General features: G+C 32.4%; 5 protein-coding genes across 7 annotated transcripts; 3 read left to right on the top strand and 2 right to left on the bottom strand.

Annotated features, from left to right (window-relative positions):
• Positions 1–10,229: 10,229 nt before the first annotated feature.
• Positions 10,230–18,347, bottom strand: LOC139852625 (uncharacterized). 2 transcript variants are annotated; one of them, XM_071841937.1, is made up of 12 exons: positions 18,088–18,347; positions 16,913–17,246; positions 16,374–16,448; positions 16,222–16,280; positions 15,995–16,130; positions 15,297–15,393; positions 15,100–15,166; positions 14,275–14,373; positions 12,749–12,838; positions 12,107–12,261; positions 10,704–10,805; positions 10,230–10,592 (listed from the first exon to the last, which is right to left on the bottom strand). In XM_071841937.1, the coding sequence occupies exons 2-12, from the start codon at positions 17,163–17,165 to the stop codon at positions 10,457–10,459; spliced, it is 1,269 nt and encodes a 422-aa protein (XP_071698038.1). In that variant the 5' UTR covers positions 17,166–17,246; positions 18,088–18,347; the 3' UTR covers positions 10,230–10,456. The 2 variants fall into 2 exon arrangements, with proteins under 2 accessions (XP_071698038.1, XP_071698039.1); XM_071841938.1 differs by lacking the exon at positions 18,088–18,347 and adding an exon at positions 17,362–17,463.
• A 16,947-nt stretch (positions 18,348–35,294) lies between these two features.
• LOC139853033 (dol-P-Glc:Glc(2)Man(9)GlcNAc(2)-PP-Dol alpha-1,2-glucosyltransferase-like) lies at positions 35,295–40,679 on the bottom strand. The gene is made up of 9 exons (XM_071842400.1): positions 40,629–40,679; positions 40,268–40,402; positions 39,859–39,947; positions 38,943–39,276; positions 37,904–38,150; positions 37,151–37,288; positions 36,802–37,006; positions 36,519–36,661; positions 35,295–35,667 (listed from the first exon to the last, which is right to left on the bottom strand). Exons 2-9 carry the CDS (start codon positions 40,355–40,357, stop codon positions 35,408–35,410), a joined length of 1,506 nt encoding a protein of 501 aa, XP_071698501.1. The 5' UTR covers positions 40,358–40,402; positions 40,629–40,679; the 3' UTR covers positions 35,295–35,407.
• Positions 40,680–51,386: 10,707 nt separating this feature from the next.
• Positions 51,387–53,237, top strand: LOC139853347 (zinc finger CCCH domain-containing protein 3). The gene is made up of 5 exons (XM_071842729.1): positions 51,387–51,528; positions 51,612–51,679; positions 52,001–52,073; positions 52,143–52,214; positions 52,926–53,237. The coding sequence occupies exons 1-5, from the start codon at positions 51,396–51,398 to the stop codon at positions 53,033–53,035; spliced, it is 456 nt and encodes a 151-aa protein (XP_071698830.1). The 5' UTR covers positions 51,387–51,395; the 3' UTR covers positions 53,036–53,237.
• Positions 53,238–55,478: 2,241 nt separating this feature from the next.
• LOC139852312 (uncharacterized) lies at positions 55,479–58,752 on the top strand. The gene is made up of 4 exons (XM_071841585.1): positions 55,479–55,824; positions 55,916–55,998; positions 57,859–57,914; positions 58,441–58,752. The coding sequence occupies exons 1-4, from the start codon at positions 55,653–55,655 to the stop codon at positions 58,517–58,519; spliced, it is 390 nt and encodes a 129-aa protein (XP_071697686.1). The 5' UTR covers positions 55,479–55,652; the 3' UTR covers positions 58,520–58,752.
• Positions 58,753–66,702: 7,950 nt separating this feature from the next.
• On the top strand, positions 66,703–113,642 carry LOC139853074 (aspartic proteinase 36-like). 2 transcript variants are annotated; one of them, XM_071842440.1, is made up of 11 exons: positions 66,703–66,876; positions 68,828–68,958; positions 110,815–110,944; positions 111,045–111,292; positions 111,414–111,638; positions 111,747–111,909; positions 112,428–112,501; positions 112,631–112,721; positions 112,826–112,901; positions 113,229–113,300; positions 113,432–113,642. In XM_071842440.1, exons 1-11 carry the CDS (start codon positions 66,808–66,810, stop codon positions 113,575–113,577), a joined length of 1,425 nt encoding a protein of 474 aa, XP_071698541.1. In that variant the 5' UTR covers positions 66,703–66,807; the 3' UTR covers positions 113,578–113,642. The 2 variants fall into 2 exon arrangements, with proteins under 2 accessions (XP_071698541.1, XP_071698540.1); XM_071842439.1 differs by lacking the exon at positions 66,703–66,876 and having other exon boundaries at positions 68,142–68,958.
• Positions 113,643–144,179: the final 30,537 nt, after the last annotated feature.

Genomic DNA, 144,179 nt, shown 5'->3' with positions numbered 1-144,179 from the left:
CATTTACAGAATGAAATTCGTACTCCGTTGATAATTAGGGGCGGATAAAAGTGTTCAGAAAAATCTCATATTTTTAAATTAACTATATTTATTTATTTTGGTCATTATGATAAAAAAATTCGAGCAATAACTATTAAATAAAAATTACATTAATTATTCACTCACAACCCCAAGTAAAATATGAAAAGTTTTAAAATTCAACAAATGGTTCTTAAATATATCTTTAATAAGCCTAAAATTTATAGAACTCCTTTTCGGATCACTGTTTATTTAAAAAATAATAATATCAGTTTGAAATTAACTTGCTTAATATCAATCGGAACATTAATGAGTATTACAATTATTTAATATTTATTTTTAATATACTTTATTTTGTATATAGATATGTTTTAAATAATAATTATTATTTTTACATAATTAATTTCTAACAATTGCATCATAAATTATATTTCAATCATATATATATTTATTTAAATATATACATATCTATTTACAAACAATTGTTCGTGAATCGTCGGAAATAGTCAAAGGGTAATTTGAATATATGATCATAGTTTCCAAAATTTTTGAGACTCAACATTACAGACTTTGCTTATCGTGTCGGAATTATATAAAGATTAAGTTTAAATTTGATCAGAAATTTCCGGGTCGTTACAGTACCTACCCGTTAAAGAAATTTCGTCCCGAAATTTGATCGCGATCGTCATGGCTAACAATAAGAATGTTTTCCTGATGAATATGAGTTGGTAAATAGAGTTTTATCATTATTGATTAATATAGATAAATCGATTCGATCATGCGAAGAGTACGAGTGAAGCTATCACAGAAGAGTGAAAAGTTTCGTCTTAACTTTTGACGTAGTCATGGTGGATTTCTGAAATTCAAGGAATTTAAAGGAAATCTTCTAATCAGAGAGAAAATGTAATAGCACGATTTATTAGTAATTCGTTGGAATTACGAAAGAATAGAAATATCAAGGAAATATTTCCGTGATATGCTTAGAAATTAAGTAGAATGAAAGAGTCGTGTAACATGGCACATAATGAGGATAAGGTTTGTGAATCATCATCACATTACATTAAAAATTTAGCATGTCTTACTGTAATATAATCACGTTGGCCAAGCGCATTATATTATACTAACTCATGCTTCAGTTCTCAACACTTCTCCACAATTCATTCATAATTTATACTTAGACTTTACAGAAGTTTCCAATATAATGGAATACAAAAATACAAAGAGGTAGATAATTTTGGACAAGAATATTTATGAAAATATCCTCAGAAATATCGAAGATATTTATGATGATATTTTGAAATTTCTAAGTTCGAAGGTTGATGAAGGAAAATTTTGCGCAGGATTTTAACATGACTTCGTAGCAAGATATTCTCTAAAGATTTCGTCGGATCCAGAATTACCTGGATTCTTTGAATATAGGGTTTGGTCCTTGTATTTGTCCTTGGTCTTCTTCATGGTGTGCTCAATCCGATTTTCAGTACCAGATTTTCTATCGAGCATTCCTAACACTTCCTTCTTTATCATCAACTTTTGGCCATTAAGACCATCTACAACATGCTGCTTCGTTAGCATTTTCAAAGTTAACGGATCTGGGTCATCGGTTATCAAACCGAGGTGGTTTTAGGAGAATTGTGTTTTTAGATGATTAAACGCTGATGGTAATATCGTGGAATATAAAAGGTTCTCCGGTAACGATGAGGAAAGCCAACCGTATATATCAAAGCTATAATAAGACTTACTCGAATGAAAGGTCGAAGTTGACTTGCTGGAGCTGTGATAGAACTGGCTATCTCGAACAGGAATTGCAAAGTTATTTTCGGTAATAATAACGTCAAAGGAGCTAGCACATATATGTGTTAAACGTTTTCTCAGGTTCCGAGTGTTTTTTTTTTCTTCTTTTTTTTTCCAGGTGCATAACTATATGCATCAATCTTTTCTTCCGTATATGAAGTGCGGCTGGTTCATCCTCTTGATCGAGGTGTTTTCAAGAATCATGAAAGGTTTGAACACAAATTGTAATCATCAAAATACAAATGAGGTTTAAGATGAAATCAAGTGGCAAACTTGAAGAATTGTTTAGTTTCATATGTTATAATCAATATTTTAATTCATTTTAATTGTCCAATGTTATTAATCCACAGTCGATAGTCCACAGTAACAGTCCAATATTTCATATATAGTTTAATATATAATATTCGAATTAATTAATATGTGTCGTGACCCGTATACGTCTCAGACTCGATCACAACTCAAACTATATATATTATTGTAGAATCAACCTCAACCCTGTATAGCTAACTCCCGCATTACTGCATATAGAGTGTCTATGGTTATTCTAAATAATATATATAGATGCGTCGATATGATATGTCAAAACCTAGTATACGTGTCCCGATAATTAAAGTGCGTAAAATAAATAACAAAAATTAAATAACGATAAATAAAGTGCGTAAAGTAAATAACAGAAATTAAATGACGATAAATAAAATTGCGATAATTAAATTGCGATAAATAAACTGCGATAAATAAAGTGTAATTAGTTAGCTAGGAACAGTTAGCTAGGAACAGTTAGCGTGGATTCTTAACAAAATTTTTCTCATAGTTAATTTGTTTGTTTCTAACAAATTTTATTTTGTCCAGTGTTTTCTTCATTATGCCACTTGTTGGATTCTGATAGGTCAAAATTCAAATATGAAATTGAAGGAAAATGGTTATTCTGTTGTAAACGGATACGTATATCTGTGGATGTAAGTAGGATAGTAAATGACTGTTGAATCAGATTCGAAGAATGTACAGTATAACATGTTAATATGAAAGTTAAATATTTCCTCGGGTATTACCTACCCGTTAAAATATTTTCACCATTAACAGTTTGTACAAAAGAATTTTTAATTACAATCTTTATGAAAACATATATACATATATATTTTATTCAGATGCAATCATGGATTTAATGAGTTAATATGATATTAACTCATCTGATTTACCGTTAGAACAAGAATATATAATCTCTAAAACATTAGAGGTTACATAATCGCTATGTCGAATGAAGATAAATGATATAGAACGTCATGTAGTACGATGATTATACTCGAGGTACATAATGAGATGTTGAGGCATGGATTGTTGATGTACTGGTGCTGTTACTGATGGTACTGTTGGTGCCGGTGATGTTGTTGAAGCTGGTAAATTTTTGCACCATGTTTTCTAAATTGATTACTTGAGCGCGTAGCTCGCTGACTTCTTCAATTATTCAGGGATGATTGTCGGTCGAAATGAATGGATGAATAAGGTTCAGAATTGTGGATAGAATATAATCGTGTCGAACTACTCTGGAACTGAGGCTGAAAATGGTGTTACGAACAGGTTCCCGGTAAGTGCTTTAGGTTCTTCATCAAAAGGTTAATTCGGTTAGTGGAAGGGATCGCCTTCTGCGCGTCTCCATTGATTAAGTCGACAACGAACACATCAGATGAATTGGGGATGGATGACTGGGTGATTCATTCTGACGACGCTGCTTTCGGTGCTTAGGTGAAACTCCATATCGGAATCTGAGGGACTTGAACTAGTGGTGAGTTCCATTTCGTACGATTGAATAAAGGATTTTCCGATATGAAGTGATTTTTGGATATCAGACGATATTCTAATTATATAGAATACCTATACATAATACAGAAGATCCCGTAGATTACGAAGGGATTTAAGGAAACGTGTCAGATAAAGTCTACAGTAACAAATACACTAGTATATGAATTTATCTATACACTATCTATCAAATAAGTGCAGGAAGTCGTGTCTAGACTTAGGAATAATAAGCAGGTAATTTTCCACTAGGAATGATAAACAATACTTATAATATACAGCTAAGGTCGAAGTTCAGACTCGCTAATGCATCCTAACAACTATCAGTTAGACACACTAATGCAAGACCTGGTTCGCTAGGACCAACGCTCTGATACCAACTGTAAAGACCCGTCCTTATCCACCTGGACGAAGTCTTCAACATTTGGTCCCATTGCGATGATCGACTCCAAGTAATGTCCTTAAAATGAGCAAATGCACAGCGGAAGACTTAATTCGTACCTGAGAATAAACATGCTTAAAAGTGTCAACCAAAAGGTTGGTGAGTTCATAGGTTTATCATAACAGTTTTTTTTCTTCCATATTTTAATAGACCACAAGATTTCATATACATAAACATAATACACTTGCAAGTGTATGTAAAGCATTCTAAGTGGTTGAGCACTTGGTAACCATACTTAACATTTAATCAACGTCGCATATTCCCTTTATTATGAAATCTCACTACACCGTACCAAGTGTAGTCACGAAACGAAGTACTGTGCAACCGTTGAATACTGGTCGTCCAGTCCGGTTGGGGTTGTCAGGCCCGATAGATCTATCAACAGGATTCGCGTTTACAATACCACATGTAAATAGTAGTTACCAAGCTACAGGGAAGTATGCCAGTGGTACAACTCAACGTAGAATATATTTTTAAGTACTTGTGTCTATTTCGTAAACATTTATAAAAACAGCGCATGTATTCTCAGCCCAAAAATATATATTGCAAAAGCAATTAAAAAGGGAGCAAATGAAACTCACCATACTGTATTTTGTAGTAAAAATACATAGGACGACATTGAACAAGTATAGGGTTGGCCTCGGATTCACGAACCTATATCATTAATGTATATTAACACATATATTTGTAATCGAACAAACTTATATATAATATATCTTAATTTATATGTTATATGTATTTAATTTGTATATATTTAAAATAATTAATATTTATACATATAGATATCTTAATATGTATATTAGTATTTTATCAATAATTTGTTATTTGTAATATTTATAAAAATAATGTTAATATGTTTAGTATAATATTTATTTATTATAAAAATAATAACAAAAATGATAATTAAAATAATAATGATAATTAAAATAGTAATGATAATAATAATGATAGTTTTTAATAATATTGTAAATTAATAATAATAATATTAAAAATAATAATATTTTTTTATATAAAAATCATTTCAATAATGAAAATATTATTAATAATAATAATAGTAATAATAATAATAATGATAATGATAAATAATTAAACTACCTCAAAGGAGTAGTCCTAAAAAAATTGCCCAAGTCCGGGTTTGAACCCGCAACATCCCGCTAACCCGATAACATCCTTAACCATTACTCCATTTGTGATTTCATGAAATAATTCGTAACTAAAACTGTATAATCTGACATTTCTATTTCCTTTCTTCTTCATCAATAACAATCATCATCACTATAACTTAATCGTGATCTTCAGTATCACGAATCATCAATCCTACGTATCATCATTGATTATACGTATCGATTATCATCATTATTCATGTTATCCTATCATCATCATCATACGGATCATTATTTAACCATCATCATGATCATCACCTTTAAACCATCATCAATATACATATCATCTATATCATCATCACTAATCATCATCTTTATAATCTATTCATCATTTTATTGTATCATTATTGAATATTAATCAGACAATGAAACAGGAAACGAGATTCAGCTATATTTGTTTTATGGAATGGTTTTCATGACCCAGACCCAATAACCAAAGAATGGAATACGGCCCAATACCAAAACAAGATCACGATGATCCAAATGACTAACTCAAAGTTCCAGGCCCAATTGGTATTTAGATCTTGTAACAGAAAACCTAACCCGTCAATATCAATTCGCCTTTATCATCATAATTACTAAAAAAAAAATTGATTGAAACGTCATTTTCGTTGGAGGTCCATTATGGTACACCATGAGCTGGAGTTTTGTCCTACTTATACGCCATATATTATGGTCGGCCATGAGCTGTTAAAGTGTTCCACTTTATTTAGATTTATTAATATTCTATAACTATGTGGACAAGACTTTAACATCTTCAATCATTTTCCTTTTATTATGTGCTCACAGAAGAGAAATAATGCAACAATAGATACGCGTTTTATAGTAGCTGTAACAGCAGTGTTGTGTTCAAATGAAACAGAAAGAAACCGAAATACAAGAAGTAAGCACCACGTAGTATAGTGGCAGTTGTAGACAACATTATTTGGTGATGAAAAGCTGCAGTATTTTGCTGCTGTTGTGCCGGTTTCAGACAGGAAAAACAGGAAGTAATACGGGCTGATGGTTCTTGTTATGGTTGGGTTTGATTGTGGGTTTACGGTTTAGAAGATGAGAGAGAGAAGAGATATAGAGAGAGGAAATTGATGGTGGCGACGGGCTGTGGTGATGACAGGTTATAGATAGTAGCCGGTGGTGGTTATGGTTATGAATTTCGGTCAGAAACAGAAGGTTAGAGTAGTAGCACCCTGGTTTGCACTTTCAAAAGGATAGAAACAGAAATAACATATAGCCACAGCAGTCCATTTTATGTTTTGGTAAAGAAGAGAAAAGAGATAGAGAGAAGATGATGGTTGCGTGTGGTGGTGAGGTTTAAAGATGGTTTAGGGTTGTAGGGTGATCGAGCAAGTGGTTATGGGTGTTTAATGGTGATTTGAGGTGATGAGTTCGCAAAGAAGGAAGAACAAGAAGAGTGATGGATGATATTCAATGGTGGCCGGGTATGGTTTATCAAGGAAGAAATATATCCCCATATATCTAGTATGTAGGATTATATATAATAGAATAGGTATAGATAGTGGGTTCAGTAGTTGGATGGAAAGTGTAATAGGAAATGAACATATTTTTCTATCTATACAACCTCTGATGATATATGGAGACAAATGGGAAAAATCAAATAGGTGACCAACATTTAACAGTAATAAGATCCGTGATTCTAATTTTTCATTGACATTTCAATATTAATAATAATAATTTAATTATAATATAATATGAATGTATGATTAAGTTAACCCTCGCCTACTATTTCATTTACAGAATGAAATTCGTACTCCGTTGATAATTAGGGGCGGATAAAAGTGTTAAGAAAAATCTCATATTTTTAAATTAACTATATTTATTTATTTTGGTCATTATGATAAAAAAATCGAGCAATAACTATTAAATAAAAATTACATTAATTATTCACTCACAACCCCAAGTAAAATATGAAAAGTTTTAAAATTCAACAAATGGTTCTTAAATATATCTTTAATAAGCCTAAAATTTATAGAACTCATTTTCGGATCACTGTTTATTTAAAAAAAAAATATCAGTTTGAAATTAACTTGCTTAATATCAATCGGAACATTAATGAGTATTACAATTATTTAATATTTATTTTTAATATACTTTATTTTGTATATAGATATGTTTTAAATAATAATTATTATTTTTACATAATTAATTTCTAACAATTGCATCATAAATTATATTTCAATCATATATATATTTATTTAAATATATACATATCTATTTACAAACAATTGTTCGTGAATCGTCGAAAATAGTCAAAGGGTAATTTGAATATATGATCATAGTTTCCAAAATTTTCGAGACTCAACATTACAGACTTTGCTTATCGTGTAGGAATTATATAAAGATTAAGTTTAAATTTGATCAGAAATTTCCGGGTCGTTACAATTGTGTATCCATGTCTAGTGCTCGAGTATATATATTTATGCATGCTTGTATGCTAAATTTCGTCGTTAAACAGTTTATAATGAATCACGAATTAAATACATATATTACTAGTAAAAGGTATATGATATACATGTTTTTGGAAAGCTGGTAAAAAATCAATAACTTTTCATTTAGAAATCGCGTAATTTCGATGAACGAATCAAAAGATATGATCAACTGAATTATGATTGACGTTAATTAGAATTGCTTTTGAATCTGCAATTAATATTTAAACAGCTTGTTTGTAAGATTGATAAATTGAATTTTTGAATATTACCAACCGAGTAAATGAATCCTTATATAAGGTACGTCTCGTTTTGTTGAACTATTGTCAAAATTGACTTTTTGAAACGACTTTGGATAACTTTTGTATGTCGATCTCGAGCATTAGGATTGTGATACACTATGACCTGACCTAGCTTGATAGACATTTATTAACCAATATATGTTCTCTAGGTTGAGATCTACAGTTATTTGGTAATCCGAGTTTCGGTCACATTTTGGTGAACGACTTTATATGCTGCTAAGGTGAGTTTCATATGCTCCATTTTTAATTGCTTTTGCAAACTATATTTTTGGGCTGAGAATACATGCACTTTATTTTAAACGCAATGGATACAAGTACATATTTAATTCTACACTGAGTTTGAACCGAAAATTCCTTAGCTTTGGTAACTAGTAACTGCAAGTTATAAGAACTGGTGGGCGCGATTAGTTGTATATGGATCCATAGGGCTTGACATCCCCGTCTGTTCCAGGTATAGAAACCCTAGCCTGAACTATAAAACAGACGTATGCTATTTGAGTTTAGTACACGTTGGATTGCGTGTATAGTACATGTTGGTTGCATGTATGTTAAAACAGGGGTACTTATTATAACGTTAAAGTTTAGTTACAAGTGTGCTCAATCTTGTTGAATATTTTGATAAACGTTTCTGGATGAAACAACTGAAATCTTGTGATCCACCTTTATGTACAGATTATGCAAAACATTAAAACTATGAACTCACCAACCTTTGTGTTGACACTTGTTAGCATGTTTATTCTCAGGTTCCCTAGAAGTCTTCCGCTGTTTGCTTATATGTTAAACAAACTATGTGCATGGAGTCTTACATGGCATATTTTTCAAGGAAACGTTGCATTCACCAAATCATCACCATGTATCTTATTTTGACTGCATTGTCAACGGAAGTACTATTGTAAACTATTATTTACGGTGATTGTCTATATGTAGAAATCATCAGATGTCGAAAACCTTTGATTTAAATATTCATTTATGGTGTGCCTTTTCAAAAGAATGCAATGTTTACAAAACGTATCATATAGAGGTCAAATACCTCGCAATGAAATCGATGAATGACGTGTTCGTCCATATGGATTTGGAGCGATCGTCACAGCGTTTGTCGATGAACCACCATCTCTACCATCTCAAGACCCCTAAAACAAGTTTTGAATTGCGTCCCCATAATTCATGTCATCAATGTTTTCTCTAAGCTTATAAGAACCCGAAGTGGAAGCCTCATTCGCTTTTTCTTCTTGACTTCGGATTAGCTTCGTTAAGTAAACCTCTTGGGACATCTCTATTCAATACGTACCACGATTTACAATAACCTTCGCACGCCGGTTCCTCGCAGTTGCAGTAACTTCTTCCACTACGATTAATCAACACCGGTAAAGACCTATCTTCGTTCGATTCTACGTTACGTTTAACCAACAATTCTTCTCTTTTTCTTATTCTCCTTTTCTTATTCTCCTTCTTCAAACGAATCTCTCTAAATTCGAAGAAGACTTGGTAACTTCAATGACCTCTCCGAACAATTTGGCAATTTTGGTCACACTCTCTTTGGAAGCAAACTTCACGAGAATACCGGTAAATTCAACCCACACATAGCGAAAAAAAGTCTCGGCTACCCCATCAAATGGGGAAACCACAACAAACTCAGACGAATCCCAACATAACTGATATTGGTCGAAGTCGGAAATTTCGAGCAAAAGGCCCGAACATACTAATGTGACTAACATGAACATTATTCAATCAAAAAAGTCGATACCTTGGTTTGAACAATGAGAACACGATCAACCAACATAACTGAAAGTTGCGTATCCGAAATCAAAGGATTGATATTAATCTTGCACCTGAGATTGGTCGAAGTTGGAAATTTCGAGCTTCCAGAACCCGGAGCTCCTAGTTATTGGTCTTCCAACAAAAATGGGGTGTCCTAAGATCATCGACCCATATAAATTCTTAATTGCCTTAGAGGTTGTTTTAAATTATGAGTCTTGTGCAAGTAGACACTATATATATCCGGTGCTGAGTATTTCATCATATTGTGTAAGATGACATTAAATTACCTATATGAAAATGGGACGATGTAAAGGTACTATGCATAAATATTGAATAGGTAGATTATACGGAGTTAAAGTCAGTAAATAGTTTTTTTTGTGAAATTAAACCCGTCACAATTTCATTGGATACTTCGTGTTAAACACCTGCTGTATAAAAGTTGGTAAATGATACTTGTGCACACATACAGTATCATCAAAATACAATATTACAAAGTATACATCAATCATTTTCAGCTCAAGTGTATGATATATATTATTTCGGCAAATCTCGTCTTACACAAAGATCTCAACATTGTACAAGTTTCATATTTGATATTAAACATCTGCTGTATATATATAGTATATAGTATAATATATATAATACATACATTGCTATTATGAACAGTTGAGACGCTTTTAAACAAACTCGTTGAGAAAATGATTCCTAAAAATGGAGTTTCATACAATCCATGCTTTGGATTGTTACTTAATCTTTGTTGTTGCCAATGTGCACATTGTTTACATTTTCATGGTTCCAAGAAGAATCAACTTCAGGTAGTTGATATTCATCCGGCTTCAAAGCCAACGCGAAGTCAGGCAACGTTGGCGCTGTTTCCATAATTCTACATGCGTTTTTAGTAAGATCAGGTCAAAGTTTGACCACGAAAGAATAAAAATAAATAATTAGAAAAATAATAAAAAAGATGAATAAAGTCAACCAGGTTAAGACTTACTTTTCATAAGTGTATAAATCTCGGTTGATCCGCACTTTGCTAGAAGTGTCTTTTGGAATCTTTTCAGAGAGATACTTCATTGTTCCCCAAAGAGGTGGCGTTCTGAATCAAAATATAAAAATCAAGTTTCAAAAATTTGCTAAACATATACGAGTAATTTGAATAATGAACAATAATAAATTGATATCGGAAATTCTACTCTTCGGTAAAATAAACATAAACTGATCTCGGCATTGTTAGACGTGAAAATTTTGAAACATTCACTTATTAATGTCTCGGTTTGGATTATGTTTTATCTCGAACAGTTAAATAAGTAAAACTAATACAAGTAATTTAAAAGGAAAGAGGTGAAAAGGGTTAAACAATCAATAGTCACCCAAAGTGCATCTTAAATGCATACAAGATACAACCTCCTAGATCTTTTATTCGATATAATCAGGTAGATATCGTAACATATTTTTTGTAAGTATATCTATGGTGCTACCTATGAATAACATTTTTGGAGGAAGAAAGTGTTTTGGGTCAACCGAAGTTGACCCGAACCAAAAAAATTGTTTATTTTGACCCATTATCCAATTCGAGTGATACATATGGCCACCTCTACCAAAGCTACAAATGCCATATCAACAAATATCCAACAAGCACAGTGTGTTTGGGTAAAATAAACAGAGCATAATCTTATGATAAAAATAGAATTCACAACATGAATATACCTGTTACTGCAGAAATTCAACTAAGAAAATAGAATTGTATTGTATGTTTTGTCATGAGAACTTTGTTTTCAAGTACAAACTCATAACAACAAGCCCATAGTGCTAGTTTGTAGAGTATAATAATTCTTGCTATCTAAACTTGAAGAACTATAGTAATTACTCTGTTTTTCTCGATTTTTAATATAGCATTTACTTCTGTTCAAAAGCATAATAACTGCAACAGAGAAATTGGCAAGTCGATTTCTATTATTATTATTACTATTACTATTATTATTATTATTATTATTATTATTATTATTATTATTATTATTATTATTATTATTATTATTATTATTATTATTATCATTATCAAAAACATTATTTTTATGCAACACTAATTAAGGACGTAGCGATAGAATAGTAATTTACTTTTATGTTCTCCATTTCTTATTTTTAAGAAAGGAAAACCTACAAAGTAACCCACATATTGTGTACATCTCACAAATCAATGAGACTCTTCAGATACCGCTAGGTCAAAGACCCAATGGTGTGTGAAAGTGGTAATTTTCTATTATTAAAAATGTTCATTCAGCACAAAAAAGATGTAAACAAGACTGAAGGATAAGCAAAAATAAAATTAATAAAAAAAACGCATAACATGCATTTAATAATTTCATCCAATGGATCCATCAACAGGTTAAGAAATGTTACCTTGAGATAGGAACTGCAGTATTAAAAGCTTCACATGCCTTTTTGCTTTCTTTGAGAAACTCATCTGCTGCTTGTAAAGCAGATACAGCCATTCCATGTGATTTTTCTGTGTTACCTTCGTCAAGAATTAACCCATGATAGTAATACGCGCCTGCCTACACAATGTTTAAATAGATTATCATATATTAATTTACAGGGAATTCAATATCCGTCAAAGAAAATAATGATTTACAGAGACACGTTAGAGAGCAGATGGAATGCATCTTCACTATGTAACCAACATTTATCAGCTGATAACAGAGATAGCAAAATAAGCATGTGGTGTAATGGGCCTATGAAGAATTTTGGGCTAGTTTGGGTGGGGTCATAGTCATATACGGTTTCAATCTTGTAGTAAACTATATTATTTCGATAACAATATAATATATAATATATAATATTTTAATTAAAACAATATAGGATATAGGATGTTTTATGCATTATTTATCTACTTCGAGCAACTTTCAATGCGCCTGATTCCTTTATAGGTATTTTACTGTTTGGCTGGTTAGAGATAAAACATAACAATAAATAGGAACTGTGAATCTAAGATGCAGACTTATAGTATAGATAAATGTAAAAATATAATAATTTAAAAAATACCTTGGCTTCGATATATTTCCATTTGACATAAAAGCGGTGTTTCTCACCCCAACCATTTGCTAGCGGAAGGTTCGTAATATTATCTTGTGCCTGCATAAAAAAATCACCAATGATGAAAACTAATCAATCATAAATGCACCTACCACATTTAAGCCTTATAAGACTATAGAAGTTGCTAGACTCCAAGTATAGTATTCAGAGCGACGGGATCACAAGGCTTAGTTTACAGCTTTTTACTTGTCTATATAATTACCCTGATGTATTTACTGTAATCTAAAGCATTAAGCACAAGGTTGTAAAACTCGCGACTCGGGGAGTACTCGGCCGGAGGTTTTTGAGGAGTAATCGGCGACTCGGGGAGTACTCGGAGGAGTACTCGGATTTTGACTTTTGTTGACTTTTCTAATATAACTAAATATTTTCAATATATTATAGATATATAATATATATATTAGCTATAAACAAACATTTTATGAATATATATATATGTTAAATATATAAAATTTATAAATATATATGTTAAATATGTAAAGTTTAGTTACATATAAATATTTATTTTAAGAGTGCATATAAATTTTGTTCTTGGTATTAAAGTTTAGTAAAAGTTTAGGGGTTATTATTGTCATTTGATAAAAGAATATTGAATTAAAATATTTTAAAAATAAATACTCTCGTATATGGTACTCAAAGTCTCAAAGAGCATCACTGCATCAGACATATGATAAAAACAAGTTGTAAAAAATAAAAGCACTCTCTCTTGAAAAACGTGTCACCATCCAATTTCCAAAAAATCCCAGATCTTGTTTTACAAGCTCGCTATGGATCTGAGATCTCGTCTTGTTTTCTTCCTCAATCCTTTCTTCTTTCCCGTTTCTGTTTTTTTTCATCATCGTTCCTCGTGTCCGGTCAATTTTTGAGTTTTCCGACGACGTTGACCGGCGTTGACCGAGTAATAGAGCGAGTTAGACACCGATTTCTCGGTTGAACAATTTTTCCGAGTTATCGCCGAGAACTCGGCCGAGTCAGCCGAGTTTTGCAACCATGTTAAGCACCATCTATAAAATTACTTTTTAGTTCACTTATTACCATTACAGATGTCAACCGTCTGTATGAGCTACAGATGAAGAATATTATCGTCTAGATTTTGATGATACACTACTCTGCATTAAATGCTAAAACTAGTTCAATTGAAAAACTTTAGATTGTTTTTTTTCGTGTTTTATCCCAAAATTTATGCAGTTCTGGCTGTCATAATTTATACATGGGGATGCAAAACACGGCCTAGTATAAAACAAACAAGCATTTGTTTAATTTGTGTTTGCTCGCTCGCTCGCTCATTTCATATTCATAGAGATTATTCCTCATCCATATCTATGATAAACAATAATGGCTATCATAACTTTTAAGATTTGCTTTTTAGCAGTAAAATACTAATAAAGAGATCGTTCTTATAAAATTTTAACACACTACAAATACACTCTGCATTAATTACCGAGAGTAATTTTGAAGAAATAACCAATATTTACCTGCTGCCAATACTTGACCATCTCACAGGCGAGCCTTCGTTTCACTGCGAGTGTGGCTTTGGTACTATCGATTGCGAGCCCAAGTTGTATATCCACACCCTGATTTCAAACAAGAATCATATAGTCAAATATTTAATTTCTCGTAATCCCATGTTGTAGCAAGCATATCTTATATTTTATTTAGGACATAAATTTAAGTAAAATGCACTTGCAATGTTGCTAATATCATTAATCGCCAAGTAATAGTAGCATATATAGATTAAAGGTTAGAGTACATCCAGAAAAAAATTGTGGTAGTTAGAATCAGAGGGAACGACCTTAAATCAGTAGCGCAGAAATTGGGCAATTTAGGTTATATGAGGTTGATAACAGATCAAATGGGTATATTTAGAACATTTATCTAAAAACGAATGGGTCAAACGGCTAACAGTCCAGCAAGGCGTACTCAAAAGTGTTCACAACTTCCTAATTATTTATGAAAAAGATGGATTAGTAGTTTGAAATAGTTTCTGTAATTATAGTACATATATTAATTCTAGAACAAAACAGTACATAACAGAACATGTGTCAGCCGATAATGACATTTAATACATGGCCAAAGAAATTTCTCTGACAGAAAAAAAAAAAAAAAAAAAAAAAAAAAAAAAAAACTTGACTATGTTCAATTCATTTTTAAAGTTACTTGACCTGAGACCTTCGACCCATTAGATGACCCACCCATTTTGGCACCTGTATGGTAGTTTAAACTACTATGCATATGAGCTAATTGATACGCAGCTACATAAATTCGGCATATAACAGACAAGTCTAACACCACAACAATACCTGCCCTAAAGCTTGAAGGCAGAGTGCTCTCAAAACGCCTTCAGCAAGGTCCACTGGCAAGTCTCTCCTAAAATAAAGACAAGATTTGTTACAATAACATCAAATAAAATAAATAGAGAAAAGCCGACTATCGGGATCGAAACGATGACCATCCTCTTTAATAGACAGGTATGGCTACAACTTAAAATTTTACGAACCTTAGTTCGGGTGGCAGTTGTGGAAGTACGTGCCTTACAGCACAATCAAGGTAACCAGCTGCCTTCAACAAAATATCAATTCCAGATCTCCTGCTTTCTGTTATATTAAACAACATACGAGATTACATGTAACACAAATAGCAAGACCGGGCATTTTATATAGATAAGAAATTACTTTATAACATTCTACTATTAAATAAAGAGTAGCCTTATTATTAAACAAATAATATTTCTTCAAACAACGAGGACATCTTAACAGACATTTATCCTAGTGGGCTACAAGTAGGAAATTGGTGAGGCGGGATGAGTCGAAGAGGTTTATGTAAAAACTGAGTAATTTTTCATTATGAGTTGGGTTGATCCGACAAAATTGATGTACAAAATTTGAACTTATTAGTAGTTATGAATATTAAAAAACACTTGCACTTGCTAATGACAGAAGTGCGAAGTTTCTTAAGTGATCAATGCATGTTTTTTATATCTATTAAGAAATAATAGCCTATAAATTAAACATAAATATTTCCCATCCTAAGTAAATCAATTAATTAGAGGCACCTAGACAATAAGGGAGCTCTAAAGTTTTCACTAATATATATAAAAAGTAGTTATTAATCAATGTGCACGCAGCAACCATAATAAATTAGTTCACGAAATTTGAATATTGGCATTGTTTTTTCATATCATATGATACCACGCACCTTCTGTTACTTTAGGCAAATAACCATCAGTCGACGTCCTTGGGAGAAGCAACAAGTTTGCTTGTGATAGGGATAACGTTGCCATCAAATGCAAAACTGATAGTACTTCGTACCAAGCACTATACATACCCATTTCCTGAAAATTATGACAATTTCCAATAAGTACTAATCATGTCTATTTAAAATCAGATTAGCACTTTTGAAATGCCCATCTAACGCCTTCTTACCTCTGAATCATCCTCTTGGTTTATCCACGTAAATTGTACTTTATGTTGTAACGGACTTCCTTCAAAGTGATCAACAAGATGTATATATAAGTTATAATCATATTAATAGAAGATTACATAAAAATAACAAGCTAGCTTAGATAATGATTTACCATCTTTAACCAGTCCTAATAGGACAGGCAAATAATCCTCAAGGGCTTGTAGAAGATCACCTAAAGTTGAGCCTCCTGAAAATAAAAAAATAGCCATAAATATAATAATACTATTATTAATTAGATGTAGCAACTTTCGCCATTTACATATGGAGTCGATCTGGGCTGTGCTTTATCTCAAACGGGTCAAATAAAATATAATCAGCTAAGAAGGGAGAATGGGTCAAATGTGTTGATTGGTTTAAATCCGCCAAGTCTGTTTATAATGCATACAACCTCCTACATCATTTTATCCAGATATTCAAACTATGTTTGTCGTTATATCATTTGATAATAATAGTTACTAAATTGAAGATCTATAACTATCTTAGATATGGCCAGAAAGTGCTTGCGGGTTTCCTATCCTGACCCACCATAATTTAACCTACCAGTTTTACTCAACCTATGTTGGCCCATTTTCCAACCCATCTGAACCGCCCATCTTGCTACCTTTTCAATTACAGTAACATATAGAAATAAGTCTTTTTTTTAATACTAACCATGTTGGGTAGCACTTCTTCTACGTGTTCTTGTGATAGACGGAGCTTCTTGTCCTGCCATAACAACTATACGTGTCCTAAGAGCAGAGAGTTTATCCACTAAATTTTTGCACAAATGGTCCCCGAGAGACTCGTTAAAATCAACAGGTTTTGGAATCCGTAAACCAGGAACAAAAACCGCAACTTCACCAATGTTTCCAGGCCTCCTCCTTTTGCCACCTGTATCTTTTGGGGTTGACACAAAGCATCCCATATTATCGTTAACTTTTATACCTCTGCCACCCTTAGGTTTATATGGATGAGATCTTCAGCAAGATATTGGAAACTCGATTATCTATTAACAATTAACAAACAAAATATAAAATAAAATATATAATACATTAAAATAAAATACAAGTAAAAAAAAAGAAAAAGAAAAGATGTTGATAAAATAAGAAACTTATTATTACTACTGAAACAAGTCACATATTGTGGCAAGCCTCATAAATGTTCAACCAAAAACTAGTAGACTACTCATGAGTCACGAGCACAATGTAAAAACTACATTATCTTATTGAAGCATATACCTTTAAATTGTTATAGCATACAAATATATAAGAGATATAAGAATCAAAGCAGCAACAAGCAAAAAGTTCAATAAAGTAGAAAGTAATATCACAAGAAAGGCGTGATAAAGTGACACGTGCTTTCCGGTTCCTCGTTCATCAATATAATGACACAACCAACTGTGAAATTCAAATAAAAGTATATGCATATGTTATATGTGTATATATGAAAGTTTCATTACAAGGTTTTATTCCAAACAAAAATTGAAGATCCCATAAAAAGCAAATTTTTATCATACACAAAACACTAACTTCTAGTTACAAAACACTCAATTAACGCCTAGTTCATAAAGCTTCTTTTTTGTTTACCTTTTTATTTTTTATTTTTTTATTCTACACCACACAATTCTTTTAAGCAATACAAGCTTGAATATAATAACTAAACACAAATTTCATAACTTTTACCTGAAATAAGTAATCACTAAGCAACAACAACATCATAGCAAGAAAGGTGAATAAATTGAAATAAAAAACTATGCATAACTTCCTATAACCACAATAACAACTAACTAAACCAATTAACCTAATTTTCATCAACCACAAACAATAAATTGAAAATTAAAATAATACCTTTGTGAAATTGAAGGAGTTGAATTGTGAATCTAACTATCCATTAGGGCAAACAACGATACAGAATTCATTAAAATTGAAAAAATGCAGGTTGTTGTACGGGATGTTGTGGTTTGTAATTCAAGGGATGAAAACAATTGGATGATTGGCCTTAGGGCCTCAATTTATCGATCTGAAAAAGTAAAGTATTGAAGGTGAACAGAGAGATATAGATACATATGTATATGTGTATATATATGGAGAGAGAGAGAGAGAGAGAGAGAGAGAGAGAGAGAGAGTAAAGAGTGAATTACTAACTATAATAATTATTGATTGCTTGGTTAATACTGTATTAATATGTACTGTGTATATAGATATAGATTACGGAGTAATAGATAGTAGATAGGCATATGATATGAGTTAGTTTAGTATAAATAAATTATGATTATGAATTATGATTTATGATTAATGATTAATATTAAATATTAATATTAAATATTAATATTAAAATTATAGAAACTAAGAGTATTAATTTATATTTATATTTATATTTATATTTATATTAAATTATATCTATCGATTAGTGTGAGCAAAGCAGACTTTTTGTGTTTTGTTGTTTGTTTCCCTAAATGGTAAACTTCAGGTAATAAAGTGGGGCGTTTTTTAGAAGGAAAAGCGGCAGCCGTCCCTAATGGATTTGAAATTTTCATTGTAAAATTTTTGGATTTTTCGACTTTGCTCTCAGTAGATTTTTTTTTGCCTCAAAACCTACATATTTTGTCTCAAAACCTTCAAATTTTGCCCAAAAATCTTCAAATTTTACCACAAAACTTTCAAATTTTGCCCATAAACCTTCAAATTTTGGCCCAAAACCTCCATAATTTGTCTTAAAACCTTCATTTTTTGCCCAAAAACCTCCATATTTTTTCCAAAAAAATTGCTACGGTTTTATTTTTTTTTTGCCCCCGGCGAAAAAAATCCTGGTACTGCCACTGACCGTAATAATTTTCACATAAATCAAGGAAATTTTTAAAAAATATCATATACTTGTGCTTTTTTTACTCCGTATTTACGTGACGAACTTTCTTCTTTTTCTTCGTTTTTGTATTTATTTATGGTGTATAAAGATAATAATGATAAAAAAAAATGATTAGAGCTTTTATTATTAAAGTAATATATTATCTATCTAATTTATATACATTATATATAAAGCGCGTTATAACAACCTCATATTTTCATGTCTGAATTGACTAATTTGACTATAGGGTTGTTGTGATGACCCGGAAATTTTCGACCAAATTTAAACTTAATCTTTATATAGTTTCGACACAATAAGCAAAGTCTGTAATGTTAAGTCTCGAAAGTTGTAAACTATTTACATGGATCCATTTAACCCTTGTCTATTCTCGATGATTCACGAACCTTTAATGTATAGATAAAAGTAAGTAGTAGAAATAATAAAATATAATTGAATCCTTAGAAGTTAATATATAAAATAACATACAGAATATTAAGGTAGCTATTAAAATGAAGATATATATAGATATGAACTATATACATAATTAATGGTTATATATATAATGTATTTATATTAAAATGTATAAATAATAAATATTCAACTTATGTTACCCTATAATTATTAAGTATAATATAATAAATGATATATAATATTAATATATTAAATATAATTACAAGTTAAGAATATAGTTGATATTGTAAAATTTACATTTCTTTCATTATTATTATTATTAGTATTAATATCAAAATTAGTAATATTAATAATATTATTATTATTATGATTACAATTATAATTTTAATGTTATGATTTTCAAAATAGAGATTTTAAATATAAATACTATTATAAGAATGATAAAAATTATAATTTAATTGTAACTTAAATATTATTAGCTATCAATATTATTAATTATTATTAAACTTAGTAAAACTAGCATTTTTGTTATTAATAATATCATTATATTAATAGTATTATTATTTTAGATTTATTATTATTAATATCTTATCAATAATTTTATTGTTATTATTAAAATAAATTGTTATTAACTATTATTATTACTAATTCATTTATTAGTTATTAATATTATAAATTTATAAAATCACGAAAGAATCAGGATCAGTTACATGTCTACATCTTTCTGTAGTTAATTTTTTCTTGTTTCTCTATTAGTACCAATCAATAATAGTAATCTTATACAGATAATTGATTTGGTTAGACATCATTTTCATACTTTTGTATATATATTTTTTTGTTTGTTTTCCCCGAGTTATGTCGACCCATAGGAATCCTTATATCAATCGAGCAAAGGCCAAGACAAATACCACTACCATCATTAGCTGTAAACCGAACCCAGAAACCCATTTTTGTTGCAATCATCAAAACTAGTTTCCTTTGTTTCTTGTTTCGGTTGGAATCACCAATACCACCACCATCATTATCTTGTTGGACACCATCATAAATCTCACACAATCTATTTCTGTTTCCTGTTTACCATCGAAGGACACATGTTATTACACCTGCGTATTTTACTTCTGCTTCTATACGAATTAGAACCAAAACCGCCACCATGTAAAGCTAACTACTGATAGTTCATGATACTGTTACGATCAAAACATCAATTAAACCACCTTAAACACCTTGTAAACTGCTGCTTCTTCTTATATACTATTGCAAACACAAACTCGTCAACCAAAACCCTAAACAACCACGACACCATTTAGCCACCTCTTTAAACTGTACGAAATCCATCCAACAAAATTCATTAAATTGCAGCAGCATGTTGTCGAGCTCAAAGAACTACACGATATTTTTTTACCAAATCAACATAATGAGGAAGAATGGAAAAGTTAAGGTTATTATTTTAAATACTAGCATGTGTTACCTTTATTCTTGTGGCAGACAACTTAACTTTTTGCTTTAAGTATGTTGATTAGGGAGTAGTTGATAAATGACGTGTTATACATTCCAAATGAGTGATGAGAACGATTAGGTATTAACCATGCTGGAAACCATCTATCATATCCTTTTTCTTTTCCTGTCATGGCCGAATTCTACAACCACAAACCAATACTTTCTTTTGGGCTTAGTAATTCATTAGTTGGACTTCAACTGAGATGGCTAATTAGGCTTCGACAAGCTACAGACGTAGCTGTAATTTCACGTGATCCTATTTCTGATACAGCCCAAACACGATACCTTGAATATCGTTGCCCCTTTCTATTTTTCTTTTACGTGTTATTCGTTAAAGATGATGCATGATTATGATGAAGGAGGAAACGGGTCCATATGTTACAAGTTTATCTATGTTTTTTTTTCTTTCTTGCTGATCGATTCCTTTTTCCTATTATGATGAAGATGGTGATGATATAAGGTTATATTTTTATTTCGGGATCTTAACACAGATATGATAGAGTAGAAGAATGGTTTGGTGATTTGTTGTTTAGGCTAGAGGTCCTGTGTTCAATCCTCCCATACTCCAGTTTTCTATTTTTTTTAAAATAGCAGACTTATTTAATCCTAAATTGGGCCGAAATCCTATTGTTGGGCTTGGTTAACTGCAGTGGGCCGAAATTCAAATACTCCTGTTGGGCCGTACAGCTAATCGGGTTAAATAGGATGAGCTAGAAGTTAAATTAGAAAATCAGAAGGCAGATGGATGGTTTAGGAGTATTGTCGGGCTTCAAGAGGTTGCCGGTTCGAGCCCGGGCTAAGTCAGTTTATTTCTTTTTGGAGCTTTTAAGGTAGTTTCTATTATTATTATTATTATTATTATTATTATTATTATTATTATTATTATTATTATTATTATTATTATTATTTTTATTATTATTATTATCATTATATTTAAAATTATCATTTTTATCAAAATTATCATTTTTTATTTTATTAGTATTAGTAAGATTATCAAAATTTGTAAGATTATTATTATTACTATCATTATTACTTTTATTACTATTATTTTATGTATACTATTAATATTATTATTATTATTATTATTAATATGATTATTATTATTATCACAAAATAAAACAACATGTTATTCACTAACTTTATTATTATCATTCTATCAAACAAATATTTATATGAAACACATATACAAAGTTTATAAAAATATATAACAATTAAAATAATATATATATATATATATATATATATATATATATATATATATATATATATATATATATATATATATATAATATCAATACATAATTTGTTCGATTTCCCTTATATGTGTTAATATATATATATATATATAAATGATATAGGTTCGAGAATCCGAGGTCAACCCTGCATTGTTCAGTTGTTAAATATTGTCATATGTATTTTTACTACAAAATACATTAGGTGAGTTCATTTAATCCCTTTTTACTCATTACATTTTTGGGCTGAGAATACATGCAAATGCTTTATTAACTATTTTACAATATTTATATGCGTGAGTTTTCATTAATCCCTTTTTAAATGCTTTCGCAATATATATTTTGGGACTGAGAATACATGCGCTGCTTTTAGAACTGTTTTACGAAATAGACACAAGTAATCGAAACTACATTCTATGGTTGGATTATTAAACCGAATATGCCCCTATTTAGTCTGGTAATCTAAGAATTAGGGAACAGACACCCTAATTGACGCGAACTCTAAAGATAGATCTATCGGGCCCAACAAGCCCCATCCAAAGTACCGGATGCTTTAGTACTTCGAAATTTATATCATGTCCGAAGGAGGATCCCGGAATGATGGGGATATTCTTATATGCATTTTGTGAATGTCGGTTACCAGGTGTTCAATCCATATGAATGATATTTTTGTCTCTATGCATGGAACGTATGTTTATGAGAAATGGAAATATGAAATCTTGTGGTCTATTAAAATTATGAAATGATTATTTATGTTAAACTAATGAACTCACCAACCTTTTGGTTGACACTTTAAAGCATGTTTATTCTCAGGTATGAAAGAAGTCTTTCGCTGTACAATTGCTCATTTTAAAGATATTACTTGGAGTCATTCATGACATATTTCAAAAGACGTTGCATTCGAGTCGTTGAGTTCATCAAAATTATTATTAAGTCAATTATATTTGGATATATTATGAAATGGTATGCATGTCTGTCAACTGTCTATGTAAATGAAAGTTTGTCTTTTAAAAACGAATGCAATGTTTGTAAAATGTATCATATAGAGGTCAAGTACCTCGCGATATAATCAACTGTTGGGAATTGTTTATAATCGATATGGACTTCGTCCGGATGGATTAGGACGGGTCTTTACAGTTGTTATCCATACGTAATATATAATTAAATTTGACATTGATCAAATATTTATTTTTAGTCGACACTTTTTGTTAACTAAAGTTTACACTAATTATATAAAATAACTTTAGTTAATATTAATGCGTATTATATTTAAAACTATATGTAACATAATTATTAATTAAATGATAAGTTATTTTAATCATTATATATATTTTTAGCTTATAAATAAAAATAAAAAGAAATAAGATTTTTTTTTATAAATTAAATAATGAGCCCATGAATTTTGACTAAATATTTTCAAAAACAAAAACTTATTAAAAATATTTTTAACATGTTTTTATTATTTTATCAAAATTGGCACCTTTATTTTATTATTTTTTTTTCTTTTCACCAACCATTTTTTACCTATAAATACATGGCTCCTCATTCATTTTTTCTTGCCAAACACAAACACTTAAGTTATTCTCTCAAAACCTTGAAGAAAATTTGAGGTACTTTCTATTTTTATTAATTTTTTTTCAATATTGTCATTTATATTTATATTTATTGTATATTCTTTGTACAATTCGAAATTAATTATGTTTATATGTTATAATTAGTATTATAAGTGTTATGATGCATAAAAATAATTTTGATAATTTATGGAATATTATTTATAATTAAATACGAATTATATAATGTTTAAACGTAAAAATAATGTAAAATTCGTAATAAATACTTTTAACCAAAAATAAAATATATATAATTTTTTTCTGAGTTTTTAAAACTTATATAGATCTGAAAATTAAGAATTGGTATTTATTATATAATTAAACTCTATTATTATGTAATTCGAAGGTAAATTAAGAATAAATATAAAATAATAAAAAATATTTTTTTATATATTTTTCTACAGGTTATTAGACTGATAGAAACTTATAAAAATTATAAAAATAATTATTTGGGTTTATTTAGTAATTATGTAGAATTAAAATTGTTTTGTGAATACATTAAGGGTAAAAATAAAAATAAATACAAAAATATAATAAAAACATTTTCTTAAATTTTTCTACTAATCTATATGATTAACTAAGACTATAAAAATTATGTATGTAATTTTTAGATATTTAATTTATTATTTAGACATTTTTTAATAATGTTCGATTAATAAAACACTGTTATTTTTGAAGTAATTTAGGTATTTATTTAAAGGTAATTATATTTAATATATATAAGACATACTAAGGTATAATAACTAAATATTAAATAAAACTTAGGTTATATTATCACATATATAATTATTAAGTACATTAATAATTCGTTGTGTGTATACACCTAAAGTGAAGGTTAATCAAAGATAATGTATAATTCATGTGAACTTCATCGCTACTCACGGTCGTAAGTGAATGATGTCTAGGTTGCCATTTATGGGTAAGCTTGTGGATCTCGAATGCCATGACTTAGATTCTGGTCAAGAATCCTGGGCCCCCGGTTACATCTGGTCATTCCTGACTTATTTGATAGCAACGAAGTTTGAGTAGAGTTGTACAACATCTTGCTAAAGATTAACCCGAACTTTCTAAAATTGGAAAATTACTATAAGTGGAAACTTTCCATAAATAGTAACCTTTCGAAAATGGAAATTCTTTAGTGAACCATTACTATCAATATAGTACTATATACTATTGTCTGTTAGGCAATGTCTGATCATATGTTCTATCTCTAGGTTGAGATCTCGGTCACGTCCTTCCGTTCAATTCTTTCGTGTGCTACTAAGGTGAACTTCATAGCCCCACTTTTTACTGTTTCATAACTGTTTTACAACTTTTGGGGTGAGACACATGCTTGCTTTATAACTGTTTTACACTTAGACACAAGTACTAAATTGTTAACTATGCTGTCATGCTTTGATTCATGCTAAATCCCTACCGTAATATCGTCAATTGCTACGTTTAAATGCAAACTTAATTATTGTGAGTAGGCCTATTGAGAGTAACGTCTCTAACCATTCGACCGTTGGTCTTTGGTTACATAATAATGATTCCACGACACTGACAGTACAAGGTGTCATAGGGTAAACTTGTTTAGTAGCGATATTACAAAATGCAGCAACACTTTTAGATTGATATTTCTATATCAATCAACTTTAAACTAAATCTTGTGGTCTAAAACTTTGGATATTATTTATAAACCTGTGAATTTCACTCAACCTTTTTGGTTGACACTTTAAGCATGTTTTGTCCCAGGTGATGATTGAGCTAGCTGTTTGCAACTTTGTGATGATAGATTTGATTCTTGCATGGAGTCCACATCTCATATTATATTTTAGTTCATAAACATTTATTTTACGTTTTAATAATAATGTAAACATGTATTACTGCTTCCGCTGTTTTATTAACAAAGGTTTTATTTAAAAAGTCTCATATAGAGTCGTTCTCGTTTATACAACTGTGTTATGATATGATTGGTCACAATTACCCCTGGTCCATTTTGGGGGGTGTGACAGATTGGTATCAGAGCAGGCTGATGTAGAGAACTAGGATTGCATTTTATGTGTGCCTTATACAATTAGGTACCTTAGCAATGTAGGACTACAACTTTCCTTGACTATGGTGCCTTTAATTGTTGCCTTAAACTGTTAAATGCTACACTATACTTTAGAAACTTTACTTATCTTAGAATGCCGAGCCAACCTAAGAACTCTGCTCACTTTCCTAAGTACTATTCAATTCCGCCACCACATTTAAATGCGACACCGTTCTCGACATTCCTATGTCATCTATCATAGTTTTGTGTATTACATATGTATTACATGAAATGTTATCCATGATTTTTGAAACTCCTATATTTGTTACTATTCATACTCAAACGTATATAACCTCCTTGTTATATCACGTACCTATATGCTTTATGCCTTTATGCATCGGTTTGTGAACCGGAAAATATCATTGAGTTATCTCAAAGACATTATAATGTCATCACTACTCATATTCATTACTTTTAAATCTTTGATTTCTCGTTATTTTTTATCATTGAATTTTCTTGACGGATGGCATCTACGAAACTCTAGAATAGAAGGGTTTGGATTATCGATTTAAAGGATCCTATAGCTCAAGCCGTAGACCTGAATAGGCCATTACGAATTGAAAGTCTTTAATCGAAAGATTATCAGATTACATACTTATCATTTTATGATCTCGACACGTCATACTGCTATTATTGGAGTATAGACACATCATATCTTATTATATCTTATCATATCTATCTTAATAGACTTTGTCTAACACTTTTTCTAAATTTCCTCCGTAAATTACGGAAATCTTTTTGCTATATATACGTATATTAAGAAGACAAATATATCATTCAATATTCAACACTCATCTTATAACAAAAACCCTTATTCCGATCAGATAATATGGATTTCTCACTTGATTCCTTGAACTCCTCAAGCTTTAATGGCAGCGTAACCGGAATGAACCAACCAATTAGTCATCACCTTTTCTGGATGAATTTGGGGTGGGTTCGTAGTCTACTTAATCAATGGAGAAGTGAAGAAGGTGATCCTTTTCACCCACCACATTGCCCTATTGGCGAAGAACCTGAAGCACTTACCGGCGAACCCGTTCGGAACACTATTTTCACCCTCATTTCCAGGATATCCCGTCACGAATATATAATATCTAGAATTTCAGATCTTATTCATCCCCTTGTCCGAACCGCCAATCATCCCGAAATAATAGAAGAAGTCAACGAGCTTCGCGCTCGAGTAGTGGTTTTGGAAAATATGGTGCAAAACCTACGAGCACCAGCAGCAGCACCAGCTGCATAACCAGCACCACCAGTACCATCAGCATCACCGCCAACAACATCAGCTTCACCAACAACAACATCTGCATTCCACGCCTCAACATCACACTCAGTACCTCAAACATTAACATCATACGCCCCATAGATACCAAGGAATATTAGTAATAATGAGTTAAGATGTATTGACTCATTCTTTCTGAAGAATTATATATGTATACTTTATATATATATATATATATATATATATATATATATATATATATATATATATATATATATATATATATATATATATGGTTTGGAATAATAATAAATATTTTCGTACTAAGCTATTACGTGTGAATCTTAACTAGTAAATATTACTCGGATAATTCATATCACTAATATGCTATGATGTACATCCTTCGTTAATGACTTAACAATCATTAATCACTGCTTCAGCACACTAAACTCCATTTTCATAATAAATCAAGTGTATTATTCAAATACATGTTTGATTTTACACTTCCATTTTCGATGTACTCAAAACTTTCTAGAAAACATTATTCGTGCCTTGTGAATTTCACAAGAAATCCACGAGCACCAACATCATATACCGAGATATATCAATAACAATGAACGATGAAGTATTGATTCATAACTTCATTAGCGAAATATTTCGCGACAATTATTAAATCTCTAAGGTTTTGGAGATTATTAATTCTCATTTCAACCGTAAATCAAATGAGTTTAATATTATATTAACTCATTAAATCCATGATTACATCTGAAAGAAAATATATATGTACGTATATTTTCATAAAGATTGTAATTAAATATTCTGTTGTACAAACTGTTGACGGTGAAAATATTTTAACGGGTAGGTAATACCCGAGAAATATTTATATCTCACATTAATATGTTACACCGTACATTCTTCAATTCTGATTCAACAGTCATTAACTATACTACTTACATCCACATATGTATCCGTTCACTAAAGAACAACCATTTTCATACAAATTCAAATACATATTCTGATTTTAACATATCGGAATTTAAGTAAAACTTTAGCAAGTGTTATCTTCTTAAAGATCACTACATTCATGAATTATATTCATTCGTATTCTATGATGAATTATCACATCAAACCACCGAACTTACCATTCCTTACTTTTGAAAATCACAAACATTTCTTCGTCAATTGTTAGATCCATTGATGGATGCATCTTACACTTAAACACTTCAAATTCAAAATTTTTGAAAACATCCTTTGAATCTTGACGATCACAATCAGCGTTCAATCATCTAAAAATGAAATTTCTTGAAACCATCTCAGATTGATAACCGACGATTCAAATATGGCTGCATTAAATGCAGAGGAAACAGCAAAATTGTAGATGGCCTAAATGGCCAGGAGTTTGATGATAAAGAATGGGGTATTGGGAACGCTCGATAGAAAATTTGGTGCTGAAAAACGGATTGAGCAAACCATGAAGGAGACCGTGGACAAATCACAAGGATTAAACCTGTAATCAAAGAATCTAGATGATTCGATTTCTGATGAAAATCACAAAAGATCTCTTTACGCATTCTAAATCCTTACAGAAGAATTTTTCTCGTTATCATTTGATCTTAGAAAATTCTAAGATATCATCGTATCTTTCGTTATAAATATCCTCCATATTTCTGAAGATACATTCATAACTACTCTTGTCCGAAATTATTTATCACTTCGCACTTTCTGTGTTACATAATAAAGGAAACTGTTTTAGTTTCTATATTTCTATAACATGCAAGTTTAAATTTTGAATGATTTGAGGTAGTGTTGGGAATTGAAGCATGAGTTAGTATAATATAATGATGTCAGGCCAACGTGATTATATTACAGTAAGTCATGCTAAATTTTTAATGGAAGATGATGATTCATAGACTTTATAATCATCATTTGCCATGTTACATGACTTTTACATTCTACTTAACCTCTGAACATATCAAGAACATATATTCTTGATAGTTCTATCCTTAGTAATTCTAGTAATTTGACAAATCAAATCGTGCTATTACCTTTCCTTCTGCTTTGTATATTATGATCATTTGAAACTCCATACCTACGAATTCTAGACCATTATTCGCTTGACTTGAAGTCGGGAAGGAAAAACAAGAGCATAGAGCTCCGACATATAAGGGAAAATATAAAGCCCGATAACAACACGGAAATTACAAACCGTGTATATCAATGAGTATAGCAACATAAAGACACGGGAGAATTAAAAACACTATAACCCCAAGGTAATTGTAGAAGTAAACAGATTCCTCTGGGGGTAAATGAAAAAGAAGAATGACAGAAACGATAGTCAGAAAAATATCCAGGATAAGAACTGGATGGAGCATTTTCACAATCTTTGGAAGTATGAATCGAGAAAGAAAGTATAGAAGTGGTGAAGATAATGAAACAAAAGAAGCTAATTTATAGCAAAATTCTAGACACAACAATCAAGGCAATTTTAATTTTCTTAATTACCGGAGAATCAAATCTTATACAGATTATAAAGATTTCCTTTAAATCCCTTGAATTCCGGAAATCACCTTTAATTATGTCAAAAGTTAAGGCAAACTGATATTTCCTTATTTCAAACTTTTAAGATAACTTCATTTATACTTTTCCTATAATCGAACCGTTTTATCCATATTACCCAATGTTGATAAAACAATATTTTCAACTCATATTCATCATTCTTGTTGTAAAGAATGACAATCTCTATCAAATTTCACGACTATGATTTTCATGAACTCCTTTCTATTTTGTCTACCCTAGCGTGGTGGCATAAACGCTCAAGGTTTAAATGAGCTCGATATTATTCATAACACATTTTATATATCCAATTTACTGAAATGACTTGTATAACATCATCATTTTGAATGATCTCCGCATTAATAATAAAATGCACTTCGTAGAAGAACTTGTAGAAATTATGGTTTGTATGATTTTAATTCTTGAAACAGAACAATATTCTATCCGTTGGAATTCACGCAAGGCCCCGAGCATACCTGAGAACGTGAAAACCAAATAAAACGTAAATATCCTCATCTATGTACGAACAACACCGATTAATGGCAACAACTAAATTTCGGGACGAAATTTCTTTTAACGGGTAGGTACTATAACAACCCTCATATTTCCATGTCTGAATTGACTAATTTGACTATAGGGTTGTTATCCATACGTAATATATAATTAAATTTGACATTGATCAAATATTTATTTTTAGTCGACACTTTTTGTTAACTAAAGTTTACACTAATTATATAAAATAACTTTAGTTAATATTAATGCGTATTATATTTAAAACTATATGTAACATAATTATTAATTAAATGATAAGTTATTTTAATCATTATATATATTTTTAGCTTATAAATAAAAATAAAAAGAAATAATTTTTTTTATAAATTAAATAATGAGCCCATGAATTTTGACTAAATAGTTTCAAAAACAAAAACTTATTAAAAATATTTTTAACATGTTTTTATTATTTTGTCAAAATTGGCACCTTTATTTTATTCTTTTTTTTTTCTTTTCACCAACCATTTTTTACCTATAAATACATGGCTCCTCATTAATTTTTTCTTGCCAAACACAAAAACTTAAGTTATTCTCTCAAAACCTTGAAGAAAATTTGAGGTACTTTCTATTTTTATTAATTTTTTTTCAATATTGTCATATATATTTATATTTATTGTATATTCTTTGTAAAATTCGAAATTAATTATGTTTATATGTTATAATTAGTATTATAAGTGTTATGATGCATAAAAATAATTTTGATAATTTATGGAATATTATTTATAATTAAATACGAATTATATAGTGTTTAAACGTAAAAACAATGTAAAATTCGTAATAAATACTTTTAACCAAAAATAAAATATATATAATTTTTTTATGAGTTTTTAAAACTTATATAGATCTGAAAAAATTATAAAAATAATTACTTGGGACGAATTGGTATTTATTATATAATTAAACTCTATTATTATGTAATTCGAAGGTAAATTAAGAATAAATATAAAATAATAAAAAATATTTTTTTATATATTTTTCTACAGGTTATTAGACTGATAGAAACTTATAAAAATTATAAAAATAATTATTTGGGTTTATTTAGTAATTATGTAGAATTAAAATTGTTTTGTGAATACATTAAGGGTAAAAACAAAAATAAATACAAAAATATAATAAAAACATTTTCTTAAATTTTTCTACTAATCTATATGATTAACTAAGACTAAAAAAATTATGTATGTAATTTTTAGATATTTAATTTATTATTTAGACATTTTTGAATAATGTTCGATTAATAAAACACTATTATTTTTGAAGTAATTTAGGTATTTATTTAAAGGTAATTATATTTAATATATATAAGACATACTAAGGTATAATAACTAAACATTAAATAAAACTTAGGTTATATTATCACATATATAATTATTAAGTACATTAATAATTCGTTGTGTGTATACACCTAAAGTGAAGGTTAATCAAAGATAATGTATAATTCATGTGAACTTCATCGCTACTCACGGTCGTAAGTGAATGATGTCTAGGTTGCCATTTATGGGTAAGCTTGTGGATCTCGAATGCCATGACTTAGATTCTGGTCAAGAATCATGGGCCCCCGGTTACATCTGGTCATTCCTGACTTATTTGATAGCAACGAAGTTTGAGTAGAGTTGTACAACATCTTGCTAAAGATTAACCCGAACTTTCTAAAATTGGAAAATTACTATAAGTGGAAACTTTCCATAAATAGTAACCTTCCGAAAATGGAAATTCTTTAGTGAACCATTACTATCAATATAGTACTATATACTATTGTCTGTTAGGCAATGTCTGATCATACGTTCTATCTCTAGGTTGAGATCTCGGTCACGTCCTTCCGTTCAATTCTTTCGTGTGCTACTAAGGTGAACTTCATAGCCCCACTTTTTACTGTTTCATAACTGTTTTACAACTTTTGGGGTAAGACACATGCTTGCTTTATAACTGTTTTACACTTAGACACAAGTACTAAATTGTTAACTATGCTGTCATGCTTTGATTCATGCTAAATCCCTACCGTAATATCGTCAATTGCTACGTTTAAATGCAAACTTAATTATTGTGAGTAGGCCTATTGAGAGTAACGTCTCTAACCATTCGACCGTTGGTCTTTGATTACATAATAATGATTCCACGACACTGACAGTACAAGGTGTCATAGGGTAAACTTGTTTAGTAGCGATATTACAAAATGCAGCAACACTTTTAGATTGATATTTCTATATCAATCAACTTTAAACTAAATCTTGTGGTCTAAAACTTTGGATATTATTTATAAACCTGTGAATTTCACTCAACCTTTTTGGTTGACACTTTAAGCATGTTTTGTCTCAGGTGATGATTGAGCTAGCTGTTTGCAACTTTGTGATGATAGATTTGATGTTTGCATGGAGTCCACATCTCATATTATATTTTAGTTCATAAACATTTATTTTACGTTTTAATAATAATGTAAACATGTATTACTGCTTCCGCTGTTTTATTAACAAAGGTTTTATTTAAAAAGTCTCATATAGAGTCGTTCTCGTTTATACAACTGTGTTATGATATGATTGGTCACAATTACCCCTGGTCCATTTTGGGGGGTGTGACACGTGTGAAAATAATTCTATGTGTTAACTCTTGGTTAATTTCTATCACGTGTCAACTTCTTTTTTTATTTCTGTCACGTGTCAGTCTATCAGTTATTTTCATATATTAATCGAATTATTAGATTTTCTAATTAATTTGATATACATTTTTCATTACATAAAATATTATATAAATAACTTTATGAAAGGTTAAAATATTAATTCAAGAAACTTAAAAATAATGGCAAGCAAATTCGATTCATAAACTAAAATAAATAATAATAGAAAACTTTAAAAGTGTTTATTAAAGCAAGTCAAATTGTAATGTGAAAGTTTTAAAACATAAAATGATTTGCTTTCAAAAGCTCTTAATCCTCGATCGTTTGTTTCCCTTTTCCTCTTTCATTTTTGTTTGTTTGTCATCTCTTCGATTGTCACATTTAAAACAGAAAGAGTAACATAAATCCATAATATATAATTATAATATTTAAACATATATATGAAAGACATGTAGTAATTTTCTTCAAGTAAGATTTTTAGTGTTTGTTCAATCTTATTTTATTGTTTAATGACTTTTATCTTTCATGTTATATAGTATTCCCATCGTATCAATACGTCTCCTTTCATAAATCTAGACCGTTTACAAAATATAACATATTCTCAAATCACAGGCTCATAAAATAATTGTTTCTTATACTTAATAATTTCATTAGTTTTTCCGTTTCCATGCAACGCACAGACTCAAAACTTTAGATCAATCCTAGAATATATATGATATCTTTAAATCACAGACTCACAAAATGATTGTATTTAAAATTGATATTTTTTTTAGTTTTTATGTTTTCGTGCAACGCACGGATTTATAAAACTACTATATTATATATTATATATTATATATTATGTGATTCTTTTCTTACCGTTTTGTTCTTTTACACTACTACTTCTTATGTTTTTAACTTTTTAAAATGTTTGTATGAATTATTCCATATATAAAAAATCAAAATAAAATAACTATAATTTACATTTACACTTTTATCATTTTAAATTTCATTCCCTCAATCTTTTAGGCAATATTGTGATTTACTAATTATTTGAAAATAGAGAATTATAGTACTAACCTTGACAAAAAGTGAAGGGCGATCATAGTGATTTAGAAAAATTTAAAAGAGTAGAATAAGTAATTTTGTGAACAATCAAGGGTATTATATGATGGTTCATAATTGGTCCAGTGCTATAGATGGATCAAATTTATATGGATCATTTCAAATCCACGGTTAAGGTTGTCTTACAACATCAAACAACTCATTAATCAGACTACAGGTTGTATTCGATTGTCTTCTAATGAACCATACAATAAAATGGTTCAGCAATCATTCAACATTAAGCACGTTTATATGTAATCTCATTGACAAATGATGTTGAATGACAAAAATGCATGTTGAACCATCTAGAGTTCATATACTCCATTTTACTAGTGAGCACCTTCATTTTCATTGATATCCTCATTAAATTACATTAAGAACTCTTATCAAATAATAAAGGTAAATTGAAAACGGCGGACTCGAACCAGTGTCGGGTTCACGTTGTTTGTTAGTTTGGTGTCAATCCCTTTTTCGTGTTGTTTTCAGTTATGTTTGGTTAAATTGTCTTTATAGTTTTTCGGGTTGTTTGGGAAGCACGTTTATAGTTACTTTCGTTTAGATAGTTTCTTTTTAAGTGCGAGCTTCCTCGTTTTCACGTCTTTTTTTGCATTCTATGTTGAAGGCGTTTTCCTTTGAAAAAATACCTCATTTCTATATGGGTATTTGTTTGTTATCGCCAAACAAAAAAAAACATTCTTTTATTTATTCATAAAAGAGATTATTACTACATTAATTTTATATCATTCAAACTATTTATTCATAATAATTATCATCCTCATTATTATCATTCAAAATCAAATTCAAGCGTTTAACGCTTAATCAATATGTTTTATCAACGTAACCTAATCCATATAAGAAAGTTTATGCATATAACTAATTTGGTTTGGTAACAAAGCTTCTTATCTCTAGGATACATGTAAAATGATTATTTGAATGACATTTTGTTACTTTTTTATAAGTGATCAAGCCATCTAGGTCATTTTTCGAAGTCAAAGTTTTCTGTCATCGCATGTTACAACTTTGTAAGAGAAGTTTCAACTTGCTATAAAATAGCCATTGCACGGAGTATCTAAGAATCTTATACAAAAGCATGCTACGTTAAGATAATGCCAAATGGTATAATACTATAAATGTGTTTTACCAATTCCATTGTTCAACTCACTTCAACACCATGAGTTGTATTTCAACTTAAACATAACAAATTGTTATATTTGAGAAAACATCTCTAATTTGATAAATGTGTTTACAACAGATAAATATATAATTTCATATAATTTATATACTAATACTAATACTAAAATAATACGGAGTAGTATAATGCATATATAAATATATAATGCATATCATAAGAACAATATTTTACTCGTAACATAATATTTACAATATCTCCATGTTTTAAAAAATGTAACAAGCCGGATGAAGTAAAAATAAAATTAGTAAAAATGAAAAAATAGCTCAATTCTACAAGAAAAATTGTTCCTTTACCATAAAAATCTCTGAATACCAGATTCATGATCCCACTGAAAAGGCCGAAATAAGAACATTGTGATTGTGAAGATATTGATGGATGTATATAAGATTCCCATAAGAAGCCACACTCGATCATTAGTGACATCACAATGAAGAACTAAGAAAAAGAATGGGACTGTGTAGTATCTGAATTCCATAAGCGGAGTAGGAATTAGTACAGCAGCCGAAGCCAGGAAATAAACCAGCACCCACACTTTCTTCTGAGCTTTCGCTACAAAAAAATGCACGTCTTGTTCAAACGAAATGATACAGATGGGGATGTAGACGTGACAAGATGAGTGGGTTACGTGAGGTGTCAAAATGGGTATAATCTTTGAATACAGGTCTGCAGGTTGGGCTGACCAATCAACACCATCTTGTGACGTCCTTCTTAGAACTTTTATAAATAGGTAATGTAGTAAATATGGTTTTATAAGAAGGAATACCAAAACTAAGATTTTCTTTTAAAAATGAGAAAAATAATGTCCAGAATTTTGTAGTTTTATAAGAGAAATTTTACTTTTATGTGTATTATTAAAAATTTTTGCGAAATTTTTCTAGTTTTACGTAAAACTTATGCACAAAATAATTAATTATAAGCTAAGTTTTTAATTTGCATAATTGTTTATTTTTTTTATGCTAAACGTCTAAACGATGATTGTGGATTGGGTTCAATCGGGTAAAACTAAAAGTAAGCTCGGATAGAAACGGGTGGAAGGCCACCCAAAGTGTAATTTCAAGGCATAAAATATTTTATTCAAAAAATTCAAATAACGTTTACTTTAGTAACCATATTTGACATACTAATATATACAAACAGGATAAAAAGTATTTTAAGTAAAAAAGGTAGAAAGTTTTTTCTTGTTCGGGCTACCCGGGAGGGCGAGTAATCTGACCCCATACTCTAATATACGCAACCCAGCAGGATTACTCCCTGGTTGTTTCCAACTCTTCCCTGGCCACCACCAAATATTCGTCCTAGACAGGATTTGAACCTGAGACCTCTTGCAAAACACTCAGGGCCCAACCACCGGACTATCTTGTGATGGTTATGATAGATGTATTTTAAGTGAGCAAACTTACCTAGCATACTAAGTATAGAAGTCCATGAGTAAACATATAGTGGAACCAGTAGATATCTTGTTGACCAATGAGCATTAAAAATCTTCCTCCACAGATAAAACGGATAATGACGATTATCCGCAAGTAGATATGGGTGAGCGATGCTGAAATGGTAGAAGAATAAATGATATATGATGAATATAAAAAAGGAAGAGATTATGGTAGTAAACTACAATTACATATGCACGTTATTAAATCAATGTGAAAGTTACATGAAGTGGAATATTAAGATCGAAAACTAAACCTGAAGTAGTGCACCGAGACAAAGCTAACAACGATAGCAAGAAACGATAGTAAAAAACTAAGGGGGCGGTTCTTCCAGAATGATGTAGCCAAATTTACAACTTGACTTGCACTAAAGTGCACGGGAGCCATAAAACAACATGAGACTAAACCGTAGTACAATAACTGAGCGAAATGTGGAGAAACTGTGTGAGCTTCTTTAGCACCTGTAAACACAAACATAAGGTTAAACACATTAGTTTAGTATCCAAGTTTGGTTTGGATTTTGGTAAACACCTTAAGTACAAAAATGTAACAAATGTTACCAAGAACTAAAAGTACAATAAATTTAGTAGGAAACTAAAAGTTACCAAGAATGATACTGCCATGCCAAGCAACAAATGCAGCAAAAGCCATCAGCAATGCAAAGAACGGGCTAAAAGAAACAAGAAGCTCTTTCTTCATATGCCATAACACCGATACGATGCTCCAAATCTCACTAAACAAATCTTTAAGGATATCATATAATAAGAAGTTCAACAACAACAACAACAAAACCCAATACCACATAAGTGGTGTATGAGGGAGGTGAGATGTAGACAATCCTTCCCCTTTCCGAGAATAAAGACAAGTCATTTCTCCACCCAAAGTGGAAACACTCTCAAACGTAGAGAAAGTCATCCCTCTCTCCATTCGACGGATAGAGAGATTGCTTCCGAGTGGACCTCCGGCCAATAAGTAGGAAAATTTAAAAAAAAAAAAAATTAAAAATAAAATTGAGACGCCATGAAAATGGTAAAATCAAATTTCCATGGGTTTTAAATCCTGCCTGAAATTTAAGGTGTCAGTAACAGGGTGCCAAGACGGGTCAGTAACAGGGAATTTGTAACTTTATGTCCAAGTTTATTACATTTTTATAAGTAATTGGCGTCTCAAATATGATTACAGAAATTAGGAAAAGGATAACTGAATTTATTTATAGGGAAACGGAAACTATAGCATATTTTTACCCGAATCAACCTATACATAACTAAACAAATCATGTTGTCCATACATGTCCAATTTAACTAAACATACCACAACATGTACTTGTTGCCTTATAAAGAAAATAAGATGAAGCAAACCTGATGAACGGTCAGACTCTTTTTCAGATTTAGTAGCCACAGCGATAGCATTACTCGCTCTTCTCTTTTTCAGGTTGGAGCTGATATTATGACCTCTAATGGAAGATACATAGTCATCTTCGGGCTCTGATAAAAAACTCTCTTCATGTTTTTGTTTAGTATGAATACGATCAAGAACACCGGTACATGCAACAAATAGCATCCAAATAATATTTGTTTGTCGTACAAGTACAGCAACACCTCCAAGCTGCATTGAAGTTGGTTTTTATTAGTTACTGCAATGAGAGACATCCATCATTCCATCATGATATTAATAATAGTGTCACATGATTTACAGATAGATACAGGTAAAATATATGATGTCCACATAAGGTAGTCCCTTAATTTATGGTGTTGTAAATGCTCGAGTGTCCTTTGAGCCAGTTGACTGTTTAAACTTTAAACTGTGTGTATTTTAGTTAATGTTTAGAATCTTAAATGTCTGCCATATTGTCAATAAATTACGACCCAAATTGACCGATTTTAACATATAAGGGTTGAAATTTCACCCGATTGATTCCACAAGAACTTTTAATGTACTACAGGTCACTCCCTCACCATTTACCATTATAAATGATGTTGAGTGTTTAGAAAATTCTGATTATTCAAAAAATGATTAATATATAATAATGGTAACATAACAAATATGCAGATAGTTTGACACTATCTTCCATCCATCATTGTTCTGATTTTGACTCTAATTCATCATAATGAACGTTAAACTTTTGGGACAAGAGGTTGTTTTGGGTCAACCTAAGCCATCTCATGACAAAATGCATTGAAGAATCGCCTATTTAGACCAGTTACCCCAACCTGCCCGACCAGCCTGTTTTGCCATCCATACATCAAGCACTGATAAAAGCATTTTGAATACGTATGCATGACCCTCTAAGTACAAAAGCTGATACAGGTTAAGAAATACAAGTTAAGAAATATTATGTAAGCCAAGATGAATGACAGTAGAAAATAAAAAAAGTTACAAGATGAATCGAATCATTACCAACGCACTGGACAGGTAGTTCTTCTTGAGACACATAAGATACGTAGCAAGAACTAGTGTAAGTGATGCAACGTCGGTATAGTACAAAAAAGTGAAGAACCAGTGAACGGGGTATAAGGACAGAACAACTGCATACATAGTTGCTTTTCTGTTATCAAGTGACGGCTTCAAACATTTGATTATATCGTAAACCAAGATGCTGCAAATTACATCTAACAAACCATTCGTAGAGCGAAGAACTGCTGTCGAGCAGGCATTTATAAAAAATGAGGCTGGTTGTATAAAAAGCATGCCAGGAAACAAAGATTCTACATATGCAAGTGAAAATAAGTACCTGCGAAAACATTGTACATAAACTCCTGTTGATAACGATAATAGGTAACAACAATTTACAGATAAGAAAATTTATAACTAGAGAACGGCGCAACAAATGCAGAAATAAACTCAATGGCCACAACACTTGACTATGATTCAATCGTCAATCCTTTATCGGAGGTAGCAAAATCAACAGTTTGGACCATCATACGGGTTGGGTGAAAGGTGAAACGGGTAGAATTGAGTTGACTCACTTAGATTTTTATGTCCCTTTAAAAAAATATAGAATAACCTAAGATCAAAGATGATAATCACAACTGTCACATCTATGTTAGTAAAACTGAAACACATACATCATTTGGTTCAAACTGTCGACCCCTCTTCCCACATATTTTGTTGTTTATGATTATTTACAAAGTTGCTTAACTCTAAGTGCTTATTCCTACTTAATCAAACACAAATGTGTGTTTGGAATTACTTGTTTGCGTTAAAAATAATCAACAAACGAACACACACTTAAATTAAGCAATACGAATACCCCTTAAACTGCAGAAAAAATCAAGCAAAAGTTAACGAAAAAAAAGGCAACGGTGAAACATACAGTCCGGGTGGAGTAGTTATCATAGGATCCCAACTTTTGAAATTTCCTAAACAATATTGTTGAGCCTGAGGAACATGAAATATTTCATCCTGCACCCAACAACTTAACTTTAGCAAATCAACATCAAATAAAGTGGTTTTGGCTAAGTTTATTTTTACAGGATATTGACTTACTAAAACTTAAACAAGGCTGCTAATCTAAGTTTTGACAATTATGAACTTATGAGACTATAATTTTAAGTTGGTAAGTCGTTAAATTTAAGCTTATCGGCTTTTCCAAAATCAGATTAAGGCCTTGAGACAAGAAAATAAGCCACTAAACCCAAACACTCTCTTATTTAAATTGAACCATTGGTATTTATTGTTTTTTTCGAAAAAAAATATGAAATTTATTTGGTAAATCTTGGTACCATGTATGGTTCAGGAACAATGTGATTGACAAGAATGGATAGGGGTATGATCCATGAGCTAACAATCAATGCAACAGTGATCCGACCCATTAGTTAATCCGGGTCAGGATTATTTTGACTTCGGTCCAACTTCAACTGCAGGGTATACAATTACACTAAATAAATCAATCATTAAATCACTACAGAAATCAACTAAACTGAGTTCAGATTTTGTAATCATATATCATATACTTAGAAATTAGAAAATGAAGAAAGCGGGTTATATATGATTATGAAGAAGATGCAGTAATACAAACCCACAAATATAAATTATAGATATAGATATAGATATAGATATAGATATAGATATAGATATACTCACTTGTGCAGGTGTTTGAAATGAATAAGTTGCTGAATTCTGGAGAATGAAGGGGGGTCATTTGTATTGCAAAATAATCAATTTTAAGAAATAAGACATTAAGGCCATGTAGTTTACTTTACGAGTGTGTACTATTTGGTTTCAAACCTAATACATTAAATATCAAATCGAATTTAAACTAAAAAAAATTAAACCGAATATTTCAAACGGTTTTGGATAAATTGAAACCGAAACCGAATTCGTAATTCGGTTTTCGGTTTAGTTTTCGATTTTGAAAATTTTAAATTCAGTTAACCGAAAACCGAATTAAAAACCGAATTCAAATTAATAACATATTAAAACAGATTTATATTTATAATATTTATATTTATATTTATATTATATTTGATGTATTATTTTATTTTTATTAAACAATAAACGTGTTATATACCCTGTATACTTAAATTAATTCCACAACCATTATTTCTAATTTATATGTAAGTAAAATGCTAGTTAAGATTTTTAGTTTTAGTGATTTTCGATTTTAGCTGAAACCAAACCGAAATCAAATTCGATTTTCGGTTCAGTTTTGGTTTTGATTTTGATATTTAAATTTGGTTTCGATTTGATTTTCGATTTTGATTTTATAAGTTTTAAAATCGAAAAAACCGAACCGAATACATCGAAAAATTAAAATCCAACCGATGAACACCCCTAGTTTACTCGGTGAACTAATATGAACTCAATTTAGGTAATTTTTAGGTACACATTATGTTCTTATTCTTAACTTAATCAAAAAGCATGTTGTAGTTTCACCAAATGATTTACTTTTCACTTAATAATCTGTTTCTGTATAGCTTTTAATTCATTAAGTAAACTAAATTTTTTTTTTATTTGTCACTTAATAGTCACCAATTTGAATTTTGTCTGTTTCTAGGATACATGGAGTGAATGTTACTCTTTCTCCATATTAAGTCTTGTTTTTCATCTATCTTTGTTTGAGAAGGGATGTCTGATTCTATGTCTCTTAGAAACAGATCAATTTTCAATTTGACTGACATATTAAATAACAAATAATTAAAACCATTAAAATCAATTTTTTACTAACATAATTAAAACATGTACAAAATCAGGTCATTAAATGGAAAGTAAGGAAGCAATCTCTTTTGCCTCTAGAGTAGAGGGAGGGAAGACCTGATCTAGTCGCGGGTTCTATACCCGTGGGTGGAGTAGTGACTTCCTTCTAATCTAGGGTACGAGGAATGATTGTCTACACTCTACCTCCCCCATACCCTACATTTGTGGGATTGGTTATTGTTGTTGTTGTTGTTGATGTTGTTGTTGTTGTTGTTGTTGTTGTTGTAAATAGACCCGGAATCAGACACCTCTTCCTATTAAAAGACAAATGAAAACATTAGTTAATACATACAACAAGTAAACAACATAATGATAAAGAAGACAAAATTCAATGGGTTCACACAGTGGACAAGTTATTTACGGTTGCGGATGGGGTACGAGTCATGCTTTCTTTAAACATTGTTAGGGAGTTCGATTGGGTAAAAATTGTTTGAAATCCTAAAATGCCTTCGAAATTTGCTATCTTTCATTGACTTGCAATCCAAGGGAGCGTGTCGGTCAAAGAATTTCTTAGTTATAGACGTTGTCTAAGGGACGATTCAGATGATAGATGTGGGTGGTGCGCGACTCATGTTGAATCTATAGAACATCTTTTGTTACATTGTTCATACTCTCACAAGGTATGGGGTGTATTGTTTAATTGGTGGAATTTTAGTTGGGTTATGCCTTCTTCAATTGTTAAGTTTTCACTAGATTGGAATGATGGTATGGGTTTTAAGGCAAATGTTTTTTGGAGTCTAATTGGGCTGACCACTTTTTGGGCGATTTGGGTTGCAAGGAATGAGGTGGTGTTTAACGAGAAGTATACTTGTTGGGCCCTTGTAGCTTCATGCATAGAGTTCAAAGTTTTTCAATGGATCATTAATGCAAAAGTGTGTTTAAGTCACCAATTTTATGTATGGTCATCACAACCTTGGGCTCTCCTATAAGATTTAAAGTGTGAAGAGGCTACTGTTCAATTCTCATGTGTAGGAGGTACAGTTGTGGTAATATTACATCTACTGTATTTTGTTTGTTTTTAGGTATGAGTGGATATGTGTTAAAGTTTGTAAATCCATGTCAAACCCCATATGTATTTTGTTGCTTTCACTCCTGCGTGAAATGCTTTATGAATTTAATTCGTGTTTTTTGCTAAAAAAAACTAAAAAAAATAGCCCATTATATAAGTTAAATTATGAACTTTTATGTTAGATCATTGTTTTCCAAATATATTAATATAGCTATATTACTTTGTAGAAGTTTAAATCAAATGTTTTTGATAATTTAATCGATGTATTCAACATAGAAAATAGATATATTACTTTGTATAATTTATCATAATATTGCATTTTTTTTGTAACGAGAAAACCCTAATTGTAACACCCCGTCAAAATCGACATTGACGCATATGTTACAGTTAGTATCAGAGCGGTGGTTGTAGGGAACTAGGCAGTCTTAATGTGGATAACCCAGATTAATAGGGTGCATTAAAGTCTAGTCTACAGCCTGACCTATAGCTTTAAGATATTATTACTTGCATTATACATATACATATCTCTTATTCTGTAACTCATGGAGGAAACTCCCATTGTGATTCAAAATATTCTATAACTCATGCGAGTTATCTTTATAAACCTACCTTGGTTAATGGAACCAATGGATGTCACTCATGATTTCTGAAATTCTTGACATTCCTATGTCATCTATCATGGTTTTGTGTATTACGTATGTATTACATGAAATGTTATCTATGATTTTTGAATTTTCTATGTTTGTTACTACTCATACTCAAACGTATATAACTCCATGTTTTATTACGTACCTATGCGCCCTTATGCCTTTGTGCATTAGTTTGCGAACCGAGAAATGTCATTATTGACTCATAAAGATTCTCGATAACTCAAAGACATTATAATGTCATCACTATTCATATTCATTACTTTTAAAATTTTGTTTTCTCGTTATTTATGATCATTGAACTTTCTTGACGGGTGGCGTCTACGAAACTCTAGGATGAAATTGGATTACCGATTTAAAGGATCCTATAGCTCAAGCCCCTAGACCTGAATAGGCCATTACAAATTGAAAGTCTTTAATCGAAAGTTTATCTGATTACATACTTATCATTTTTAATCTAGACACGTCATACTGGAATTATTGCATAAATGGAGTATAGACAAATCATATCTTATCATATCTATCCCAATAGACTTTGTCTAACAGTTTTCCTAAATTTCCTCCATAAATTACGGAATGTCTTTGCTATATATACGTATTCGAGGAGACGGAGATATAATTCAGTATTCAACACCCATCTCATATCGAAAACCCTTTATTCGATTATATAATATGGATTTCTCACTTGATTCCTCGAACTCCTCGAGCTCCAATGGCAGCGTAACCGGAATGAACCAACCAATTAGTCATCATCTTTTCTGGATGAATTGGGGGTGGGTTCGTAGTCTACTTAATCAATGGAGACAAGAAGAAGGTGATCCCTTCCACTCACCAAATTGTCCTATTGGCGAAGAACTTGGAGCACTTACCGGCGAACCAATCCGGAACACCATTTTCACCCTCATTTCCAGGATATCCTGCACGAGTATATAATATCTAGAATTCTAGATCTTATTCATCCCCTTGTTCCAACCGCCAATTATCCCGGAGTAATAGAAGAAGTCAACGAGCTTCGCGCTCGAGTAGTGGCTTTGGAGAATATGGTGCAAAATTTACGAGCACCAGCAGCATCACCAGCATCAACACCAACAGTGCCATTACCACCAACAACAACAACATCCACATCACACGTCTCAACATCACACTCGGTACCTCGAACATCAACATCATACGCCCCATAGATACCAAGGAATACCAACAACAATAACCGATGAAGTATTGATTCATAACTTCATTGGAGAAATATTTCGCGACGATTATGTAATCTCTAAAGTTTTAGGGATTATTCATTTCTAGTTCCAGCTAAAATCAAATGAGTTTAATAGTATATTAACTCATTAAATCTATATTTCATCTGCAGAAAAATATACATTTTCATAAAGACTGTAATAAAAATACTCTTGTACAAAATATTACTTGTGAAATTTTTAACGGGTAGGTGATGCCCGAGAAATATTTAAGTTCACAATTAAATATGTTACACTGTACATTCTTCAATTTTGATTCAAAAATCATCAACTATACTCACTACTTTCACGACGATATACATTCTTTTATAGAAATCTGAACAACCATACTCATTCAAATCCAATTACATATTCTGATTTTAACATATCAGAATTCAAGTCTAGATATAACCGATATCATCCCTCTCATATTCTTACATCTTTCAAAGCTATACTTTGACTTCAAAACTGTGATAGAACATCACTTCTATTCATAAGACTCGGAAAAATATTCGTATCATTCAAAATTCTAGAACATCATATGTATATTGACGATTACAATTTGCATGCAAACTCTTCATGATTCTTGAAAATACCTCAATTAAGAAACAATCGAGAGGATGATCCAATCACATGTTATCCACAGTCATGCACCTAGAAAACTCCCGGAACCTAAGTAGAAGTTTAACACAAATCCGTGATTCATTGGTGTTGTTATTACCGAAAATAACTTTGCAATTCCTTTCCAAAATAGCCAATTTTGTCACACCTCCAGCAAAATCAATATCGACTTTTCATTCGGATTAGCCTTATTATAACCTTGATATATACGTTGCCCTGTATGTCATTATTACCGGGGAACCTTTTATATTCCACCACATTATCAGCAGATGTACCAGCAACTTCCTTACTCTTTGACGTAAGCGTCTCCGAAAAATCATTATATGTACTCATTGAAACCCCATCATCTACTCATCTGCATCTTGTAACGATAATTGCTATACCAATTACCAAGAATCAGCAATCGGTATTTCGAATTTCGCAGCGTTTCTACATCAACAGTTATATGTATACATATAACATTTATCTCTTAGAATTATGATCTTCCATTCTTAAATTCTGAAAAGCACCCAGTCTACGAATCAATACTCTGAATGATGAAAAAGCTGAATGAAGCAGCATGAATTCTAAACAACCTTAACAGTCGAAGGTTTGATGATAAAGAATAGTGTGTTGGCAAAGCTCAGAAGAGTTGGAACTGGAAAACGGATTGAGCAAACCATGAAGGAGGCTGTGGATAAATCACAAAGACTAAACCTGCCTTCAAAGAATCCAAATGATTCAATATCTGCTGAAGTCATTAACGAATATCTTGCTCCTGACTCTAAACCTTTGCGGACAAATCTTCTTCATCATCCTTTGATATTATAAATTCTAAGATATCATCGTATCTTTCATTATAAATATCCTCGATATTTCTGAAGATATTTTCATAACTATTCTTATCTGAAATCATATATCTCCTCGCGTTATCTGTATTACATCATAAAGGAAACTGTTTAGTTTCTATATTCTGTAAATCTTCGAGTTTAAATTTAAATGTTTTTGAAGTAGTGTTGGGAATTGAAGCATGAGTTAGTATAATATAATGACACTTGATCAACGTGATTATATTACAGTAAGTCATGCTGAGTTTCTAATGGAACGTGATAAAGGTTCACAGATCATACCCTCATCATGAACCATGTTACATAACTCTTTCATTCTATTTAACCTCTAAACTATCAAAAAAATATTTTTCTGGTAATTTGACAAATCAAATCGTGCTATTACCTTTCCTTTGTACTTTGTATATTATGATCATTCGAAACTCCATATCTATGAATTCTGGACCATTATTCGCTTAACTTGAAGTCGAAAAGAAGAAACAAAAGCATGAAACTCCTAAATAGAAGGAAAAATGTATATATATATATATATATATATATATATATATATATATATATATATATAACCCAATAACAACACAGAAATTACAAACTGTGTATATATATGCGAATAGCAAGATAAAGACACGGGAGAACTAAAAATACTATAAAACCAAGAGTATAGTAGAAATGAATAGATTCTTCTGGCAGCAGATGAAAAAGAAGAATGACAGATATGAAAGTTAGGAGTATATCAAGAATCAGAACTGGATGGAGCATATTGACGAATGCTTTAAAGTATGAATTAAGGAAGAAAGTATTGGAGTGATGAAAATAATGAAACGAAAAAGGTTAATTTATAGTGAAAATATCAGACATAGTAATCGAGGCAGATTACGAATTTAATTAAAGAAAATCCTAATTTCCTTAATTACCGAAGAATCAAATCTTGTAAAGATCACGAAGATTTCTTTAAATTCCTTGAATTCCAGAAATCAACCGTGACTACGTCAAAAGTTAAGGCGAACATTTAATTTCCTCTTTCACTCTTTTGTGATACCTTCACTCATACTCTTCACGTAATCGAATTATTACTCAATAAGTGATAAAACTCTATTTTTTTTTCAACTCATATTCGTCATGAAAACATTTTTATTGTTAGCCATGATAACCACAATCAAATTTCAGGACGAAATTTCTTTAACGGGGAGGTACTATAACAACCCTCACATTTTCATACTTGAATTGACTAATTTGCCTATAGAGTTGTTGTCCATACGTAATATATAATTAAATTCAACGTTGATCAAATATTTATTTTTAGTCGACATGTTTTGTTAACTAAAGTTTACACTAATTATATAAAATAACTTTACTTAATATTAATATTAATGTGTATTACATTTAAAACTATATGTAACATAATTATTAATTAAATGATAAGTTATTTTAATCATTATATATATATTTAGCTTATAAAAAAAGATTTTTTTTATAAATTAAATAATGAGCCCATGAATTTTGACTAAATATTTTCAAAGATAAAACTTATTAAAAAACATTTTTAACATGTTTTCTTTTTTTGTCAAAATTGGCACGTTTATTATTATTTTTTTTTCTTTTCACCAACCATTTTTACCTATAAATACATGGCTCCTCATTCATTTTTTCTTGCCAAAAACAAAAACTTAAGTTATTCTCTCAAAACTTTGAAGAAAATTTGAGGTACTTTCTATTTTTATTATTTTTTTAATATTTTCGATTATATTTATATTTATTGTATATTTTTTGTAAAATTTGAAATTAATTATGTTTATATGTTATAATTAGTATTACAAGTATTATGATGTATAAAAATAATTTTGATATTTTATGAAATTTTATTTATAATTAAATACGAATTATGTAGTATTTAAACGTAAAAACAATGTAAAATTTGTAATAAATATTTTTAACCAAAAATAAAATATATATAATTTTTTTCTGAGTTTATAAAACTTATATAGATCTGAAAAAATTATAAAAATAATTACTTGGGTCGAATTGGTAATTATTATATAATTAAACTCTATTATTATGTAATTCGAAGGTAAATTAAGAATAAATATAAAATAATAAAAAATATTTTTTAAATATTTTTTCTACAGGTTATTAGACTTATAGAAACTTATAAAAATTATAAAAATAATTGTTTGGGTTTATTTAGTAATTATGTAGAATTAAACTTGTTTTGTGAATAAATTAAGGGTAAAAACAAAAATAAATACAAACATATAATAAAAACATTTTCTTAAATTTTTCTACTAATCTATATGATTAACTAAGACTATAAAAATTATGTATATAATTTTAAGATATTTAATTAATTATTTAGACATTTTTGGATAATGTTCGATTAATAAAACACTATTATTTTTGAAGTAATTTAAGTATTTATTTAAAGGTAATTATATTTAATATATATAAGACATACTAAGGTATAATAACTAAATATTAAATAATACTTAGGTTATATTATCACATATATAATTATTAAGTACATTAATAATTCGTTGTGTGTATACACCTATAACGTGAAGGTTATAATTAAAAGATAACGTGCACTTTATACGAACCTCACCGCTACTTGTGGCCTAGGGTGGTCCTTGTTGCCTTATGGGAACCGCTTGTGGATTTCGAATGCCATGACTTAGATTCTGGTCAAGAATCCTGGGCGCCCGGTAACAACAGATCATTTGAGTGACTTGCATGATAGCAACGAAGTTTGGGTAAGATTGTACAACATCTTTGTGAAGAATTATAACCCGAACTTATTTAAACTAGGAGCTTACTATAAGTGGAAGCTTTCCATAAATAGTAGGTTTCCAAAAATAGAAACTTTTGAGAAATAGGAACTTTTCTCGAAAACCGTCACTGTTAATATAGTTGCTATATTAATAAACAAACTTTATGTCTGTTAGACATTAACTAATCAAAGATTATATCTCTAGGTTAAGATCTCCGATCACTTACCCCGTTCATTCTTCTTTGCGTGGAATAACTTACTTGCTACTAAGGTGAACTTCATAGCCCCACTTTTTACTATTTTATAATTGTTTTACAACTTTGGGGTGAGACACATGCTTGCTTTTAACCTGTTTTACGCTTAGACACAAGTACTCAACTGTTAACTATACTGTCTTGCTTTGATTCATGCTAAATCCCTACCGTAATATCGTTAATTGCTACGTATAAATGCAAACTTAATTATTGTGAGTAGGCCTATTGAGAGTAACGTCTCTAACCATTTGACCGCTGGTCTTTGGTTACATAATAATGATTCCACGACACTGACAGTACAAGGTGTCATAGGGTAAACTTGTTTAGTAGCGATATTACAAACTGTAGCAACACTTTTAGATTGATATTTCTATATCAATCAACTTTAAACTAAATCTTGTGATCTATCATTATTATCAAAATCATTGTTTATGATAAACTTATGAACTCACCAACCTTTTGGTTGACACTTTTAAGCATGTTTTGTCTCAGGTACTTATATATTATGCTTCCGCTGTAGAACTTTGATGTACTTAGAAGTCAAGCCATGCACTGAGACCAGAGTTAACATCTGCGTCAATGTCGATTTTGACGGGGTGTTACACTAATGAACGAACACATTGGCTCCCTCATAGCAGGTAAACCTCGAACAACGTGAATGCAGACGTCACCCCAATATCAATTTCTAATCGTACAATCTTGTCGGGTCATTCATTGTGCGGTCAACATATACAAACCCTGTCGGAAGCTTTGGTTGTGGATGAGCACGTTAGTGTTAAGGATGTTGTGGTTGACGATTGCCCCAAGGTTAATGATGTCGTTGATCCACTTTCGATGGTCGAAGATCTTGTTAATGGTGTTGTGGTAGAGGTCGTTGTTTCGGTTGTGGGTGAATTCGACTTGCGGTTTGGTAGTATCGAGGATCAAGATGTCATTGACTCGATACATGATGGTGATTCCATTGATGTTTCTAATTCGGTTAAAAAAAGGGTAGGGTTTCTCGTTTTGGTTCAAAATGATGTTGACGTTCTTAATTCGGTTCAAAATGAACCTGTGACTTCTACTTTGGTTCAAAATGATGAGCCTGATTCAGTTAATAATGTTGGTGATGCATATTCTGGCTCTAAGGCTCACGATGTTGGTGATTGTATTTTTGTTGGTACTGACTGAACAAAAAAGGGTCAGGGTGTCAAGTTAAAATGGAATTTGGGGGCGAGCAATGATAGTTTCGTTTTAAGGGATGAGAGTGAAGAGGTTATTGGTACTTTAAAGGATAATAAGGATAGCAAAAAAATGTTTTTTCAAGATTTAGCGGATCCCGATGTTAAGCCTCCATCAACCAGTGTTCTTAGTTATGGTACTTCGGGTTTAATTTCGGCCAATGAGGTGTTGGAGACCCATGATGATGCATGTGGTGATGAAGTGTATGAGAATGTTGGTTTTTTAGGGTCTCGAGAAGTAAGGTTGACTCCCTCCTTCCATGCAGGGTATTAAAATTGTAAACTCTTCGACAAAGGTTTCGTCTATGCAATTGAAAATCGGGTGCGCAAGAAATTTATTCAATTGAAGGTTGACGGTTTGGTTGTTAAGCCGATCAACAAGACTCGGAACGGTAAAGCGGTTGTCGGGATAGTTCGTGTTCAACTTGCTTTCTTAGTGTTGCATGTCGTTTGTTTAGTTAGTCTTGGGACTCGGGGTTTTGTTTTGGTTCTTTTTTTTTTGTTTGTGCTCATAGATCGTTTTTATGATCCGATTGCTCAAAGCTCGGATTTGATTAGCTTTTGCTATTTGTTTATTGCTAACGACTATTTACTGTTTGCCTTGCAGTGCTTTTGATTCATTTGTATTTTTGTTTGTCTTTTTCATATATTAATGAAAAGACTTTGTTTTAATGTTATTGCTGTTTTAGCAAGAAAAAAAAAGAAAAACGAAAACCTATGGGCTATTAGCTACTTTGAAGTACTTCGAATGGTGTAATCAAGTGTACCCTTTTATGCTAATAGCTAGTTTGATTAGAGTTATGATTTTCGTGTTTTAATCGAAACTGAACCGAATTCGAATTCAATTTTTGATTCCGGTTTTGGTTTGATTTTACTAAAAAAAAATATTCAAAAATCAAATACACTGAATAAATCGAAGAAACTAAAAAACTAACAGATAAATTCAGCCCTACTTTTCTTTTTCACATTTTGACGTTCAGCCGTATGATCCGTATCCGTGTTTCGGACTTTCGGGTACCAAATTAACCGTATATAAATAGGGGAAATTTGTTCCATTTCAAAAATGTGAAAGAGAAGGATCAGAAAATGCCGCTGGGAAAATATTATTGCGATTACTGCGATAAACAGTTTCAAGACACTCCTTTTCATCGCAAACGTCATCTTCAAGGTCTTCAACACCACAAAGCCAAAGCTCTTTGGTACGCTTCCATACCACCAGGCACGTCCCCCTTTTATTATTCACTCAAATAAACCCTAATTTATGAAATTCCACACTATTAATTTGTATCAAATCATATGCAGATCCTAATCAGGTACCTTTACACTCTTCATCAACTACTACTGGTGTTTGCAATCGCTTCATCCGTACGGTAATCCTTATTTCACATTTTTTGATATTTTTATATATTTCATATTACTGCGTGAATTCAATTTTAGGGATATTAATCGTGTAATTCTAAAGTGACTGAAGTGAATTTTGTTTTCGTTTGTTTAATCACATATGAAGTTTTATCTTAAGATTGCCTATAAACTAACTTTAAGCAATTGATTTTGATTTTTGAATAATGTAATAATTGCTTTGAAAAATTAAGGAATGTTACACAACATTATTCAGAGTCATTGTTGTTGTATTTTATATTTTTATTGTGGTACTGTGAATTTGTAACTTATTTCGAGTTGATGTTTTGCAGGGTTCATGCCCTTATGGGGATAATTGTAAATATTTTCATCCCAATCAAAGCAGGAATATGCAGGGATTTACAGGTAAACTTATTGTTCTTTGATTCGCTAACATTTCTGTTAAATGGTACTTAAGTTCATTAATTTGTTTAGTTACAAACAACATGGAAACTCAATTGCCAAATTTCTCTGGAAGTCAACCCATTGAGAAGTCCTCATTGCCAGGTAAGTTCTGATGTAAGCGTGTAAATGTTAGCTTAAATTATTTACAATCTATGATTTAAGATTGTGTTCTTTTCAAATACATATATACTCACATGAAGAGAGACTTACATGTTGCTATATACTTTACAATGATGAAGCAAGAATCCGATTATAGGTCTTAACAAAGTAACCTAGCTAATATGGTTAGGGCTGGTCCCTTTAGCAATTTTCGAGATTAGTAAAAGTGGCAATTTTGACCCTTTTGTTTAGTGGGTTGATTTGGGTCATTTTTACTCTTAGACAGGTCAAATAAAAAATTTAGGTATGGTAAAACATGAAACAACTCAAATATACCGAAAGCTACCTAAAGTCAATTTTTTTAACACTTAAAATTCATGCTTTATACGAAATTAGATTACTTATTGTAATTGTTGTAGAATCTTTTCATAATCATAAATAAGGGTATTATTAGTATATATGTGTGCGTATGTGTATTTATATGAAAAGAGTGGAGGATTGATCAAAAGTGTTTTGACTTGTACCAAGTGTGATGCATTTCAATGCTACCCTGTTTGAACCGTGATCCAACATTCCCTGATCTGTACATCTTTGTACAACAAGACATGAAATATTTCTAATGGCCTCAGGCCAACTGAGAATGCTGCATGCAGCACTGAAATTTTTATGTCAATAGTTTTTTTTTTTTTTGTTTACTACTGTGTCAATACGCAGGTGGCATGATGATAGATAGGATGGGTGGCATGGTGGGAAATTTACCTCCATCATTAAGACCTCCACCAGAAGGCGGATATCCACCTCTGCCGTTTGTAGATTGGGGATGAAGTCTGTTACTTTTCAGATCCTTAATTTTGGCGTATACAGATGCTCGAGTTCATCATTGCTGTTGTTAGATGCTCTAGTTTCGCAAATACCTTAGGATTGAGCTAGTCCTGTTTTTGTGTACATATGAGTAAGGTTACTATAGATCGTATGTAAGGTGTCATTGATGATTATGGGCTTATGGCATTGTACATTGTTACACCACCATGTTCTTTCATTACCTTCAACTCTTGCTAACCTAAGTCGATAGTTAATTGTTAAAAAAAAAAAATACACTTCAATTCTGGTTGTAAATTTATTCAGAGGAGATCTTATGGTCAGTGCAACAAACACATTTTATGATCTAACGTTATTCAATCCCGCTTAGGGGAGACCTAGCTAAAAGAGTAAGTCATGCCATTTGGCCTTATGCTATGTGAGAGGTAAGATGCAAGTTCAGGATAATATAGTTAGCCCTTTTTGTCCAACTTGTAATTCAAGCATTTAACAATCACTACATGGTTATTTAATAGTTAAACACAATCTTTTTTAATTACACACAATCTTTTTTAATTACATTTGGGATTTGGGATATAAAACAAATGAAACAAAGAAGGCATCGCAATGAACGTTGATGGTACGAGCGAGCTATTATTAATAAGATGATGGAGAGTTCGGAAGGTGACGATGGAGAAGATGATGAATCTTCATCTTCGGATGTTTCAAGAATGTTTCAATGTTTCAAGTGTTTACGGGTGGATATGTGGTTTTCCTGTTTGTGTTCCTTAGATTTTTAAAAAAGAGAGATGAAGACGAAGAAGAGACATGAAGATGAGGAAGATCTGATTTATAAATTTAGGGTTGGGAAAATTGTTTAATTGTAACGGAGATAACTAACAGTCGTTATGTTAAGGGACCAACTGCATAAAAATATAACTTTAATAAACTGTTACCTGATGAATAAGTCATTGATTGCATACAATAATACATATATAAAAGCAAATGTATACAATAGGAGATTTTAAAGTTGAATGCATACAACAAGAATTTGATGAAAGTTTAATGCGTTTTCAAACAATTTTCCACATACACAACATATATAAGAATTTCATATTTTATATCTAAAATCTAGATATCTAATACATAGAATCTAATCTAATACTCGTATCTAATACTATCTAATAAGGTTAATCTAATATACTAATATATATAGAGTGAGGATCTCATGAGAACTCCAATTTGAATTGGAAAGAACACCGAAACTCTATTTTTGCTCGACTTCAACTATTTTTGTTAGACTTCAGGAATTGTAGAACACTGATTTCTTTTGTTCGATTTCAGACATTTTTGATCGACTTTAGACATTTTTGTTCGACTTAAACATTTTTGTTCGACTTTAGCCATATTTGTTTGACTTCAAACATTTTTGTTCTACTTTAGCCATATTTGTTCGACTTCAGCCATTTTTTTAGACTTCAGGAATTCGTAGAACAAAGATTTTTTTGTTCGACTTCAATATTTTTGTTCGAGCTCATAGTTGTAAAACAAAAACGATTTTTTTGTTTGACTTCAGCCATTTTTGTTTGATTTCAGTTTATTTTTCTGTTCGACTTCAGGATGTTTTAGAACAAAAACAATTTTGCAGAACAAAAATCATACACATCTAAAAAATGCGAGACTTCAATAATTTTTTCCTGGCCTTCCTATTATTTATTCCACCTCAAAAATTCTCATAGTTGTCTACAGTAAAAAGTTCTCGTTAGTTAGATAAGTACTACTATAATATAATAATAATTATTAATATAGCTATAGTTATTAATTATGAGAGGATTTTCACACACCACTTTTGATCCATGTACACTTTTGTCTTATATATTTACAGTTATGCCCTACATAATCTAGAGAGTTAGATTTATATTATTATTGTAAGTATAATTAAGAACAACAACAATAACAACAACAAAACTCAATACCACATAAGTGGTGTATGAGGAGGTGAGATGTAGACAATCTTTTCTCTAGAATAAACACAAGTCATTTCTCCGCCCAGAGTGAAACACTCTCAAAAGTAGAGAAAGTCATCTCTCTCTTTATTCGACGGATAGAGAGATTGCTTCCGAGTGGACCTCCGGCCAATAAGTAGAAAAAAAATTTAAAAAATTGAGACGTCATGAAAATGGTAAAATCAAATTTCCATGAGTTTTAAATCATGTATGAAATTTACTTTAAGCTCTAAGAGTCAGTCAAGTCGTAATGTTTGCTGTCGACTCAATAACTAGAGCCGTAAGTATAATTAAGAGTAAAATAGTAATTAGATGCACATGAATTAAAAAGTGGTGTGGATCATCTCCCATTAATTATTAATTAATTATAATTATTACTAGTATAATATAATTATAATTGTTTTTTTTTGGTAATTATATCATTTTTAGGTATAGAGAAATTAATTTGATCCACCTACTTTATATTGGTGGATAGATAGATACTGCAAGCCGTCTGTTTCAATTGGGGCAGGTGTTACGTTTCTCACGAGAGCCAAGTATCTCCGTCAACATCGCTACACAAGTAAATCAACTCCGTGATTAACTACAATCAACAATCAGTCAATAACTCGATCGATCTCTTAATCAGTGTTCATCAATGGGGTTACAATGGATGATTTTGACCTACGTTGTCGCAGCCGAAGCGATCGTAGCTTTCTTACTAACTCTACCTGCACCAAAGGCCTTGAAAAACAGTCTCGTTTCAATAATTTCACTTATTCTACAGCCTGCTCTGTTCATCGTTCCGTTTGCTGGTTTTCAGCTTCTAGGTTTTGATTTTTTATTTTATTTTATCATTATTTTCGTTTCAGTTACTTTTTGAAATATGTGATTGATTGTAGTAATTTGTGGTGTTTGTAGATATTTATTGGAAGAAAGAACATAGATTGATGTGTTCTGGTGAGACCTGCACTGCTGCTGAGAGAGATAGGTTTGAGAAATCGGTAAAAACTTTTGTAATACTAATATAATTGTTACTGTATGAATATTTTTGATCTATTTGGTAGGTATACCATATGTAATCTAAGCAATTTTTAGAATTTATAGGGTAGAAAGGATATATCTGTTTGTATTACTGTTTGTGATCTAATACACTTAAGAACACTGGATAAATATGTACAAACTAGTGAACCTTCGTTTCTTTTTGAGTACACTATTTAGTTACAGTTCAGTATCATACTATGCATTCTCGGTTTGGACTGTGCCTTTTTGATTAATAGGGTTGTAAAGAGTTTAGGAATAATGATCCTCTTGTTTCCTGCCTTCCTGGTGTTGGGATCTCTTACGAGAGTTTAATGTGGTGAACGGTTGGTTGCTCATATCAGTTTCATTATGTTTGGATCCATTTGAACTTTAAGTCTCGTCTCATTTTGGCATTAAATTTTTATGTTATTACTAGTCTTATGTAGTAATAATTAGTCTTTAGAGCATATGAAGTTACATACCAAAGGGCTAATGGCCCAGCGGTATCAAAGAGTCTCATTAACCTTGAGGTTATGAGTTCGAGTCACATCGTGGACAAAATGGCTTGTGTTTGCCAGAACACTTCAGTTCAAGAATCCCATTACCACCATAATAGAGGTCATAACAAACCTGTAAATTTTTCCGTTCGTAGATTTTCTAGATTAGGTAATGTATAAATTTTTACAAGTCTTAAGAAATACTTGTCAGAATCTCTCAGTCTTGCAGGCTGCTTGAGCGCCATTAGCATTTTTGTAAAAAGAATTTAGTGCAGGACCTGATGGCTTAATTGAACATAAAGAGAATAACAAGAATGGAATGAAACTCACGGCTTCTTTTATTAAACTGAATAAAAGTCGATACATGAAAAACTGAAAAGACAAATAACCTTCATATTCTTTTTATACTAGCTGGAAAGGGTCCTTATTAAATAAACAAATCATAAGTAAACTAGGACTCTAGCTCTTCCAGCCGTGACTTTCTAGTTCCCACCTTTGCCAATTAAACTGGATCAGAAAACCCATTAAGCCCATGATCACTTTGCAGCCCATTAATAACTAACAACCCATTCTGCAGCTGCTTATTCCTTCTCCTGTAATCCTGACCATAGTGTCGAGCAGTTGCACCTGCATCAGAATTCATCTACTTTTTAATGTTTATCTTGGTGGCATGATAGAGTGCTTAGGAGCAATATTTTTGAGAATATTTTATTATATGATATTAATTAATTAATATATATATATTAATATTATGTCTTAAATTATGTTGAAATATCTGCTTTAATAGTGTCACTTTAATTCAATCGACACTTGTTAATTTGCAACTGTGGTGGATTTTTCCTATGTGCGCTTACTCCTGCTACACTTGCTTATGCTTAGGACATCCGACATCCATTTGCTAAACATTTCTTATAGATGAAAAATATATTTTTCATTACTTCTTTTTATTGCAAGTCCTTTGGCTTATGGGAATGATTGTAGTGAAACTTCTATAGTTGCGTTAGAAACATTGTAATCATCATGAGGCAGTCTGCCATAGTTATTTTGATATTGTTTGCACAGTACGCATAGCCGCATACATTATCACTGAAATTAGTTCTGGAAGGTCTTGTGAACACGAAAAGGTGTCACAAAAAGCCATAAGATTGGCCTAATCTTATTTTTTATCGAACAAACCGTTTTATGTAATTTAAATTATAATCTTAGGGTAGTTGTTTCACTAAGTTTACTTGATACTTGATCTCCAACTCTAATTTTTTATCAAGCTTTGATTTTAATGTCAATATCCAGTGTCTATCAGTTGTTGATACAGTTCATGTATTGATGTTGTGATTGTTTATGCAGATATTCAAGTCACAGAGAAATGTGATTTTGTGTTGTTCAGCATGTCTTCTCTACTGGTATGTGGTTAATTGTATCAACACATGAAACAGATTGAATGCTAACTCATTCTACAAAGATTGACCAAGACACATATCTTAAAAGTAGAGGTGTAAATGGTAGTGGGTCAAAATTGGCACCTTCTTAGTGCAATTATAATCTGTCAGGCTGGGTGGAGTACACTGTAGACCAACAACCACTTCTATATAACCTTTTCAATACTTCTATCACTAATTAATAATTAATGCATAACTTATGACTTCAAAAGCTTTATTATATCTGTGAATAATCTAATGTCTAAACCTTTTAATGAAGCAATTTGTATCATCTAAAAACACACTTTGGATTGATATCTATTGATATAACCCGTTGGAGCCATTTGACCCATTCCCATTTTTACATGCATTCCTTGTCAACATAGCTTAAATGGGATGAAGATGCACATTTACTCGAACACGAGCATTGTTTAAAATAAAATACATATATGTTAGTTTTGACATTCATTCAGTTTGAGACTTTGAGCATCTGCATATGAATATGGTGCAGGTGTGTCTACCGTGTTTGCAAGTACCACAAAGAGATTCAAAGCATGGAGGAAGTTGAAAAGAGGTACAAGGAAGAGTAGTTTTTTCACTACTGCAGTCCTTTTGGAGGAAGATAAGAGGTACAAGGAAGAGTAGTTATATTTCATGCCGGTAGACTTCACTGTACCTTATAATTTGAATTTCTGCATCATCCTGTAATAATCAGAACCTATTAGTATACTATATACACATTGAACATTATGTAATCTTATTAATCCTAGCTGCATAGCATATCTATTTCTCCTTTGGTTCGAATGTGAATTATGTTATGTTTCATGTGTTTCCATATATATATGTTTCGACATACATATATGCATCCATCCAATGAATCCCGTATGTACAATGCATATCGCAGAAATCATTGATATTGTGTCTACGTTGATTCGTCATGTGAAATTTGATTTTACCATTTTCATGGCGTCTCAATTTTATTTTTAATTTAATTTAATTTTTAAAATTTTTTTTACTACTTATTGGCCGGGGGTTCACTCGGAAGCAATCTCTCTATCCGTCGAATAGAGAGGATGACTTTCTCTACTTTTGAGAGTGTTTTCACTCTTTATGGATAAATGACTTATCTTAATTCTCGGATAGGGGAATGATTGTCTACATCTCACCTCCCCTATACACCATTTATGTGATATTGGGTTGGGTTTTGTTGTTGACGATTCCTCATGTCTTTGGCAAACTTTGATGGCCTGGTACTTATTGACCTGTTTCTATATAGTTCTTAATTCATAGGTTAAATTGCTATTTCTTGTTGGAGGTTTTATTGAAATTTCGTGTAGGGTAAAATAATCGATAGCCGGATAAATCACTGAATCGTGGTATTACTTTTCGAAAGTAATTATTCGACCCTTATTGTCTGGGTTACACGAATATCACTTTGGGATAAGACAGAGATTAGTTCTTGTTATTGGCAGTAAACAAGAATTCTTTTGCATAAGAGTATTAAGGTGTTTTTGTATCTATCTTTTCTCATGAATGATAGTCCTTATTTATAGGCACCCCAAAACAAGTATTATTCTACGATGGAGATGTTTCACTAACTAATTTCCTTTTCAAATCTAAAACAAATCATTTTCATAAAGTTGTTTGTTTTACTTCCAACAACCAAATCAAGAAAATCGATTAAATCCTTTTCATAAAGTTGTTTGTTTTATTTTCAACAACCAAATCAAGGAAATCGATTAAATTCTTTTCATAAAGTTGTTTGTTTTATTTCCACGATGGAGATGTTTCACCTAGTGCAGGAATAATACTTCCGTAATCACTCAAATTTGTGATAATGGAAAATCACTTTCGGGTCCGGGTAATCTATCACTTAATGGGTGTACACTCCGTACCTCCTAACCCATTTACAAGTGTAGATTAAATCCCTCAATTACACTAAATTTCCAACAATCCTCCCCAATTTAGTGCAATTCGTTTCATGAGAATTAAACAAATTAAAACAAAAACTTATGCATAAATGAAAATATCTTGAAGATTGAATTTTCACCTTAGTACATTACACATTCCAAATATTCGAGAATCAGGGTGTTCTAAGAATTGAACCCTTCAACCCATTTGAATAACTGAAAATAATATACACATAAGTTTTCAAATACTCTAAAGCTATCCTGACACTTTACAAGCCATGTGTCCATATCCTTTCATGAATGTATCCAAAGCTAAAAGTCCAAGCTTTGTTGAAGCGGCAAAACTTCACATTCACATAGGTAGTTCACTTCAGTCATGCACCTGCTCTTGCACTTTTTCAAATGAACTGTTAAGAAGCTAGACTTCAACCTCACCTTCAGCAGGTCCGAGTACATACCTTACCTTGGGATGATATAAAATTTATGTACTCCAAATTTCTAAGTATAAGCCTTCCGCATTGAATTCAACTTCTAATTTTCATTGGAAGGGAATTGGGTATCTTATAATTAGACATTTATGTGGACTTTAAACCCATCCCCACAGCAGACTTGTCAATCAAGTCTATTGCCAATCCCTTCGTCAAATGATCAGCTAAATTCTGTTGTGACCTCACGAACACTATAGAAATCACCTCATTCATGATGAGTTCACGAATCATGCTATGTCTGACACCTAAGTGTCTAGACTTTCCATTGTACATCTGGCTATAAGCCTTTGCCATTGTCACAGCACTATCACAATGGATAGACATGGGTGCTATAGGTTTAGGCCATAATGGTATCTCATGGATCAAGTTTCTAAGCCATTCTGCTTCTTTACCAGCAGCAGCTAAAGCAACAAACTCAGATTCCATCGTTGAGTTGGTAATGCATGTCTGCTTCTTAGAAGCCCATGAAATAGCACCTCCCCCAAGCAAGAACACCCAACCACTCGTTGAAGAATGATCTTCAATATTGGTTATCCAACTCGCATCAGAATATCCTTCTATTACCGAAGGAAACCCATTATAAGATAAACTATAGTCCATAGTTTTCTTCAAGTACTTCAGTACCCGCCTAATTGCTTGCCAGTGATGAGTACTAGGATTACTAGTATATCTACTCAGTTTTCCCACAGCAAAAGCAATATCCGGCCTTGTACAAGTCATGGCGTACATCAAACAGCCAATCACATGAGAATACTCAAGTTGTGATACAGCTTCACCTTGATTAGGCATAAGCTTCTCACTTGGATCAACAGGGGTACTCACAGGAGTACATTCAAAGCAATTGAACTTTTTCAACACCTTCTCAACATAATGAGATTGACAAATCGAAATTCCTTTGCTTTCACGTTTGATCCTAATGCCAAGGATAACGTCAGCCTCCCCCATATCTTTCATGGAGAATTTTGATGACAAAAATTCTTTTGTTAAATCAACCTGACTTTGGTCAGTCCCAAAGATTAACATGTCATCAACATATAGACAAATTATAACTCCTTTACCAGAATCATCAAATTTGCTATATACACATTTATCTGCTTGGTTTAATTTAAAACTACTAGATAAAACCACTTCATCAAATTTCTGATGCCATTGCTTAGGTGCTTGTTTCAAACCATATAAGGACTTCACAAGTTTGCACACCTTGCCTTCATTACCTGGCATGACAAAGCCTTGAGGTTGGTTCATATAAACCTCCTCATCCAATTCACCATTCAAGAATGCTGTCTTCACATCCATCTGGTGAATAACCAGATTGTGAATTGTAGCCAAAGCAATCAACAGTCTAATGGTAGTGATACGTGCCACGGGAGCATAAGTATCAAAATAGTCAATTCCAGACTTTTGTCTAAGCCTTGAATGACTAACCTTGCCTTGAACTTTTCAATAGTTTCATCTACCTTCATCTTCTTTTTGAAGATCCATTTGCAACCCAAAGGTTTGCAACCAGGAGGTAGATCAGCTAACACCCAAGTGTTATTGCCCATGATAGAATCCATCTCATCATTAATTGCCTCTTTCCAGAATGCAACATCCTGAGACCTCATTGCTTCATCATATGTTTTAGGATCATCATCAACATTGAAACAATACGAATATTGGGTAGAAACATCATCCCTAGAACCTTCAATTAAGTATAACTGAAAATCAGGTCCAAATGATTCAGGTTTCCCTTTTCTTTTGTTTTTTCGAATCTCAAGTGACTGATCAACAGCCTTTTCAGAGACTTCATCATTACAATCCTTATTGATTTCATTATTACTTGGAATCATATCCTTTGGTCTAGGTATAGATGAAAATCGATTTTCATCAAAGATTGCATCCCTTGATTCAATCACAGAATTAATTGAGACAAACTCATTAGGCTCTATAACATAGAACCTATACGCCTTGGAATGTTCAACATATCCAATAAATATGCAATATATACCTCTTTCAGCCAAACTTTTCTTCTTGGGATCAGGCAGTCTTACAACAGCCCTACAACCCTATACCCGAAGATAGTTCAAGTTAGGTTTTCTTTTATTCCAAAGTTCATAAGGTGTAATCTTGTTCCTTTTGTTAGGAACTCTATTAAGCAAATAACAAGCTGTTAATATAGCTTCTTCCCAAAATCCCTTACTTAAACCCGAATAGGATAACATGGAATTAACCATCTCTTTGAGGACCCTATTCTTCCTCTCAGATATACCATTTTGTTGTGGAGTATAAGGAGCTGTGATCTCATGGATAATACCAACGGATTGGAAATACAATTGGTCAATGTATTCACCTCCCCTATCCGTTCTAAGTCTTTTAATAAATGCCTTTTGTTGTAATTCTACTTCAGTTTTAAATATTTTAAATTTATCTAATGCTTCATTCTTAGTATGTAACAAATAAACATAGCAAAACTTAGAAGCATCATCAATAAAAGTCACAAAATATTTCTTGTTCCCTAAAGTAGGAGTTGCATGCAAATCACATAAATCACTATGTATTAATTCCAAAATCTCAGTATCATGATGTATATTTTGAAAAGGTTTCTTAGTGATCTTTGTCAACATACACGTTTTACACTTTTCATTGTTCATATCAAAGGGCGGTATTAATCCATCTTTAGACATATCTTGTATTCTTTTAAAGTGTACATGTCCTAGTCTAGCATGCCAAAGAATAGAATTATTTATGCTAGTAGTAGACATACAAGCAATATCAACACTTACATGTTCAATGTTTAGTCTAAACATTCCATCACTCAAATAACCAAATCCAACAAATAAACCATTTTTAGATAGAACAAACTTGTCAGATTCAATAACTTGCTTGTAACCACAATTATTCAACATACTACTTGAAACCAAATTTTTCCTAATTTGTGGTACATGCAAAACATTAAACAAAGAAACAATATTTCCAGAACTAAAACTTAAATCCACACGACCACGTCCATGAATAGAGGCTGTTGACTCATTTCTCATATGAAGAATTGATCCATTAGTCACCGACTCGTAATTCTTGAACCAACATATATCCTTACATACATGAATAGTAGCTCCAGAGTCAACCCACCACGCAACATCATCATCCTGCACAAAATAAATCTCATATATATACGAAACATAATAATTCTCAATTGAATTATTAAATATATTCTGACCTTTCGGGGCTTAGTTGTTCGAACCATTGCCCGAACCATTTGTGCTAGATCCCTTAGCATTGTTAGTGCCAAAAATAACCTTGCAATCCCTCTTCAAGTGTCCAGATTTACCACACTTCCAACAAGTCAATTTAGACTTCTTATTAGGATCAACTTTGTTATTACCTTGATGTTTACGTTTTTCCTTTTTGTCATTATTACTAGTGAACTTTTTATGTTCCACCATATTGACAACAGACGTACCAGCAACTTCGTTGCTCTTTGGCTTGTCATTATCCTGCAACCTGAGGGATTCCTCAATACGCAACTCAACAAGAGTTAACTCCTCCTTCTTATGTTTCAAAGAATGTTTAAATTCTTTCCAAGATGGAGGTAGTTTATCAATTATGCTTGAGACTTGAATAGACTCATCCATGTTCATCTTATGTTGTGTGAATTGACCAAGTATACGAATGAGCTCATTGTATTGTTCCAAGACCGGTCTAGAATCGACCATCTTGTAATTATTAAAATTACTCACAAGGAACTTTTTACTAGAAGCATCCTCAGACATATACTTGGTTTCTAAACAGTCCCATAGTTCTTTAGCAGATTCAACATTTAGGTAAATATCAAAAAGGCAATCAGCCATACCATTGAGGATTAAACCTCTAGCGATGTAGTCATCGTTCTCCCACTTGAACCTTTTCCGAATTTGTTCAACAGTGGCATCATCACCATGATCTTCAGGAATTGGTGTGCTGAGTACGTACACCACACTCATGCTGCTCAGAAAGAAGTGCATTTTCTTTTGCTATCTCCTAAAATCAATTCCATCAAACTTATCAAGTTTAGAGAAATTCGCCGTCATGTGTTTCATCATAGCCGCCATCGATTATAACAAATAATTACTTTCGATTGTTGGAGGTTTTATTGAAATTTCGTGTAGGGTAAAATAATCGATAGCCGGATAAATCACTGAATCGTGGTATCACTTTCCGAAAGTAATTATTCGACCCTTATTGCCTGGGTTACACGAATATCACTTTGGGATAAGACAGAGATTAGTTTTTGTTATTGGCAGTAAACAAGAACTCTTTTGCATAAGACTATTAAGGTGTTTTTGTATCTATCTTTTCTCATGAATGATAGTCCTTATTTATAGGCACCCAAAAACAAGTATTATTCCACGATGAAGATGTTTCACTAACTAATTTCCTTTTCAAATCTAAAACAAATCCTTTTCATAAAGTTGTTTGTTTTATTTCCAACAACCAAATCAAGGAAATCGATTAAATCATTTTCATAAAGTTGTTTGTTTTATTTCCAACAACCAAATCAAGGAAATCGATTAAATCCTTTTCATAAAGTTGTTTATTTTATTTCCACGATGGAGATGTTTCACCTGGTGCAGGAATAATACTTCCGTAATCATTCAAATTTGTGATAATGGAAAACCACTTTCGGGTCCGGGTAATCTATCACTTAATGGATGTACACTCCGTACCTCCTAACCCATTTACAAGTGTAGATTAAATCCCTCAATTACACTAAATTTCCAACATTTCTTCGTTACGTAATCTGAAGAAAATGAATAAAAAGGCCCCTTCTCAAAGACTTGTATCCAAGATTCCAAACAACACTTAATACTATATAAAAGTAAACAATCATAAGCTTTATATTACACTATCTCTAAGGAATAGAAGTATTTATGAAGTTGAGCATAACATATATAAAATGAAAGTTAAGTTTTTTTTATTTATATAATGGTTTATTAACTTATGAAAGTAGTATGTATGCCTATACTTTGGCATGGGCTTTTGGCTGTTTACAGGATGCTATTGGGTCACCATTGTTTCATTCCTATCCTATTGATCTTGTCTGCATCCACAACCCCAATCTCATCATCAATTCACCATTAATATAAGGACATATGGATGTTGATTCGTCACATCATCGCGGGTCACATAATAAGTTTTACGTTATCCCGGGTTACATAATTAGTTTTAGGTTTGGCAAATTAGATGCATTAATAATTCGGGCAAACGTAAGAAAACACTACATGATTTTGTCAAAATTGCCGATTTTATCCCAACTGATTTTTTTGTCTTAAGTAAAGTTCATTAAACTACTTTGGCATCGGCAGATTTACGTGTTTATATTTTGAATAACCTCCTTTTACATTGTAAACAAAAATATATATATTTTTTAACAGCAATTTGGGATCACCCAGTAGACTAAATCATCCACACAGTGGCGGAAACATGCGGGGGCGGGGGACCCGCCCTCAGTGGATTTGCAATTTTCAGTGTAAAAAATTTGGATTTTTCGATTTTGGCCCAAGTGGAATTTTGTTTTTTTTTTTTTTGCCCCAAAGCCTTTTGCCCCATAACCTTCAAATTTTGCCCAATAACCAGCAAATTTTACTCAAAAACCTCCAATTTTGTCCAAAAACCTCCGTATTTTGCCCAAAAACCTCCATATTTTGGCCAAAAAAGTTACAACGCTTTTAAAAAAATTTCTCACTTGGTGAAAAAAATTTCTTTTTCACCATTGCATCTACGCGATCATCTCTGGCAGTTCCCTTCCAATTCTTTCAAATACCACTCTCACCCACACACGACAAGTCAACAATAGATACAGATATATATTCTATATACAACATCTGATACATTAATGGCATTGCAAATTCATCAAGTCTGCAGGCCTGTTCCATCATCATCATCATCATCATCATCATCATCATCATCATCATCATCATCATCAAATTCTTCACTTTCATCATGTTTTACGAAACAATGTATTGTTTTTGGAGACGTATCTCAGTTTTCATCTATGATGATAATGGTTAATAAGAAGAATGGGAACATGAAAGCAGGATTTAGTTCATCGGTGACGGTGAGATCGAGCTTCGAAACTACGGGTCCCGCTGTGGTTATGGGTCAGGTGACTGAAGTTTTTTTTTTTTTTTTTTTTTTTGAAAGGCAATGTTAGTGGTTAGAGTTAATTCACGAAAATCCCCCCCCCCCCCCCCGAGACTCGAACCCTTGGTCTCCTCGAACACCATGTTAACATGGTGACCAATGAGGCAAAGCCCCATTGGCGTCAGGTGACTGAAGTTAATCAACTCATTGTACTACTAGAGGAAGTTAAGTCTAGTTAAAGTACCTAGTAGATACAAAATCTGATGCGTACATATTTGTTAAATAAGATTGCTTTCTGTATCTGTTAAATCACTTTAATTTCATTATATTTTGCATCTATTTCTAGACACATGACTATTCGTGTAAACAGGTTTTGGCAACATGATCTTGACATTTCCGATTCCGTGGAAGTTGGAACAGGATCATTTAACATGTCTATTGCTAGTAAAGGTGCCAACTTTATAATGATCATCAACACATAAATATATTGTCTCTTTGACATTAGAAATTAAAATTTTAAAGAACTTTAATATCAAACTTGAAAGTTATACCAGAGATTGTAGTACACAAATCTCAACATATGGAATATTAACATGTTATGGTAAAATATCACATTCCAACTAATTAAACTAAGCTAAAAAAGGACCGACCTAGTAAATGTGAGTACCATTTCCATAAGTCAACAGAGTTTAGAGTAGACATTTTGGCTTTCTATATTTATCTTGTGCTTTTCCTTCTTTTTTCACTTTCCTAAAAAGGGAAACAAATAAAGTTTTCCATGTTGAGGCTGCTCGAGGATGGGAATATACAAATTTTTTTTTTTTTTTAAAAAAAAACTTTGTTCACGAACATTATAGATTTGATGAAAAAATATGAACATTTAATAAAGACACTTTGTGATAAATGTTTTTATTTTGGCGGAAAAACGCTCGAAGAAGAAGAAGTAATATATAACAATTATCGTGTTTTTCGAGCGTATGTTGAGGTTTTAGATATTAGGTTTTATAGGGTTTAGATATTAGGGTTTAGAAATTTAGGGTTTAGGGTTTAGATTTAGGATTTAGATTGAGTTTTTAACACGAATGGTTTAGAGTTTAGGGTTTAGGGTTTGGTGTTTTGGGTTTATGGAATAAACCCAAAACACCAAACCCTAAACCCTAAACCCTAAACCCTAAACTCTAAATCGGGCTAAATTTTACTTCACAAAACATGGAAAAAAAAACGTTAGCATTCTTCACGAACAATATTATCTTGAATGTTATTTTTGTCGATCGTTTTTCCGCCAAAATAATAACATTCATCACGAAGTGTCTTTTTTTAAAATGGTCATATTTTCATCCAATCTATAATGTTCGTGAACAAAGTTCTTTCAAAAAACGAATTTTTTTTTTGGCTTCCCCCCGATTGGTTACTTCTCCATTGATACTGCCCATATATATATATATATATATATATATATATATATATATATATATATATATATATATATATATATATATATATATATATATATAACGGCTATTTCGACATCGAATACTCTCATTTGTCACCCACACACGCGTTAGGAGGAAACTCTTCACACATCATCCCCGCATTAGGTACCCGATGTGCTTTGGATTAAAACCGAGTGGCTTAGGGCATACACCTTTATTCACTACAACAGAATCCTTGAGAAAACTTCCCCCTAGATTCGAACCTGCGGCAACTAGGAATCAGATCCAACCCAGAGCTTATACCACTCAGGCAATGTCTTGGTGGATGGGGAATATTTTTACTCAACGTGACTCAACCATGTTATCCCGTGACCGTTTGCAACCATATTATCTCAAGATATGTTGCTACTGATTTGAACCTGAGACTTCTTGTGAGGATATCAGGACCCAAACCACTAATTATCCACTAATTATCCTAAGATGTATTTTATGTTTACAAGTAATGTCATAATCTAATGAGAAACAACCAAAAGGACTAAATTGATCATAAGGCAAAAGCATAGGGATCATATAAAAAACTTAAAAACATAAATGATCAATCAAAGTAATGTATGATGTATTGATCTGTATCACAAGTACCCCAGCCCCCACATGCCATCAAAGCTTTTTAACATTATGAAACATGGGTATAAACCAACACAACCATATATTTCCGTTAAATCTGTTATCCCTTTCTATATTTAGCTTTTTCTTCAACAATTCAATGTGGGTTTCTTTTCTTTCATTCTTTCCTTCCTTCTTTCTAATAACTTCACATGCTTTATATAACATTTTTAACACACAAACGTAGGATTAAATTTTGAGTTATGGATGTGAATAGAAGAGGTGTTGTTGTTTTCAGAATTGGGTTTGTTTTTGTTGTTGTTTTTGAATTATGCATGTTGGCATCTTCCAATGTGGTTTTTCAGGTAAAACATAAATATTCTGACACCAAAAGATCTTTGAATGCACTTAAACATCATGATGCAAATCGTCACCGGAGATTTTTATCATCAGCCGAACTCCCTCTTGGAGGTGATGGCAGCCCGACCTCTGCAGCGTTAGTATATATATATTTTTGTAAATGCATACGAGTACTATTGTTGGTTTCGACTCAAATCTGAATTTGTAAATGCTGTTTATGGATTATATCTGGTATTGCAATTGATCAAATACATGATTAGAATTTATATATTGAGTATGATGATTTAATTTAGGGATAATTTTAATGTATGGCTCCCAAAAAAAAAAAAATTAGCTTCATTTCTAGTGTGGTTACTGTCAGGGGCGGAGCCATGTATTGGCTAATGGGGGCCTGTGACCCCATTCAACAGCCCACTATAAGCCCACTACCATATAAAGCCATTAGCCCATCTAATGTAAAATATGTTAATTTCAAATATGTGACCCCATCGATTCTTGTTTCTAATGCCCAGCATCAAGTTCTTAACAGCTTTTTTGAAGTCTAAAAGCCAACAAGTGCCTTATAAATTCAAGTTTATGCGTGAATTATATTAGACGTATTATTTATAATCAAGCTTGTAATTCTTATAATTTGTAAATTGGATTTTTGAGACACAACATTTTTCGGTATTATTTTGTGACCCCAACCAACCAAACGTCTGGCTCCGCCCCTGGTTACTGTACTTTACAAATAGTAACTAAAACAACAATAGTTCTATAAACAAATTGTAAAATTTTATAAGAGATTAATTAGACTATTTTTTTTTTAATCTTTGCCCAACAAGACACTTCAAACATATTCAGATTATGCTCATACAAAAGCCTTGTCTTCTACGCAGATCTGTCCCTGGTATCAATGCGTACTTATGTGTTAGGAAGAGGGGATCGCTGGACGTTGGGAGATATAAATTTGAGAGAAAAACAACTCTATTACTCACAAGAATAGATTTACAGAGTATTACAAAACTCTTACAAAAAAACTCTCAAACTCACACACACTCTCTAGGTTGTGATTACACTTCTCTGAGTGATTTGGGATGATTTACAATTGAGGTTTGCACCTCTATTTATAGTAAAAATTCTATGGCGGTGGAAGGGTGTGAACGGAGATGGTGGGCGGCCGTCATCGTGTTCATCTTTGCTTCTTCTACATGGTGTTCAAAGAAGGCTACTTTGAACATCTAGAAGGTGAGCTTCTAGATTGTAGGCTGAAAACTTTCAATTCTCCCCCTCCAGCCGAATCCACGAACATTCCAGTTATGTCTCTGCATAACTCCAACTTCTCTCGAGTCACCACCTTTGTTAACATATCCGCAGGATTCTCCTTTGTATGGATCTTCACTAGTCTCAACAGTTGTCGATTAATTACCTCGCGTATCCAATGATAGCGAATATCAATATGTTTTGTACGGGAATGGTACATGGAGTTCTTGCTCAAATCTAGAGCACTCTGACTGTCACAATGTACCTTGTACTCCTTTTGCTTGATTCCAAATTCTTGGAGATAACGCTTTAACCACAACATTTCTTTTCCAGCTTCTGCGGCAGCAATATACTCTGCTTCAGTTGTGGATAATGCAACACACCTCTGTAGTCTTGACTGCCATGAAACAGCTCTCCCTGCAAAAGTGTAAATGAATCCTGAAGTAGATTTCCTACTATCAGGATCTCCGGCCATATCCGCATCTGTATAGCCTTCCAAGATTGGATCAGCTCCCCCGTAACAAAGACATAGATTCTTTGTACCTTTAAGATATCTGAGAATCCATTTTACTGCATCCCAATGCTCTTTCCCGGGGTTCGAGAGAAAACGACTCACTGTTCCCACTGCGTGAGCAATATCGGGCCTTGTACACACCATTGCATACATCAAACTTCCAACTGCTGAAGAATATGGTACTGAAGACATCTCCCCGATCTCTTCCTTGGATGAGGGACAAGAACTCTTGCTTAACTTGAAATGGTTGGCTAATGGAATGCTAACAGGTTTGGCATTGTTCATATTGAAACGTGAAAGCACTCGTTCAATATACTTCTCTTGAGATAGCCATAACCTTTTATTCTTCCTGTCTCGGGTTATTTGCATTCCCAAAATCTGTTGAGCCTGTCCTAAATCTTTCATGTCAAAAGACTTAGAGAGTTCCTTCTTCAGCTGGTTGATCTTCGTTGCGTCTTTCCCTACGATCAAAATATTGTCTACATATAGTAGAAGAGCAACGAAATCTAATTCAGAAAACTTCTGAATGTAGACACACTCATCTGCTGCAGTTTTCTTGTACCCGTGACTCACCATGCACGAGTCAAACTTCTTGTACCACTGTCTAGGTGCCTGCTTCAAACCGTACAAACTTTTCTTCAGCTTGCATACGAGGTTATCTCCTGAAACCTCAAAACCTTCTGGCTGCTCCATGTAAATTTCTTCATGTAAATCTCCATGAAGAAAAGCTGTCTTTACATCCATCTGTTCAAGCTCCAAGTTCATACTTGCGACCAATCCAAGTATGACTCTAATTGAAGTCATCTTGACTACTGGTGAAAATATCTCGTCAAAATCAATCCCTTTCTTTTGTTGGAATCCTTTGACTACAAGTCGTGCTTTGTATTTCACCACTTTTCCACTACCATCCTTTTTCAGCTTGAACACCCATTTATTTTTCAGTGCCTTCTTCCCGCGTGAAAGTTCTACAATCTCATAAGTTTGATTTTTCTGCAGAGAATCCATCTCATCCTGCATTGCGAGCAACCATTTTTCTTTATCCTTATGAGTTACTGCTTCATGAAAACTCTCCGGTTCTCCATCTTCAGTAAGTAGAAGGTACTCGGATTCTGGATATCTACTCGATGGAATCCGACCTCGTTCAGATCTACGAACTTCTGGAACATTCTGAGGAGATCCACCATCATCTTGACCTTGTGATGGTTCTGGAACGTCTGGCAGATGGGGTTGTGGCTCCCCCTGCTCAGCACCGTCATTTTCCTCATTATCTTCTACTTCTGGAATTTCTTCCTGCACTGAAAATTCATTTCTCATGAATGATTCCGTTGTTGCCTCTGGCACCTGAGCAGCAACATTTGTCTTCTGAGATATTGTGGGCTTTTCAATATCTTCTATTGTCTGGATTTCATGGAACACTACGTCCCTACTTCTGATCACCTTTTTCTCCTTTGGATCCCATAATCTGTATCCAAATTCTTCATCTCCATAGCCTATGAATATGCATGGAGTGGTCCTTGCATCCAGCTTCTGCCTGAGCTCCTTGGATACATGTGCGTACGCCAAACATCCAAATACTCTTAAGTGAGAGTATGATGGATCCTTTCCAGACCAAAGTTTCTCCGGAACTTCAAAATTCAGTGGTACTGATGGAGATCGGTTGATCAGATAACAAGCGGCTCTGACTGCTTCTCCCCAGAATGGCTTTGGCAGCTTAGCCATACTGAGCATGCTCCGAACACGTTCCATGATTGTTCGGTTCATTCTTTCTGCTATACCATTATGTTGAGGGGTACGTGGGACCGTCTTCTCATGTCGGATGCCATTTGATCTGCAATAGGCATCGAACTGCCTGGAAGAGTATTCACGTACCGTTGTCGGATCGAAGACACTTTAACTTCTTTCCTGTCTCACGTTCTACCATGACATGGAACTGTTTGAAGTAATCGAACACCTGGTCCTTCGTCCGTAAGAAATATACCCACACCTTTCGAGAAGTATCATCGATAAACGTCAGAAAGTATCGATTGCCGCCAATTGATTCAACCTCCAAGGGACCGCAAACATCAGAGTGTACCAGACTGAGTAACCCTGATTTTTTCGTTGAAGAGGAATTAAACGAGACTCTATGCTGCTTACTATACAGACAATGATTGCAAGGATCTAGTGCAGCATCCTTGTCTACATTGATAAGCTCCTTCTTTATTAGGGTAGACAACCCTTTCTCACTCATGTGACCGAGTCTCTGGTGCCATAAATTTTGTGAAGCCTCCTTTTCTGCAACATTAATACTGTCTGTGCAGATCTTCACATGAGTCTTGTACAGTGTGCCACAAATGTGTCCTCGAGCGACTATCATAGCGCCTCTTGACAATTTCCATGTGCCTTTACTGAAATGACTATCATAGCCCTGTTTGTCGAGAGCTATCCCAGAAAGTAAATTCAGCCGAAGATCTGGCACATGGCGGACATCCTTCAGAGTGATTGTGCTCCTGATAATGCTAAAAACGAACATATATTTCATAGCATTATTCCTCAAGAAAGACAAGCTTTTAGTTGCAATTGTTCTATTTACAAGAGATATTCGTTTAAATAATAAAAGGTGAAGACAAAAGACAGATTCGACGAATTGAAGACGCAAACGACCAAAAAGCTCAAAAGTACAAAAGACAATCAAAAAGGTTCCAATTATTGATAAGAAACGTCTCGAAATCACAAAAGTACAAGATTCAAAACACAAAATACAAGATATTAAATTGTACGCAAGGACGTTCGAAAATCCGGAACCGGGACCAGAGTCAACTCTTAACGCTCGACGCAACGGACTAAAAATTACAAGTTAACTATGTATATAAATATAATATAATATATAATTAATTATATTAATTATATATATATTATATATATATATTATTAAAACCGTCGGCAGCAAGAAACTTCAAGGGTGTGAGTTGTAATTACCTCTCCGCGACTCGCGGAGTTGTAAGGGTATTTTGCCGCGAGTCGCGGAGCCCCAAAAATCAAGTCTGGCTATAAAGCCAACCGAATTCTGATCAAATTTTACACATTTTTTTTTCTCTTCCTCTTCATACGTAAATATATTTATATTTATAATTTATATTTTAATTTTAATTATAATTCTAATAATAAGGGTATGTTAGCGAATGTTGTAAGGGTGTAAGTCGAAATTCTGTCCGTGTAACGCTACGCTATTTTTAATCATTGTAAGTTATGTTCAACCTTTTTATATTAATGTCTCGTAGCTAAGTTATTATTATGCTTATTTAAAACGAAGTAATCATGATGTTGGGCTAATTACTAAAATTGGGTAATTGGGCTTTGTACCATAATTGGGGTTTGGACAAAAGAACGACACTTGTGGAAACTAGACTATGGGCTATTAATGGGCTTTATATTTGTTTAACTAAATGAAAGTTTGTTAATGTTAATATAAAGATTTACAATTGGGCGTCCCTATAAATTACCATATACACTCGATCGGACACGATGGGCGGGGTATTTATATGTACGAATAATCGTTCATTTAACCGGACACGGGAATGGATTAATAGCCACTAGAATAATTAAAACAGGGGTGAAATTACATTCAAGGGTAATTGGTGTAATTGTTAACAAAGTGGTAAAACCTTGGTTTACACGCAGTCGATAACCTGGTGTATTCATTAAACAAAGTATTAAAACCTTGTTACAATTCGAATCCCCAATTAGTTGGAATATTTAACTTCGGGTATAATAATAATTTGTCAAGGACACTTGCAATTTATATTTATGACTGATGGACTGTTATGGACAAAAACCAGACGGACATATTGAATAATCCAGGACAAAGGACAATTAACCCAAGGGCATAAAACTAAAATCAACACGTCAAACATCATGATTACGGAAGTTTAAATAAGCATAATTCTTTTATTTCATATTTAATTTCCTTTATTTTATATTTAATTGCACTTCTAATTATCGCACTTTTATTTATTGTTATTTTATTTAATTGTACTTTTAATTATCGCAATTTAATTTTATCGCATTTTTATTATTCGCAATTTCATTATCGTTATTTACTTTACGCTTTAATTTAAAGTCTTGTATTTATTTTATATTTTACATTAGGTTTTAACTGCGACTAAAGTTTTAAAATCGACAAGCCGGTCATTAAACGGTAAAAACCCCCCTTTATAATAATAATATCACTTATATATATATTTGTATTTTTATAAAAGTAAACTAATATAGCGTTGAGCTTTGTTTAAAGATTTCCCTGTGGAACGAACCGGACTTACTAAAAACTACACTACTGTACGATTAGGTACACTGCCTATAAGTGTTGTAGCAAGGTTTAAGTATATCCATTCTATAAATAAATAAATATCTTGTGTAAAATTGTATCGTATTTAATAGTATTTTCTGCTAAAATTTAATAGTATTTTATACCCCTCTGCTTTGACATCAAGTATTTTTTGGCGCCGCTGCCGGGGATTTATCTTAAAAACCGGAAGCGCAACGCTAATATATAAAAAAAAAAAAAAAAAAGATTTTTAGTTACTTTTATTAAAAATTCGCTTTTGTAAAAATACGTTTTAATTATTCAAAAATATAAAAAGAAAAACAAAAATATATGTATTTTTAAGATTTTGTAAATATTTAAGTTTTATAAGTTTCTTTATTTCTATTTTAGTTTATAAAAATATAAGTTTTATTTTAAAATCGTTTATTTAAATTAAAAACAGAAAATATAAAAAAAATAAAAAAAAATAAAGAAAAACGCGTAAAAAGTGAAACCTGTCAACTGAATTCCTGAACCCCGCGACTCGCGGGGTTTTATTCTTTAATTGCCGCGACTCGCGGAGGGCTTCTGACACACGGACAAAAACCCTAATCAAGCATTGATTACGGGTATTTTTAATTATTATTATTATTAAAACCTAATTATTATTATTATTATTATTAGTTTTAATTTTACTTTTACTTTTTATTTATATATATTTTAGTTAAATTAGTTTTATATAAAATTGTAAAATTAATAGTTTTATAAAAATAATATTTTTATAAAAATTGTACTTTTTACAACTTTTTGTATATTTTTATATTTTGTCCCTTTTTAATCGTTGTAGCGTAATATTTATATTTTTAGCTCATAATTAATTTTAAACTTAGTTTTTGCTATAGTTATTTTTACTCCTATATTTTTAGGTTTTGCCGTAGAATTCCTTAAGTGCTTTTTCTTTAGACTAAGATTTAGGTGCTTTAGAATTTTGCGATGCCTTTTTAAGTTTTAGTTTCTTTTTAAGTTATTTCCATTTGGGATTTAGTTTTTCCTGTAAGCTTTAATATTTTTAGACCTTTTACTATGTATCAATTATCATTCCAATTAGTAATATCAATTTGCGATTATAATTTTAAGTTAGTTGTAGTAATAAGGTTAAATTAGTTAAGTATTTTTAAGTTTTTATAAGTTTCTTTTATTTTTCCGTCACCTTTTATTTTTCAACCATTTTTTTTCTTTTTCGACCTTTTTCGACAAACTCTTTTTCTCTCTTATTTCTCGCTATTCTAGTTTTTAGGACTTAGATTTTTATTCTACTTCTTATCTAAATTTCTAAAAATTACGAAAATTTATTTTAAGTGGTTAAATTGATAGACATCAAAATTTTCTGGTTCGTAGTAATAGTTGGATTTGTACGTGGACCGGGTTATTGGAGCCAAACAGTCCTCAATTATATTGAGACCAAACGAATCCTGCCCCTCTGCTGCATCTTTTGGCTATTCGAAACGTGGGCAAAATCAGAAAAGTCTATTGATTGGATAACTTATTATAATTTTTCTTTCCTTTTAAAAACTAATAGGATATTCAGTGAATGCACCGAGCAAGACGTTCATCACCTTTTGTACGTTCACCACCTGTAACTAGATCAAGACATCGTTTAACAAATATAACCGCCGTTGATTTTTCTTTAGAATCGTCATCCAGTCGACCAAGTACTTCAGTTCAAATTTCCGATAATCCATTTTTTGAACCCAACCTCACAATTGAGAATCCAGAAAATATTCAGGAACGGTTCATAGATCCTGAACCATTAAACTTTCCTCCGGAACCACCAATCATTCAAACAGAGATTATTGAGGAACGAACTATTAAATCAGAATCATCTAGTGATACCGATTCAACAAATTCAATTATGGAGAATCTGGAACCTTTAAGTATGGAAGACCGAATGAGAGCTAAACGCACTGGCCAAGGTCACGCAATTACTCATCCAGACATTAATGCGCCAGATTATGAAATCAAAGGACAAATTTTACACATGGTGACTAATCAATGCCAATTTAGTGGTGCGCCGAAGGAAGATCCAAATGAATATCTACGTACCTTTAATAGGATCTGCACACTATTTAAAATACGAGAAGTGGAGGATGAACAGATATATCTCATGTTATTTCCCTGGACTTTAAAGGGAGAAGCCAAAGATTGGTTGGAATCGTTACCTGAAGGGGCGATCGATACATGGGACGTTTTAATTGACAAATTTCTTAAACAATTCTTTCCTGCATCTAAAGCCGTAAGACTTCAAGCAGAAATTGTTACGTTCACACAGAAGCCAAATGAAACTCTATATGAGGCGTGGACAAGATATGGAAAGTTGTTAAGAGGATGTCCGCAACATGGTTTAGACACCTGTCAAATAGTACAAATATTCTACCAAGGATGCGACATCACTACAAGAAAAGACATAGATATAGCAGCTGGTGGTTCTATTATGAAGAAAACCGAAACTGATGCTTACAAAATTATTGATAACACTGCTTCCCACTCACATGAGTGGCACCAAGAAAAAGATATCATTAGATCATCTAAAGCAGCTAGAGCCGATTCTAGCCATGACTTAGATTCCATTTCCGCAAAGATAGATGCTTTCGAGAGACGAATGGAAAAGATGACTAAAGATATTCATGCTATACGAATTAGTTGTGAGCAGTGTGGAGGACCACATTTGACAAAAGATTGTCTCAGTATTGAATTAACAATGGAACAAAGAGAGAATATTTCATACATAAACCAAAGGCCTGGAAATAATTATCAGAATAATTATCAACCGCCAAGACCGATTTACAATCAAAACCAGAATTATAACCGAAATATTCCATACAACAACCAACAAGGTCCTAGCAATCAACAAGTATCCAATAATACTTACAATCAGCAAAGACCTAATTTTCAAAACAAACCACCACAACAAACCGATGATAAAAAGCCGAATTTAGAAGATATGATGACGAAGCTAGTTGAAACTCAAACACAGTTTTTCACATCTCAAAAACAAACCAATGAACAAAATGCTCAAGCATTTAGAAATCAACAAGCTTCTATTCAAAATCTGGAACAAGAAGTAAGTAACCTAGCAAGGTTAATAGGTGAAAGAAAACCGGGAAGTTTACCTAGTGATACAAATGCTAACCCCCGGAATGAAACAGCTAAAGCTATTACCACAAGAAGTGGTACAACACTTAAACCACCTGAAATACCTGTAACTTCTGATGAAACTATTCCTACTCCACAAGAACCACAACCCGATCAAGATAAGGAAAAAGAACCGGTAGTTGAAAAGGTTAATGAAGATAACACAGTTAAGGATAAACCTTATGTTAAACCATACCAACCACCACTTCCTTACCCGAGTAAAATGAAGAAAGAGAAACTTGAAGCCGAGCAATCCAAATTCCTGGATATGTTTAAACAGATAAATGTAAATCTTCCTTTCATTGATGTGATTTCAGGAATGCCAAGGTATGCTAAATTCTTGAAAGATCTAATCACGAATAGAAAGAAAATGGAAGAACTCTCGGCTGTAACTATGAATGCTAATTGTTCAGCAGTGCTGTTGAATAAGATACCAGAAAAACTATCTGATCCAGGAAGTTTCACAATTCCATGTTTTCTGGGTAGTCTTAGTTCAATAGAAGCATTGGCAGACTTAGGTGCTAGTATAAATCTAATGCCGTATTCACTATACGCTAAACTAGACCTTGGAGAATTGAAACCAACCAGAATAAGCATACAACTAGCCGATAGATCAATAAAATATCCTAGAGGGATAATGGAGAACATGCTAGTTAAAGTTGGTACTTTAGTATTTCCAGTAGATTTTGTTGTTTTGAACATGGAAGAAGATTCTCAAGTTCCTCTCATATTAGGAAGACCATTCTTAAACACGGCTAAAGCAATGATAGACGTGTTCGGTAAGAAACTGACCCTAAGTATAGAGGATGAGAGTGTTACCTTTTCAGTTGATAGAGCAATGCAACAACCACAATCTGCAGATGATACATGTTATTATATTCAAACTATAGATGCACATGCAGAATTATTAGAAGAATTTCCAGAATTACAAGGAACAGGAGAATGTTCTTTAGGAGAAAGTAATGAACCAATTGATGAAGCTGAAATGTTAGCTACACTTATAGCTAATGGATATGAACCAACAACAGAAGAAATTCAAATGCTAAAAGAAGAAGACAGATATCGATATAAATCATCGATAGAAGAACCTCCGAAATTAGAGTTAAAGCCACTTCCAAACCATTTGGAATACGCTTATTTACATGGTGAATCTGAATTACCTGTAATAATATCGTCTTCTCTTACTGAAAATGAGAAATCACAACTCATTTCTGTGTTGAAAGCTCATAAACCAGCCATTGCATGGAAGATTCATGATATTAAAGGAATAAGTCCTTCGTATTGCACACATAAAATCCTTATGGAAGAAGGTCATAAAACGTATGTGCAACGCCAACGAAGACTAAATCCTAATATGCAAGATGTAGTTAAGAAAGAGATTATTAAACTGCTAGATGCAGGTTTAATATATCCAATATCTGATAGTCCATGGGTAAGCCGAGTTCAATGCGTGCCTAAGAAGGGTGGCATGACTGTCATCACAAATGAGAAAAATGAGCTTATTCCTACTAGGACTGTAACAGGATGGCGTGTATGTATTGATTATAGAAAATTAAATGACGCCACCAGAAAAGATCACTTTCCCTTACCTTTCATAGATCAAATGTTGGAAAGATTAGCCGGAAATAGTTACTATTGTTTTCTAGATGGATTTTCCGGATATTTTCAAATTCCAATAGCACCCGAAGATCAAGAGAAAACCACATTCACGTGCCCTTATGGTACTTTTGCTTACAAACGCATGCCATTTGGACTTTGTAACGCCCCTGCAACCTTTCAAAGGTGTATGATGGCGATTTTTCACGACATGATAGAAGAATGCATGGAAGTATTCATGGATGACTTTTCAGTCTTCGGTGATACATTTAAATCATGTCTAGTTAATCTGGAACGAATGCTAATTAGATGCGAAAAATCAAATCTAGTACTTAATTGGGAGAAATGCCATTTCATGGTTAAAGAAGGCATCGTTCTTGGACATAAAATTTCAAAAGAAGGAATTGAAGTGGATAGAGCTAAAGTAGATGTAATTGCTAAACTTCCACATCCCACAAATGTTAGAGGAGTTAGGAGTTTTCTAGGGCATGCCGGTTTTTACCGACGTTTCATAAAAGATTTTTCTAAAATTGCCACTCCTATGAATAAACTCCTAGAAAAGGATGCGCCATTCATCTTTTCAGATGAATGTATCAAATCTTTTAATATTCTTAAAGAAAAACTCACTAATGCGCCGATCATGATAACACCAAATTGGAATCTACCATTTGAACTAATGTGCGATGCAAGTGATTTTGCAATGGGAGCCGTTTTAGGACAAAGGATTGAAAAACGATTTCAACCTATATATTATGCTAGTAAGACGTTACAAGGAGCACAAACGAACTATACAACTACTGAAAAAGAACTCCTTGCTATTGTCTTTGCTTTTGACAAATTTCGATCATATCTCGTTCTAGCAAAAACGGTGGTCTATACCGACCATTCTGCTCTTAGATACCTATTTTCAAAACAAGATGCTAAACCAAGATTAATCCGTTGGATCTTACTCTTACAAGAGTTTGATATTGAAATCCGAGATAAAAAAGGAGCAGAAAATCTCGCCGCTGATCATCTTTCTCGTCTTGAAAATCCCGAATTAGAAGTTCTAAATGAATCGGCCATACAAGACAACTTTCCTGATGAATATCTATTAAAGATAGATTATAAAGAAATCCCATGGTTTGCAGATTATGCAAACTACTTAGTTTGTGGATTCCTTGAAAAAGGATTATCGTACCAAAGACGAAAGAAATTCTTCAGTGATATAAAACACTATTTCTGGGAAGATCCACATCTGTTTAAAAGTTGTCCCGATGGAATAATACGCCGATGTGTATTTGGAGATGAAGCTAGTAAAATTTTAAACCATTGTCACACAGGACCAACAGGAGGGCATTATGGGCCTCAACTAACAGCAAGAAAAGTTTATGAAGCTGGATTCTATTGGCCTACAATTTACAAAGACGCACACCTTCTTTGCAAATCCTGTGATGCATGTCAAAGGGCCGGAAAAATAAGTCAACGTGATGAAATGCCACAAAATGTCATCCAAGTATGTGAAGTATTTGACATTTGGGGTATTGACTTTATGGGTCCATTTCCAAAATCTCATAATAATTTATATATACTCGTAGCCATTGATTATGTATCTAAATGGGCGGAAGCACAAGCTCTCCCAACTAACGATGCACGAGTTGTAGTCAACTTTTTAAAACGTCTTTTTGCAAGGTTTGGAACACCGAAAGCTTTAATAAGTGATCGGGGTACTCATTTTTGTAATAATCAACTTGAGAAAGTTCTTAAAAGATATGGAGTAACTCATAAAATCTCCACCGCATATCATCCACAAACAAGTGGACAAGTTGAAAATACAAACCGAGCTTTAAAACGTATTCTAGAGAAAACCGTAGGATCAAATCCGAAGGAATGGTCCATTAAATTGGAGGATGCACTCTGGGCTTTTAGAACAGCCTACAAAACTCCAATTGGAACCACACCTTTTAGACTTGTTTATGGAAAAGCATGTCATCTTCCAGTAGAAATTGAACACAAAGCATTTTGGGCTTTGAAGACATGTAATCTTGATTTACATGAAGCCGGACGTCTACGATTAAGTCAACTAAACGAATTAGAAGAATTAAGACATGAAGCATACGAAAATTCGTTAATCTATAAAGAAAGAACGAAGAAATGGCATGATAAAAGAATCAGAAGTTCAAAAGAATTTAAAGAAGGAGACAGAGTTCTTCTTTTCAATTCACGATTCAAGCTATTTCCTGGAAAATTGAAATCAAGATGGTCTGGACCATTCATAGTCAAAAGAGTTTTCCCATACGGAACGATAGAATTGATAAATTCAAATGGGATTGAATTTAAAGTTAATGGTCACAGAGTTAAACATTACATACAGGGTCCGATGGAAGTCGACAACGAAGTTAATCACAATTTCGACACCACAGCTAACTAAGTGTGGGGAGAATCAAGTCTTTAAAGGATAATATGTATTTCTGTTAGAGTTAGATTGTCTGTTTTCGTGTAGTTCTCGAAAATGGAACACGTATGGTCTTTCCCTAGCAGACCCTAAAGAACTAGTCTTCTCCCCCCATTCTGAATTTTTATTTTTTTTAGGTTTTTACGAAATGAAGACTGCCTGTGAACTAAACCATGGTCTAATGCTACACGCTTTGATCACTAAAAGAAATAATGACATACTACCGAGTGAAATAGTATCAGTAATCAGAGAAAGAATGGACGGAGTTAGAAAAGGATCCAGATGCGAAGATAATAAGTTACAATTTGGTAAAGGAAAATCAAAATCCGCAGCGAAAAGAAGAGCACGACACCTAGAACGATGTCACAAATGCGGAAAATGGTCCCATGGAGGTAAATGTTCAAATAATCAAACTTATTCAAATACCGAATTTGTTACTTTATGCAGAGACGGACCGTTCATATGTTTAGAAGAAAAGACAATGAATGCTCGAGGTTACGCCTATGCAGCCATGGAAAACCAATTAAATCGACTATCTTATGAATATAATAGATCATATAACTAAGAAATCTATTTCACAGGTATGTCTGTACAGTTTTTATTTTTATTTTTATTTTTAACCTTTTGATAATAAACGCTAATTTGTTCGCTAAAAAGTATTAAATTGGTATTAAATAAAATTAGGTTTGGCGACCGAAATTATTGATATCCTTCAAAAATTTATTACATCACTGCGAAATTTAACGTTTATTCTTAAGGTATAAATATCTTTAATCAATCAACCCATAATATTTCAAAAATTCGTCATGAGTTAAATTAGGTCTTGGAACCGAAATTACTTTACCGAAAAGAGGGGCGCATATTTTTGATAATATTTGATTGATTAAAGTGGGATAAAAAGACAAAAAGATTTTTAATTTTATTTTTAAAATTAATATTTAAATCTTAAATTAATATTGTAAACTTTGTAAAAACAATATTTTTAAAATTGTAAATATTTGAAAAATTAATATAAGTTTGGTGTGAATTTATAATATGAATTTTTAAATTAAGTTTGGTTTGAATTTTTAATTTTTAAAATATGAAATTTTAATTTTATGCATTTCAAATTTTAAGTTTGGTGTGAATTTTTAATTTTTAATTTTGAATTTTATATTTAAGTTGTGTGAATTTAAAAACAAAAATTTACTTTATCTCATTAAGTTAAAAATATGATTTTTAAAAATTCGTCGTAAGTTGAAGACTAGGTCTTTGAACCGAAATTGCTTTACCCGAGGGAGGGACGAGAACTTTTATTATCATTATTTTTAATCTTATTAATTTAAAGTATGCCAAAAACATTGAAAAAACCCAAAAATCTTAGCTTTTAAAACAATCGCTAAAAAAAAAGACAAATTTTAAAATTTTGTCGAAGGACGGACTAGGACATCGATCCGAAACTACCTCGTCCTAAATAATAAGGGAAACAAAATTTTAAAATTAATTACTTAATTGTTTTAATAAGTTAATGATATAAAAAAAAAAAAAAAAAAAAAAAAAAACCAAACTCCGCGAGTCGCGGAGTTTGGAGGGTAAATCTCCGCGAGTCGCGGAGAGACCGGATTACAGAAAAAAAAATAAGAGCTGCACACGAACTGATCAGCTCCCACACACAAACACACTGCATAAACACCCGAAAAATACTGCGAAAACCCACGAAAATCACCCCCAAAAATCTCAATTTTTAACCGTTAATCACCAAATTTTTTGCTAAAATCATGTTGAGAAGGATGATATCTAAGAACTACTCAAGAAAAACGGTAAATTTCTACACCTAAACACCATTTAATTCGAATTTTAGTGTTCTTGAGCTATTTTTCCCCAATTTGATTTTGATGCTTTCTAGTGTAATTAGACTTAAATTGTTTATGTATTATGCTTGTATAACCTAGATTGATGCTGTTTAACATGATTAGAAGCCTTAAACTTCAAATTTTGAATAATCTAGGGTTTGTGTTCTTGAGCAATTTGGGGCTTTTTGATATAAACAGGTTATGGCCGATTTTTGTCATGAATTGTTGCTAAATTGAGTAGTGTAACATGTCTAGGTAGTTAAATGATCCAAACTTTGAGCCTAAACATGATTTTGAGAATTAAAGTGGACTTTTTCAAGTCCAAAATTCATGAACTTGATTTTTGAAAGATAATGCCATTTGAGACTTGTTTATTTGCTAGTAATGATTATTTTGACATGTTATTTGAGTTGAATGCTTATGAACTTGGCGAAAATTTTCATATATGCTTATTTGAAAAAGTGTAGATTTGATAAAAATGTGAAAATAAGCTTAAGTTTGATATAAATTGATAATGTCATTGTAATTATTTTGATTGATGATTTTGCTGACACTAATGCATATTTGGATGCACAAAATTTGTGTTTGATGTGTTTTGCAGAATGAAAGGGGTGAATCTTCATCCCAAGCCCGCCATGCTCCTGCTGAGAACTTGGAACAACAGGAGGTAGATAACTACTACAAGCAGGATGTACCTCATCCAGTCATGACCTTTTCAGATATGCACTTGGAACAGTTGCACCCGAACCTGAGATTTGACAGACTTTGGATAGATTATCCAAAATATCAACGGGGTTTGCATACTCTTCATTCCAAGGTTGTTGAGGTACCGAGGGTCATAGAATGGGGACCCTTGGAAGCTGTAGAATTGGCCGGGCCAATTAGGGAATTACTGGTACAGAGGTATGGTAATTCTTCTTTTAATGACTGGATATGTTTATTCACCATACGCAGACCTGTATATAAAGTATGGTGTGAAGAGTTGTTATGTAGTATAGAGTTGAATGATCGGGTAGCTAGTTTAACCGATCGTTCTTTTATTAGATTTTTGTTAGGCGGTTCGATGCGCCACATGTCTTTACTGGACATGGCTCAGGCTTTACGTATATATACGCCTGAGGAATTAGCGTCTGCCGATTGTAGAGGATTGATACTAAACGGTAGGAAAATAGATGAAAATTTTGATACACACGGTGTGTGGAGTCAAATGACAAGCCATCACCGTTTCAAAGGGGGAATGATGTTAAAGCAGAGGGGTATAAAATACTATTAAATTTTAGCAGAAAATACTATTAAATACGATACAATTTTACACAAGATATTTATTTATTTATAGAATGGATATACTTAAACCTTGCTACAACACTTATAGGCAGTGTACCTAATCGTACAGTAGTGTAGTTTTTAGTAAGTCCGGTTCGTTCCACAGGGAAATCTTTAAACAAAGCTCAACGCTATATTAGTTTACTTTTATAAAAATACAAATATATATATAAGTAATATTATTATTATAAAGGGGGGTTTTTACCGTTTAATGACCGGTTTGTCGATTTTAAGACTTTAGTCGCAGTTAAAACCTAATGTAAAATATAAAATAAATACAAGACTTAAATTAAAGCTTAAAGTAAATAACGATAATGAAATTACGAATAATAAAAATGCGATAAAATTAAATTGCGATAATTAAAAAGTACGATAATTAAAAGTGCGATTAAATAAAATAACAATAAATAAAAGTGCAATAATTAGAAGTGCAATTAAATATAAAATAAAGGAAATTAAATATGAAATAAAAGAATTATGCTTATTTAAACTTCCGTAATCATGATGTTTGACGTGTTGATTTTAGTTTTATGCCCATGGGTTAATTGTCCTTTGTCCTGGATTATTCAATATGTCCGTCTGGTTTTTGTCCATAACAGTCCATCAGTCATAAATATAAATTGCAAGTGTCCTTGTCAAATTATTATTATACCCGAAGATAAATATTCCAACTAATTGGGGATTCGAATTGTAACAAGGTTTTAATACTTTGTTTAATGAATACACCAGGTTATCGACTGCGTGTAAACCAAGGTTTTACTACTTTGTTAACAATTACACCAATTACCCTTGAATGTAATTTCACCCCTGTTTTAATTATTCTAGTGGCTATTAATCCATTCCCGTGTCCGGTTAAATGAACGATTATTCGTACATATAAATACCCAGCCCATCGTGTCCGATCGAGTGTATATGGTAATTTATAGGGACGCCCAATTGTAAATCTTTATATTAACATTAACAAACTTTCATTTAGTTAAACAAATATAAAGCCCATTAATAGCCCATAGTCTAGTTTCCACAAGTGTCGTTCTTTTGTCCAAACCCCAATTATGGTACAAAGCCCAATTACCCAATTTTAGTAATTAGCCCAACATCATGATTACTTCGTTTTAAATAAGCATAATAATAACTTAGCTACGAGACATTAATATAAAAAGGTTGAACATAACTTACAATGATTAAAAATAGCGTAGCGTTACACGGACAGAATTTCGACTTACACCCTTACAACATTCGCTAACATACCCTTATTATTAGAATTATAATTAAAATTAAAATATAAATTATAAATATAAATATATATTACTTCGTATGAATGAGAAGAAAAAATGATGATGATTTTGATCAGAATTCGGGTTGATTTATAGCCAGACTTGATTTTTGGGGCTCCGCGACTCGCGGCCAAATACCCTTAAAACTCCGCGAGTCGCGGAGAGGTATTTACAGTTTACACCCTTGGAGTTTCCTGCTGCCGACGGTTTTAAATATATATATATAATATATATATAATTAATATAATTAATTATATATTATATTATATTTATATATATAGTTAACTTGTAATTTTTAGTCCGTTGCGTCTAGCGTTAAGAATTTACTCTGGTCCCGGTTCCGGATTTTCGAACGTCCTTGCGTACAATTTAATATCTTGTACTTTGCGTTTTGAATCTTGTACTCTTGTGATTTCGAGACGTTTCTTATCAATAATTGGAACCTTTTTGATTGTCTTTTGTACTTTTGAGCTTTTTGGTCGTTTGCGTCTTCAAATCGTCGAATCTGTCTTTTGTCTTCACCTTTTATTATTTAAACGAATATCACTTGTAAATAGAACAATTGCAACTAAAAGCTTGTCTTTCTTGAGGAATAATGCTATGAAATATATGTTCGTTTTTAGCATTATCAAATATTCCCACACTTGAGCGTTGCTTGTCCTCAAGCAATATTGTCTTGAAATACTAGAATCACTTCTTTATTCTTCACACTTTGTACATCAGTGATTTCTATATGGCGGTATAAACAATGGTAGTAACGATATGGTTTACAGTCCCACATGACTATAAAAATTTAGATCCATTAAGGAAATTGGATCTTTATGAAAACATTTGATCTTTTGAAAATTAAATCTAGTTTTTACCCTAGATAAGTTTTCCGGAATAACCCTTTACCGGTGTTTGCAAAATATTTTTGTGGGTTTGGTGGGTTTCAGATTTGAAAATTTTAGCTCAAAACTTGCGGTTTTGTGTCACCCACTTGCTAACCTTGTATTTGGAAAGCAACACGTCCAGTTTACTTGTTCCGTATATTACCTTTCGGTAAACTACCGTCCGGTTGTAAAGGAAAGCGTTGAACAAGCAACTGTTTAAGGCAATGTCCCGTGACATGCTTTTGATTATGGTCTATAACGTGTCGGACGCAATTACTATCCTTTGTAGGAGCAATAGTAAAGCTCACCCTTATAATTTTTCGGTTTGGCACAAAGTCCTGTCTTTGACCATGTTATGCAATCACCGTTCTTACGGTTGACACCCGATTTAGTTCAGGTGACCTAATGAATTCCAGGTGAATTCCTAGGATTTTACGTTCAATGGTAATGAACGCATTGAAAATAGGGTTTTCAGAAAACAAATCGGTTTATAATTTTGATCAAAATATTTTCTCGATTCAGCTCGAGTTTAGATATCATTGAATTCCATGAGTTTGAATTCTCAATCTTTAAGGTCAATCTCTAGGATTGAGTAATATCAGTCTTAAAAGCTGATTTTTAATCTTTAAGGAGATTATCCTTTCTGGGGATCTGATTCATTAGTCTTATCCAGCTAATTTGCATGGTGCCCCCCCATTGTACGAGATAAATCCTTCTCATGGTTAGGATAAATCTGACCACTTGACGACCCTGTTTAATGCTGAGGTCCGTGGATTTCCTGCTGATTTTAGTGATGACTTTTCTAGATTTTTCGTCAACCTACAGCTGGTCTGAACGACAACTTCATGACCTAAATCAAGAAGCGCGTGTCCTTTTCGGAAGACTTTACTTCCTTTTAATGATGGAATTGATTCATCGTGTAGATCCATCTCTTCTCTTCTTTCATCGGGTGAAAGGATCCGAAACTAATCATCCGGACATCGTCCATATAGATTAAAAATGAATTACAATAGTTGATAACATCGCGAGGTACTTGACCTCTATATGATACATTTTACAAACGTTGCATTTATTTCTTAAAGGCAATCTATTATTACATCGAGAGTTGACATATTAGCCTAACATTTTATAACAACCAAATGATCTAATCTGCCATTTTCATAACAATAGTCTTTAATGAACTTCAATGACTCGAATGCAATGTCCTTGTATCATAGCTTAAATGGTCCCAAGTAGTATCCTTAACATGAGCTAATGCACAGCGGAAGACTTAATTCGTACCTGAGAGTAACATGCTTTAAAACGTTAACATAAAGTTGGTGAGATATATAGGTTTGATGCTAGCAGCGTTATAACAATGGACCACAAGATTTCGTATATAATCATTTCAATAAAAATATTCTAAGTGGTTGAGCACTTGGTAACCATACTTAACATTTAATCACGTCGCATATTCCCTTTAATATGAAATCTTACTACACCGTACCAAGGTGTAGTCGCAAAACGAAGTACTGTGCAACCGTTGAATACTGGTCGTCCAGTCCGGTTGGGGTTGTCAGGCCCGATAGATCTATCAACAGGATTCGCGTTTACAATACCGCTGTAAATAACAGTTACCAAGCTACAGGGAAGTATGCCAGTGGTACAACTCAACGTAGAATATATTTTTCAGTTACTTGTGTCCATAACGTAAAACATAAAATACATGTATTCTCATCCCGAAATATTTAGAGTTTAAAAGTGGGACTATATACTCACTGTTGTCTCGAAGATATATATATTTTTGACTTGGTCTTCCGGTTGATATCACGAACCTATCCATATATAATATATCAATATATTTTCATTTTAAACAAACATCTCGTATATATATTTATAATACTTTTAATACTTTGAATAATTCCTTAGTCCGTAGTTAGCGTTTCGATGTTAGTAATTCAATTTTAATGGTTCATTTTTAGATGTTTAATATACCCGCAATAAATAAACCCCCAACGAAATAAATAAAACTCCCATAAAACCCCATCGTATATGTGTTGGTCGAGATTAATCTTGACCCATGGTACCGGTGTTGTCAAATGACGTGTTGCGTACATAAAGTACCGGTGTTGTCAAATGACGTGTTGCGTACAATCATGGGATCTTATGATTAATCTTCTCGTGTTGTTTACGGGTGATCCTGAACCATATGAAATTGAATTATGAGTACATATATATAAAATATCATGTTATCTTAGAAATATGTGATTTATATCTTTTTTTCCAATTGATCCCGTAGTTGAAATGATCTAGGATAACCAATTTTGTTTCGGTCATAGTTTCTTCGTTACAAGTCCGTTTTCGTTGATTCAAATTGCCATCTTCTTGGATCGAGTTCTTCTTTAAGACTATGAACTGTAAATACCTTGGTTTGTATTCAAAATCATACGGCATAAGTGAAACATTAGTGAAACATATGAAGTTAAACATTTTGTTACAAAAAAAAATCATTTAATGACCATTTTTCTAAAAATACTTATACTTTGAAAAACCAAGTTTTACCTTATTAAATTAGCATATATTTAAGTTATATTACAGGTCTTGAAGTATTTTAAAAGTTAAGTTAGAAGGATCTATTTAGTTTGCAAACAAGTTTGAAAACATTCAAACTATGTTCTTGTTGTTAAACTTTTGTACCACAAAATAAGATAGCTATATATATATGAATCGAACAAGGTTATGAACATAGATTCTACCTCAAGTTCCTTGGATAAGTTTGCTGTAAAAGAGAAGTAAGAAGCTAGAATCAAAAGGGTGATAGAAGTGGATGAAAGATTGGAAGTAAGTTGGTGTTCTTGGAAGGTTTTCTTGAAGTGTTTTTGTATGGTTTTCTGATGGTGTTTATGTAAGGTTTTTGAAGCTAGATCTTCTTAGAACTTTACTGAATTGTTGAAGGTGTTTAAGGGTTATAAGTGTGTGTGTTTTAGCTAGGAGATTGAAGTAGTAAATGAATCAAAATGATGATACATATATACTCCTAAAAATGTGATCTTTAAGGATAACATGACAAAATTTTAGTTTGTAATCTTATGTATTTGTCAAACAATAATACAAAAGCAATTACCTTATACCTAGGGTAGTAACAAGGGCTGGTTAGGTGGTGATTTGATGTGTATATACCAATAGTAAATACGTATAGAAGCTAGGTATGATACGAGTACAAATACTCTAGATATACGTATAGAAATTTTGTGAAAAATGGAATGAGGATTCAAATATAGCTATCTTTTGTGAATACACTTATATGATTTTATGTATTTAAGTCTTAAAAGTGAGTAAATACATTACTTATACGATATATGTATAAACATTATAAGTCTTAAGTATTTATGTCAAATAACGTTACGTATAGTTATCGTTTTGAAAACTTAAGTTAGTAGTTTCAAAATATACTTATAACTTATAGTTTTTGATACAAAATAAGATATTAAAACATTCATTAATCATGTTAAATATGTATATATACATATATATACGCAAACGTATAATTATCATATATTGTATAGTTCGTGATATCGTCGGTCAAACTAGACGGTCAAACGTTGTGTAAAACTCTTTTCGGAAATATAAATCTCGACAATTTGGATTACTTATCATGTTGGTAAGTTTTAATTTATGTAAATATTAATCTTATAAGTATAGAACGATCGAAAAAAAATGCGGGTCAACTTTAGGGTTTTTGCTTATCGTGTCGGAACCATATAGAGATTAGAGTTTAAATTTGGTCGGAAATTTCCGGGTCGTTACAGTACCCATCCGTTAAAGAAATTTCGTCCTCGAAATTTGGTAGAGGTTGTCATAAATAACCATAGGAATGTTTTCATGACGAATATGAGGTAATAATGAAATTTTATCATTATTGAAAGATTTAGATAAAACGATTTGGTTATGTGAGACGCACGAGCGAAGCTATCACAAAAAAAAAATGAAATGAGTAAATATGGAATCGTTTTTAATCGATGACGTGGTTTAGAATTGATTTTCGGGATTTAAGGGATTTAGGAAAAATCTTACGTAATAAGATTTGGTTATTCGGCGATCAGAATCTTCTTTGATTTAATGCGGTAATCTGTTTCGATTTCTCTGTCGGATATTTCACTATAAATCCACCCCTTCGTTTCCTTATTTTTCACAACTCGCATCTTCTACTCTTTCTCCTTAATTCCTACTTTAAGGTATCCTTTGAAATGCTTCATCCCGTTCTGATTTTTGTTATACTTCTAACTTTTATATCTTTCATTCTTCTCTTCCATCTACCGCCAGAAGAATCTATTCACTTTTATGATTTTCTTGGAATTATAATGTTTCTAATTCTCCCGTGTCTTTACGTCGCCATACGTATTGATATACATGGTTTGTAGTTTCTGGGTGGTTGTTGGGTTTGATATCTTTCCTTATACTTCGATGCTCCTGCTTCTGTTTTCCATAATCATTGTCATCCATAGTTAATATTCTCTCCTATTTGCTGTGATCTATACCCCAATTTCTATTTTGGGACTTTGTCCCTTCGTTTCTTCTTCCCGTCCTTGAGTCAAGCGATCAATAGTTCGGAATTCGTAGGTATAAAATTTGGAATGAACCTAGCTATTGGTTTTAGAATAAAATTGTAATGGCACGATCTTGATTCGTTAAATTACTCGAATATTCCGGAAAAATAGAACTATCAAGGTGATACGTTCTAATATGTTTGGAGACTTGATAGAATGTAAGAGCCGTGTAACATGGCACATGATGACGGTACTGTGAATCATCACATTCCATTAGAAACTTAACATGACTTACTGTAATATAATGAAGTTGATCAAGTTTCATTATATTATACTAATTCATGTATCAGTTCCCAACACTACTTCAAAACATTCCTATTTTAAACTTGAAGGTTTTAGAACTTAGAAACTAACACAGTTTCTTTTATATTGTAACGCAGATATTACGGAGAAATACATGATTTTGGATAAGAACAGTTGTGAGAATATCTCCAGAAATATGGAGGATATGTATAACAAAAGATATGAAGATATCTTATAATATCTAAGATAAGATGATGATGATGAATATCATCGGGAAAGGTTTAGGATAAGGGGTAGGTTTTTTTTTTTTTACTAATGGTTTCAGCAAGCACTGAATCGTTTGAATCCTTTGAAAGCAGATTCAGTTCTTGTGATTTATCTACATCCTCCTTCATACTTTGCTCAATCCGTTTTCCAGTTCCAACTCTCCTCTTTTTCTAAGCTTTACCAATACAATGTACTTCATCATTAAACTTTTGACTGTTAAAGTCGTTTACAGTTTTTTTTTTTTTTTTTTTTTTTTTTTTTTTTTTCTGCTTCTTCAGCATTTCAAGAACTACTTCATAGTCCAGGATGTTTTTCAGAACTTCACATTCGAAAAATGTAATTCTTAGGGATAGTCGTTCTCGGTATAACTGGGAGAATTTCTACGAGATTTTCAAAATACTGATTGCGGGTTTCGCCAAAGAGATAACGAGTTGCTGGTACGTCTGCTGATGATGTTGTGAAAAAGGTTCTCCGGTAACAACGTCGAAAGGACAAAGTATAAATATCGAGATTATAATAGGAGTAGTCTCACTGAGAAGTCGAAGTGGAGCTGTGACAAAATTAGCTTCTTGAAAAGGAATCGTATGATTGTTTTTGATAATGAATGATAAGGAATTCGACGCGGATACGTTTTAACTATAACTTCGGTTTCGAAAATTTTTCAGGTGCATCACTGTATGCATAAATCTTTCTTCCGTAAACGAGGTGCGGCTGGTTCAACTTCTCGATCGAGGTGTTTTCAAGAATCATGAAAAGATTTGAATGAGGATTATAATTGTCGAAGTACAAATGAGGTTTAGGATGAAATCAAGTGGCAAAATTGAAGAATTGTTTAGTTTCATATGTTATAATCAACATTTTATTTCATTTTAATTGTCCAATGTTTCTTCTTTATGCCACTTGTTGGATTTGGATAGGTAAAAAAAAATTCAAATATGAAATTTAAATGGAAATGGTTATTCTGGGGTGAACGGATACGTATATCGATGGTTGTAAGTAAAATAACAAATGACCGTTGAATCAGATTCAAGAATGTACAATATAACTTATTAATGTGAATTCTAAATATTCCTCGGGTACTACCCACCCGTTAAAATATTTTCATCATTATTAGTTTGTACGAAGGAATTTTTAATTACTATCTTTATGAAAATATACTTGCATATATATTTTCTTCAGAGATAATCATAGATTTAATGAGTCAATAAGATAATAAACTCATTTGATTTATCGTTAATTCTAGATTACATAATCTCTAAGACTTTAGAAATTACATAATCGTCATACGATACGTAAAGCGAAGATAATCGATGTAGAACGATATATAGAACGAAGATCATACTCGAAGTACAGATATTGAGTCGTGTGATGTTGATATTCGAGATACAGATTGTGATGTTGAGATTTTGGGGGTGACAAGAGTACTGTCGGCGTTGATGATGGTGGTATAGATTATGCTGCTGGTGCTGCTGCTGGTGTTTGTAACCTTCGCACCGTATTTTCTAAAGCCACTACCCGAGCGCGAAGCTCGTTGACTTCTTCTATTATACCGGGATGATTGACGGTTGGAACGAGCGAATGAACAAGATTCGAAATATGGGATAGTATGTAATCATGACGAGATACTCTAGAAATGAGCGAGAAAATGGTGTTTCGAATAGGTTCACCGGTAAGTGCTTCAGGTTCATCGTTAAGAGGACAATTTGGTGGATGGAATGGATCACCTTCTTCTTGCCTCCAGAGATTTAGTATATTACGAACCCATCCCCAATTCATCCAAAATAGATGATGGGAAATTGGTTGATCCATTCCGGTGACGCTGTTCTCGGAGCTCGAATGGAAATCCATATCGGCGTAGCTATCGAAGTCGGAGGAATTCGAACTGGATGAAGAATCCATCTTGTATAGTCGGAGAAGTGAATTTTTGGTTTGGAATAGATTATAGGAGTTGGGTTTGGTACTCTTCAATACATAATTTACATATGTATATATAATATCAAAATCCCATGAATTACGGAGAATCTTTGAAATACGTCAGGCAATGTCTATAGTAACAGATACGCTAAGATATGAATTTTGTCTATACACTATCGATGCACTAAATGCAGTAAGACGTGTCTAGACTTAAGAATGATAAGCAGGCAGTTCCCTAAGGATGATAAGCAGATGATTTCCGACTAGGATTGATAAGCAAAACTTTTGACAGGCAGACACGGTCAAAGTCCAGACTCACTTAATGTATCCTAACAACTACTAGTTAGACACACTAATGCAAGGCCTGGTTCGCTAAGACCAACGCTCTGATACCAACTGAAAGGATCCGAAACTAATCATCCGGACATCGTCCATATAGATTAAAAATGAATTACAATAGTTGATAACATCGCGAGGTACTTGACCTCTATATGATACATTTTACAAACGTTGCATTTATTTCTTAAAGGCAATCTATTATTACATCGAGAGTTGACATATTAGCCTAACATTTTATAACAACCAAATGATCTAATCTGCCATTTTCATAACAATAGTCTTTAATGAACTTCAATGACTCGAATGCAATGTCCTTGTATCATAGCTTAAATGGTCCCAAGTAGTATCCTTAACATGAGCTAATGCACAGCGGAAGACTTAATTCGTACCTGAGAGTAACATGCTTTAAAACGTCAACATAAAGTTGGTGAGATATATAGGTTTGATGCTAGCAGCGTTATAACAATGGACCACAAGATTTCGTATATAATCATTTCAATAAAAATATTCTAAGTGGTTGAGCACTTGGTAACCATACTTAACATTTAATCACGTCGCATATTCCCTTTAATATGAAATCTTACTACACCGTACCAAGGTGTAGTCGCAAAACGAAGTACTGTGCAACCGTTGAATACTGGTCGTCCAGTCCGGTTGGGGTTGTCAGGCCCGATAGATCTATCAACAGGATTCGCGTTTACAATACCGCTGTAAATAACAGTTACCAAGCTACAGGGAAGTATGCCAGTGGTACAACTCAACGTAGAATATATTTTTCAGTTACTTGTGTCCATAACGTAAAACATAAAATACATGTATTCTCATCCCGAAATATTTAGAGTTTAAAAGTGGGACTATATACTCACTGTTGTCTCGAAGATATATATATTTTTGACTTGGTCTTCCGGTTGATATCACGAACCTATCCATATATAATATATCAATATATTTTCATTTTAAACAAACATCTCGTATATATATTTATAATACTTTTAATACTTTGAATAATTCCTTAGTCCGTAGTTAGCGTTTCGATGTTAGTAATTCAATTTTAATGGTTCATTTTTAGATGTTTAATATACCCGCAATAAATAAACCCCCAACGAAATAAATAAAACTCCCATAAAACCCCATCGTATATGTGTTGGTCGAGATTAATCTTGACCCATGGTACCGGTGTTGTCAAATGACGTGTTGCGTACATAAAGTACCGGTGTTGTCAAATGACGTGTTGCGTACAATCATGGGATCTTATGATTAATCTTCTCGTGTTGTTTACGGGTGATCCTGAACCATATGAAATTGAATTATGAGTACATATATATAAAATATCATGTTATCTTAGAAATATGTGATTTATATCTTTTTTTCCAATTGATCCCGTAGTTGAAATGATCTAGGATAACCAATTTTGTTTCGGTCATAGTTTCTTCGTTACAAGTCCGTTTTCGTTGATTCAAATTGCCATCTTCTTGGATCGAGTTCTTCTTTAAGACTATGAACTGTAAATACCTTGGTTTGTATTCAAAATCATACGGCATAAGTGAAACATTAGTGAAACATATGAAGTTAAACATTTTGTTACAAAAAAAAATCATTTAATGACCATTTTTCTAAAAATACTTATACTTTGAAAAACCAAGTTTTACCTTATTAAATTAGCATATATTTAAGTTATATTACAGGTCTTGAAGTATTTTAAAAGTTAAGTTAGAAGGATCTATTTAGTTTGCAAACAAGTTTGAAAACATTCAAACTATGTTCTTGTTGTTAAACTTTTGTACCACAAAATAAGATAGCTATATATATATGAATCGAACAAGGTTATGAACATAGATTCTACCTCAAGTTCCTTGGATAAGTTTGCTGTAAAAGAGAAGTAAGAAGCTAGAATCAAAAGGGTGATAGAAGTGGATGAAAGATTGGAAGTAAGTTGGTGTTCTTGGAAGGTTTTCTTGAAGTGTTTTTGTATGGTTTTCTGATGGTGTTTATGTAAGGTTTTTGAAGCTAGATCTTCTTAGAACTTTACTGAATTGTTGAAGGTGTTTAAGGGTTATAAGTGTGTGTGTTTTAGCTAGGAGATTGAAGTAGTAAATGAATCAAAATGATGATACATATATACTCCTAAAAATGTGATCTTTAAGGATAACATGACAAAATTTTAGTTTGTAATCTTATGTATTTGTCAAACAATAATACAAAAGCAATTACCTTATACCTAGGGTAGTAACAAGGGCTGGTTAGGTGGTGATTTGATGTGTATATACCAATAGTAAATACGTATAGAAGCTAGGTATGATACGAGTACAAATACTCTAGATATACGTATAGAAATTTTGTGAAAAATGGAATGAGGATTCAAATATAGCTATCTTTTGTGAATACACTTATATGATTTTATGTATTTAAGTCTTAAAAGTGAGTAAATACATTACTTATACGATATATGTATAAACATTATAAGTCTTAAGTATTTATGTCAAATAACGTTACGTATAGTTATCGTTTTGAAAACTTAAGTTAGTAGTTTCAAAATATACTTATAACTTATAGTTTTTGATACAAAATAAGATATTAAAACATTCATTAATCATGTTAAATATGTATATATACATATATATACGCAAACGTATAATTATCATATATTGTATAGTTCGTGATATCGTCGGTCAAACTAGACGGTCAAACGTTGTGTAAAACTCTTTTCGGAAATATAAATCTCGACAATTTGGATTACTTATCATGTTGGTAAGTTTTAATTTATGTAAATATTAATCTTATAAGTATAGAACGATCGAAAAAAAATGCGGGTCAACTTTAGGGTTTTTGCTTATCGTGTCGGAACCATATAGAGATTAGAGTTTAAATTTGGTCGGAAATTTCCGGGTCGTTACATCGGGTAAAACAGTTTAGTTTAGTCCAAAGCAAAAGTATTTTTAGTTATTTGTTACAGATATATGTGACATATGTTTAAAATAACTTGGTAAATTTTCCCACACTTGGCTTTTTATTTTTCTTTTTATCGTCCTCTATTCCATTTTAAATAAATTTTAACATTTTAGTTTGTTTCTCAATTTATGTCCTTTCCGAGGTAACAATAATTTCGGTGTTAAAACCTAGTTTTATCGTTCATAAATATGTATAAACATGATTTTAATTCATTTAATTGAAAATTTTGAAAAATTTTACTAGAATTGGGTAGTCAGTATATAAGACTAGGGCTGTTCTTTTTTTATCAGAGAGCACTAGATTCTAATACAACTACTACTTTACTAGTATTTTTAATGGTAACCAAGTGTTTAATATAAAAATTTTAAAATCCGAAAGAATTTAATCCCTCCCACACTTAAGATCTTGCAATGCCCTCATTTGCAAGAAATCAGTAACAATTTAAATTATTGAGGGTGATTTGTGTGAAAATGATTAAATTTTTACCAAAGTTTCCAAATATATTGGCGTTTGTTTGCTGAATGATAAATGGTGCACGTCATTTGTTCATTCCGTCTTGTTGTTATTTCACATATATTTTGCATCATTGTCGTCAAAATTACTTGCTTTTGCTGAACTTAATGCCAGTCTTTGAAAATGCGTTGTTTTACCCTGTTGTGTACATAAGATAAACTGCAACATATATACATATTTTTGAAGTTTGGTTTATTACCCCACATTCAAAAATTATTAAAATCTAAGAATAAAAGTTAGAAATTATAAAAATGATTACAATATTAACAAAAATATTAAATATATCAATAATTACAAATTACAAAATAAAAATAAAAATAAAAAAACTAAGGATGATATTGGTACCAATAGGGGTTCCACGCATAACCATAAGTGCTATAGAATGCTTCGGCAGGATCATACGTAGGATATGGTGGCTGCATCTCTATCGACCAAGGAGGGAAGACGGGTTTCGGTGTAGGAATATAGTTTCTACCTATATGTTGGCAATGCGCTATGATCTGGTTCTGATGAACTTGCCAATCTTCAAATGCTCTCTGTCTAGCATTTTCGTATTCCTGAGAAGCTATAAACCTATGTATTTCTTGCCCCCCTCCTACATTACCTTGTTCCTGGTTTCTCTCTACCTGTGGATGTCTACCATTGTATCGTACTGCGGCGTTATTTCGCCGCTTCAAAACTTTCGCACCATGGTATACATTTAAACCTATAGTGTCGCGGGGTTCCGGCTCTTCTACCAATAATCCCCCCCGACTTATATCCACACCGAGATATTCACCAATCAAAGTAATAAAAATACCACCTCCTATTATGCTATGTGGACGCATCCCTCGAACCATAGCTGATAAATAATAACCCACACAATATGGTATACTTACAGCGCTGTGTGGGTCTCGAATACACATATGGTAAAACAAATCTTGTTCATTTACCTTTTCTTTGTTTTTACCCCTTTGTGTAATCGAATTAGCTAAAAACCTATGTATTACTCTTAATTCGGCTCTATCTATATCCAAATAAGAGTAGTTTCCCCCTTTAAAACGGTGATGGCTTGTCATTTGACTCCACACACCGTGTGTATCAAAATTCTCATCTATTTTCCTACCGTTTAGTATCAATCCTCTACAATCGGCAGACGCTAATTCCTCAGGCGTATATATACGTAAAGCCTGAGCCATGTCCAGTAAAGACATGTGGCGCATCGAACCGCCTAACAAAAATCTAATAAAAGAACGATCGGTTAAACTAGCTACCCGATCATTCAACTCTATACTACATAACAACTCTTCACACCATACTTTATATACAGGTCTGCGTATGGTGAATAAACATATCCAGTCATTAAAAGAAGAATTACCATACCTCTGTACCAGTAATTCCCTAATTGGCCCGGCCAATTCTACAGCTTCCAAGGGTCCCCATTCTATGACCCTCGGTACCTCAACAACCTTGGAATGAAGAGTATGCAAACCCCGTTGATATTTTGGATAATCTATCCAAAGTCTGTCAAATCTCAGGTTCGGGTGCAACTGTTCCAAATGCATATCTGAAAAGGTCATGACTGGATGAGGTACATCCTGCTTGTAGTAGTTATCTACCTCCTGTTGTTCCAAGTTCTCAGCAGGAGCATGACGGGCTTGGGATGAAGATTCACCCCTTTCATTCTGCAAAACATATCAAACACAAATTTTGTGCATCCAAATATGCATTAGTGTCAGCAAAATCATCAATCAAAATAATTACAATGACATTATCAATTTACATCAAACTTAAGCTTATTTTCACATTTTTATCAAATCTACACTTTTTCAAATAAGCATATACGAAAATTTTCACCAAGTTCATAAGCATTCAACTCAAATAACATGTCAAAATAATCATTACTAGCAAAAAAACAAGTCTCAAATGGCATTATCTTTCAAAAATCAAGTTCATGAAATTTTTTTTTTTTTTTTTTTTTTTTTTTTTTTTTAATAATCTTTAACTTCTTAAAACAATTAAGAAATTAATTTTAAAATTTTGTTTCCCTTGTTATTTAGGACGAGGTCGTTTCGGATCGATGTCCTAGTCCGTCCCTCGACAAAATTTTAAAATTTGTCTTTTTGTAGCGATTGTTTTAAAAGCTAAGATTTTTGGGTTTTTTTTTTTAATGTTTTTGGCATACTTTAAATCAATAAGATTAAAAATAATGATAATAAAAGTTCTCGTCCCTCCCTCGGGTAAAGCAATTTCGGTTCAAAGACCTAGTCTTCAACTTACGACGAATTTTAAAAATCATATTCTTAACTTAATGAGATAAAGTAAATTTTTGTTTTTAAATTCACACAACTTAAATATAAAATTCAAAATTAAAAATTAAAAATTCACACCAAACTCAAAATTTGAAATGCATAAAATTAAAATTTCATATTTTTAAAAATAATTAAAAATTCACACCAAACTTAATTTTAAAAATTTATAAATTCATATCAAACTTATATTAATTTTTCAAATATTTACAATTTTAAATATATTGTTTTTACAAAGTTTACAATATTAATTTAAGATTTAAATATTAATTTTAAAAACATGGTAAAAATAAAATTAAAAATCTTTTTTTTTCTTCTTTTTATCCCACTTTAATCAATCAAATATTATCAAAAATATGCGCCCCTCTTTTCGGTAAAGTAATTTCGGTTCCAAGACCTAATTTGACTCATGACGAATTTTTGAAATATTTTGGGTTGATTGATTAAAGATATTTATACCTTAAGAATAAACGTTAAATTTCGCAGTGATGTAATAAATTTTTGAAGGATATCAATAATTTCGGTCGCCAAACCTAATTTTATTTAATACCAATTTAATACTTTTTAGCGAACAAATTAGCGTTTATTATCAAAAGGTTAAAAAAAAAAAAAAAAATAAATAAAAATAAAAACTGTACAGACATACCTGTGAAATAGATTTCTTAGTTATATGATCTATTATATTCATAAGATAGTCGATTTAATTGGTTTTCCATGGCTGCATAGGCGTAACCTCGAGCATTCATTGTCTTTTCTTCTAAACATATGAACGGTCCGTCTCTGCATAAAGTAACAAATTCGGTATTTGAATAGGTTTGATTATTTGAACATTTACCTCCATGTGACCATTTTCCGCATTTGTGACATTTTTCTAGGTGTCGTGCTCTTCTTTTCGCTGCGGATTTTGATTTTCCTTTACCAAATTGTAACTTATTATCTTCGCATCTGGATTCTTTTCTAACTCCGTCCATTCTTTCTCTGATTACTGATACTAATTCACTCGGGAGTATGTCATTATTACGTTTAGTGATCAAAGCGTGTAGCATTAGACCATGGTTTAGTTCACAGGCAGTCTTCATTTCGTAAAAACCTAAAAAATAAAAATTCAGAATGGGGGGGGAGAAGACTAGTTCTTTAGGGTCTGCTAGGGAAAGACCATACGTGTTCCATTTTCGAGAACTACACGAAAACAGACAATCTAACTCTAACAGAAATATATATTATCCTTTAAAGACTTGATTCTCCCCACACTTAGTTAGCTGTGGTGTCGAAATTGTGATTAACTTCGTTGTCGACTTCCATCGGACCATGTATGTAATGTTTAACTCTGTGACCATTAACTTTAAATTCAATCCCATTTGAATTTATTAATTCTATCGTTCCGTATGGGAAAACTCTTTTGACTATGAATGGTCCAGACCATCTTGATTTCAATTTTCCAGGAAATAGCTTGAATCGTGAATTGAAAAGAAGAACTCTGTCTCCTTCTTTAAATTCTTTTGAATTTCTGATTCTTTTATCATGCCATTTCTTCGTTCTTTCTTTATAGATTAACGAATTTTCGTATGCTTCGTGTCTTAATTCTTCTAATTCGTTTAGTTGACTTAATCGTAGACGTCCAGCTTCATGTAAATCAAGATTACATGTCTTCAAAGCCCAAAATGCTTTGTGTTCAATTTCTACTGGAAGATGACATGCTTTTCCATACACAAGTCTAAAAGGTGTGGTTCCAATTGGAGTTTTGTAGGCTGTTCTAAAAGCCCAGAGTGCATCCTCCAATTTAATGGACCATTCCTTCGGATTTGATCCTACGGTTTTCTCTAGAATATGTTTTAAAGCTCGGTTGGTATTTTCAACTTGTCCACTTGTTTGTGGATGATATGCGGTGGAGATTTTATGAGTTACTCCATATCTTTTAAGAACTTTCTCAAGTTGATTATTACAAAAATGAGTTCCCCGATCACTTATTAAAGCTTTCGGTGTTCCAAACCTTGCAAAAAGACGTTTTAAAAAGTTGACTACAACTCGTGCATCGTTAGTTGGGAGAGCTTGTGCTTCCGCCCATTTAGATACATAATCAATGGCTACGAGTATATATAGATTATTATGAGATTTTGGAAATGGACCCATAAAGTCAATACCCCAAATGTCAAATACTTCACATACTTGGATGACATTTTGTGGCATTTCATCACGTTGACTTATTTTTCCGGCCCTTTGACATGCATCACAGGATTTGCAAAGAAGGTGTGCGTCTTTGTAAATTGTAGGCCAATAGAATCCAGCTTCAAAAACTTTTCTTGCTGTTAGTTGAGGCCCATAATGCCCTCCTGTTGGTCCTGTGTGACAATGGTTTAAAATTTTACTAGCTTCATCTCCAAATACACATCGGCGTATTATTCCATCGGGACAACTTTTAAACAGATGTGGATCTTCCCAGAAATAGTGTTTTATATCACTGAAGAATTTCTTTCGTCTTTGGTACGATAATCCTTTTTCAAGGAATCCACAAACTAAGTAGTTTGCATAGTCTGCAAACCATGGGATTTCTTTATAATCTATCTTCAATAGATATTCATCAGGAAAGTTGTCTTGTATGGCCGATTCATTTAGAACTTCTAATTCGGGATTTTCAAGACGAGAAAGATGATCAGCGGCGAGATTTTCTGCTCCTCTTTTATCTCGGATTTCAATATCAAACTCTTGTAAGAGTAAGATCCAACGGATTAATCTTGGTTTAGCATCTTGTTTTGAAAATAGGTATTTAAGAGCAGAATGGTCGGTATAGACCACCGTTTTTGCTAGAACGAGATATGATCGAAATTTGTCAAAAGCAAAGACAATAGCAAGGAGTTCTTTTTCAGTAGTTGTATAGTTCGTTTGTGCTCCTTGTAATGTCTTACTAGCATAATATATAGGTTGAAATCGTTTTTCAATCCTTTGTCCTAAAACGGCTCCCATCGCAAAATCACTTGCATCGCACATTAGTTCAAATGGTAGATTCCAATTTGGTGTTATCATGATCGGTGCGTTAGTGAGTTTTTCTTTAAGAATATTAAAAGACTTGATACATTCATCTGAAAAGATGAATGGCGCATCCTTTTCTAGGAGTTTATTCATAGGAGTGGCAATTTTAGAAAAATCTTTTATGAAACGTCGGTAAAAACCGGCATGCCCTAGAAAACTCCTAACTCCTCTAACATTTGTGGGATGTGGAAGTTTAGCAATTACATCTACTTTAGCTCTATCCACTTCAATTCCTTCTTTTGAAATTTTATGTCCAAGAACGATGCCTTCTTTAACCATGAAATGGCATTTCTCCCAATTAAGTACTAGATTTGATTTTTCGCATCTAATTAGCATTCGTTCCAGATTAACTAGACATGATTTAAATGTATCACCGAAGACTGAAAAGTCATCCATGAATACTTCCATGCATTCTTCTATCATGTCGTGAAAAATCGCCATCATACACCTTTGAAAGGTTGCAGGGGCGTTACAAAGTCCAAATGGCATGCGTTTGTAAGCAAAAGTACCATAAGGGCACGTGAATGTGGTTTTCTCTTGATCTTCGGGTGCTATTGGAATTTGAAAATATCCGGAAAATCCATCTAGAAAACAATAGTAACTATTTCCGGCTAATCTTTCCAACATTTGATCTATGAAAGGTAAGGGAAAGTGATCTTTTCTGGTGGCGTCATTTAATTTTCTATAATCAATACATACACGCCATCCTGTTACAGTCCTAGTAGGAATAAGCTCATTTTTCTCATTTGTGATGACAGTCATGCCACCCTTCTTAGGTACGCATTGAACTGGGCTTACCCATGGACTATCAGAAATTGGATATATCAAACCTGCATCTAGTAGTTTAATAATCTCTTTCTTAACTACATCTTGCATATTAGGATTTAGTCTTCGTTGGCGTTGCACATACGTTTTATGACCTTCTTCCATAAGGATTTTATGTGTGCAATACGAAGGACTTATTCCTTTAATATCATGAATCTTCCATGCAATGGCTGGTTTATGAGCTTTCAACACAGAAATGAGTTGTGATTTCTCATTTTCAGTAAGAGAAGACGATATTATTACAGGTAATTCAGATTCACCATGTAAATAAGCGTATTCCAAATGGTTTGGAAGTGGTTTTAACTCTAATTTTGGAGGATCTTCTATCGATGATTTATATCGATATCTGTCTTCTTCTTTTAGCATTTGAATTTCTTCTGTTGTTGGTTCATATCCATTAGCTATAAGTGTAGCTAACATTTCAGCCTCATCAATTGGTTCATTTCCTTCTCCTAAAGAACATTCTCCTGTTCCTTGTAATTCTGGAAATTCTTCTAATAATTCTGCATGTGCATCTATAGTTTGAATATAATAACATGTATCATCTGCAGATTGTGGTTGTTGCATTGCTCTATCAACTGAAAAGGTAACACTCTCATCCTCTATACTTAGGGTCAGTTTCTTACCGAACACGTCTATCATTGCTTTAGCCGTGTTTAAGAATGGTCTTCCTAATATGAGAGGAACTTGAGAATCTTCTTCCATGTCCAAAACAACAAAATCTACTGGAAATACTAAAGTACCAACTTTAACTAGCATGTTCTCCATTATCCCTCTAGGATATTTTATTGATCTATCGGCTAGTTGTATGCTTATTCTGGTTGGTTTTAATTCTCCAAGGTCTAGTTTAGCGTATAGTGAATACGGCATTAGATTTATACTAGCACCTAAGTCTGCTAATGCTTCTATTGAACTAAGACTACCCAGAAAACATGGAATTGTGAAACTTCCTGGATCAGATAGTTTTTCTGGTATCTTATTCAACAGCACTGCTGAACAATTAGCATTCATAGTAACAGCCGAGAGTTCTTCCATTTTCTTTCTATTCGTGATTAGATCTTTCAAGAATTTAGCATATCTTGGCATTCCTGAAATCACATCAATGAAAGGAAGATTTACATTTATCTGTTTAAACATATCCAAGAATTTGGATTGCTCGGCTTCAAGTTTTTCTTTCTTCATTTTACTCGGATAAGGAAGTGGTGGTTGGTATGGTTTAACATAAGGTTTAGCCTTAACTGTGTTATCTTCATTAACCTTTTCAACTACCGGTTCTTTTTCCTTATCCTGATCAGGTTGTGGTTCTTGTGTAGTAGGAATAGTTTCATCAGAAGTTACAGGTATTTCAGGTGGTTTAAGTGTTGTACCACTTCTTGTGGTAATAGCTTTAGCTGTTTCATTCCGGGGGTTAGCATTCGTATCACTAGGTAAACTTCCCGGTTTTCTTTCACCTATTAACCTTGCTAGGTTACTTACTTCTTGTTCCAGATTTTGAATAGAAGCTTGTTGATTTCTAAATGCTTGAGCATTTTGTTCATTGGTTTGTTTTTGAGATGTGAAAAACTGCGTTTGAGTTTCAACTAGCTTCGTCATCATATCTTCTAAATTCGGCTTTTTATCATCGGTTTGTTGTGGTGGTTTGTTTTGAAAATTCGGTCTTTGCTGATTGTAAGTATTATTGGATACTTGTTGATTGCTAGGACCTTGTTGGTTATTGTATGGAATATTTCGGTTATAATTCTGGTTTTGATTGTAAATCGGTCTTGGCGGTTGATAATTATTCTGATAATTATTTCCAGGCCTTTGGTTTATGTATGAAATATTCTCTCTTTGTTCCATTGTTAATTCAATATTGAGACAATCTTTTGTCAAATGTGGTCCTCCACACTGCTCACAACTAATTCGTATAGCATGAATATCTTTAGTCATTTTTTCCATTCGTCTCTCGAAAGCATCTATCTTTGCCGAAATGGAATCTAAGTCATGGCTAGAATCGGCTCTAGCTGCTTTAGATGATCTAATGATGTCTTTTTCTTGGTGCCACTCATGTGAGTGGGAAGCAGTGTTATCAATAATTTTGTAAGCATCAGTTTCGGTTTTCTTCATAATAGAACCACCAGCTGCTATATCTATGTCTTTTCTTGTAGTGATGTCGCATCCTTGGTAGAATATTTGTACTATTTGACAGGTGTCTAAACCATGTTGCGGACATCCTCTTAACAACTTTCCATATCTTGTCCACGCCTCATATAGAGTTTCATTTGGCTTCTGTGTGAACGTAACAATTTCTGCTTGAAGTCTTACGGCTTTAGATGCAGGAAAGAATTGTTTAAGAAATTTGTCAATTAAAACGTCCCATGTATCAATCGCCCCTTCAGGTAATGATTCCAACCAATCTTTGGCTTCTCCCTTTAAAGTCCAGGGAAATAACATGAGATATATTTGTTCATCCTCCACTTCTCGTATTTTAAATAGTGTGCAGATCCTATTAAAGGTACGTAGATGTTCATTTGGATCTTCCTTCGGCGCACCACTAAATTGGCATTGATTAGTCACCATGTGTAGAATTTGTCCTTTGATTTCATAATCTGGCGCATTAATGTCTGGATGAGTAATTGCGTGACCTTGGCCAGTGCGTTTAGCTCTCATTCGGTCTTCCATACTTAAAGGTTCCAGATTCTCCATAATTGAATTTGTTGAATCGGTATCACTAGATGCTTCAGATTTAATGGTTCGTTCCTCAACAATCTCTGTTTGAATGATTGGTGGTTCCGGAGGAAAGTTTAGTGGTTCAGGATCTACGAACCGTTCCTGAATATTTTCTGGATTCTCAATTGTGAGGTTGGGTTCAAAAAATGGATTATCGGAAATTTGAACTGAAGTACTTGGTCGACTGGATGACGATTCTAAAGAAAAATCAACGGCGGTTATATTTGTTAAACGATGTCTTGATCGAGTTACAGGTGGTGAACGTACAAAAGGTGGTGAACGTACAAAAGGTGGTGAACGTCTTGCTCGGTGCATTCACTGAATATCCTATTAGTTTTAAAAAGGAAAGAAAAATTATAATAAGTTATCCAATCAATAGACTTTTCTGATTTTGCCCACGTTTCGAATAGCCAAAAGATGCAGCAGAGGGGCAGGATTCGTTTGGTCTCAATATAATTGAGGACTGTTTGGCTCCAATAACCCGGTCCACGTACAAATCCAACTATTACTACGAACCAGAAAATTTTGATGTCTATCAATTTAACCACTCAAAATAAATTTTCGTAATTTTAAGAAATTTAGATAAGAAGTAGAAAAAATTCTAAGTCCTAAAAACTAGAATGGCGAGAAATAAGAGAGAAAAAGATTGCGCGTCGAAAAATGTCGAAAAAGAAAAAAATGGTTGACAAATAAAAGGTGACGGAAAAATAAAAGAAACTTATAAAAACTTAAAAATACTTAACTAATTTAACCTTATTACTACAACTAACTTAAAATTATAATCGCAAATTGAAATTACTAATTGGAATGATAATTGATACATAGTAAAAGGTCTAAAAATATTAAAGCTTACAAGGAAAAACTAAGTCCCAAATGGAAATAACTTAAAAAGAAACTAAAACTTAAAAAGGCGTCGCAAAATTCTAAAGCACCTAAATCTTAGTCTAAAGAAAAAGCACTTAAGGAATTCTACGGCAAAGCCTAAAAATATAGGAGTAAAAATAACTATAGCAAAAACTAAGTTTAAAATTAATTATGAGCTAAAAATATAAATATTACGCTACAATAATTAAAAAGGTACAAAATATAAAAATATACAAAAAGTTGTAAAAATTACAATTTTTATAAAAATATTATTTTTATATTATTTATTTTATTAAACTACTAATTTTATAATTTTAATAAAACTAATTAAACAAAATACATAAATATAAAGTAAAAAGTAAAAATAAAACTAAAATTAATAATAATAATAATAATATTTAGGTTTTAATAATAATAATAATTAAAAATAACCCGTGATTAGGGTTTTTGTCCGTGTGTCAGAGGGTCTCCGCGAGTCGCGGCATATAAAGAGGAAAACCCCGCGAGTCGCGGGGTTCAGGAATTCAGTTGACAGGACTTACTTTTTACGCGTTTTTCTTTATTTTTATTTTTTTTTTATTTTGTTTTGTGTTTTTTAATTAAATAAAAGATATTAAAATTAAAACTTATATTTTTATAAACTAAAATAAAAACAAAGAAACTTATAAAACTTAAATATTTAACAAAATCCTAAAAATACTTATATTTTTGTTTTTCTTTTTATATTTTTGAATATTTAAAACGTATTTTTACAAAAGCGAATTTTTAATAAAAGTAACTAAAATTTTAATTTTTTTTTATATATTAGCGTTGCGCTTCCGGCTTTTAAGATACTTTCCCCTGCAGCGGCGCCAAAAATACTTGATGTTAAAGCAGAGGGGTATAAAATACTATTAAATTTTAGCAGAAAATACTATTAAATACGATACAATTTTACACAAGATATTTATTTATTTATAGAATGGATATACTTAAACCTTGCTACAACACTTATAGGCAGTGTACCTAATCGTACAGTAGTGTAGTTTTTAGTAAGTCCGGTTCGTTCCACAGGGAAATCTTTAAACAAAGCTCAACGCTATATTAGTTTACTTTTATAAAAATACAAATATATATATAAGTAATATTATTATTATAAAGGGGGGTTTTTACCGTTTAATGACCGGTTTGTCGATTTTAAGACTTTAGTCGCAGTTAAAACCTAATGTAAAATATAAAATAAATACAAGACTTAAATTAAAGCTTAAAGTAAATAACGATAATGAAATTACGAATAATAAAAATGCGATAAAATTAAATTGCGATAATTAAAAAGTACGATAATTAAAAGTGCGATTAAATAAAATAACAATAAATAAAAGTGCGATAATTAGAAGTGCAATTAAATATAAAATAAAGGAAATTAAATATGAAATAAAAGAATTATGCTTATTTAAACTTCCGTAATCATGATGTTTGACGTGTTGATTTTAGTTTTATGCCCTTGGGTTAATTGTCCTTTGTCCTGGATTATTCAATATGTCCGTCTGGTTTTTGTCCATAACAGTCCATCAGTCATAAATATAAATTGCAAGTGTCCTTGACAAATTATTATTATACCCGAAGTTAAATATTCCAACTAATTGGGGATTCGAATTGTAACAAGGTTTTAATACTTTGTTTAATGAATACACCAGGTTATCGACTGCGTGTAAACCAAGGTTTTACCACTTTGTTAACAATTACACCAATTACCCTTGAATGTAATTTCACCCCTGTTTTAATTATTCTAGTGGCTATTAATCCATTCCCGTGTCCGGTTAAATGAACGATTATTCGTACATATAAATACCCCGCCCATCGTGTCCGATCGAGTGTATATGGTAATTTATAGGGACGCCCAATTGTAAATCTTTATATTAACATTAACAAACTTTCATTTAGTTAAACAAATATAAAGCCCATTAATAGCCCATAGTCTAGTTTCCACAAGTGTCGTTCTTTTGTCCAAACCCCAATTATGGTACAAAGCCCAATTACCCAATTTTAGTAATTAGCCCAACATCATGATTACTTCGTTTTAAATAAGCATAATAATAACTTAGCTACGAGACATTAATATAAAAAGGTTGAACATAACTTACAATAATTAAAAATAGCGTAGCGTTACACGGACAGAATTTCGACTTACACCCTTACAACATTCGCTAATGGCGAGATTCCGGCGAGTTGACCAAACTTTGACCGCGTTTTCTGGGCTCGTTATAACTCCGTTTAAGTCGCCGTTTTTTGCGTTGGACTCGGTTCGACGAGACGAATCCAATGGTACACTCAAAATTGAATTTTGAGAAAACTTCCGAAAACCCAAAAACTCAACCAACGTCTCTAACCAAGCTCTTGATACCACTTGTTAGGAAGAGGGGATCGCTGGACGTTGGGAGATATAAATTTGAGAGAAAAACAACTCTATTACTCACAAGAATAGATTTACAGAGTATTACAAAACTCTTACAAAAAAACTCTCAAACTCACACACACTCTCTAGGTTGTGATTACACTTCTCTGAGTGATTTGGGATGATTTACAATTGAGGTTTGCACCTCTATTTATAGTAAAAATTCTATGGCGGTGGAAGGGTGTGAACGGAGATGGTGGGCGGCCGTCATCGTGTTCATCTTTGCTTCTTCTACATGGTGTTCAAAGAAGGCTACTTTGAACATCTAGAAGGTGAGCTTCTAGATTGTAGGCCGGAAACTTTCATTATGTGCTTACTTTTGTAGACGTTGACTTTTGTGTTGACTCTTCTTAAATTGTATGTTTGGGTATTAGCAGATTAATAAGAATGTCCAAGCCAATCTTATTTTTGGAATAAACAGTGTGCTTATTTTAAAGTGAAAAACTGAACATATTGTTATTTTGCTTTTGCAGTCTCTATTACACAAAGATTCAAATCGGGTCTCCTCCAAAAGAATTTTATGTGCAAGTCGATACAGGGAGTGACCTTTTATGGGTCAACTGTATCGATTGTGATAAGTGTCCTACGAAGAGTGACCTTGGTGTATGTATTAGTCTTTTGTACAAAACATTAAATTTGATGTAATCATCTTCAAAACGTACATCCAAACACTTCTAACGGTTAAGTACGTTGTTACCGACAGGTACCTTTATCTTTGTTTGATCCAAAGGACTCATCAAGTGCGAAAAAGGTATCTTGTGATGACGAGTTTTGCAAATCTACGTTTAACGCCCCTAGTGATGAGTGTAAAGCTGGAATGCTCTGTGCGTATTCTGTAGCATACGGTGACGGGAGCTCAACATCTGGATTTTTCGTCAATGACAATATAATACTTGCTCAAGTATCTGGAAACCGTCAGACTACATCTATGAGCGGGAATGTAACGTTTGGGTGAGTTTTCAATTTTGACCTGATCCGATCCATCCTACCCATTTTGACACCTGTGATATAGATTTAGGAATAAAGTGCTAAAGTTTATGTATAATGTTGATACGTTTGTGATCCAAGATAGGTGCGGAGCTAAACAAGCTGGGGAGCTAGGTTCGTCGGAACAAGCACTAGATGGTATTATTGGACTCGGGCAGTCACAAACTTCGATGCTTTCGCAGCTTGCTTCGGCTAAAAAGGTGAAGAAAATGTTCTCGCATTGTTTGGACGGTAATAAAGGAGGTGGCATATTTGCTATAGGAGAAGTTGTGCAGCCCGAAGTAAAAACGACACCATTACTAGGTGATTTGTAAGTGTAACGCTATTGTATTTTTGTTTATTAATAGCTTTAAAAACTCAAAATCTTTATACAATTGATCAATGAATGTGTGATGTTCTGATTATATATGTTTTGTAGGACGCATTATAATATCGAGTTGAAGTCAATTGATGTGAACGGTGATGCAGTAAAAATATCGTCAAGTATATTTAACTTTTTGAAGAAGCAAGGAGCTATAGTCGACAGTGGTACTACTTTGGCATATTTTCCTGATCAGATTTATAACCAACTAATGGAAAAGGTATGAATAATACTTTTGCTTCCACATTTAAGTTGTGTTTCAATCTTTTTTCTTTTATAATAAGTCTTGATGCTAACCTCAAGGTGTTGACCTGACTTCTCATAATGGAGGTCAGGGTTCAATCCCATGAGCTGCAAAATATTTCCCTTAAGGTTACCCGCCCATTTCATGGGTTTCGGAGGTTGCGGACGTTTTGCGTTCGAGCGTCACCCGAGGGGGTTTTGCCAAACCCGATGTCCGTATGGATACTTCCCTTGAGGTTACCCGCCCATTTCATGGGCCTCGGAGGTTGCGTATGTCTTGCGTTCGAACCTCACCCGAAGGGGTTTTATTCCACACTATGCCTGTATGGATTCGTCGTGGGGGTTTTCTCCCTGAGGGGCGATATGACTGTAATGTTCGTCCCAGTCAATGATCGGTTGGGGTGGGTTCCAACATCACGTTCGAATCCCCGTCAGTGACTTCTAACTGCCGTTCAAACAAAATAAATAAGTCTTGATGCTATTTTTTTGGCCTAGATCATGGCTGCACAACCCAACAACAAACCACGTACCGTTGAGAAGATCTTTAAATGCTACAAGTATTCTGGCAAGTACGTTTCTTTTAATTCATTTTCTTCTCTTGATAGTTAATGTTTGATGTCAGTTTGCTTAGTGTAACAAATATAAACATTTAAAGTCAAACTGACTTATTTTCTCTCTGTATTTCTTCCATGATGCAGCATAGATGATGGTTTTCCGGATATTACGTTTCACTTTGCAAATTCACTGTCACTCAAAGTTTCTCCCCATCAGTATTTCTTCCAAATCGACGTATGTATAAATATATAATATTTAACTTATATTGAAGTGTATCATCATCTGTTCTAGTGCTTGATTGACTTTTGATAACGGTAAGTATTATCTTCTCTGTTCAGGATGACGAATGGTGTATCGGTTTTCAGAACAGTAATCTTCAAGATAAAAGTGGAGGAGATCTAACTTTGTTGGGAGGTAAGTAACAATATGGATAAACATAGAATACGGGCGTCGTAACAGGACAAAAGGAGTAACTATATGGTCAGGTGTCAAAATGGGTTGGGTTGGGTTGACCCGTCAACATTGTCAGTCAACAAATTTCTAAACTAATTTACATATAAACAAAAATATGGATCCAAACATCTCTACCAGATCAGTACTCAAAACTGTATATGTACAAAAAGTCGAATATAGACTATGAGTATTTGAGCCGCATTGTTGAGCTTGTAGATCTGTATGACTGTTATTACTGAATTTCATTGAAAAAAAGAACTTTTATTTTATTTTTTATTTCATATGCAGATCTTGTTCTATCAGATCGGCTGGTTACATACGATATGGAAAATCAAGCCATTGGATGGGCCGATTATGACTGTAAGTATACTTATGTTCATTGTTCATCAGATGTCACAGCTATAATATAACTTATTCTCATTTTTCAAAACGCACATTGGATAGTAGGGATTAAATCTTGCTTACACATTTCTGGTTTGATGTCATTTTAGGCACTTCGAGCATCAAAGTGAAAGATGAAGGATCCGGGAATGTTTATGAGGTCGTTGCGAAAGATATTTCGTCGTCACATTGTACATATAATTCTAGAATGATTTTGGGATTGCTGTTATTTCTTGCAGCCATCTTGATCATGTAAACTGACTAAAATGTAATTGTATTTATACCCCTATGTACAGCAATTGTGTTTTTAGTGTACTTTTTTTGAGGATAATATATAGTACTAGTAGTATACTAGTTAGAGCACACCTAGTCGAAGATTTTATTCGACGTTTTCCCAATCCGACACTGAAATCCGGCTATCGTCGACTCCGGGTCGGTGTTAACCCGGTGTCGGGCTCTGGTGTCAGGTTAAGTGTCTAGCCAAAAACCTTGGATTCGTGGGTTTTAACGGCCAAAATTTTCAAATTAGGCACTGAACTATTTTTTCACTTTTACCTTCAGGTCTAATTTCAATGTTTATTTAAACACTGAATTAGACAATGAGTTTCATTGTCACGACTACTCGTGCTCTTATCTAACTAAATGGTTGGATTCTATGTACATATAAGTGTAAAAACACGTATTCCTCAAATAGCATAGAACAAAAAAAACTGCATCGTTTTTTTATTGTATTGTATTATATATTACTAGTGGAATGACCCGTGAAATCACGGATTTGTTTAAACGAAACAATTTAATGACATGTTTTATGTATTAAGTGAATGTAATGCTAAGGCAATTTATTTTAATGACCCGTTTGACTAAGAAACTTGTCGTTTTTTATAAATATATAGACACATGTATTTTCGCATACATATGTAACGTAATTAATTTCGTAAAAAGAATCCATATTTGAATATCAATAATAAGAATCCATATGTAACGTAATTATAATTATTATATTAAAAGTAAATAATAATAATAAAATTCGCTTAAATTTGAATATTTATATTCTTAATAATAATTATTATTATTAGTAATATTAAATGCATTTTAAATTTTTTTAGATAATTAAAATTACAATTTAGCAGAGATTAGTATTTCCTTTTATAAAAGATTTCGTATTATTTTTTAATTAAATTAATATATAATTATGACATCATCATTATAAAAATTAAAGGATAATTAGCTTAATGATGACATCATCATTTTAGAGATTTATATTACTATATAGATATAGAAGATAGATTATTACAATATAAAGTATTACATAAAAAAAGTTTAATCAACTCAAGATGATGTGCCCGAGTTCTATTTTTTTGGAAATTAGCATACTAAATTAATAATAACTATAATAACTAATAATCAAGGTTGAAGAAGACGCGAGACGGGGCCGAAACGGTAGCGACCTCAAAACATCGCAACAGAAAAAACAGGGCCGAGACGAGGTCGAAACGGATGTTGACTAATGTTGACTTATATATATATATATATATATATATATATATATATATATATATATATATATATATATATATATATATATATATATATATATATGTATATGTATGTATATTTACACATGTTTTAGAGCTAAAAAACCTTCGTTGACAAGTTTTTACCTATAATTGCTATTAGCGTTAATATAATACAAAATGGAATATTAACTAAGTCAATTTTGATTGATTTGACCTACTTATGGCCGATTTTAACAGAATTTCTGACTTTTGACCGGCGTTGACCCAATTTTTCCTACATTTGACCTGACTTTTGACCGTTGACCGGCTTATAAGAAAACGGGACTGGGTCGAAACGGTTTAGTCACCAAAACGCCGCAACGGGCGTCGCAACCGACGCAACCGACGCCGTTTACAACAGTGCTAATAATACATCAAATAAATCTTGGAAAAACTACCAAACTAATTATGATTATCAATTTATGATGTTGATTACTAATTAGTAATTACTCCATATAAATAATAAATAGTAATTATATTTTAATTATAATAAATTAAATAAAATGAAAAAACGCCGAGTCTAACACGGGAGAAGACTTTGAGCACGTATGAAAGCGACGGTCAACTTCACAACCATATAAATTCTTCCAATCATTTCTTTCAAAATACCTCTATAGTGTCACAATATTACCAAAATGCCTTTTAAATTATAATTTATTTTATAATTATAAGATTAGAATCACGTGCGAATTAATTAATAGCGAGAACCAAAAACTATCGAATAAACTACGACTACCTAAAAATGACTAACAATTGTTGTTGAAGACACTAGGGTGGCGATCAGTGACGGAGCTTGAACGTCAACAATGAGGGGCTATAATAATTTAATCAAAATTGTATGCACTATGCTAGCGAGGTTGGTGGGACCAATACTTAAATTTACCACGTCTAGTCTCTAAAACTATAAAATTTGCTATTAAGTACATATTTTTTTTGGGGGACCATGGCACCCCCCTGCCCTACATAAGCTCCGTCGCTGGTGGCTACTGAGCGTTCTGCAACCCTCAGTACTTATTTAAAAGGAAAAAATGAAAGAAAATAAAATAAAAAAATGATTTTAAATGTAAGTGGATTATAAATTATAAGTATGTTATATTAATATAACATCCAAAATTTATATGTACAGTTATATTTTTAAATAAGTTGAGTCCCACTTTTTATTTCAAATTCTAGCTATCGGCTAAAAATAAATTTTTTAAAAATGAAAGTGTAGAAAAACTCGATTAAAGTTTTAAGGTTTCGAGTTTATGATTCATTTAATATCCATGATCATGAGGATTTATTGAAAGGGGATGATTCTCACACACACTTTTTTGATCCTCACACACCTATTTTAACCTTTTACTCTTCTAATAATACTCAATTAGTGTGTGAGGATCAAAAAAGTGTGTGTGAGAATCGTCTCCCTTTATTGAAAAACCGAACGAAGATAACCGAATGAAAAGAAAATCATTACTCCTTCCGTCATAAAATAATTCTCATGTTTTGACTTTTCAAAGTTTTTCTTTCTCAATTTTGACTTTAAACATCTTTGCTTGTATTATATAATCTTTGATGAAAATTATATGAATGGATTGAGTTTCAAATGTACTTCTTATTGGCATCACTTTTATCATGTACTCCCATGTAGCAGAAATAAAGATGAGTTGAAAAAGATTGACTTTGAAAAATTAAAACAGAAGAATTATTTTAGGACGGATGGATTATTGATTTTCTAAACACCAAACTTATAGAGTTACAGGCCGATTATCAGTTGTTGCAAGAAGACAAAACAAATTGACGCATGAACTCTCTTAGTTTCTAGTTCGTATAATTTAGCTATTATATGGAAAAAGAAAAAGAAATATCATGTAACTGAAAGAATTTTTTTTTTTCTGTATATTTGTTGGATTTACCTATTATAGCTTTAATGGCTATATTTAAGAAAATAAATAGTGTTTAAATGATACTATATTCAAATTAATAAGATGGTTATTAGTGGTGATTATTAATATGTTACAAAAAATAATATATATCCTAATATCTTAAAGATAACTCTTAAGTATTATAAGAAATGAATGATGCTTAAATGATGATACACTCAAATTAATAAGTGGTTATTGGAGCGGAGGGGATTATTAATTATTAATAATAATTAATTAATAAGTTAAAATCTTAAAGATAAGTTCTTAATTTTATAATTAAAAAATCCTCCCCATAAACTAATACAACTATTTATTTATTAAACAGAATGTGATGGGGGCCGCAACATCAATACAAGATAATATGATTGGCTCCTGAGACGTGTAGTGATACAAGTGGATACTAGCCAAAAGTCAATTCAAGTCAATTTTTCTTCCATTTTTCCATTGAATTTTCACCACTGTTCGGACTTTGAATTTTACTAATTTTTCACACTACAATAAAAGTTTTATCTAACATAAAAGTTTACTGCTTAAACATAAAAATTACAATCCCCTCGCCAATCTGTTTATATAAAGAAAATGGTCAAGGAATATTTTTATTTATGTTATAATTCAGTAGGCTTATAACTAACTTTAGTGACGTGTTATAATTCAGTAGGCTTATAACTACCTTTAGTGACGTGTTATAATTCAGTAGACTTATAACAGAATGTGACGTGGTTTTTGACTGTGGACTATTGATAATTATTAGAAGATATAAAGAGAGAGAGAGAGAGAGCGTGTATATATGAAATATATATATCATTCAAGCAAGTTACATGATTACATTTGATAATCATTATTTGACTTATAATTAGGAGTAGCTGTCATCCATATTTACTTTATCACAACACTCCCCCTTGGATGACAATTTTATTAGCTCGGATATTGACTATAAATTACTGCCTCGTTAAAAACCTTGTTAAAGAAAACTCATTGGGAAAAAACTTTAGCTACGGAAAAAAGAGTGCAGCATAGAGTTGACTCCCCCTCAAGTAGACATCGTTGATCTTTTACATCTTTTGAACATGCCTCATGCCAATATTGTGAACATGCGTTCTAAAAATAGCAGTTGGAAGTGCTTTGGTGAAAAGATCGGCAGAGTTTTTGCTGGATTGAACATATCTCATTTCAATCTGGTTGTCTTTAATGAGATTTTGAGTATATGAGAAGAATCTAGGAGGTATGTGTTTTGTTCGGTCACTTTTGATATACCCTTCTTTCATCTGTGCTATACAAGCTGCATTATCTTCATAGATAGTTGTTGGACTTTTATCGCGTTCTATTCCACAAGAATCAGTAATGAGCTGTGTCATTGATCTCAACCAAAAATATTCCCGAGTAGCTTCATGTAATGCAATCACTTCGGCATGATTTGATGATGTTGCAACAAGTGTTTGTTTTTGAGAACGCCATGATATTGCAGTACCTCCATTTAGGAATACATATCCATTTTGAGATTTAGCTTTATGTGGATCAGATAAATAACCTGCATCTGCATAACCAACCAAATCTTGTTTTGATTCGTTAGAATAAAATAATCCTAAATCAGTAGTTTCTCGAAGGTATCTAAATATGTGTTTGATCCCATTTCATTGTCTTTTGGTAGGAGCTGAGCTGAACCTTGCCAACAAATTAACTGCAGAAGAAATGTCAGGTCTTGTACAATTTGTAAGATACATAAGAGCTCCAATTGCACTAAGATATGGTACTTCTTGTCCCAGGATATCTTCATGATCTTCACAGGGACGAAATGGAACAGTGTCAACATTAAGTGATCTAACAACCATAGGAGTACTTAATGGTTTTGCCTTGTCCATATTGAAACGTTTTAAAATCTTTTCCGTATAAGTTGTTTGATGTACAAGTAAACCATTAGGCATATGCTCAATCTGCAAACCAAGGCAATACTTGGTTTTTCCGAGATCTTTCATTTCAAATCCTTTCTTTAGAAGTTGAATGGCTTCATGGATCTCTTTATTTGTACCTATGATGTTAAGATCATCGACATAAACGGCTATGATCACATATCCGGATGTTGTTTTCTTAATGAATACACATGGGCAAATAAGATTATTGGTATATCCTTTGCATATCTAGTAATCACTTAATCGTTTATACCACATGCGACCCGATTGTTTCAACCCATATAAAGACCTTTGTAACTTGATTGAGTACATTTCTTTGGATTTTGCATTGGTTGCTTCTGATACCTTAAATCCTTCAGGTATCTTCATATATATATATATATATATATATATATATATATATATATATATATATATATATATATATATATATATATATATATATATATATATATATATATATATATATATATATATCACTATCAAGTGATCCATATAGATAAGCAGTCACAACATCCATGAGATGCATTTCTAAATTTTTAGAAACTGCCAGACTGATTAAGTATCTAAAAGTAATTGAATCCATAACAGGGGAATAAGTTTCATCATAATCAAGTTTTTGAGAAAAACCTTGAGCTACAAGTCTAGCTTTATACCTTGTAACTTCATTTTTCTCATTTCTTTTTCGCACAAAAACCCATCTATATCCCACTGGTTTCATATCTTTAGGTGTGAGAACGATAGATCCGAAAACTTTTCTTTTATTGAGCGATTCAAATTCAGCTCGTATTGCTCCTTTTCAATGATCCCAATCATGTCTATTTTGACATTCCATGACAGATTTTGGTTCTGGATCATCATCATCATTCATGATGTCATATGCAACATTATATGAAAATATTTCATCAAGATTTTTCATTTCATTTCGGTTCCATAATATTTTTGAATGTGCATAATTAATTGAAAATTCCGTATTGACATCATCAATCTCCTCTGCAGAAGGTATATTGATTTGTGGTTCTTCTTGAACACTTTCTTTTACCTCATTATCAGCTGATTTTCTTTTTCGAGGATTTTTATCTTTGGAACCATTTGGTCTCCCACGTTTCTGGCGTGGCAAAGACTCAAGAGTGACATTATTGCCAGCTTTTGGAATTTCAATTCGAGCTGGAACATTTACTGCTGGTATATATGATTTAGTCACTCTTTTTGTATCTGTAAATGCATCAGGCAATTTATTCGCAAGTTCTTGCATATGCATTATTTTTTGAACTTCGATCTAGCATTCTTTTGTGCGAGGATCAAGATACATTAATTGAGGTTCACACCATGAAACATCATTTTCTTTATTTTTTATTTCTCCCCCTAATCTAGGGAACAATGTTTCATTAAAGTGACAATCAGCAAAACGTGCTGTAAAAACATCACCCGTCATGGGTTCAATATATCTTATGATTGAAGATGTTTCATATCCAACATATATTCTCATCCTTCTTTGAGGACCCATTTTAGTGCATTGTGGTGGCGCGATAGGAACATAAACCGCACAACCAAATGTTCTAAGGTGAGAAATATTTGGCTGATGGCCAAAAGCAAGTTGCAAGGGAGAATATGTATGACTTGCACTTGGTCTAATGCGAATTAATGATGCAGCATGTAAAATTGCATGACCCTATACATATACTGGAAGTTTTGTTCTCATTATCAATGGTGTAGCTATTAATTGCAATCGTTTGATTAGTGATTCGGCTAAACCATTTTGTGTATGCACATGGGTAACAGGATGTTCAACAACTATCCTAATAGACATGCAAAAATCATTAAATGCTTGAGATGTAAACTCACAAGCATTATCCAATCTCACCCTTTTAATAGTATAATCAGGGAAATGTGCTCTCAATTTAATAATTTGAGCAAGAAATTTTGCAAATGCCACATTTCGACTTGATAATAGACAAACATGAGACCATCTACTAGATGCGTCTATTAGGACCATGAAATATCTAAATGGCCCGCATGGTGGATGAATTGGTCCACATATATCACCTTGAATTCTTTCAAGAAACATTGGTGATTCTTTTTCAACCTTAAGAGGTGATGGTCTTATTATCAATATTCCAAGTGAGCATGATGTACATGGGATAAGTGCATCATGAGGGATATTTTGATCCATCAATGGATGTCCATGTGTATTTTGAATTATTCTTTTCATCATTGTTGATCCTGGGTGGCCTAATCTTTCATGCCACAGATTGATCATTACAGGATCACATGCCTTTTCATTAACTACCATGTGTGCTTCTGGTACATTTATGTATGTATAATGTAAACCAGAACTAAGTCTTGGTAGTTTTTCAATCACATGCTTTTTGTCAGTGATACTTAAGTATTTATCATTTTCTGTAGTCACTGACTGATAATCATATCCATTTTAGTATATGTCAGAGAAGCTTAACAAATTTCTCTTTGACATGGGAGAAAATAAGACATTTTTTATCAGAAAATTTGTACCATTTGGTAACATGAATTTTACCTTTCCCATTCCTTTTATTAAATCCGCAGGACCTGATATAGTATGTACCGTTCCTTCTGTTGCTTTAAAATCAGTGAAATATTTTTTAGATTTGAGTATAGTGTGTGTGGTACCACTGTCTGCAATACAAAGATTCCCATCATTTGACTGATTTTGCACTCCAATAGTGTACATCATGAACTTTAAAATATGAGAAACAAATAATGAGTACATAATTCATCAATATATTACATTCAAAATATGTTATAAACGAAAGTACATAATAAGAAAAGATATAGTAAAGTAGATATGGTATAGATCGTAAATCTATATCCATTTATTTGATATGGACATATAATAGAAAATTTATTCATTAAAGTAATCACTTGTTGGCTCAGTAATTTTTGTATCAAGGTCATCTACAAGGTTTGCCTCTTTTCCTTTTCCCTTTAGAGATTCTTGATATTGATTAACAGAATATTGATTTGTTCGACAGTTCTTAGACCAATGTCCAATTTTACCACATCGATAACACGAATCTTCAATATTCTTTGAAGAGCTTCCTTCAACATAATGATTTGTGGGATTGTATGGTAGTTGAAATTTATAATTTTGTGGATTATTATTTCTTTGTCCACGACCACGGCCACCGTAAATATTACGACCACGACCACAACCACGACCATTACCATAAGGGTGATTTCAAACATAGTTATGATTTTTATTATTGTTATGGTAATGGTAATTTCCATGATGATGGTTTTGGCCAATATGACAACGACCTCGCCCACGTCCTCGTCCAGGTGCATTTCTTTTTTTATTATTATTATTGTTAATAGCATTAGCTTCAGGGAATGCTAGTGCACCCGTAGGACGAGATTCTTGATTCTTCATCAGTAACTCTTTATTCACTTCTGTAACTAAGAGATAAGTTTGAAGTTTGGAAAAAGTTTTATAATTCTGCAATCTTAAATTTTCTTGTATAGTTATGTTTGCAGAATGCATTGTGGAGAAATTTTTCTCCATCATATCGGCATCACTTATTTCTTGACCACAGAATTAAAGCTTTGAATGGATCTTGAACATGGCCGAGCTGTATTGACTTACTTTTTTAAAATCTTAGAACCTTAGATTTCTCCATTCTTCCCTCGCAGCTGTGAGTAATATTTCCTTTTGATTATCGAATCTACTCTTGATACTTTCCCATTAAACATGTGGATCTTTGATAGTGAGATACATATGTTTTAAGGTGATATCAATATGTTTGCGAATAAAAGCAATTGATTTTAATTTATCTTGATCAGAACAAGTATTGTTTTCTTTTAAAGTTTCTAGAATACCCAATGATCCAAGATTTATTTCTACATCCATGACCCATGATGTGTAGTTTGTTCCCGATACGTCTAGGGCATCAAACTCAAGCTTTGATAAGTTTGACATTTTCTATTTTCAGAAAGATGAATAACATAAATTATAATCATAATCAATTTCTAACAACATGAAATTAGAATCATTTTAAATTCATAAGTAGCAAACAACAAAATAATGGTATGATTACAAATAACAAAACCACAAGGGCAGGATAGAATATAGGTTCACCCGGTGGTATATTAGCAACAATGATGATAGTTAATATGACCAATACAATAGGAAAAATCATCCTTGTGTGAATCATCTTTACAAAAACTTTTTGAGAGTGGTAATCTGAGAAAATGAAGATTGATTTGTGAAAATGTGAAAAACGGAGATTTTTATTTTATATTTGAAAAAATATAGTCGTTGTAACGTCGTCAGTTGACGTTAACAACTGTTATGTATACATGACCGTTGTAACGTCGTTAGTTGACGTTAACGACTGTTATGTACTCGTTATATTAATAATAATTTTAATAAAAGAATTTTATTAGTATAAATATGATTACTATAAAATACATTTAGTATAAATATGTCATGACCCGGATTTTTCCATGGTTATATATTGAACGATATTAATATTTACATGATTAAATGTTTCCAACATGTTAAGAAATCAAACTTGTTAAGACTTGATTAATTGGAACGAATTTTATGTAAACGTGTGACAACCCAATTTGTCCGATGATTCACGAACGTTATAACTTGTAAATGACACGATAAAATATATATGAACTTATATATATATATTTAACATGATGAAATGATAATTAAGTATCTCATTGAGTATATTAACCATGAACTATATACATAAAATGAGACTACTAACTTAAGGATTTTGAAATGATATATATACGTAACGATTATCGTTGTAATAACGTCTTAATATCTATATATCGTATTAAGATATATTAACACACTATGTTATCATGATAATATAACAATTTAACATCTCATTAGATATAGTAACAGTGGGATTAATTACATTTAAAAAGGTTGTTAACTTAAAGGTTTCGAAACAACACTTAGATGTAATGACTAACGATGATTTAACGACTCAGTTAAAATTTATATATATATATATATATATATATATATATATATATATATATATATATATATATATATATATATATATATATAGTGTATTAAGATGTATTAATACACATTTGAAGGAGTTCAAGACATATATCAAAACACTCATAGTTAACAAAAATGGTTACAATTCCATTCTCATTCATTTTTATCAACAATTCTACTCGTATTCGCTCGGTATTTGCACTCGTATTATACCCAGCTTCTAGATGTATTTACTAATGGTATATACCAATAAAAATCTGCTCCTTAGCAGCCTTAAATGATTAAGGAATATGTGGAACCAACCATTTCTCAATTAGCATGAATTATTTAGCAAGAAAACAAAATTAGAAATCTTTTCTTTCTTTATAAACTAAAAATGTTTTTATGCATGCACACCATTTCTTCATTCCATTTTCTCATACTTACACTCCCAATTCTCTCTCAAAATACTCCTAACTTCATACTTGATCATCTCCAAGTAATTTCCCCATCATTTAGCTTCAATTACAAGCTTTAATCATCATAAAAACAACCTAGAATCAAGATGTTGCAAGATTACTTCCAGTCTTTTTAATCCAATCCAACAACTCATCAAAGATCAAGAACTTCCATCCAATCTCAGTAACTTTTCATTCTTAATCAAGGTAATAATCATATCCAAGCTTTGGTTTAATTGCTATAAACATAACTATCTTAAATCAAGTAGTGATCTTACTTGAACTTGTTTTCGCGTTATGATTCTGCTTCAAGAACTTCCAAGCCATCAAAGATCCTTTGAAGCTCAAGTTAATTTCTCATCATTTCCAGTAGGTTTACCTACTATACTTGAGGTAGTAATGATGTTCATAACATCATTCGATTCATATATATATATATATATATATAACTATCTTATTCGAAGATTTAAACTTGTAATCACTAGAACATAGTTTAGTTAATTCTAAACTTGTTCGCAAACAAAGTTAATCCTTCTAACTTAACTTTTAAAATCAACTAAACACATGTTCTATATCTATATGATATGCTAACTTAATGATTTAAAACCTGTAAACACGAAGAACACCGTAAAATCGGACATACGCCGTCGTAGTAAAACCAGGGGCTGTTTTGGGTTGGATAATTAAAAACTATGATAAACTTTGATTTAAAAGTTGTTCTTCTGATAAAATGATATTTCTTATGAACATGAAACTATATCCAAAAATCATGGTTAAACTCAAAGTGGAAGTATGTTTTTCAAAATGGTCATCAAGATGTCGTCCTTTCGGCTGAAATGACTACCTTTTTCAAATATGACTTGTAACCTGCAACTCCGACTATAAACCACTAATTTTTTAGTTTAGTTCTAAATACTACAGTTCATTATGAAACCATAGCAATTTGATTCACTCAAAACGGATTAATAACGAAAAAGATATGAGCAAAACAATATTGGTTAAAATGGCTAAAATGAATTCGGGATTGTTTTTACAAAATCTATACTAACCATATCCTAACTAACTTTTGTTGTATTATACTAGATTCTAACATGTCATGGTTACACAATACGTCGGATAAATCAAAAAACTCATATACACAATACGTGTAACTACAATAGCGGTATTGTGGGTCATGAATGAGTCTTATACAATACGTGTATACTATGTACTACTAATTGTGAACTACTAACGTTGGACTACTAACTTAATAACTTAAATCACCAACACGTAAATACAAATATGATGTGAATATATTTCGATCATACTTTGATATATATATATATATATATATATATATATATATATATTTGTTATAGGTTCGTGAATCGACATGTGGCCAAGTCTTATTTTATGACGAAGTGAAAATCTGTGAAAGTGAGTATATAGTCCCATTTTTAAACTCTAAAAATATTTAGGGATGAGAATACATGCATTTTATGTTTTACGCCATGGACACAAGTACTTAAAATATATTCTACGTTGAGTTGTACCACCTTGCATATCTTCCCTAATAGCTTGGTAACTAATATTTACATGTTGTAAGAACATGTAAGCGCGAATCCTATTGATAGATCTATCCGGTTTGACAACCCCAACCGGGCTAGTTGCTCTAGTATCGTAAACGGTTGCATAGTACTTCGTTTTTACTACACTTGGTACAGTGTAGGGAGATTTCATAATAAAGGGAATATGCCACATTAATTGTTAAGTATGGTTATCGAAGCGCTCAACAACTTACAGAATATCTTTATTGAAATATTTGTAACTATGCAATCTTGTAGTCTATATTTATATCGATGCTAGCTTTAAACCTATATATCTCACCAACCTTTGTGTTGACTGTTTAAGCATGTTTATTCTCAGGTCCTTATGAAAGTCTTCCGCTGTTGCATTATCTGAGCAAGCTGTGCATGGAGTCTCATGCTTTTGTTTAAATGAAGTGTTGCATTCAATAAAACATTTGTCATGTATTATATTCGACTGTTATGTCACGTGTGTAGTATTTGGAAACTGCTGTATTATGGGGATTATCTCTTAAATAATCGCCCACTTGTTTAAAACATGCATTATGTATAATAATGGTGTGCTTTTTATGAAACGAATGCAATATTTTCTAAAATGTATCATATAGAGGTCAAATACCTCGCTATGGGACCAATGAATAACGTACTGCGTTTATAGTAATATGGACGGGTCATTTCAGTTGGTATCAGAGCAGAGGTCTTAGCGAACCAGAAATTGCATTAGTGTGTCTGACCGGTATTTGTTAGGATGCATTAGTGAGTCTGGACTTTGACCGAACTTGTTTTTGAAAACCATTGCTTGTCATTTTTGGTCGGAAATTAAATATTATAACATGTAAATATTATATGGTATATTACTAATGTGGTAGTTAATGTGTGATAGATGTCTACTTCTAGCACCAATCTCATTATCACATTCAGCGACTTCGAAGTTGAATCTCCAGCAAAAGTACCAATCATCGACTTATCTGATAACGACGATGACCCGAAGGAAGGTGTATCAATCATCTATATAACTGATGACGATGATGAACTGGAGTCGGATGCTTTTTTGGAAGACTCACAATTCCCAGATGATCCAGAAGAGGAACCTGAGGAGAACGAAGTAAAAGAAATTACCGAGGCAGAATTTAATAAGGGAAAGAAACCTATAATCGACAACCCAGAAATTCCAAAAGCAAAAACTAATAAAACAATTATTGTACCAAGTGCTCCCGATACTACAACGCCCAGTCAACCATGTCTTACCAATACTACAGAAATGTCATCTACAGAACCCCAACCAAAACCTGGACTTACCGCTGAAATACGCACTCTGACAGTAGGGAAGCGAAAATTCTATGATTTCACATATTTCTTTGAATTCCCAAGGAAGCCTCATCGTTTCTAATCTGTTTTTGCAGTTATTCAACTTCACGCCTTATATAATAATATATCATGTGCTATATTTCATCTTACATATGTTTTATGTAAATAGTGGTATCGAATTATTGTAAAATATTGTACCAAAAGAATAAGCGTGAAGTATTAATGTATTAAGTTTTTCATGATAGAATATTATCATGATTGTAGTAGTTAATTTGTGTACTAGCTATTAAGTATGAACTTTAACGGGTAGGTACTACCCGAGCTACAATTATAAAACGCTAATAAGAAGAAAATAATTTTATAATAATTGGTTCATATTATTAATATGCCACGATGTACCATTAATTACTTGCTACATCTATAATATTCTATGTGATTAATTATCTTATATGTTTATTGAAGAACCATGGCTCGATTAAATCGAATGACGGAACAAGAAATTGAGGAGCTTATCAACCAACGCGTAAACGACCGAATGCTTTGGGTCGAAGCGGCAAGAGCAGCAGCAAACAACACAAACCCTCGTGTTGGATGCTCATATAAAGCATTTCTGAAATGTCCCGTTCATATTGATTATAAACGTTCCATATTAATTGATTTCGTTGCGAGGTTTTGACCTCTATATGCGACGTTTTTCAAAGACTACATTCATTTTTAAAACAACCATAACCTTTATTTTATCAATAAAGGTTTTAAAAACATTACGTAGATTATCAAATAATGATAATCTAAAATACACTGTTTACACACGACCATTACATAATGGTTTACAATAGAAATATATTACATCGAAATATATTTCTTGAATGCAGTTTTTACACAATATCATACAAACATGGACTCCAATTCTTGTCCTTATTTTAGTATGCAACAGCGGAAGCTCTTAGTATTCACCTGAGAATAAACATGCTTTAAACGTCAACAAAAATGTTGGTGAGTTATAGGTTTAACCTATATATATCAAATCGTAACAATAGACCACAAGATTTCATATTTCAATACACATCCCATACATAGAGATAAAAATCATTCATATGGTGAACACCTGGTAACCGACATTAACAAGATGAATATATAAGAATATCCCCATCATTCCGGGACACCCTTCGGATATGATATAAATTTCTAAGTACTAAAGCATCTAGTACTTTGGATGGAGTTTGTTAGGCCCAATAGATCTATCTTTAGGATTCGCGTCAATTAGGGTGTCTGTTCCCTAATTCTTAGATTACCAGACTTAATAAAAAGGGGCATATTCGATTTCGATAATTCAACCATAGAATGTAGTTTCATGTACTTGTGTCTATTTTGTAAATCATTTATAAAACCTGCATGTATTCTCATCCCAAAAATATTAGATTTTAAAAGTGGGACTATAACTCACTTTCACAGATATTTCCTTCCTCGGAAATAAGACTTGGTCACGGATCGATTCACGAACCTATACAAATATGTACATATATATCAAAGTATGATCAAAATATAATTACAACCATTTTTATTATGTTTTAAAGATTTGAGTGTATTAAGTCAACTGTCCTCGTTAGTAACCTACAACTAGTTGTCCACAGTTAGATGTACAGAAATAAATCGATATATATTATCTTGAATCAATCCACGACCCAGTGTATACACGTCTCAGGCTAGATCACAACTCAAAGTATATATATTTTTGGAATCAACCTCAACCCGGTATAGCTAACTCCAACATTACTGCATATAGAGTGTCTATGGTTGTTCCAAATAATATATATACATGGGTCGATATGATATGTCAAAACATTTGCATACGTGTCTATGGTATCCCAAGATTACATAATATATTATAATACATGTATAATACAATATAAGTTAGCTAGGATATGATTTGTATAGATTTGTTAAACATTTCCCGTAGCTAAAAAGATCAAAAATATCCAATCTTGTTTTACCCATAACTTCTTCATTTTAAATCCGTTTTGAGTGAATCAAATTGATATGGTTTCATATTGAACTCTAATTTAAGAATCCAAACAGAAAAAGTATAAGTTTATAGTCGGAAATTTAAGTTACATGTCAATTACTAAAGAGGTAGTCATTTCCATCGAAAGAACGACATCTTGATGACCATTTTGAAAAACATACTTTCACTTTGAGTTTAACCAAGATTTTTGGATATAGTTTCATGTTCATATGAAAAATCATTTTTCCAGAAGAACAACTTTTAAATCAAAGTTTATCATAGTTTTTAATTATCCAAACCAAAACAGCCCCCGGTTTCACTACGACGGCGTATATCCGATTTTATGGTGTTCATCGTGTTTCCAGGTTTTAAATCATTAAGTTAGCATATCATATAGATATAGAATATGTGTTTAGTTGATTTTAAAAGTTAAATTAGAGGTATTAACTTTTGTTTGCGAACAAGTTTAGAATTAACTAAACTATGTTCTAGTGATTACAAGTTTAAACCTTCGAATAAGATAGCTTTATATGTATGAATCAAATAATGTTATGAACATAATTACTACCTCAATTTTTCTGGATAAAACTACTGGAAATGAGAAAAATGAATCTAGCTTCAAAGGATCCTTGGATGGCTTGAAAGTTCTTGAAGCAGAATCATGACACGAAAACAGTTCAAGTAAGATTTTCACTCGAAATAAGATTGTTATAGTTGTAGAAATTGAATCAAAGTTTGAATATGAATGTTACCTTGAATTAGAAAGATAACCTACTGTAAATAACAAAGGTTCCTTGATCTTAGATGATTACTTGGAATGGATTAGAAAGCTTGGAAGTAGACTTGCAAACTTGGTAGTATTCTTGATTTTTATGAAACTATACTTATGGAATTTATGAAGAACACTTAGAACTTGAAGATGGAACTTGAGAGAGATCAATTAGATGAAGAAAATTGAAGAATGAAAGTGTTTGTAGGTGTTTTTGGTCGTTGGTATATGGATTAGATATAAAGGATATGTAATTTTGTTTTCATGTAAATAAGTCATGAATGATTACTAATATTTTTGTAATTTTATGAGATATTTCATGCTAGTTGCCAAATGATGGTTCCCACATGTGTTAGGTGACTCACATGGGCTACTAAGAGCTGATCATTGGAGTGTATATACCAATAGTACATACATCTAAAAGTTATGTATTGTACGAGTACGAATACAGGTGCATACGAGTAGAATTGTTGATGAAACTGAACGAGGATGTAATTGTAAGCATTTTTGTTAAGTAGAAGTACTTTGATATGTGTCTTGAAGTCTTTTAAAAGTGTAATAATACATATCAAAACACAACATGTATATACATTCTAATGGAGTCGTTAAGTCTTCGTTATGATGTATGAATATCTCTTAATATGATATATACATTAAAATATTGTTACAACGATAATCGTTACATATAAGTCTCGTTTCGTAATTCTTGAGTTAGTAGTCTTGTTTTTACATATGTAGTTCATTGTTAACACACTTAATGATATATTTAAATATCATTTTATCATGTTAAATATAGTGTATCAATATCTTAATATGATACATATGTATTTAGTAGACGTTATCATAACGATAATCGTTATAGATATCATTTCTAGTTTCTTAACTTAGTAATCTGATTTCTTATGTATATCACACATTGTTAATATACTTAGTGAGATACTTACTCATCATAATCTCATGTCAAAAATATATATATATGTCTATATATACCACAACATGTAGTTTTTACAATTTTATAACGTTCGTGAATCGCCGGTCAACTTGGGTGATCAATTGTCTATATGAAACTTATTTCATTTAATCAAGTCTTAACAAGTTTGATTGCTTAACACGTTGGAAATATTTAGTCATGTAAATATCAATCTCAATTAATATAAATAAACATAGAAAAGTTCGGGTCACTACAATTTCAAGGTTGCACACCTTCATCATTAAGTGGAACAGAAGGACCAGTCGGTTTAACCCGATGGTTCGAAAAACTGGAGTCCATATTTAAAATCAATGGTTGTGCGGAAGGGGATCGGACAAAGTATGCTTCATGCACATTACAGGATGGTGCACTTACATGGTGGAAAAACTATGTAAAAGCTGTAGGGGGTGATGAAGCATATGATAATCCTTAGGAGGAATTTAAAAATATGCTAATCAACGAATACTGCCCAAGGAACGAGGTTAGGAAGATGGAAGCCGAGTTACGAAATCTAAAAGTTGTTGGAACGGAAATTACCAACTATAACAGGCGATTCATGAAATTAGCCTTGTTATGTCCTGAATTGGTACCAACGGAAGAGCGAAAGATTGAATTGTACAAAGATGGTCTGCCAAAGAACATCAAGGCCAATGTTACAGCATCCAAACCCAAGACAATTCATGAAGCTGTCACCATGGCAAATGAGCTAATGGATCAGATCATCCTGGATAAGAACGCATCAAATACCAATGTTAAGGTATCGGATAACAAAATAAAGTGGGATGGAAACCGTGATCGAGGTCACCAGCAACAATCTCTCAAGAAACAGGGTACCACGCAAGGTGCGGGTAGTAGTTCAAGCTCGGGTTACAAAGGGCGTAATCCCTTATGTAACAGATGCCACAAACATCACACTGGTTTTTGCAATGTGGTGTGCAACAAATGTAATCGAATGAGTCATCTTGCTGAAGATTGTTGGGTTCCTATTACAAATACAAATGGCACCAAGGCTCCTGCCACCAATGCAAATAGAACTGCCCTGACTACTGTTACTTGTTACGGGTGTGGGAAACAGGGTCATATTAAGAGCCAGTGCCCGAATCCAGAGAAGAATAACGGACCTGCAAGGGGAAGAGCATTTGTTATTAATGCTAGAGAGGCGTGTGAAGACCCGGAGCTTGTTACGGGTACGTTTACCATTAATGACTTATCAGCATCTATTATATTTGATACTGGTGCCGATAGAAGTTACATGTGTAGAGACTTTTACGCTAAATTGAATTGTTCATCATTACCTCTAGATGCTAAGTACATGATTGAGTTAGCTAATGGTAAACTAATTAAAGACGATAAAATTTGCCTTGATTGTAAAATAAATTTAGCTGGAGAGACGTTTAAAATTGATTTGATACCCGTAGAATTAGGAAGTTTTGATGTAATAGTCGGCATGGACTGGATGTCCAAAATAGGAGCTGAAGTTGTGTGTGCCAAGAAGGCAATTCGCATTCCCCGTAAGGATAAAACGGCAGTAATGATTTATGGAGAAAAGGGTAACTCAAAGCTAAAACTCATTAGCTGCTTGAAAGTCCAAAAGTGCTTGAGAAAGGGTGATATGCTATCCTAGCACATGTTAATAAAGTCAAAACGAAGAAAAAAGAGAAGAGCATCAATGACATGCCTGTGGTGAGAAATTTTCCTGAAGTCTTTTCGGAAGAGTTGCCGGGATTACCTCCATTTAGATCTATAGAATTTTAAATAGGTCTAGTACCAGGAGCTGCACCAGTGGCTCGTGCTCCATACAGACTTGCACCATCTGAGATGAAAGAGTTACAAAGCCAGTTACAAGAAATACTGGACCGTGGATTCATTCGACCGAGCACTTCACCGTGGGGAGCTCCGATTTTATTCGTCAAGAAGAAAGATGGATCCTTCTGAATGTGTATAGATTACCGCGAATTAAACAAGTTAACTATCAAGAATCGATACCCATTACCGAGAATTGATGACTTGTTTGATCAGCTACAAGGATCAGATGTTTACTCCAAAATCGATCTAAGATCGGGATATCATCAGTTGCGTGTCAAAGAAGAAGATATTCCGAAAACCGCATTTCAGACATGCTACGTTCATTATGAATTTTTAGTCATGCCGTTCGGGCTGACAAATGAACCAGCTGTATTCATGGACCTCATGAATCGGGTATGCAGTCCGTATTTGGATAAGTTTGTTATCGTCTTTATTGATGATATTCTTATTTATTCCAAAAATGAACAAGAACATGAGCAATATTTAAGGTTGGTGCTGGAACTGTTGAGAAAGAACAGTTATACGCAAAGTTTTCTAAGTGCGCATTTTGGTTAAAAGAAGTACAATTCCTTGGTCACATCGTTAGCAGTCAAGGAATTCAGGTAGATCCCGCGAAGGTCGAAGCCATTGAAAATGGGAAACCCCAAAGACTCCAACGCAAATACGCCAATTTTTGGGTCTTGCTGGCTATTACAGAAGGTTTATTCAAGATTTTTCCCGGATAGCCAAACCATTGACAGCATTAACACACAAAGGGAAGAAGTAAGAATGGACTTCTGAGCAGGAAGCCGCATTTCAATTATTGAAGAAGAAGTTGACTACATCGCCTATTCTATCGTTACCTGAAGGAAACGATGATTTTGTAATTTATTGTGACGCTTCGCGACAAGGTTTTGGTTGTGTCCTCATGCAACGAAAGAAGGTTATTGCATATGCATCCCGACAACTGAAGATTCATGAACAAAATTATACAACTCATGATCTAGAATTGGGAGCGGTGGTGTTTGCATTAAAGATTTGGAGACACTACTTGTACGGGGTTAAATGTACTGTGTATACCGATCATAAAAGCCTTCAACATATCTTCAACCAAAAACAACTGAACATGAGGCAACGTAGATGGGTCGAGCTGATAAACGACTGTGATTGTGAAATTCGCTATCATCCTGGGAAGGCAAATGTAGTAGCAGATGCTTTAAGCAGGAAGGAAAGAGAGTCGATTTGAGTACGAGCAATGAATATGAAGATTCATACGAACCTCACTACCCAAATTAAGGAGGCTCAACAAGGAGCTATTTCTGAAGAAAACTTTGAAAATGAGATGCTTAAAGGGTTAGATAAACAGCTTGTTACAGGTGAAGACGAAAACCGATACTTCGCTGCACGCATTTGGGTACCGAAGTTTAAAGGGTTAAGAAAATTAGTTTTGGATGAGGCACATAAGACGAGATACTCGATACATCCAGGAGCTGGAAAGATGTATCAAGATCTAAAAGCACACTTTTGGTGGCCGAATTTGAAGGTTGATATTGTAACATACTGATAATGCTAAAAATGAACATATATTTCATAGCATTATCCCTCAAGAAAGACAAGCTTTTAGTTGCAATTGTTCTATTTACTAGTGATATTCATTTAAATAATAAAAGGTGAAGACAAAAGACAGATGCGATGAATTGAAGACGCAAATGACCAAAAAGCTCAAAAGTACAAAGTACAATCAAAGTGGTTCAAATTACTGATGAGAAACGTCTCAAAATTACAAGAGTACAAGACGCAAAACGCAAAGTACAAGATATTAAATTATACGAAAGGACGTTCGAAAATCCGGAACCGAGACATGAACCAGCTTTCAATGTACGACGCAACGGACCGAAAGTTACAAATTAATTATGTATATAAATATAATATAATATATAATTAATTATATAAATTATATATTTATATTATATTTATATAATAAAATCCGTCGACAAGCTTGTCATAACCCGACCTTAACCATAAGGACGAGTACAATAACATATGATTTCATCGCGAGGTATTGACCTCTATATGCGACGTTTTTCAAAAACTGCATTCGTTTTTACAATACAAACCATAGCTTTTATTACAAATACAAGGTTTAAACAACATAATAATGATTATCGTTTAGCGATAATGTTAGACTTACAAACTTTACATGTGATAATAACAATACGACTTCCAACATATTTTACATTACAAATCCTCTGATATGCAGTTTTATTTTTGACACAAATATGCATACTCAAGATCTTGCTTAAATTCAACATGTTGCAGCGGAAGCTTTTAGTTATCACCTGAGAATAAGCATGCTTAAAACGTCAACATAAAGTTGGTGAGATATAGGTTTAATGCCGGCAGCGTTATGAATATAGACCACAAGATTTCATATATAAAAGTTTTAATAAAAATATTCTAAGTTGTTGAGCACTTGATAACCATACTTAACATTTAATCAACGTCGCATATTCCCTTTATTATGAAATCTTACTACACCGTACCAAGTGTAGTCACCGAAACGAAGTACTGTGCAACCATTGAATACTGGTCGTCCAGTCCGGTTGGGGTTGTCAGGCCCGATAGATCTATCAACAGGATTTGCGTTTACAATACCGCATGTAAATAGTAGTTACTAAGTTACAGGGAGATATGCCAGTGGTACAACTCAACGTAGAATATATAATTTTAATCACTTGTGTCCATAACGTAAATCATAAAATGCATGTATTCTCATCCCGAAATATTTAGAGTTTAAAAGTGGGACTATATACTCACCTTTTCCTTGAAGGTATTTAACTCGACTTGGTCTCCGATAGATATCACGAACCTAACCATATATATAATATATCAACATATTTTCTTTTCAAGTAATCGTTACATATATATATATACTTATAATACTTTTAATATTTTTTTAGTCCGTAGTTAGCAGTCTGTTGTTAATGGTCCACAATTAGTTGCTCAATAAAATAAATAAAGACCCCATCGTATTCGTATTGATCAGAATTAATCTCGACCCATGGTACCATGTTGTCAAATGATGTGTTGCGTACATAAAGTACCGTGTTGTCAGATGACGTGTTGCGTACAATCATGAGGTCTTATGATTAATCTTCTCGTGTTGTTTACGGGTGGTCCTGAAATATATAAAATCAAATCATAAGTAAATATATATTAAATATTATGTTAATTAGCCAAGATATGATTAATCCGATTTTGTCATAATATGATATATTACAGGTTTTGAAGTGTTTTAAAAATCAAATTAGAAGGATCTATTTAGTTTGCGAACAGGTTTGAAATCATTCAAACTATGTTCTTGTTGTTAAAAATTTTATAACACAAATAAGATAGCTATATAAATATGAATCGAATAAGATTATGAATAAGGTTACTACCTCAAGTTACTTGGATAAAGCTACTGGAAAAGATAGAAAATAATCTTGATCAAACTTTCTTATGATGATTATAGGTTGTTCATGAAGCTAGTTCTTCATGAGTATTTGCTGAGATTGTGAAGAATACTTAGAGTTCCTAAGAGTGTGATTTTGGTTAGAGAAAGATGGTTGTAAGAATGAAATGAAAAACCAAGGTGATGGTGATACTTATAGGACAGTCTGGTTGTTGAGGGAACAAGGACAAATTATTGTGTTGATTTTTTGAGTAATAATGTATGCTAGCTTACAAATAAGATTCCCTCTTATCTAGGGCAGATCTAAGGCTGATAAGGATATTGATTTGATGTGTATTTACCAATAGTAAATACATATAGATGATGGGTATGATACGGTAAAAGAAGCTCAAAATCGGGCTTTTATTTTGGGTCCAACCGGGCCAAAAATAAAATTTTAAGACATTTTTAATAAAGCAATGTTAGCCCAGCAATGTTAACCCCAGCCAGGGGCTCTGCCCCTTGGACCCCGCCAGGGGTTGCCACCCCTTGGACCCCGCTTATCGGGGGCGCTGCCCCCGAACTCCCGTCATAATCAAGATAAGTTCAAACAAGTGTGCACTCCACACTTCCCCAAACTTGTTCGATATTTATCAAGATTATTTTGGTTACAAATTAATCCCATTACACTTAAATCATATTGGTGACATAAATCACAACACATTATAGATTGTAAGTATATATGTCAAAGAACGTTACATATAGTTATCGTTTTGAAAACTTAAGTTAGTGGTCTCAAAGTATACTTATAACTCATTGTTGTTAGTTCACAATGAAATGTTAAACCATCCTTAAATCATGTTAAATATGTATAGATATGTACATATACATAATCGTATAATTATCGTGTGTTATATAGTTCGTGATATCATCGGTCAAATTGGAAGGTCAAACGTTGTGTAAAACTCTTTTCAAAAATATAAGTCTCAACAGTTTGGATTGCTTATCATGTTGGTAAGGTTTAATTTATGTAAATATTAATCTCATAAGTATATAATGATCGGAAAATTCCGGGTCGTTACAGTACCTACCCGTTAAATAAATTTCGTCCCGAAATTTTAAAATTGTACCTATTTTGCGTTCTCGGGAAACAAATGTGGGTACTTTTGTTTCATCTGATCCTCTCGTTCCCAAGTAAACTCGGGACCCCTTCGAGCATTCTAACGAACCTTAATGATTGGTATGTTGCTCTGCTTGAGTTGTTTAACTTCACGGTCCATGATTTCGACTGGTTCTTCTATGAATTGTAGTTTCTCGTCGACTTGGATTTCTTCAAGAGGAATGGTGAGGTCTTCCTTTGCAAGACACTTCTTAAGGTTTGAAACGTGAAATGTATTATGTACTCCGGCGAGTTGTTGTGGTAATTCGAGTCGATAAGCTACCGGTCCAATGTGTTCGATGATCTTGAACGGGCCTACATACCTTGGGTTCAGTTGACCTCTTTTTCCAAAACGTATTACACCTTTCCAAGGTGACACCTTTAACATAACCATGTCACCGATCTGAAACTCTAATGGTTTCCTTCAAACATCGGCGTAGCTCTTTTGGCGACTACGGGCTGTTTTCAATCTCTCATTGATTTGCACTATCTTCTCAGTAGTTTCATGGATGATCTCGGGTCCAGTTAATTGTCGATCTCCTACTTCATTCCAACAGATAGGGGATCTACACTTCCTTGCATACAGTGCTTCGAATGGTGCAGCTTTAATGCTCGCATGATAACTATTATTTTACGAGAATTCTGCTAATGGTAGATATTTATCCCATCCGTTTCCAAAATCGATCACACATGCCCTAAGCATGTCTTCAAGAGTCTGAATTGTTTTTTCACTCTGCCCGTCAGTTTTCGGATGATATGCGGTACTCATATCCAAACGAGTTCCTAGGGCCTCCTGTAGTGATTGCCAGAACTTTGATGTAAATCTACTATCACGATCGAATATAATGGAAATAGGTATTCCATGCCTTGAAACAATTTCCTTTATGTACAGTCGTAATAGTTTCTCCATTATATCTGTTTCCTTTATAGGCAAGAAATGTGCAGATTTGGTGAGTCGATCAACTATTACCCAAATGGTGTCATAACCCCAGGCAGTCTTAGGTAACTTTGTGATGAAATCCATGGTAATACCATCCCATTTCCATTCTGGGATTTCTGGTTGTTGAAGTAACCCTGACGGCTTCTGGTGTTCTGCTTTAACTTTAGAACAAGTTAAACATTCCCCAACATACGTTGCAACGTCTGTCTTTAAATTAGGCCACCAATAATGCGTCTTAAGATCTTGGTACATCTTTCCAACTCCAGGATGTATCGAGTATCTTGTCTTGTGCGCCTCATTCAATATCAACTTCCTTAATCCACCCAACTTCGGTACCCAAATACGGTTTGCAAAATATCGAATTCCGTCTTCCCGTATAACGAGTTGCTTCGCATACTTCTTCATTATTTCATTTCCTATGTTTTCTTTAGTAAGAGCTTCTCGTTGAGCCTCTTTGATTTATGAGTTGAGATTTATGCGAATTTTTATGTTCATCGCTCGTACTCGAATTGGTTCTCGTTCCTTTCTGCTTAAAGCGTCTGCCCCTTGGACCCCGCTTATCGGGGGCGCTGCCCTCGAACCCCCGTCATAATCAAGATAAGTTCAAACAAGTGTGCACTCCACACTTCCCCAAACTTGTTCGATATTTATCAAGATTATTTTGGTTACAAATTAATCCCATTACACTTAAATCATATTGGTGACATAAATCACAACACATTATAAATTGTAAGTATATATGTCAAAGAACGTTACATATAGTTATCGTTTTGAAAACTTAAGTTAGTGGTCTCAAAGTATACTTATAACTCATTGTTGTTAGTTCACAATGAAATGTTAAACCATCCTTAAATCATGTTAAATATGTATAGATATGTACATATACATAATCGTATAATTATCGTGTGTTATATAGTTCGTGATATCATCGGTCAAATTGGACGGTCAAACGTTGTGTAAAACTCTTTTCAAAAATATAAGTCTCAACAGTTTGGATTGCTTATCATGTTGGTAAGGTTTAATTTATGTAAATATTAATCTCATAAGTATAGAACGATCGGAAAATTCCGGGTCGTTACAAAGCTAGGAGCCAAACTTGTGTGAGCTGGATTCCACAGCTCCGCACTCGCGGAGCTTATAAAGGCAAAACCCACCGCACTCGCGGAGCACTCTCTACCTATAAAAGAACATGCATTTCGACGATTTATATATACCTTTTATATTTATATATATTTTTCTTTCCCCATTTTTTATGTATCAAGTATCACTCCAAATCGTAATCTCAATTTGTAATTTTAATTTTAAGTTAGTGATAATAATAAGGATCGATTAATCGAATGTTTTAAGGTTTTGTAAGTCGAAACTCTGTCCGTATACCACTACGCTAATAACACCCACTGTAAGTTATGTTTATGTTATTTTCATTAATGTCTCGTAGCTAAGTTATTATTATGCTTATTTAATGCTGAAGTAATCGTGATGTTTGACTAAAAATATTAAAATTGAGTAATTGGGCTTTGTACCATAATTGGGTTTTGGACAAAAGAACGACACTTGTGGAAATTAGACTATGGGCTATTAATGGGCTTTATATTTGTTTAACTAAATGATAGTTTGTTAATTTTAATATAAAGATTTACAATTGGACGTCCCTATAAATAACCATATACACTCGATCGGACACGATGGGCGGGATATTTATATGTACGAATAATCGTTCATTTAACCGGACACGGGAATGGATTAATAGTCTATGGAATTATTAAAACAGGGGTGAAATTATGTACAAGAACACTTGGCATAATTGATAACAAAGTATTAAAACCTTGGATTACACGCAGTCGATATCCTGGTGTAATTATTAAACAAAGTATTAAGACCTTGTTACAGTTTAAGTCCCCAATTAGTTGGAATATTTAACTTCGGGTATAAGGATAATTTGACGAGGACACTCGCACTTTATATTTATGACTGATGGACTGTTATGGACAAAAACCAGACGGACATATTGAATAATCCAGGACAAATAACAATTAACCCATGGGAATAAACTAAAATCAACACGTCAAACATCATGATTACGGAAGTTTAAATAAGCATAATTCTTTTATTTCATATATAATTCCTTTATTTTCATATTTAATTGCACTTCTAATTATCACATTTTTATTTATTGTCATTGTATTTAATTGCACTTTTAATTATCGTAATTTTATTTCATCGCACTTTTATTTATTGTAATTTCATTATCGTTATTTATTTTACGCTTTAAATTAAGTATTTTATTTATTTAATATTTTACATTAGGTTTTAACTGCTACTAAAGTTTTAAAAATCGACAAACCGGTCATTAAACAGTAAAAACCCCCCTTTTTATAATAATAATATTACTTATATATATTTGTATTTTTATTAATTAAAACTAATATATTAAGCTTTGTTTAAAATATTTCCCTGTGGAACGAACTGGACTTACTAAAAACTACACTACTGTACGATTAGGTACACTGCCTATAAGTGTTATAGCAAGGTTTAGGTATATATCCATTCTATAAATAAATAAATATCTTGTGTAAAATTGTATCGTATTTAATAGTTTTTCCTAGTAAAATATAAGCTATTTCATATACACCTCGCATAACATCAAGTATTTTTGGCGCCGCTGTCGGGGAACTTAAACGCCGAAAGCGCAACGCTAAAAATAAGAAAAAAAAGTTTTTATAAAAGTTTTTGTTAAGTTCTTTTTATAAAAATATAAGTTTTAAAAATAATAAAAATATAAAAATACAAAAAGAAAAAAAATAATATATTTATATTTTTAAGAGTTTATAATATTTATAAAGTAAATAAGTATTTTTATTTTAGTTTTAAAATTAAATTTTTATTTAAGTTATATTTATATTTTTTATATTTTATAAAACAGAAAAAGTAAAAAAAAAAAAAAAAAATTCTGATCCTGCATAAAAATCGAACCTTTCTCAGCTGAAACTGAACCGTCCGCGACTCGCGGAGCTTTTAAACTAGGACTAACCGCACTCGCGGAGGTCCTCTGACTGGTCAACATAGTACGCATTAATTACAGTTTAGGGTTTTATTAATAATAATAATTATTATTAACCCTAATTAGGTTTTAAATATTTAATTAATTTGTTTTAGTTTTAATTAATTTGTTTATTTAGTTTAATTAGTTTTATTAATTTATAAAATTAATACTTTTATAAAATAAATAATATAAAAATAATATTTTTATAAAAATTATAATTTTATAAACTTTAAGTTTATTTTTATATTTTGTATCTTTTTATTTGTTTTAGCATAATTTGTATTTTTTTTATCGTTCGTACTTAGTTTTAAATATAGTATTTGCCATAGTTATTTTTATTTCTAGATTTTTAGGCTTTGCCGTAAAATCCTTAAGTGCTTTTTCTTTAGACTAAGATCTAAGTGCTTTTGAATTTTGCGACGCCGTTTTTAGTTTTTAGTTCCTTTTTAAGTTATTGACATTTGGGATATAGTATTTCTTTTAAGCTTTAATATTTTTAGACGCAACTTTTAATTCTTAGTTTTTAGTTCCTTTTTAAGTTTCGACGCGCTACTTTCTTATTTTTATTTTTCGACGCCTATTATTTTTCAATCTTTTATTTTTTCGACGTTTTTCGACACGCTCTTTTTCTTTCTTATTTCTCGCTATTCTAGTTTTAGGACTTAGATTTTATTTTCTACTTCTTCTCTAAATTTCTTTAAATTATGAAAATTTATTTTAAGCAGTTAAATTGATAGACATCAAAATTTTCTGGTTCGTAGTAATAGTTGGATTTGTACGTGGACCGGGTTATTGGAGCCAAACAGTACTCAATTATATTGAGACCAAACGAATCCTGCCCCTCTGCTGCATCTTTTGGCTATTCGAAATGTGGGCAAAATCAGAAAAGTCTATTAATTGGATAACTTATATAATTTTTCTTTCTTTTTAAAAACTAATAGGATATTCAGTGAATGCACCGAGCAAAACGTTCACCACCTTTTGTACGTTCACCACCTGTAACTCGATCAAGACATCTAGCAAATATTGTCGCCGTTGATTTTTCTTTAGAATCGTCATCCAGTCGACCAAGTACTCCAATTCAAATTTTCGATAATCCATTTTTTGAACCCGACCTCACAATTGAGAATCCAGAGAATATTCAGGGACAATTCATAGATCCTGAACCATTAATCTTTCGTCCGGAACCACCAATCATTCAAACAGAGATTGTTGAGGAACCAAACATTAAATCAGAATCCTCTAGTGATTCAGATTCAACAAATTCAATCATGGAAAATCTGGAACCTTTAAGTATGGAAGACCGAATGAGAGCTAAACGCACTGGCCAAGGTCACGCAATTACTCAACCAGACATTAATGCGCCAGATTATAAAATCAAAGGACAAATTCTACACATGGTGACTAATCAATGCCAATTTAGTGGTGCGCCGAAGGAAGATCCAAACGAACATCTTCGTACCTTTAATAGGATCTGCACTCTATTTAAAATTCAAGAAGTTGAGGATGAACAGATATATCTCATGTTATTTCCCTGGACTTTAAAGGGAGAAGCCAAAGATTGGTTGGAATCATTACCTGAAGGGGCGATTGATACATGGGACGTTTTAGTTGAAAAATTTCTTAAACAATTCTTTCCGGCATCTAAAGCCGTAAGACTTCAAGGAGAAATTGTTACGTTCACACAGAAGCCAAATGAAACTCTATATGAAGCGTGGACCAGATTTGGAAAGTTATTGAGAGGATGTCCGCAACATGGTTTAGACACCTGTCAAATAGTGCAAATATTCTACCAAGGATGCGACATCACTACAAGAAAAGACATCGATATAGCAGCTAGTGGTTCCATTATGAAGAAAACAGAAACTGATGCTTATAAAATTATTGATAACACTGCCTCCCACTCACATGAGTGGCATCAAGAAAAAGATATCGTTAGATCATCTAAAGCAGCTAGAGCCGATTCTTGCCATGACTTAGATTCCATTTCCGCAAAAATAGATGCTGTCGAGAGACGAATGGAAAAGATGACTAAAGATATCCACTCAATACGAATTAGTTGTGAGCAGTGTGGAGGACCATATTTGACAAAAGATTGTCTCAGTATTGAACTAACAATGGAACAAAGAGAGAATGTTTCATACATAAACCAAAGGCCTGGAAATAATTATCAGAATAATTATCAACCGCCAAGACCGATCTACAATCAAAACCAAAATTATAATCGAAATGTTCCATACAACAACCAACAAGGTCCTAGTAATCAACAAGTATCCAATAATACATACAACCAGCAAAGACCTAATTTTCAAAACAAACCACCACAGACTGATGATAAAAAGCCGAATTTAGAAGATATGATGACGAAGCTAGTTGAATCTCAAACTCAGTTTTTCACATCTCAGAAACAAACCAATGAACAAAATGCTCAAGCATTTAGAAATCAACAAGCTTCTATTCAAAATTTGGAATAAGAAGTGAGCAACCTAGAAAGGTTAATAGGTGAAAGAAAACCGGGAAGTTTACCTAGTGATACAAATGCTAACCCCCAGAATGAAACAGCTAAAGCCATTACCACAAGAAGTGGTATTACACTTAAACCACCTGAAATACCTGTAATTTCTGATGAAACTATTCCTACTCCACAAGAACCACAACCTGAACAAAATAAGGAAAAAGAACCGGTAGTTGAAAAGGTTAATGAAGATAACACAGTTAAGGCTAAACCTTATGTTAAACCATACCAACCACCACTTCCTTACCCGAGTAAAATGAGAAAAGAGAGACTTGAAGCCGAGCAATCTAAATTCTTGGATATGTTTAAACAGATAAATGTAAATCTTCCTTTCATTGATGTGATTTCAGGAATGCCTAGATATGCTAAATTTCTGAAAGATCTAATCTCGAATAGAAAGAAAATGGAAGAACTCTCTGCTATTACTATGAATGCTAATTGTTCAGCAGTGCTGTTGAATAAGATACCAGAAAAATTATCAGATCCAGGAAGTTTCACAATTCCATGTTTTCTGGGTAGTCTTAGTTCAATAGAAGCATTGGCAGACTTAGGTGCTAGTA

The sequence above is a fragment of the Rutidosis leptorrhynchoides genome, chromosome 6, assembly GCF_046630445.1.
Source record: "Rutidosis leptorrhynchoides isolate AG116_Rl617_1_P2 chromosome 6, CSIRO_AGI_Rlap_v1, whole genome shotgun sequence".
In the NCBI taxonomy this organism is placed as follows: Eukaryota; Viridiplantae; Streptophyta; class Magnoliopsida; order Asterales; family Asteraceae; genus Rutidosis; species Rutidosis leptorrhynchoides.
The sequence above is the reverse complement of the archived record's forward strand: the minus strand, read 5'-3'. Positions and strand labels throughout refer to the sequence as shown.

Excerpts from the sequence above, each read along its gene's own strand:
- LOC139852625 (XM_071841937.1), bottom strand. The coding sequence starts at position 17,165 with ATGGGATGCTTTGTGTCAACCCCAAAAGATACAGGTGGCAAAAGGAGG. Across the intron at positions 16,281-16,373 it reads ATTAGGACTGGTTAAAGATG|GAAGTCCGTTACAACATAAA; the intron begins GTAAATCATTAT and ends ATCACTTTGAAG. Across the intron at positions 10,593-10,703 it reads GATTTATACACTTATGAAAA|AATTATGGAAACAGCGCCAA; the intron begins GTAAGTCTTAAC and ends AAACGCATGTAG.
- LOC139853033 (XM_071842400.1), bottom strand. The coding sequence starts at position 40,357 with ATGGGTCGGATCACTGTTGCATTGATTGTTAGCTCATGGATCATACCC. Across the intron at positions 38,151-38,942 it reads ACTACCTGTCCAGTGCGTTG|CTTGGAGGTGTTGCTGTACT; the intron begins GTAATGATTCGA and ends ACTTCAATGCAG. Across the intron at positions 37,007-37,150 it reads GCATGGCAGTATCATTCTTG|GTGCTAAAGAAGCTCACACA; the intron begins GTAACTTTTAGT and ends TTGTGTTTACAG.
- LOC139853347 (XM_071842729.1), top strand. The coding sequence starts at position 51,396 with ATGCCGCTGGGAAAATATTATTGCGATTACTGCGATAAACAGTTTCAA. Across the intron at positions 52,074-52,142 it reads GAATATGCAGGGATTTACAG|TTACAAACAACATGGAAACT; the intron begins GTAAACTTATTG and ends TAATTTGTTTAG. Across the intron at positions 52,215-52,925 it reads TGAGAAGTCCTCATTGCCAG|GTGGCATGATGATAGATAGG; the intron begins GTAAGTTCTGAT and ends GTCAATACGCAG.
- LOC139852312 (XM_071841585.1), top strand. The coding sequence starts at position 55,653 with ATGGGGTTACAATGGATGATTTTGACCTACGTTGTCGCAGCCGAAGCG. Across the intron at positions 55,825-55,915 it reads TGCTGGTTTTCAGCTTCTAG|ATATTTATTGGAAGAAAGAA; the intron begins GTTTTGATTTTT and ends TGGTGTTTGTAG. Across the intron at positions 57,915-58,440 it reads TCAGCATGTCTTCTCTACTG|GTGTGTCTACCGTGTTTGCA; the intron begins GTATGTGGTTAA and ends AATATGGTGCAG.
- LOC139853074 (XM_071842439.1), top strand. The coding sequence starts at position 68,726 with ATGGATGTGAATAGAAGAGGTGTTGTTGTTTTCAGAATTGGGTTTGTT. Across the intron at positions 110,945-111,044 it reads CTACGAAGAGTGACCTTGGT|GTACCTTTATCTTTGTTTGA; the intron begins GTATGTATTAGT and ends TGTTACCGACAG. Across the intron at positions 112,722-112,825 it reads AGTATTTCTTCCAAATCGAC|GATGACGAATGGTGTATCGG; the intron begins GTATGTATAAAT and ends TTCTCTGTTCAG.